Consider the following 118,737-nt stretch of genomic DNA (forward strand, 5'->3'; position numbering starts at 1 on the left):
TAGATAGATAGATAGATAGATAGATAGATAGATAGATAGATAGATAGTTCTCATTTAAGGACCTACTGAAATTTCTGTCTTTAAAGTTATCAGTGATCTCTTAATTACTAAATCTAATGGCCTTGTCTCAATCTTTACCTTTCTTGACCTTTTATAGCATCTAATTCTATGGATCACTTTCTTCTCCTGGAGAGATATTTATTCCTCTCTAGGTTTTCACAATGCAGCTCTCTCCTAATTCTACTCCTACTACTCTGACCACTCTTCTGTCTCTTTTTCTAAATCTTATTTCAAGTGACTCCCACTAATCTCCAAGAGTCTATCCTAGGCCATCTTCTTTTTTTTTCTCACTATACTATTTTGTTCACCATCAACTATAGGTTCAACTATCAATTCCATGCAAATGATTACCATATCTGCATATCTATTCTTAATCTATCTCTTAAACTCCAGGCTGTCATAACGTCATAGACATCTCAAAATCCATATCCCATAGGCAAATCAAACAAAATGTATCTAGAACAGATTTCATTATCTTTCACTCTAAATACTTCCCTTTTTCCAGCTTACCATAACTGTTGAAGGCACCATCATTCTCCCAGTCAACCAGGCTCGTGGTTGTGATGTCATCTTTGACTCCTCATCAGCACTCACCCAATATATCCAAATTGTTTTACAATCTGTCATTTTTATCTTCACAACATTTGTAACCATATCCCATTCTTTCCACTAATAAAATCACTAGCCTAAGTCCTCATCACTTCTTGACTGGACTACTAAAATATCCTCAAGTTCTTGTCCTTGCCTCAAGTCTCTCTCTATTTCAATCCATGCTACTCCCCACTACCAAAAGGATCTTTCTAAAGTGCAGTGACAATGACATATCTGCCCCTCTGTAAAACCTCTAGTGGTGGCTTCATGTTACACTCAGGATCACATATAAGCTCCTCCATTCAACCTTTAATGACCTTCACAACCTGGACCCTTTGTACTATTCAGGCTCCTTATACTTTACTCCCCTCCATGCATTCTATGATACAGCTACACTGGCCTTCTTTCTATCCCTCACACAAGACGTGACATCTCCAAATTCCTTGTCATTAGGCTATCCTTTATGCCTGAATTTCTTTCCCTTCTAATCTCTATCTCTTGGCTTCCTTTAAGACTCCTATTTTCTACAGGTGATTTTCCCCACACTCCCCTATCCTCTCTCTATATGAATCTATATTCATATTAATTAAATAGGTGGGGAAGATAGAGACAAAATTCACTTGTAAAGCAAGGGACAAAATACCTGGGAAGCTAGTGACAGAGGTTGTAGAGCTCTCTACAAAGATCTTTTTTATAAATTTATTTATTTTTAGTTTTCAACATTCACTTCCACAAGATTTTAAGTTCTAAATTTTCTCCCCATCTCTCCCCTCCTTCCACCCTAAAATGGCATGTAAACAACAAATACATTCATATTAAACCTATTTTCACAATAGCCATGTTGTAAAGAAGAATTAGAGCCAAAGGGAGAAACTATGAGAAAGAAGAAACAAAAGAGAGAGAGAGAGAAGAGAGAGAGAGAGACAGAGAGAGAGAGACCGAGAGAGAGCACAAATGACATGCTTCAATCTGTATTCAGATTTCATAGTTCTTTTTGTGGATGTGGACAGCATTTTCCACTATGAGTCTTTTGGAATTTAAAATGTCTACAGCAATTTTAAATGGAATTTCTCTTTTTATCTCTTGCAATTGGGCTTTGTTAGTAATATACAGAAATGCTGATGATTTCTGTGGGTTTATTTTATATCTTAAATCTTTGCTAAAGTTGTTTATTATTTCAAGTAGTTTTTTACTTAATTCTCTAGGGTTCTTTAGATATATCATCATATCATCTGCAAAGAGTGACAGCTTTGTTTCTTCTTTGCCTATTCTAATTCATTCAATTTCTTTTTCTTTTATTGTTAACGTTAACATTTCTAGTACAATATGGAATAACAGTGGTGATAACGTACATCCTTCTTATACCCCCAATCTTATTTGAAATGCTCCTAGCTTATTGCAATTACATATAATGCTTGCTGGTGGTTAGGTGGTTAGGAATCATCACTTTAAGGAAGACTCCATTTATTCCTGTGCCCTCTATTGCTTTTAATAGGAATGGGTGTTGTATTGTGTCAAAAGCTTTTTCTGCATCTATTTAGATGATCATGTGGTTTCTGTTAGTTTTGTTGTTGATATGGTCAATTATGCTGATAGTTTTCCTAATATTGAACTAGCCCTGCATTCCTGGTATAAATCTTACCTAGCCACAGTGTATTATTCTCATGACAAGTTGCTGTAATCTTTTTGCTAATATTTTCTTTAAAATTTTTGCATGTATATTCATTAGGGAAATTGTTCTATTATTTTCTAGCTCTGTTTTGGCTCTTTCTGGTTTAGGTATCTGTACAATATTTGTATCATAAAAAGAACTTGGTAGAACTCCTTCCTCACATATTTTCCCAATTAGTCTCAATAGTATTGGAATTAATTGTTCTTTAAGTGCTTGATAAAATTCACTTGTAAATCCACCTGGCCCTGGAGATTTTTTTTCCTAGGGAGTTCATTGATAGCTTGTTCAATTTCTTTTACTGAGATGGGGTTATTGAAGTATTTTACTTCCTCTTCTGTTAATCTGGCAAATTATATTTTTGTAAATATTCATCCATTTCACTAACATTGTCAAATTTATTGGCATACAGTTGGGCAAAATAGTTCCTAATTATTGCTCAAAACTATTTGATACTGACTAAGAAATAGAGTGGTGGATCAGTGGAATAGGTTAGAGAAGACACAGTAGTCAATGACTATAGTAATCTACCATATGATAAACCCAAATACTCCAGCTTCTGGGATAAGAACTCAGTATTTGATAACAAAAAACTGCTGGAAAAACTGAAAAATAGTATGGTAGAAACTGGGCATAGCCCAACATTTTACACTGTATAGCAAAATAAAATCAAAATGGGTACACAATTTAGATATAAAGGCTGATGATATAGGCAAACTGGGAAAGCAAGGAATGGTTTACCTGTTGGATTTATGGAGAACAGAAGAATTTATGACCAAACAAGATATAGAACATTATGAAATGCAAAATGTATCATTTTGATTATATTAAATTGAAAAGTTTTTGCACCAACAAAGCCAATGCAACCAAGATTAGGAGGTAAGCAGAAAACTGGGAAATGATTTTTACCAGTGTCTCTGATAAAGGCTTCATTTCTAAAATATATAGAGAAATGAGTCAAATTTATAAGAATACAAGTCATTCTCCAAATGATAAATGGTCAATGGATATGAACAGGAAGTTGTCAGATGAAGAAATTAAAACTATTTATAGAAATATGAAAAAAACACTCTAAATCACTATTGATTAGAGAAAAGCAAATCAATACAACTCTGAGGTACCACTTCACACCTATCAGATTGGCTAACATGACAAAACAGGAAAATGATAAATGCTAGAGAAGATGTGGGAAAATTAGAACACTAATGAACTGTTGGTGGAGTTGGGAACTAGTCCAACCATTCCAGAGAGCAATTTGGAACTATGCCCAAAGGACTACAAATATGTGCATACCCTTTGACCCAGCAGTATTACTACTAGGTCTGTATCCCAAAGAGATCATACGAATAGGAAAAGGACCCATATGTACAAAATTATTTATAGCGGTTCTTCTTGTGGTGGCAAAGAATTGGAAATTGAGGAGATGCCCATCAGTTGGTGAATGGCTGAACAAGTTGTGGTATATGAATGTAATGGAATACTATTGTGCTATAAGAAATGATGAGCAGGCAGACTTCAGAAAAATCTGGAAAGACTTATATGAACTGATACTGAGTAAAGTGAGCTGAACCAGGAGAACATCGTACATAGTAACAGCCACATTGTGCGATGACTTAACTTTGTTACACTGCATTTTCCTCAGGTTATTACTGAAGCTCATGGGTTGGGAGTGAGGTGAGTTTGGTATGGCTGCTGGAGGTCACCTTCTCTCCCAGGGCTGCACTAGAGCATGGGTAGGTTCAGCTGCTGGTGGATACCTGTCAGCCAGTGCATTTGGTAATTCTCTGCACTGGCATCTGCCGGTTCCCCTGGCTGTGGCAAGCCACACAGGGGGTCCTGGTATCGGCACTTGCCTGCTCCACCATCCTAGAGCTAAGGATCTCTTTCTGGTTTGCTGAGGTGAGGCTTGCCACTGGCTTGCCAGGATGCCTCCCGTCCTGTACTGGTCTCCAGGAATAGCAAGAGGGACATTCTCATTAATCCCCCTAGCCTCCTGAGCTAAAAGATTGCTGCACCCCATCTTTCTGCTGGCTCCACTGTTCCAGGATTCATCCTGGGATGGTATTTTCTTGGTTTTTTTAGGTCAATAAGGGAGGGTAAGAGTGACTTACTGCTTACTCTGCCATCTTTGATCCCCTACAAAGGCTTCTTCACAGGAGGTTTAGACTATTTGAGGACAGTTCACTGGACCAAATAGTATCATGTTGCTTGCAGGTCTTAGAATTCTCAGTACCTTAGTAAGATTTAGAGTATTGCTTTAGAGGCTATTTAAGGTAGCGCTCTCCTGTTAAAAATGAAAAATGAAAACTCTGAGAAGTGACATGAAATAAACAAGGTCACATAGGTAGTAAATGACAGAGCCAGTATTTCAACCCTCATCTTCTGATTCCAAGTTTTTGCACTTTCTGTTATATTGCTGAATGTTTAGAGTATAAACATACACAGAGGTGATCACAGTTGTCCTTATTTTTTCTCCAAATGTACTGGTGCAAGGTCTTTCATTAGGCAGATTTAAGGTGACATAGCATCCATCTTCTCTGACTTGAGAGTTCCTGGCTGGGCAGTGACTTGGGGTGGCTAGAAGTAGAGAAGGAACACCTGCCAGTTGGTGCTTTAAAAAAATTCAGTCACTACTACACATTACAACAATCTCTAGATAACAGTATCCATTACTGTGGACAGGAAGTAAAAGCAAGCAGGCCTGCCTTCCCCCTTCAATATAGTCTCCTTAGACCTCACAATGCCGTGTGGAGGGGGGGGGGGTTGTGTTTTCTCCTCAAGGCTCCCTTTATGTTCATCCAAATTGAATTTCACTAGTATTGAAAATATTAAGGGTTGGTGCTTTAAAAGCACAAGATAGGCTTTGCTCAGGTCCCATACTTTTAGGGATGGTCAGTGGTATCAAACACAAATAGAAACAGATCCCTGGATACTGACTTAGAAAACTGCAAATTAATATTATCTATGTTGCACTGTATTTTAATTTATTTTGTTAAACATTTCCCAATTACATTTTAATCTGCTTTGGGCTACACTGTGGAGTTTTAAAACAAGGGCACTGAATTTGACATCTCTGATCTACATTACTCTATAACTACTGTATTAAAACCAAAAGAATATTCAGTGAAGTGAAAAGTTTACTTTTCCTCATTCCCTTTTCTCCATGTGTTTAAATATAAAGCCTTTCTTTGTGTTGGTCTTTGGCTCTGTACTGTTTTTCTATTAAATTGCAAACTCCAGTTGAGTAAAGACCACACACAGAGGGTTAAATTTTGTAAAGCAACTAGCATAACCCTATGCAAACATGGGCACAGCACAAATATCACTCAATGCTGCTGGTAACAATGAATAATGATGATTGCAATAACAAATCATTTTGAAATTTGGGGTTTGTGTATTTGTTTGAAATATTATCTCCCCTCCTCTTCCCCTAATAAGTATTGCTTTTTACAGGACCACAAATCAAGATCTGGTTTTAAAATAGTTAAGGAAGTAAAGTTGATGGGAAATGAAAATCTTATAATTACTGAAGAAATAATAAAAAATACTATTCCAAAGCATTTGTAATTGTTTTTCCCTACACATGAATTATGCAATAATGCATTAGTGATGGCAAAAAGCAAAACCTTCATTGCTGGCTATGTCTGCTCCTTTTTCAAAATGAATATGGTAATATTTACTTGATGAATAAGAGATTGACAATTATGCATAAATCCAAATTGGGATGAATACAACATTGTGCTTATATGGAAGTATTTGTAGATTTCAGTGCAGCACAATTGTTTAAGCAGACCCACTCTGCTATCCTATTTCATTTTATTCCAATTATCCTTGGATAAGAATAATGGTTTACCAATCCCACATTACTCTTTTAATAAGGTAGAGATACTATTGTACGTTTCAAAGATTCTGGCAGTCTACAGCCCTATATATTGCTGACTGTATATTGGATTGTAAGCTTCATCAGGGTGGCAATCATATCTTAACCGTATTTATAACATCCCAGAACATCTAGTACACTGCTTTGTAAAAAATAATTCAATATAACTAACCTTAAGCAACTGTTCTGCATAAGACATTGTGCTAAGTCAGCAAAACAAAGACAAAAAAATGAAATAGGCCCTGCCCTCAAAAACTTTATTTTTTCAAGGGAAACAATATCTACACATACACATATACAGAGTATATAATGTAGTATAAAGGGTTTTTTTTGTTTTTGTTTGTTTGGGTTTTTTTGGAGGGTTGGGTTTTTTAAGGGACTGTGAATTTAAGAGAGCAAGACAGGCTTCTTGCAAGAGGTGGTACCTGGACTTGACTTTGAAGGAAGCCAGGCATTTCAAGAGGCAGAGATAAGGAGGGGGATTCAATCGACAAGACGACATATTTGGGATCATAGGATCATAGACTTAGAGATGGAACGGAAAAAGTCAGAAGAACAGTTTGTTTGATCTGGAGAATGTGGAAAACTGAATGCTTTAAAGTAAGTTTGTAAAGGTATATGGGAACTTAATTGTTGAGGGCCTTGAGTACCAGACTGGGAATTTTTATTTGATCCTAGAGGAAACAGGGAGCCACTGAAGACTTCTGAGTGAGAGGTGAGGGGTGACATTGCAAAATCTGTGTTTTTAGAATATTAGTTTGGCAGCTCTTTGAAACACAGTACATACAGAACTTTTTATAAATACTTGTCTCATGAATGAGTCATATGCATGATAGCAACTATGTGCAATTTTTACCTCTGCAATTATTTGTGTTCAATGTGACTCCTTTTCCTTTAAATAACTAAATGTGAAACTGATGATGATAGTCGTGATTTGATAAATACGTATCTCTTCACAACTTTCCCTAGAATCACATAGGAATTAAATTGGTGTGTGTACTGAGATCAGAGAGCATTAATTCAATACAAAAGCATAACATTGCTGCCAAATGAATTCAACAAACCAAGAGAATTGCTCAACTGAGGACTGGAGAAAAGGTCAAAACATTAAAATAAATTCGAAGAGGATATGGAGGTCTTCATCAGCTAGCATTGTGGATGTCTTCTTGACCTTTATGTGTAATGCCACATTGTTTCTGATATTTCAAAGCAATTATTTTGCTTTTTCATTTTTAAAAATAAAAGATTGTATGACCTACTGAGAAGAGCTCTGGGTTGGGAGGTCAAGAGATTTGGAATTCAGCTCTTGGCATTGTCAATTACTACATTTCTATGCAGAAGCATCTATGCAACCAAATATTTTCACTCAGATAGTGGTTCCTTTCTACCAGGCAGAAATGCTACATATAAGAAAAGTTTAATTGAATGTCAACTGATTATCAAATTTCATGCCATTAAGTTTAAAGGTATTACTACAAAGATATATAGATATACATATACATATATGTATACATATATATCATTCAATTTGATGTAATTATATAAAAATGATTATATACCTACTTGTTCTATGTGATTTACTATTCCTTGGGGGAAAGGAAAAGATAAAAATTAGAGAATGGTTACACTCAAAGAATTTACATTTTTAGAGAGGGTGGATACAACAAGAACTCAAGAGATTTGTGAGCCCATTGATGTAGATATTTATCTCAATGAAATAAATTGCAATCCATTCATGCTTGCCCAACCTATGCAGCTCTTATCAATGAACTTCTATAAATTCATAGCAAATCCATCCAATGTGCCTTGAGCTTTACTCACTGTGTTGACACTGTGAGGATGATAAAGTGGAACAAATGGGCTGCCTATTGGTTATCTTTTATGTTGGCACATATCCAGGCCATTATCTTATTTTTTTCTATCATTTTTCTTTTATGATATCCATAGTCTAGGTCTACTTCTTAATTTTTATTTGTTATAAGTTACAGCCTGGTCATATCTACCTTGTGTCTCTCCATTGCCCTCTGAGCAATGCTTATTTTTAATTATGGAGAGACTTCAGTGTTTTGTGACTCATAGTCTTACAACACCACAGGAGAATAGCAGAATACTGCTATTAAAAAAAAAAAAGATATGCCTTTGTTTGAGGTCAAAGCATTGGGTCATTGAAGGAGTTTTGCAGTTTACCTAAGGTAAATCCAGATGACTTCTTTTGCCTAATGTAATTTTTTGCCAAACTTATTACTCATTTAAAATATCTGTCATATTTCTTTGAATACACACATTCACAGATACATGAGTTAAACATGTTTTTTCATCCAACTGCATACCCATAATCTTGAAAATAGTATAGCAGGCATTTTATATTGACTTGCTTTGCCTGTGAATCATTAGGTCGAATTCTTTTGAATATGTAGACAAAAAAGGACATATACATATGTGTGCATGTGTGTGTATATACATATGTGTATATAAGTATGTACAGAAACATACATATATTTGTGTATACATATATGCATACACATATATTTATAGCAGCTCTTTTTGTCCTGGCAAAGAACTGAAAATTGAGAGTATGTCCATAAATTGGGCAATGGCTAAACAAGTTGTGGTATATGATTGTGATAGAATATTATTTTTCTATAAGAAACAACAATAGGGATAGTTTCTGAAAAACCTGGTAAGACTTATATTAGCTGATGCAAAGTAAAATGAGTAGAACTAGAATAGTGTCCAGCATTAGCTTGTTCTGATCAATAAAATGATCCATGAGAATGACTCATGATGAACAATGTTATGTCTCCAAAGGGAGAACTGAGGAACTCTGAGTTTCTTTGCACTTTTTTTCTTGCTTTTTTTTCCCATATGGCTAATGTGAAACGTTTTGCATGACTTCATATGTATAACGGGTATCACACTGCTTGACTTCTCAGTTGGCGGGGGAAGGGATAGAGAGAAGCAGAGAATTTGGAACTGAAAATTTTTTTTAAATGAACATATACCCAAGAAAACAAATGCAAAATAATTTCAAGAATTAGAGGCTATTAGTTGATTCTAGTTTATTTTTAGCTCCATAGAGCACCAAAATAGGGGGAAAATGTTTTTCATCTGTCTTTAACCCTCTAATACAATCCAGTGAAATACCATCAGAGGTGATTAATCATAGAGATGTTCAAGACTCTTTGACATCTCAGTCTATCTAAAGGTAAGGGTTAATTAGTACAGGGAACTCTCATGTGAAGCAATGCTTTATTTTTTGGAACCCTAGAAATTTCACTTAATTTATTTCTTTTATATGTTATGCATATAATATATTGGGATAGCAATAGGGCCTGGATCTATGAATGTGTTAGTATAGAGAGCCAACAGGTAAATGAATCCCCTTTACCAAGGCATGTCAGCACCTTCTCTGCAAATTAATCTTAAGAAAGTTGCCCGGAGCACTGGCAGTCAATGGGTCAGCCAACATTTATTAAGCACCTACTTTGTTCCAGAAACTGTGCTAAATCCTAAGGATTTAAAACACACATTTTAAAAAGAGTCCCTGCTGTCAAAGAGCTTATAATCTAATGAGGAAGACTATACACAAAAGGAAGCTCTAAAGGGTGGGAGGAAAGGGAAGTTTCTGAGGTAGGCTTCGAATTCAGTTCTTCCTGAGTCAGGACTTCAGCACTCTATCCCCTGGACCACTTAGCTAGATAGACCAAGGTACTGATCCCATTCCCAACCCTTATTATTCATATACCTTTGGAAGTTCTCAGTGTCTCTGGACATTATCAGTTTCTTCATTTGACATACTAGCAATAGTTATCCCCATAAAACCTGAAACTACCTTGTTACTGAGGATTTATTATTTATATCCATTCCACTTCCAACTGCTTGTTTATTCAATATTGCTTAGCTAGGTTACCTTTACAATAAGCCTTTGTCCTCTACAGCTCCATATAATTTGACATGTCTTAGAATATGCTCCGACTATTGGCAGTCTCCTGAAGATCCTTCGCCCACTAGTGTGCCAACATCTGACCCTCATTCCTCTAACTTACTGTTCATTAAGCAAGTGCAACAGATATTCTCTGGTTGCAGGTTCTAGGAATTGGAAAATGTCCTCCATTAGCAAAAATAATACACAGCGCACGTTTCCAGATTGCAAAAATAGGGTCTATTTCAAAGCACTGAATGGTTTTCTGAAAGTTGAGTGGCAGTAAGGTCGGAGGAAACCTACCTCACCAGGGCCCACATTCAGTGACACATTGTGCGGACAAGAGGAATATCAATCCAGATCATATGAAAGATTCTGAATCTGAGCCTAAAATCAGACTATGTAAATTGTTACTATTTCAAGAGTCCAAGAAATGCCATGAAAATGACCAAATAGGATCAATATCAATCACATGCTCTATAGGGTTCAAATAATTCTTAAGAAATTAGATAAATATGATAGCAGGAGGATTTCACTACTTCAGGACATTCTTTTGCACTTTATGTGCTAATTTTCCCACAATTGTTTGCACATAATGATTTGCGAATGCTTACACATATTTATATACAATAAAGAACACTGTGTTTGGCATCTAGAGGATGCCAAATCCTGATTTTATTACTTAATTTTTTATTGTGAGAGCCACAGCCCTTCTGTGCCTCAGTTTTCTTTTCTATAACAGGTATGCATTCAACTAGAGAACCTTATAGCTCAAAAGTTATGATTCTGTGATCTAAGTGTACGCTCACAACAACTCTGTGAGGTAGACATTGCAAGTAAATTTATCTTCTTATTTCTGATGATGAAACTGAGGGTGAGAAAGGTTCAGCAATTTGTTCAATAAGAGCAATAATATAATAATAATAGGTACCATTTATACAGTGTTTTTAAGATTTACAAAGTGTTTTACCTATGTTATCTCATTTGATTTTAACCATGAAGCTGATAATTAAGTGCTATTATTTGCAAATGAAGAAACAGGTAGAGGCATTAAATAACTTACTTAATGTCACTTAGTAGTAATCATCTAGGACAGAATTTGATCTTAGATCTTCTTGATTCCAGGTTTGACCTTTATTCATTATGCTACCCAGCTGCCCCTCAGAAGTAGAAAAGGTGGGACTTGACCTTATATATGTACTGGGAGTTTGTGTTGAAAGTTAGCACTACACCTTTAGGCTATGTCTACATACATAAAATCATTCCATTGAATTGACTGAATTCAGTCAAACTAATTACTAAAAATGCTTATTTTGAAGGCAACCGGTTGTTTGTTTGAAATCAATCATCCAACACATAAGCAAATTCACAAATAATCACAAATCTATTCTTAATATTCTTGACACCTTAAAGCCTTTCCTAAACTTTCATTAAGCAATCCATTCTGTTCACTTGAAGAAATTTAATAATATGTAGTATATATGCCACTATGTGGAAATTGAGCGAATCTTGGAACTACTTATCACTTGGTGTGACTCGAGTGTATGAAAGTTAGGATATGAAGACCAGCAAACTTGAATCTGCAGAATTGGTTTCAAGTCTCAACTCTTTCTCTTATTTCCAATATAAACTTCAACAAGTTATTCTAGCTCCCTGAGTCTCCTCATTTATAAAATTGAAGGATTAACCCAGATTATCTCTGAATTTATTTTAGCTTTGACATTTTATAATTCCGTGAATCAATTTAGCCCATGTCCCAATTGACCTGGTCAAATTGACACAGATTCACACACACACACACACACACACACACTCGGCTCTTCTGATACAACTAGAGCTTGACAAGTTGACAAAAAAGTTCAAAACTTGCACATTGCTTTATTCCTTGTGCAAACTGTAAGGTGACAGCTGTGCCAAATTCAGGCTGGTGAAAGTTTCAGTGTTACTGAAATCTTTACATGTTATTTAATACTATCATTTCAACACATAGAATCTAAGTGACAGATTCAGATCTTCCCTCCAGTGACTTGGCCTTTGTCATCTAGATTCGTCTTGAATATATCCAAAGTAAATTTTAAGGGGAGAATTTGGTGTAATCTGGTTAAATGATCACATGCTACCATGGAATGGTAGCTATTGAAATGGACTATTAATAATAACTGAGGTTTATAAAGGGTTTTATGATTCACAAGGCAATTTGTGTATATTATCTCATTAAATCTCATAATAATGCTTTGAAGTTGACACTACAGATTGAATGATCCCCATGCTACAGGTGAGGAAACTAAGGCTCAGAAACTATAGTGACATAGTTTCTAATATTTCAGATATTTCATATCTCATAGTCCTCATGTTTCAGATGATGAAACTGAGCTATAGCTAGCTAGCTGTATCTATATATGTTTATCTGTATATGTGTGTATGTATATATATATTTTTATATACACATAGTTTACATGATACCTCTCTCTCTCTCTCTGTATATACCAACACACACACACCCACACACACAGATAGTTTACATGACTTTCCTATGGTCACACAGCTGGTGTGTGTGTGTGTGTGCGTGCATGTGTGTGTGTGTGTGTATTTGTACCAGAGGCAGTGGTGTCTCATGACTCCAAGACAAGCCCTTTTTGCTCTGAATCACTCCTTGACACTTGGTCACCCATTCTGATTGGCAAAAATAGAGCAACTGGGTATATCTATGCAAAAAGAATAGAATTTATATAGTGCTATTCAAGAGGCATTTATTAAGCATCTACTATAGTGCACGTATCATGCAAGGCTCCAAGGATACAAAGACTAAAACAAAACATTCCCTGCCCTCAAGGAACTTACATTATGTCAGAGAAGTTTATATACCATTTGGGAATTTCTTCTCCATGATATGAATGATGAAATGAGGAATGGGCAAAAGCAAAATGTACTTTTCCCTGAGAATATGAGGTCTAGAAAAAAGAATAAATATTTTGTAAGCTGATGTGGAATTAAATGATTAAGACTTATCCCCTATTGTGGTTTCAAGGAGAAACTGACATTTTAATGGAGACATTATCATCTTTTGAAATGCTTTATCCTTCTCATCTGAAAGCACAAGGCAGACCATGTAATTACCACCACTAAACAACACTTCTGGGCTAAGTAGTTGGTATTAGATTGCACATCGTTGAAATTAATTTTGAAATTAAACAGAATGATCTTTCTCCTTCATTTTATGCCCCTCATAGGAACTGAAATCATATTACTATCTGTTTTGTGAAGAAGCCTGTCCTAATAATCTAACCTGGACTTGAGAGGGAAAGGATCACTTGTAGTAACAATCATTTTGCTGGCTCATGAGTGAGAGATTGGTCATCAGGGCTTTTTGTGTATTAGACTTTTTCTGTTTATCCCCAGAAGGCCAAGAAAAATGGTTGCATACTTGAGAGAAGTTTTTTTTTTTTTCAGTTTGATGTAAGAGGGAAAAATCCTCACCATTTAAGCTATCCAAAAGTGAAATGTGTTGCCTCATAAAGTGCTGAGCTACTCATCACTGGAGATCACCAAGTGGAAACTGAAGAGTTATTCTTTAGGTATGTTGTAGTGGTAATTTCCATTCAGAAGCAGTTGGAATAGATAAACTCAGAAGTCTTTTCTCACTATAGTATTCTAAAATTCTAGCTATGTATCAGTTTCTACTTTTTAAAAAGGGGAATAATGTAATAGAATTGTTTATTTGCTGAAAAAACATCTATTAAGTGCTTCCTACTACAATATTTGATAGATATTATGGGGGATTGAATAATCAATGAGACATATTCCCCCCTCTTAAAAAATTTACAGCCTGGAAGAATGGATAAGGCAATATAGCCATAATAAAAGGCAACTGATGATGCTTCCCATAAAGGAATTATAAATGACATTCTCTAAGGAATGTGATCAAGAGAAGACTGTGTGAAGTGTCAGCAATCTTGTTCAGATACAATACAGTGATGACCACTAGCCCTTAGGAACTAAATGACAGTCTTAAGGTAGACGTAAGTCTTGATTGGCATCTTCTTAGGGATTTCCCTCTCAAACTGTCCTGAGGAAGCAACACTATTTTCAGATACAAACTGAGATGGAAAGCCCAAAGACAAGAAATTAAGCAGCCAAGAATGAGGAACAGAATACACCTTGCTAGTGCTTTAACATAAAAATAGTTTTAAGTTACTATGAGAAACAAGGTATAGAAAAGAAGTTGGCAAACTTTTTCTGTAAAGGACCAGATCATAAATATTTCGGGCTTTACAAGCCTAAGAGGCCAATTTAAAGATATCTGCAGGTAATTAAATGACAAGAGATAAAATGAATTTCCACATTTTTTCAAAGTTTAGTAAAAATAATTGAATACTTTTAAAAAATACGAGTCTACTAACGAGAAGAATGAAATTCTTCTTTTTAAGATAGCATTTTAAGTGGGATACAAAGTTACTGCTCCTTATCATCAAAATTGATTTCAAATGTTCATCTGTTAATGCTGATCTATAATTAGATTTTACATATTTCATTTTTGAAAATCTCTTTTCACCCAGATTTAATACTGCCAAAAACTGATATCAATCCATGAATATTTAATTGAGAATATTCATCATGTAGAAGGCATTTGTATAATTCTATTAGATTCTTTTCTTGACATTTGCCTTTTAGCATGTAATTGCATAGCAGAAATCACTTTCAATTGAAGGTTAAATGTAAGTTCCTCCATTGCACTGTTAAGTGTATTTTGATATATAGAACTCCCTTTTGCACTTGTATTAAGTTCTGAAAATGGTGCTGGAACTGTAGTTTGAGATCAGAAAACACATTTGCTACAAATATGTATGGAGATTGAGATCTCACTTCTCATTTTAATTTTTGACAAATGTACAAAGCAGCTTGACATGTGATTCAAACAATGTTAGTTGTTATTGATTTTACTACAGTCTAAATTTTTTACATAAGTGCCATTTTGCTTTGTAATTTTAGGTTGAATAAATTATGAAATCTTATCAAGGCTGCAGCCAAAACTAATCTCCAGAACATTCAGTGTTTGAAAATAATGGTTCAGGGTAGATTTTCTCACTCAGAAAATTTTTATTCTTGGCTCCAAGGCTAGAAAATTATAATAAATATTTTCTCCTATTCTCATTTTGATATGATGAGTGTGCAATGATAATAAAAATTAAATAAATAAAATGTAGTATGTAGCACTCAAAACACTTTAACTGTGTCAGTACGATTTGTAGTGCACCAGGTAGCATGTAAAATGAAGAAAGCACCACGTACAATGTCACAACTACTCAACACTGCTACTGATAACCAGAAAGCAGCCATAGATAATACGTAAACAAATAAGCGACTATATTCCAATAAAACTTTAAGCACACAGAAATTTGAATTTCACATATTTTCATGTGTAACAAAATATTATTTTTCTTTTCATTTTTTCTTCAACTATACAAAAATATAAAAACCATTCTTAGCTTTCAGGACATACTAAATCAGATGACAAGCTGGATTTGACCTCTCAGCCACAGTTTGCCAACCCCTGGTACAGAAGGATCCTTAACTTAAGGTGGGGAAAGACCAGGGTTCAAATATTGCCTCTACATGAGATCTAAAATGGACTTATTAAAGATGGAGTTTGTATCCAGCTTTCTTGATATTTACAACAAAAATCCAGCTAAGGGACTTGTGGCCTAATGCTTGAACTGACAGTTGAATAAAAACTTAAATCATACAAACTCTACAGCCATCTAGTCTGACACATACACAACGAAATCTCCATTGTAACATACTTTAGAATTGGTCATCCAGACCCTGCTTGAAACCCTTAAAGGAGAGGGAACCCACCACCTCTTGAATAATCCCATCCTATTTAGGACAACTCAAATTACTACAAACTTTTTTTTTCCTGACCAAAAGCCTAAACTGGCCTCTTTACCATTTCCACCTATTACTTCTCAAATCCCTCCTCCACAGGAAAGCCCTTGTAATTGTTATACACATCTATCATGTCCTTTCTGACTCTCATCCAAGCTAAACATTCCTAATTATGACACATATACATATAAACAATATACGTATATATATTTGTACAAATAGATTATTTCCCCCTTTGCTTAAAGTCTTTGAGCTAGAGAGTTAGTAGTAGTATTGCTGAATCAAAGGGTATGCACAGATTTCTAGCCCATTGGACATAATTCCAAATTATTCTCCAAAATGTTTAGATGAGTTCACAACGACACCAACAGTGCCTTAGTGTCCCAATTTTTGTATTGAGGACTTTAAAAGTCAATTCTGCATGGGTTGAATCTATCATTGAATACTATTGATTTTCAATGAACTCTCTCCATAGTTTATCCTTTCATCCCCAAAAGCTCTTGTGGACTATAGCATTTATATTGCACTTTAAGTTTTGTAAATTGCTTTACAAACATCTTATTTGATGCTCACAACAATTGTGGGAAGTTGGTGTTATTGGTATTCCCATTTTACAGTTGAGGAAACTGAGGCAAATAGATTAAGTGAATTGCCCAAGTTTATATAACTAGTAAGTGTCTGAGACTGATTTGAGCTCACATATCCTGAACTCGAGACTCAGTGCTCTAAATACTATGCCACCTAGCTGCTGCTACTTTACCATTTGTTTACCACTTTATTATTGCTTGTGCTAAGATTTTAAGCTGTCATGGAATTTAGAGATTGCCTAGGCTAGTCTGTTAATTTTGCAGATAATAAAATTTAGAGCAAGGAAGTAAAGTGACTTGCCCATAGTCATGCAGGTATTAAGTAGCCATCAGAATGTAAATTCAGATCTTCTGATTCCAAATTCATTCTTTTTAACACTTTAAAACTGTTTTGGCCTGATTTCTTGCGTGCTAAGTTTGGATCCAGACTGTGGAGGTCCTTAAATGAAAGGCTAAGGAGATTATATTTTATCCTATCAGCAAGAGAGAGTGACTCCATTCCTGTTCTTACCTCACTAAGCCTCATTTGCTCTGTTTCATTTCCATTCATCTTGGAAAATGACTGGATATGCTGCTTATACTCTGAAAGAGTTGCCTACAGTACAGAGACATGGCTAATTACTTAAAATGTTAATTAAATGGGCAATATGTGTCAGAGAAAGGACTTGAACTCAGGTCTTCCTGATTTGGAGTCAGACTCTCTTATCCACTAAATCAAACTGCTTCTCTACTGACCTTTAAAATTTGCAAATTTGTTTTTATACATTATCCCATTATGAGGCCTGAAATATAAATTATTACTGTCCCATTTTATAAATGATGGAGGATAGAGGTGCACTATTAAAAAAAAAAAAAGTACTTCTGGAGACAATGTTTTAGCCAAAGGACAGAACTCTAAGTAAATTTCATTCATTTATTGTGGACCAGTGGAAGGTGTTTTTGTTTTGTTTTGTTTTCTGGTAGGGTGTCAGGATGTTTGGAGGCTCCTGGTGCCCCTTAAATCTTATGACATAAATCAACACCAAGTACTGAGTACTTTCAAGCTGGTCTTGAACAAGACCCGGGGAGATGGACAAAGTTCTGCTCCAGCTCATATAAAGAGGAATTGACAGCTAGGAGGGACTTCTGGAAATTTGAAATTTAAATCACAAAGTATTCTAATCTCTACTACAAAGCTTGGAGTCTAGCCTGAAGCTCCTCCTGCTGTGTATAGGACATGGAATTATTCAGACAAGATCAGAAGCAAAGAGTAATGGTTTTTCTTATGAGAAAAAAACTAAAGGTATCAGGCTTAGAAGAGAAAGGATTAAGAGAAAAAGGTAGGGCTTCAGAGTAGGACTGTGTTTGGGGAAGTGTACAATCAGATTGGTATCACATGAGAGAAATCAAAAGAACTTTTTTTATTCTCATATATTTACTCAGTAGGCTGAGATTTCATTCATGCAGTGACTGTGGTTTCAGGGATGCATTCTCTGAAAATCCTCCAAAAATAGGACCCAGCACAGATTGAATCTCAGGATATAATTTGTTTCCTGTCAATGCTGTCACACTCCTCTTCGTCTGGCTTCTTCATTTTAATTTGATGTGGAAAGCATACCTACATAAAACAATCGTTTGCTCATTATCCTAGGAATTATTTTGTATGTATAATAATATGTATATTATGCAGTAGACATAAAGCACAATTCTGAATACAAGAAAGGTAATGCCTCACTGGCTACAATTCCTAAACAAGTCTTTCCTCTCTCTGGGGGTTAGAGTCTTTTGTTCATTAAAAGTATAAAAAAATCATTTTCTTATTTTCTAGCAAAACAGAACATAGCTACATAATTATAGCCAAAATACTTCCGGGCCTAACATGCACAAGGGTCCCAGCATGTCCATTTAAAGAACACATTTTAGAAATGTGTATGTAGATAACATAGCTATACATAGGCATAGGACTGGGCCTGCTAAGGAACTGTGATATCAGTGAGGTAGGGACCCTCTAAAGAAGGAGATTCTCTTTACTAATGCAGGTCAGCATCTTAGAGAACTGACTAGATCACTAAGAGGTTAAGAGACTTGCCAGGGGTCACACACACACAATATGTGTCAAAAACAGGTCTAGGTTCCAGACCTTCTAGGATATGTGGCTGATTCATTATCTACTGTCATTATCCACCCTGACTCTTAAAGATCTCTCTCTGTCTCTGTCTCTGTCTCTGTCTCTGTCTCTCTTTCTGTCTGTCTGTCTCTCTCTGTATGTGTATGTGTCTCTGTCTCTTGTCTCTCTGACTCTCTGAACCTCTCTGTCTCTCTCTCTATCTCTTAATATCTGTCTCTGTTTCTCTGATTCTACCTTGAATTTTGTTTGGCAGTAGCCACATTAATAGCATTTTATAGAACCTTAGCATTGGAAGGGGTTTCAAAGTCAGTGTTAGCAAACTACAGAACAGGGAATATATTGGTAATTAGTAGTGATATGTATCTATTCCCACATGTCCTAGTAGATTTAACTGGGCCTCTCTTATTTTCTGGGCAGCTGAATGATACAATGGCTAGAATGCAGGGCCTGGAGTCAGGAAGACTCATCTTTCTGAGTTCACATTTGGCCTCAAATATTTACTAGCTGTGTGACTACAGGCAAGTCAATGAACCCGGTTTGCCTCAGTTTCCTCATCTATAAAATGAGTAGAAAAAGAAAATGGCAAACCACACAAGTATCTTTGCCAAGAAAACCTAAAATGGGGTCCCAAAGTGTTGGACAAGACTGAAAAACTACTCAACAATATTTTATTTTCAATGTATTGGCAGGAATGATGCTCTACTAAAGCTTTTTTGATTCCTAATTGTAGCAAACTAGTAATCCTGGAATCTTGAAAGTTTTACCAGTACTGTGCAAGCCCCAACACTTCCAACTATGGAGGAGTTCCAACTACTGTTGCTTGAACTTGAACAGGTCAAAAAACATCTGCTATTGAGCTACCAGTCGAGTTGAATTGCAAACTCTCATCACCTGAAGACTCACCACCAGGGCATGAATTTCCTTTACCCCAACATCTCATGAAGACATTCTACTAAGGTGTTTAGGAGGTGCATTGACAGAGACAGTGCTGTGAAGGATGATAAAATGGTACAGATTCTGAAATTCTTAAGAATTAATGCAAACAACACACAAGTAAGTTTTAAAACTGCCATTGTGACCATATTATGAGGAATGGAGCCAAAGGAAGGAAGGCACAGAAGAAGAAAGAAGACACAGAAACTTCCTGAGAGAGGCCCCAGGTGCTGTGACTGATACCTCAAAGCACTCTCCAGCCTTAGCTGGTTTTTAGAATGCTAGGTTAGACTGCTTGATAATTCATAACCCATCTTTGCTACTGAATCATACCAGTACTGGCCACAAAATTCTCTCCCTTAGGGTCAAACAAATTAAAAACAACAAAAGTTCTTCTGAAGCAAGAAAAAAAAAGAGGAAAAAAAATTGTGAGGTCAGGAGCAGTAGTTGCCCTAGATTAAAAGAGCAGCAGAACCTTATAGTGAAGTGAAGAAGCAGAGAAACAGAAGGAAAAAAGATAGACTAGCTCTGTCACATGGTGTGCTGAAGGGATGTGGACGAGTCACCTCTGCCAAAATGCAAAATCATCATAAGGCATCAATGTGAACTTAAGACACTTCAGTGTGTTACGCTGCTATGTTGAAAGTTCACCAGTCATCAGATAGAGCTAAGATGGTGGAGTAAGGCAGGAACTCACCTCCAAATTCCAAATTCACCTCCAAAGAACTATAAAATAATGCCTCAAAATTAATTCTGGAGCAGCAGAATCAGTAAAAGGATGTGGAGAAACAATTTTCCAGTCCAAGACAACTTAGAATGTTGGTAGAAAAAATGGGAGTGCAGTCCAGTGCAGCCACCATCTGGAAAAGCTGATAGTAATGACCCACACACCTGGCACAGAAGGTCAACAGCAAGGCCCACACCCCCAGCACAAGAAACTTAGGACAGTGTCCTCTCTATCCCAGAAGCAGAGCCCAACGTTAACATAAAATTAAAAGTCACAAAATAGGCTGGGAAAAGTAAGGGGGGGAGGAGAACCTGACCATAAAAAGTTACTATGGTGACAGTGAAAATCAAAACATAAACTCAAAAGGAGACAATAATATCAAAAAGGTCACATGCGAAGCATCAAAGAAAAATAAAAATTGGTCTCAGGACCAAAAAAGAACTCCTGTAAAAGGTCAAAAAGGATTTTAAAAATTAAATAAGAAATGTAGAAGAAAAATTGGGAAAAGAAATGGGAATAATGCAAGTGAACCATTAAAAAAAGAATTAACAGCTTGGTAAAGGAAGCACAAAAATGAAAAAAGGAGGTACAAATGTTCAGTGAAGAAAAGAACTCCTTAAAAATAGAATTGGTTAAAAGGGAAAGAAGTTACAAAGCCTCACTAAAGAAAATAATTTGTTAAAAATTAGAATTTGGCAAGTGGAAATTAAGGATGCTATGAAACATAAAGAAACAATAAAATAAAATAAAAAGAATGAAAAAATAGAAGAAAATTGAAATATATCATTGGAAAAACAACTGACCTGGAAAATAGATCCAGGAGAGATAACTGAAAAATTATTGGTCAACCTGAATATCATGATCACTAAAAGAGCCTAGACATCATATTTAAAGTTATTATAAAGGAAAACTGCCCTGATAACAGAACCAGACAGCAAAATAGAAATTAAAAGAATCAACTGATTACTTCCCTAAAGAGATCCCAAAATGAAAATTTGCAGTATTATTACAGCCAAATTTCAGAGTTCTCAGGGAAAGGAGAAAATATTGCAAGCAGCCAGAAAGAAACAATCCAAATATCATAGCCCCACAGTCAGATTACACCCATGTAGCAGCTTCTACATTAAAGGATCCAAGAGCTTGGAATATGATAATGCAGAAGGCAAAAGATCTAGGAATACAACCAAGAACCACATACCCAGCAAAACTGAAGATAATCCTTCAGGGGAAAAAATGTATATTCAATGAAACAATGGACCTTCAAGCATCCCTCATGAAAAGACCACAGCTAAGTAGAAAAATTGACTATATTCCATTTAATTTCTCTTTCCTGTTTACCTTTTTAACAGAAGCATAAAAAGGTAAACAGGAAAGAGAAATTAAATGGAATTTTAAAAGGTTAAACTGTCTACATGGGAAGATGATACTTGTAACTCTTAAGAACTTTATCACAATTGGGGTCAGCTAGGTGGTGCAGTGGATAGAGCACCAGCCCTGAAGTCAGGAGGACCTGAGTTCAAATCCGGCCTCAGACCAAACACTTGACATTTACTAACTGTGTGATTCTGGGCAAGTCACTTAACCCCAATTGCCTAAAAAAAAAACTTCATCACAATTGGTACATTAGAAGTATACATACAGAGAGGGCATAGGTATAAGTTGACTTTGAGGGGTTATATTAAAAAAAAATTAAAGGTACAAAAGAGGATTATACTGAAGGAAGAGAGAAGGAGGATGTAGAATGGTGTAAATTATCTCACATGAAAAGGCACAAAAGATCTATTACATTGCAGGGGGAAAGGAACCTTACTCTCATCAGAATTGTCTCAAAGAAGAAATGACATAGATACTCAGTTAAGCATAAAAATCTATCTTACCCTATAGGGAAGTAGGAGGTGAGGAAGATAATAGAATGGGGAGACTGATAGAAGGAAGGACAGATTGAGGAAGGCAGTGGTGAGAAGAAAATCACTGGTGAGAAAGGACAGGGTGAAAGAAGAGAGGGATAGAGGGATAAACTGGGGGAAATAGGATGGAAGGAAATATAGAGTAGTCATAACTGTGAACGTAAATGGTGTAAACTCAGCCATACCAGCGGAAAGCAGAGTAAATTAAAAGCCAGAATCCTACAATATGTCATTTACAAGAAACACAGTTGAAGCAGAGAGACATACACAAAGTAAAGGTAAAGGACTGGAGCAGAATCTGTGATGCTTCAGTTTATGTGAAAAAAAAAAAAGGAGGGATAGCAATCATGATCTTAGACAAAGAAAAACAAAATAGATCTAGGTAAAGAGATAGGGAAGGAAACTACATCTTGCAAAAGGTACCACAGACGATGAAGTAGTATCAGTAGTAAACATACATGGACCAAATGATATAGCCTCCAAATTTGTAAAGGATAATTTAAATGAGTCACAAGGGGAAATAATAAAACTATAACAATGGGGGACCTCAACCTTCTCCTCTCAGAAGTATATAAATCTAACAAAAATAAATAAATAAACAAGAAAGAAGTTAAGGAGGTGAATAGAATTTTAGAAAAGGAAGATATAATTGACTTCTGGAGAAAATTAAGTAGGAATAGAAAGAAATACACCTTTTTCTCAGTGATATATGGTACCTACAAAAACATTGACTGTGTATTAAGGCATGAAATCATCACAATCAAATGCAGAAAAGCAGAAATATCAAGTGTGTTCTTTTCAAACTATAATGCAATAAAAATTAAATTCAATAAAGAGCTGTGGAAAGAGATTAAAAATTAGTTAGAAATTGGAAACTAAATAATCTAATCTTAGAGAATGAGTGGGTCAAAGAACAAATCACAGAAACAATAAAAAATTTCATTAAAGAAAAGGACAGCCCATCAATTGGGGAATGGCTGAACAAGTTGTGGTATATGAATGTAATGGAATACTATTGTGCTATAAGAAATGATGAACAGGCTGACTTCAGAAAAACCTAGAAAGACTTATGTGGTCTGATGCTGAGTGAAGTGAGCGGAACCAGGAGAATGTTGCACACAGTAACAGCCCCGTTGTGCAATGACTAATATTGATAGACTTACCCTTCTCAGCAATACAAGGATCTAAGACATCTCCAAAGGTTTCATGATGGAAAATGCTATACACATCCAAAGAAAGAACTATGGAGCTTGAATGCAGATCGAAACATACTATTTGCTATTTTTTTTTGTTCTGTTATGTTTTATTTCCTCTTTCTTGTGGTTCCTCCTATTGGTACTAAGTCTTCCTTACATCACTAATATGAAAATATGTTTAATAGGAATGTATATGTATGTGTGATATATATGTGCAGACTGTGTGCTATCTTGAGAAGGGAGGTGGGGAGAGAGGAGGAGAAAAATTTAAAACTTATGGAAGTGATTATTGATAAAGCAAAATAAACTAATAAGAAAAGTTGGAAAAAAAGAAAGTGACGGTAATGAGACAATATAATAAAATTTATGGAATGAAGCAAATCAGTACTTAGGGGGAAATGCACACTTTTAAATGTTTACATCAATAAAATAGGAAAAGAGTAGACCAATGAATTGGGCATGCAAATAACAAGACTAAAAAAAAAAAGAAGAAAATTAAAATCTCCAATTAAATTCCAAGTTAGAAATCCTGAAAAATAAAGGACAGATTAAAGTAAGAAAATCATTAAACTAATACATAAAATTAAGAACTGGTTTTATAAAAAATGAAATAATAAAGATTGGTTATTTTGGTTAAAAAAGAAAGAAAAATGAATTACCAGATTAAAAATTAAAGGGGTGAATTCACCACCAGTGAAGAGGAAATTAAAGTAATTATTAAAAACCTATTTTGCTTAATTATATGCCAATAAATCTGACATTCTAAGTGCAAATATTTACAAAAATATAAGTTGCCCAGATTAACAGAAGAGAAAATCAAATGCTTAAATACATAATAATAATAAATACTTAATGATTTTTAATACTTGAATAGCCCATCTCAGAAAAAGAAGTTGAACAAGTCATCAGTGGACTCTAAGAAAAAATCCTCAGGGCCAGATAGATTCACAAATGAATTCTACCAAACATTTAAAGAACAATTAGTTAAAATACTATGTAAAGTATTTGGAAAAATAACAAAGAAGGAGTTTTACCAAATTTCTTTTAAGAGACAAATATGGTGCTGATACTTAAATCAGAAAGAATGAAATTAAAGAAAAAAACTATATAGATCAATTTCCTTTGTGAATATTGATGTAAAAAAATAAATAATAGCAAGGAAATTACAGCAATATATCTCAAGGATCATACACTATGACCTGGTGGGATTTATACCAAGAATGCAGGGCTGGTTCAGTATTAGGAACATTGTCAGCCTAATTAACTATCAATAATAAAACCAACAGAAATCTTATGATTATTTCAATAGATGCAGAAAAAGCTTTTGACAAAATACAATACCCATTATTAAAAACACTAGAGAGCGTAGGAATAAATAAAAATTTCCTTAAAATGATAAGTATTATCTATTTAAAACCATTAGCAAACATTATATGTAACGGAGATAAGCTAGAAGATCAGGGATGAAGCAAGGATGCCCATTATCATCATGATTATTCAATATTGTGTTCAAAATGTTATTGTTAACAACAAGAGAAGAAAAAAAATTGAAGGAATTAGAATGGGCAATGAGAAAATAAAACTACCTCTCTTTGCAGATCATATAATATACTCTGAGAATCCTTAAAAATCAACTAAAATTTTTAATTAATTTTAATAGGTAACCACTTTAGTAAAGTTTCAGGATATGAAATGAGCCCACATAAATCAACATATTTCTATCTATCTGTCTATCTCTCTGTATATATGTATATGTATGTAACAAATTCCAGTAGCAAGAAATAGAAAGTGAAATTCCATTAAAATAGCTATAGATAATATAAAATATTTAGGATTTTATCTGCCAAGACAAACCTAGAAACTATATGAACCCAATGACAAAACACTTTTCACACAAATAATGTCAGAAATAACCAATTGGGAAAATATTAATTGCTCATGGGTAGGCCAAGCCCATATGATAAAATGACAATTTTACCTAAATTAATTTACTTATTCAGTGCCATACCAAGCTAACAAAAATTATTTATATGGCTAAAAACAAATAAAAAAATTCATCAAGAAGAACCAAAGGTCAAGAGTGTAAAGGGAATCAGTGGGAAAAAATGAGAAGGAAGGTGGTCTAGCCATTCCAGACCTCAAACTGTATTATAAAGTGATAATCATCAAAATAATTTAGTACTGTCTAAGAAAAAGAGCTGTGGATCAATGGAATATATTGGGTACACAATGCACAGTAGTAAATGACCATAGTAATCTAGTGCTTGATAAGTCCAAAGACCCAGGCTTTTGGGATAAGAACTCACTATTTGACAAAAATTGTTGGGAAAACTGGAAAACAATATGGTAGCAATTAGGTATAAATCATCATCTTATATCATATATCAAGTTAAGGTCAAAATGGATACCTTATTTAGACACAAAGGGTGATACCATAAACAAATTAGAAGACCAAGGAATAGTTTACCTGTCAAATATGTGGAGGATAGAATTTATGACCAAACAAAATAGGGAGGATTACAAGATATAAAATGGATAATTTTATTATATTAGATTTAAAATGTTTTGCCCAAACAAAACCAATGCAACAAAGATTAAAAGAAAGTCAGAAAGCTGGGAAAAACTTTTACATTGTCTCCAATAAAAAGTCTCATTTCTCAAATATATAAAGACCTGAATCAAATTTATAAGAATACAAGTCACAGCCCAATTAATAAATTGTTAAAAGATATGAAGGGGCAGTTTTCATATGAAGAATTCAAAACTGTCTATAATCACATGGAAAAAAAGCTCTAAATAATTATTGATTTGAAAATTTAAAATTTAAAAAAAAAACTCTGAGGTACCATCTCACCTATCAGATTGACTAACATAACAGAAAAGGAAAATGATAAATGTTGGATGGGATGTGGGAAAACTGGGACACTAAAGTACTGTTGGTGGAGTTGTGAACTGGTCCAGCCATTCTGGAGAGCAATTTGGAGCTATGCCCAAAGGGCTATAAATCTGGGCATAGCCTTTGATACAGCAATACCACTACTAGCTCTGTATCATCAAGAGATTTTTTTTCTTCAAAAGGGAAAACGACCTATATGTACAAAAATATTTATGGTAGCTTTTTCAGAGGTGGCAAAGAATTGGAAATTGAGGGAATACTTATCAATTGTGAAATAGCTGAACAAGTTGTGATGTATGATTGTAATGAAATGTATTTTTCTATAAGAAATGACAAGCAGGATGGTTTCAGAAAAACCTGGAAAGACTTACATGAACTGATACAAAGGAAGTTAGCCAAACCAGGAGAATGTTGTACACAATAATAGCAAAATTGTATAATGATCAACTGCAAATGACTTAGCTATTCTCAGCAATACAGTGATATTAGACAATTCCAAAGGACTCATGATAAAAAATTATATCTTCTTCCATAGAAAAAAGTGATGGAATCTGATGCTAATCAATGCATAGCATCTTCACTTTCTTTAGCTTTTTGTTTGTTTGTTTGTTTTTGGTCTGTGCTTTTTTTTTTCACTACATGACTAATATGGAAATATGTCTTGCATGATTGCAAATGTACAACTTATATCAAATTGCTTGCTGTCTCAGGGTGGAAAGAAGGGAGGAATGAAGAGAGAGAATTTAAAACTCATTTTTAAATGAACATCAAAATTGTTTTTATGTGTAATTGGGAAAATTAAAACATCATTTTCAAAAGAAGTATACTAGTCATTACTATTCTGCAGGCAGAATAGTAGAATAACAGTGATACATCTCTACCATACATGAGATATATCATCAAATGACAAACCTAAATATCCAATTCCATTTATGCCTCAAACTACCAATATCTGCATCCAAAACTACAAAATCAGCACAAGACAATTAATTCAGAAGACAGGAAACATATATCAATTTTTAAATGGCCTTTTATTTAAAAAATAAAGAGAATAGAAAAACATTTGAAATATAAAGGTCAGTTAGTAAGTCCTCATTCTCTTATTTACAACAATTCACCAAACATAGACCCCTGAAAGTTGAGATATTACTATACAAAGACATGGGTAAGGTGTGTGGGAATAACATCAGAAAAGCTAAAGCCAGAAATGAGATGCAGTTTGCAAAGATCTACTGGGAAATACTTTTTTCTCCTTTCAACTACATCATAAACAAAAGAATGATAGAGAAAAATGCTGTCTCTTCATTAGATGGTAAAAAAGATACAATAAGTGACACCAACAGGAAATAGCTTATAGTACATTTTTTTGTCTTTGTATTTACAAAGATAAAAAAAGGCCTAGGTAATCCTAAAATTAATTCCATATGTATTTCTATTCCCCTCCCTCCATCCTGACTAGTAAAAAACTATCACTCTACCCCAGATCAAGTAGTCATCCCAGGGTTGATAACCATGGCCCAATTGTTTAGTAGGAACTGTAGGTTGAGGGTGGGTGTGAAGTGTATATCTTTAACATACAGTATCAATATTTGATGGTTTTTAATTGTAGCTTATTCATGGCAAAAATTTCCCTTAAATAGATTGACAGTGTTGGATAGTGGGAAAAACAATGGACTTGAGGTTGGAAGACCCAAGTTCACATCCTATCGTTGGGACTAATTAGCTTTGTGATCCTGGGCAATTTATTCAGTCTCTACCTACCACAGTTTTCTTGTCTGTAAAGTGGCAGTGAGAGTAATTGTACTTGGATGTAGAATCAGAACTATAGACTACAACTGGCATATAGAGGAGTTATGAGGGAAGTGCTTTAAACAGGTCTGATATTTACTGATTAAATGAAAAGTACATGTTTACAGCAAAGCTCAATCTTAAAAGTACTCTCAAGAACTATGTAAGATCTTGAGGGATTTCTGAAAGATATAAGTGAGGAGAGAGTGAAATTCGTGTATGGGGAGCAGCTATGACAAAGGTATGGAGATGAGAAATGGAGTGGCATATGAGGAGCATAAGGTGAGTTTGACTGTGCCACAGAATATGTGTGATAAGACTGGAAGGATAGGTTGGACAATTTGTGAAGAGGTTTAGGTGCCAAATAAAAGTTTATCATGCTCTTAGAAGTAATAGAGTGCCATTGGAGTTTGAGCAGGAAACTGACATGGTCAGACCCATGCTTGAGGAAAAATGGATTGGAGCAGAGTGAGCCTTGACACAGGGAAATCAGTTTTTAAATGGTTGGTGATGAGAAACCAGACTAGAAAATGAGTTGATGAAAAGAATAGGATGGATATGAGGTGTGGAGGTAGAAATGACAAGATTTCTCAATTGATATATATGAGAGTGAGGAGTTCTGGAAGACAGTCACAAAACTAGCTAACTTTGGAGAGTAGTACTGCTCTCACCAGTATTATCGAAGTTTGGGTTTGGGGGAAAGATAATGAGTTCTGTTTGGAACACGTTGAGTTTGAGTCTTTTTTGGTGATGTTGGGGTCAGGAGAGTAAGTAGAGGACATAGATATAGATAGATAGAGAGATAGATAGATAGATAGATAGATAGATAGATAGATAGATAGATAGATAGATAGATAGATAGATAGATCGATCGATCTGGGGAGTCTTCTGCATAGAGAGAATAATTAAACCTAAGGGAGCTACTGAGGTCACAGCTAGTATGGAGGGTGGGAAGAGGACCCGGGACAGAACCTTGGAAAGCACCTGCAATTAGAATGAGAAATGTAGAGGAGTCAGTCAATAAGGTTAGAGAATGAAAGGGGAACAGCTTCCTGGCATACACAGGGGAAGTGAATCAAACAGGTGGTCAACTATGTCAGATGTTCCAGAGGCCAAGGGTGAGAAATGAAAAAGGACCATTTGATTTGGCAATTGAGAGGTCCTTGATAATTCTGGAAATTGATTTTGATTGAGTAATGGAGTTGAAATCCAATTTAGAAAGGGTTGAGTAGTGAGAGGAAAGAGTAAAGGAAGGGAGTGTAGATAGCATCACAGATGAATTTGAAGGCAGGTCTTCCTGATTTAAAATACAATATTCACTGTTATATGCTGTTTCTTTGTAGAATGCAGTAAACAATTATCTCCTACAATATGGGACTAAAATAAAATCACTCTGATTTCTCAATGAAAATTAAAGTGCTAGTAATTACATTGCCTCTGTTCACACAGCCCTGATGCTTGCAGCCTTACTCATTTGATTGCACAGAGTAGATATGGAAGAACAGCAGAGAGTGAAGAACTGGAAATGGGTGAAACAACAATCAGAAAGCAAGGGTGATTTCCTAAGCAGAAAGAAGTATGTTTTCTGATTAGGAAAAAATAATAGTAACTTGAGAAATTGATGTTGTTCCATGGGACCAGACATAGTGACTTTTGTCTCTTTTCCTTTCTTTAAGTAAGTTAATAGCTCTAGAAAATTTTTTGAAGTTTAATAATGACTTCAAGTATTTTAATATTGGAACTTAAGGGTTAATTTTGCTACAGTATTACAGGGGGAAGCATATCAGCTGACAAGTATTTTGTTGAAAGCATCCCATACATGTCTAAGAACCTGTCATTTCACACCACCAGTTTGTGCTGTAGGCTCTGGGTACAGATAGCTAGTAGTCCTTTTCATCACAACCTCTTAAACTTTTTTAAAGATTTGTTTAAAGATGAACAAATATTGCTTTCTCACAAGTAGACCCCTTATCCTAATATTGTAACCAAACTCAGGTTGTGAATAATTATTTCAGTAGCTTTAAAATTACTTTGAAAATGCAGTGGGCTCATTCAGTGAGTATAGAGGGCATTTGGGATTTTTTCATTGCTGCTGCTATCATTCTGCTTTGAAACTTTTTAACTGAAAAATCTCATAGAATATTAGAATATTTTCACCATTAAACAAAAGTTGTCAAAATCTAAAGTTTTTTTAAGAAAAGGTAGAACTTTCAAGAAAGTAAGTATCTTAAGAGATGCCTTTAATAATCTTATAATATAAAATCACTTGAGAAGACTATTTTGAATTAATCACTACAGGAAAGTATCTAATAAAAAATAGAGGCACTGACAGAAGGCAGACTTCTGTAAAAATAAAAGAATATTATCTAATTAGCTAAAGCCTCAAACTTTAGAGGAAAACCAAAGTTATAAAAGAAATGGGTTTGAGTTGTTTGCTTAACTGTTTTTTAAAATACTTTTATTGATATATTTTGATTTTACATTGCCTAAATTGCTTCTGTGGCCTCCTCTACTTAGAGCCATCTGATATAACAAAGACTTTTTAAAAGAAGAAAGTGAAAGAGGAAGGAGAGAAAAAAAATCAGAAAAAAAACTATCAATATTTTGAAAAAAAATCTGACAACAGATGAAAACATTTGTGCAAAGGTGTAGGTGGAGGTGTTTTGAGGTCATTCTGGTTCTTTGTAATTTTGCATATTTGTGGTGGTTCTGATGAGGATGGGATCTAGACCCCAAAAAGGAAAAACCCTGGACTTTTGGCCACATGGACAAATCTCTTGGTGAGGCCATAATTCCATCAACTGGCCTTTCATTGTGGCTACACCCAATCTCCCAGTTCTCTGTTACCCTTAACCTAGCCTAGCCTTCCCTGGTCTTACCTCCCCATGGCCCCAGGCCACTTCCTACCCTTAATCCTAGCTAGACTCCATTCTCCCTTGGCCACTTGGTTCAAGTCCCTGGCATTCCATTACCTCACTGTCCCCAAACTACTTGGCCACTCCTAGACCTCTCCCACAGTCTTTCTGTATATAAGGTTCATCTTGTCTCCATTAAGATTCTCAGATTATTAAAATCTAGCCACTGATCAGATTCTTATTATCTAGCCAATAGCTTACTAATATTCAAACTCCTTAAGAGGTGGCCCTGAAGAGGGTGGGGGTTTTGGGGTGCTCTTAGATGAACAGAGGCACCCCAAGATCGCAGGAAAAAGCCCAGATCACGGAGCAGATCTGCCTGAATGAATTCAACTCAGATCTTCTTCCAGCCAGAGAAAAAGTTTATTAAAGATGTGCATATAGGCCAGACTCTAAAGGAACCCAAACATCAGTGATCTAAATGGGGGTTAAGGTGGTCAGGTGCAGGGGTGAGGCAGTCTCAACCTCTTGGACGTGAGGAAAGCTCAGCATCTGAGTGGGGGCTGGGGTGGATAGACCACATGATGCCCGTGAGGACGAGCTGGCAAGAGCCTCAGCCTCTAGGATTGAGGACAGCTCAGCGTCAGAATGGGGCAAAGATGAGTCTTAAGTACAGAAAGACTGGGGGAGGGGTCTAGGAGTGGCCAAGTAGTTTGGAGTGATGGGAAGAGGGGTCTAAGGAAATCTGGATGGGAGTGGCTAGTAAGCTGGGATGAACAGAACTCCTGGGTCCTGGACCTCAGGGCACCTAGCTAGGATTAAGGGTGGCCAGAGGAAGGGGGGTTGGTTGGGTCCATTTGGAAGGTAATAAACAATGAGAATAGATAATGAAGGGAGCTGATGGGGGGGAAATTCACTTTCAAATGGAGATAAAGCGAGACAAACAGAAACCAGGTTCTTTTTGGGGCCAGAAAGGAAAAATGCATTTGAATAAGCTTTCAAATTGAGACAGATAAAGTGAGTCTACAAGGAATCTAAAAGTTTTAAGGTTTTTCTGGGAACTGTAAACAAGGAGTGGAATTCCTTTTGGCAAAAAGGGGCAAAGGTAAATCTCTTCAGCCCAATAAGATGGATGTTCTAATAAACCTTGTCTTTCCCTAAAAGAAGGCTTGGGTTGAATTCTTTTGGTTGGGCAGGATCTGTGTGTTGTGATTTTGAGGTCTCAGCACCCCTGAACTGCTAATCCTCAACAGTTCTTTACATTTTAATTTTTATAATTATTCTGTATATTGTTTTCTTGGCTCTATTTGCTGCACTTTGTATCAGTTCATGTAAATATATACTTCTCTAAAAAGAAGTATATAATATGGAAATGTAGTTCAGGAAGGAAAGAGCTAGACAAAGAACATATCACACACACACACACACACACACACACACAAACACGGAATAACTATATCTTAGTAGAGAGAAAACAAATGTTACATACACGGGAGCTATTTCAGCTTCCTGTATCCTGAGTTGTTTTTTGTTTTTTTTTTTCCCCAAGAAGCTGGGACAATTTACTTTTGTCTTATAGCTTTCATTTTGATTTCTTGAAATATGGCTCTGAAAAGACAGGGTTTTTAAAAACCCATTGTGTTTAAATGGATCTACTTGACTTCACCTTTTGATTGAAATCACTCTGGCTTTCATTGAATGACCAATAATAGCTCCAATCCAAGCTTCCCTGACTTCTTATTTAGGTTTTTTATGACTTAGAATGAATGTAAATAGCAACTGTTTTCTTTTATGCCCAGAAACTCTGTGGGTCTCCTCTCCATGGATGTTCTGTGATGGTAAATTGAGCCATCTTTTGTCTCAACTCAACCCAGCCCTCAGTCATTGAATGGACATGGCCTCAGACAAACTGAGACTTCGAAAAGACCTTAATTTAGAAAGGCCAAGGTCACCCACTGCATCCTGGGCCATCACCAGTTTTCTTGACCTTTGTTTTACCACTATATTTTAATGACTCTTGAGGAGATAGGGGGGCTGACTACTTTGCTTATTTCTGCCCCACTCATATTCAATCCTTGTGCCAGTCAAGACATTGCCCTCATGATGTCATTTGTCCTCCTCAAGAACAAAGATCAACAACAACTAATAGTGCTTTACAATGATCTCATTTGAACTTGATAATTTTGGGAGTTAGACACCATTATTATCCCCATTTTACAGATGAGGAAATTGAATTTGTTAGGGCCAATTAGAAGGGAGGATAAATTGAGAGGAAAACATGACATACATTTAAAATAGCTCCAACCTGATTTATTAAAACAGGCTATTGGTGTTGGAAAATGGGAAAAATGTGTGTGTGTGTGTGTGTGTGTGTGTGTGTGTAGACATATGAAACCCCCTTCTGTACAGAAGTTTAAAGCAATCACCATAACAATGCAAAAAAAGACTAGAGGCACCATATCCAGCAAAATTTCCTTTCCAAAATAGAGAGATGCAGCCATTAAGTGCAATCATTGTTTAAAATATAAACTCATTTGAAAAGTATTATAGAGGTTTGTCCACAAGCACTTATAGGAGGTAGTAGAAGGACAACAAGCAAGAAACAAAAATGGACTGGATCTGTGAAAACTTCTGTAGCCAACTACTTAATCATCAATGCAGTTGAATCATCATATTTGTACTCTAATACTGTTGCACTTTTGGGTGCTGGGAACCCTAAAATTCAAGGGTATAGGAAGGTCTGCCTTAAAAGAATTCAACCACTCAAGCCTTCTTTCAGTCAGACTAGTGAGGTTTTATTAATAACACCAGTAAGTTGGGCAAGATTCCTAGTAAATCTGCAGTATTGTATCACCAGTAGGAAAGGGTGAGATTTTAAGGGAATCTGTGCAATTTAATGGGGATTTGTCCTTATATACAAGAAAAGACAGTGAGAAGATTTGGGTGGGATTAAAGAGTGGTAAATAGCCTGGGGTAGGCCAGGTGCAGACAATGAAAGGTGTTAAGTGGTCAGAAAGCCACAGTTAAAGGGCAGTTAAAAGGATTACTGAATATGTAGATAAATTGGGATGAACCAAGATACCTCAGGTGAAAAGCTAGTGTAGGAAAGTTCAGAGGCTTTTAGGGGTCGAGGTCACACTGCCCCACCAATACCTTTTTTGTGATTTTACTTTATGATGAAGGTGAAAGAGGAAGATGGGAAGCATAGTTGGATCAGATCCCGTTCACACTCAATAAATTCATATGAATGACAAAATCATAAAAGCATTTACAACTGGCAAGATATTTGTTTATCAGGGACATTGATATTTATCTATTCAGCAGTCACCACTTTCTTTCCAAGTCAAAAATGTTGACTTCCATCATCTTCTCTTTGTTTTAGAAATCTTTAGGAAAGTCTCAGAGAAAATACCTGGAATAATTTACATGGCCTGGCCCAGCAACCATAAAGGAGACATTGAATCATAAAGGTAAATGGAAAAGAATGTGACTGTCCTTTTGTATCCCTAAGAGAAAAGTGCAGGCTGATGGAGGTACATTATCCAAATGGGAACTTGACCAGAATAGGGAAAGACAGCTACACTTACCAGCTGTGTGAATCTTGTCAAGTCACTTAACCTCTGCTTTCCTCCTTTTCTTCACCTGTAAAATGGGGATAATAATTACATCTTCCTCCCAGGAGTGGTGTGAGATAAAAATATCAAATGCAACAATAATTGTAAAGCACTTAGCACTGTGCCTGGAACACAGTAAATGATATATAAATATTAATCATTTTATAGCCATCTGTATGGCCAAAATGGGCCTTTATAAGTTGGGGCTTTTGGATTCAGTGTGAAAGAACAAAAGTTGCAAACAGTTTGCATACACTCTGTTATTTGTTCCTGATTTTCCTAGAATAATTAAATCTAAGTTGTTAGAAGCTTCCTCTACTACTAATTACTACTTCCTTGTTTTTAGCATAGAATCTTAAATTCTGGGCATGCAAATTCCCCAAGTCAATGATAATATGGCTCAATAATCTACATGACTCTTTAAAGTCTATGAAGAAGCCATTATTTCATTTTAAGCAGTGGTCCTCGTTTTCAATTCTCTTCTCAAGCACTATCTTCTATACAGGTGCTTATTTTGCAAATCCAGTTTCTTCTCTTGAAGTCACTACCCTTAATAAGAAATAGTATGAAAATACCACCTGTGCCCCTGTGGTCTTCATCATTTTCCCCCAAGAATTTCACTCTTAGCAAAATTTTCTATCACAGATTCCTATTAACATTTTTTTTTGTTTCCACATAAATCACTGGGTGTTAGAAATAAGGCCTTAGAGAAATCAAGCCTTCTAGTTAAAAACAAAACTAAGCTTGGAGTGAGTGAAGAATCATTTATTTACAGTTCTTGGGAGAGAAACGGGAAAAGCTCTCGGAAGAGATTGTGCCGATTACAGAAGGGAGAAAAAGTTTTATACTGTTAGAACACCTCAACTCCTCCCTTCCAAGCCCAGATTGGTCTGTTCCTTTCCAGGTTACAATCTTACACATCCACCCATCCCATGTCCCCTTGACATGCACCCCCCCATCCCTCATCATCCAAAAGCCCGTGCCCTTTGTCCTACTTAGGGCTGGTTAAAACCAGTTCTGCCCTCTAAAATTTTGGGGCTATTAAAAGATTAGGGCCCTTCTCATTGGCTTCCCTTTTCAAGGTTTTACAAGCTTATTAAAACAATGTAACTTCTTTGCTGATGTTGTAAGATGTCAAATGTTATCTTAAATTGTGGGAGCATGATACCCTGTCCCTTACAATCCCACCTCTTTTTCTTTACAGAGATCATGCTCCCACACTCTTTTGGTTTCTTTCAAACTTCTTTAGCATGAGTTCAAATTCTTCATCGCTATTAATTATCTCAGTCTTTTCCATCAAAATCCTTACATTCCTTGGCCCAATGACCTGTAAATTTGTATACTCTCCTAGTAGGGATCTCTTGGTTAATGCGGTTTTCATCAATCTTTGAACTAATCCTCTTATACAAGGGACTACGCAACATCCCACAGTAGTCACAATTGCTATGCCCGCATTTAGGGAAGTTATCAGAGACATTGCTACCTCTTTCTATTTTCCAAACCACCTTTCCAGCCAATTAGTGACAGAGTTCCCCACCCCTGAGTTCTGGGCCAGCTCTTGGGATCAGACTCCACCATCCTTGGCCAGCAGTGGTTAAACCTTGCAATGTCTTAGCAATGGTTCTATCTGGGGCTGTGCTGCTAGGCAACATTTCATCAAAGGATTTTGGGGACTTAAAACAATATGGGAGAACGAAAGGAGAAACTGACCAACACATCAACAAATTAAAAAGGGGGCAGTCCCCTAATTAAGTACAGATACAGAGACCCAAAAGTAATGATAAATTGTCCATTTAAAGCTTCAGAAGTCTCTTCTCATATAGCTGTCTGACATTCTGGACATCATCTGGTGAAATCCTAAGTGCTGTTCAAACAGTGTCCAGCAGACTCTCCTCCTGCAGAGATCTTCCTTCTTGTATCCACTCTACTACAAGATTGATCTCAGAACAATTTTTAAATTACCTTGCCAATAACCAGGGCAAATAATGAAAGTTAACTCAACCCCCATGTCTCCACTATTACAAGGTCAAAATTGGAATCTTGGCCAATTGTCATATTTTAAGAAACTCAAATTAGAAAAATTAGAACCTAGCCTTATACTCTGAATTACTTCTAGTTTTATACCTTGCATTAATTCATTATTCATTCGTATTCATATTCCCCATCAGGAGGATGAGATTCCACTAAGGAATTAATAACAGACTCCAATACACAGTAGTTAATTTAAAGCCAGCACATATCAAATACTAAAACAATCCCAACTTCTACTCATGTATAAATAAAAAATACTTAATTAAAATGGATGCTTCTTTCAAGGCATTTACAAGATAAGTCACAAGCTATTCTTCTTTTGACATTAATTTGTAATGAACTAAGGCAACTCTAACATTAAGGAAATATTAACTAAGTAACAGAATAATATCCTAGTTGCACAATCTCCTGAGCTAATTATCCCCTAATGATGGGGTATGAGCCCAAGTCAAGACCTTTGTCCCTTGCCCCCAAAAGAATCTGGCTCCCATTTGTCTCTGGGCCCCAGAAAACCCTTATACTTCACTCAACTGGCCTATATGGTTTATCTCCAACAAACTTCCCCCCTGGCTGAAAGACCTGGGCTGAACTCCTTCAGGCGGGACCCTAGTGTTGTGACCTTGGAGTCCTAGCACCCCCAAACCTCTAGACCTCATCATAACCATTATGAGAAATTAACGGATCCTGACTTATATAGGAATATACTAGTAACAAATGTCAAGACTGAATACTTAATTCCAAAATTCTAGGCCAAATAACTCAATCTTATACTCGCATTTTACCATAATAACCTCAGATGTTCCCACATCAATCTATTATTTCATAGTTTTTATATTTATGCTTACAAAACCTATGATTATAGGAATTTGCCATGAAAGAATAGGGAAATAACTAAAGTAAGGGAACAGTGCTTCCCTAGATTCATGTCAATTCCAGGTGGAAGTTATATAATGACCAACTGCATTGAGCCAGGTTTAAAGTCTGCCAGGTGTCATAGTGGGGAAATTGAGTCAGGAGAATCCTACCTCAGCCACGCAGAAAAGTTGTTCTCCCGACTTTCCCATGAGAACACCCCCTTGCAGCTCATAGATGCAGCTCACAAACCTCTTTGCAGGTTGATGAGGTCATGGGTCAGTAGCTCAATCAGTTCCTTGTTAACTACACCTGGAGTTAGACTCAGAATAATAGTTCATTAACAGTTCCCAAGGTCTTAGATAACAAATTCCCCTTATCAAGGTTTCAGATGGGACTATAGTTTCAATTAATTAGGGAACATCTCCAAAGTGAACTCTAAGTAGTTTGCATAACTTCCCATACATGTTCTGGTTCCTAATAACACCCTGAGTAAAATCAAACTTCCATTAAGATCATAAGTTGCTACTCTAAATAGATTTTCCTCTCTGTTTCTCAAGCTTATTTATCCCTCTCTAACCATTCTTAATCTAAAAGAATGAGACACTTTCAGGACTTGAATCCTATACGTATGATAAGTTCAAACAGTAATTTTAACTCTTGTTAGGCCATGGAATGAATTCAGATCAAAATAGTAAGATCTTTCCTACTTACAGCTTATACGCTTTAGTATTAATCACTAGCCTTAGATCTCTGATGCTGCTTCCATTGAGACTATTTCTCTAAAATCACCAAACAACTTTTTTGTCCCATAACAACCATTATTTTTTCTTTATATAACAGTAAACTTAAATCCAATCAGATCCGAATTTATAATCGCTAATGATAAACAATTTAAAACATTTTTGTTTTAAATCTAATACTCTTGGCCCTTTAAAAGGAAATATTCTCCACAAATGTATATATTCCCTTAAAAAGACACGTGGTGACAATTCCTGCTCTAAATAATTCTCTCTCCTTTTCTTTCCTACTTCCTTAAGGGAACAAAGAAAAAGTCCCCTCTGCTTCTTAGAGGCTTATCAGATAGAGCCACCCTCCTGAAAATCTCAGGCTTCAGCAACTTGAACAGAGTGTAGTCAGGTTTTCCCACCCAGTTTAAATAAAGCCCTCCTACAGGTTTATCCTGAGAGGTGGATTGCCTTTTTAACCCTCTATAACTTTACTGGTTTTCAAATCAAGCTACAAAATTTTCATTTTTCAATCCTTCTACTTAAAACAGACCACTTCCTCACACCTTCTCAACTTACTTGAACCATCTAAAGCTTTCTAGAACAAAAATCAAAACACCCTACCCCAACCCTAATTACACTCACCAAGGCTAGGCAGCTTTCCTTTGCAGTTCTGAAATCTGAAGGGAGATAAGAATTGCAAATCCAGAGAATAGCATTCTCCCTCTCCCACTTTTACAACTTTACTATGCATTCTAAACAAATCACTGAAATCTTATCACATCCAAATACAGAAAAACCCTTACTTTTTTTTCAACTCTAAACACATTGCCCCAATACCAAATATATTGGTGGGAGGGACACAAAGACAGCAACTCAAACTCTTAGTCTTGGGATTCCATTAAACCTGAATTCAAACTCTTCTCAGCCCATTCCCTCTCTCTTTCATGCTCCAAACCCTTATCACTAAAGGCTGCTTGCTGCACCTTCCACTAACTTCTGAGAGATTCTCTCCCTGCCTTTTTGATTCTAATCTCAATCTCCAACTGAAAGCCTGAGACTGGAGCTCTTTCACACTGTTCCTTCTCCAATCTCAGACCTCAAAAGTTACCCAAACATTTCTCTGGCAGACACAAACCATTCACAGACAGACAGACAGACAGACAGAGTGCTCACAATTCTAATTCTAACCTTGACCGGTCAAAAGAAACTCATTTTGTCCCAGGGTCCCCTTTGAATGGGTTCCGAGGCTTTTCTGCCCCTTTTCCTTCAATAGGAAAAAGTTTTCCTGGGTAGTCTTGCTACCTCAGTTTGCTAGCTAGCATTCCCTGGCCTCCCATCACTAGGTTTTCTCCTCCAAGGGCCCCTTTCCTTCCTGGGACTGGTTTTAACCTAGGATTTGTGACTAACAAGGTTTCTTCCGAGGGTACCTTTTCTTTCTGGGACTGGTCCTTACCTTGGTCAAGATATCTTGACTTTCGTAGTCCCCTGGCCACCACAGATGTATCCCTTGATTGTTCACTCACCCCTTTCAGCCTTAAAAACCAAAACCTCAATCCAAGATGGCAGGTAAGAGGTGAGTCTCTCTTACCCCCCCCATTAAAGCCCAGAAAATATCACCCCAGGAGAAAACCCTAGAACAGCTGAACCAGAAGAAAGATGGGGTGCAGCAGTCCAGTAGCCCAGGTAGCTTGAGGAATTAACTGGAAAGACCCCTCTTACCTTGGAGGAAGGGGAGCAGTACAGAATGGTAGGCATCCCAGCAAGCTAGTGGAAAGCCCCACCTCAGCATACCAGGAAGAGATCCCAAAGCCCAGGTGGTGGAGCAGGCAAACACCAAGACCTGGACCCCCAAGTGCCTCATAAAGGGGTATACATAAATGGTGGGGAAACTGGTGGAAACCAGCTCAGAAAACCACCAGGTGCTTCCACATTCTACAGCAACTGGCTTTCCCAGTGTCTCAGCAAAACTAAGGCAAGCAGCGCTCCAAGGGACCCCAGGTGGATAAACACCCTACAACATCCATCTGAAAGGAGGAGAAGAAAACAAAAGGAAGAAAAGTCCTGGGTGAGCAGGAAATCTCCAGGAGCCACACTACCCAATCCTACCCCTAGAGTTCCAGTGTTGCTGATTCCAGCCCAACACCAGGTAAGCTGCCAGAATCCTACAGCCTCCAACTGCCAACACTGGAGACCCCAGCACACAAAGCCATTGACCAGGCCCTAGGCTCCCTAAACAAGAAGCTTGGGTCAGTGCCCTCTGCTCCCCAACAGGAGAACCCAATCTCTATAAAGACCAGGAAATAAGCAAATACCATGAGGAAAAAGAAATGTACAATAGATTCTCATTATGGGAAGAGTGAAGATCAAGGCAGAAATTCTGAAGAGGACAACATGGTCAACAAACCCATATCTGGAACCTCAAAAGGGAATATGAACTGGTCTGAAGCCCAAAAAGTCTTCTTAGAAAAGCTCAAGAAGGATTTTAAAAGTCAATGAGAGAGGAAGAAGAAAAAAATAGGAAAAGAAATGAGAGGTATGCAAGAGAGATTCAGTATCTCGGGAAAAGGAAGGACAAAAATTAACTGTAGAAAACAAGTCCTTAAAAAATACAATTGGCCAGCTGGAAAAAAAAAAGTACACATAAGAAAACAAGTCCCTAAAAAATACAATTGGCCAAATGGGGAAGGAGGTACAAAATCTAATAGAAGAAAACAATTTGTTAAAAATTAGAATTGAGCAAATGGAAGCTAATGACTCTATGAGAGAGCAAGAATCAGTCAAATAAAAACAAAGGAATGAAAAAATAGATGAAAATGTAAAATACCTCATTGGTAAAACAACCGACCTGGAAAATTGATCCAGGACAGACAATTTAAAAATCATTGGTCTACCTGAAAATCATGATGAAAAAAAGAGCCTGGACAGTATCTTTCAGGAAATCATAAAGGAAAACTGCCCTGAGGTCCTAGAAGTACAGGGTAAAATAGCCATAGAAAGAATCCACTGATCACCTCCTGAAAGAGATCCCAAATTGAAAACACCAAGGAACATAGTAGCCAAATTTCAAAATTACCAGTTCAAAGAGAAAATACTGCAAGCAGCCAGAAAGAAACAATTTAAATATAATGGAACCACAGTCAGGATTACACAGGACCTTGCAGCTTCTACAGTAAAAGACCATAGGGTGTGGAATATGATATTCCATAAGGCAAAGGAGCTTGGATTACAACCAAGGATCAACTACCCAGCAAAAATGAGCATGATTTTTCAGGGGAAGAGATGGATATTCAACTAAATAAGGGACTGCCATACCTTCCTGATAAAAAGACCAGAGCTCAACAGAAAATTTGATATTTAAATACAAGACTCAAGAGAGACATTAAAAGGTAAATGGGACAGAAAGATACAATATGTTGTTAATAAGTGCAAACTGTTTACATCCCTACAAGGGAAAATGACCCTTGTAATTCTTGAGAACTGTATTGTTATTACACCATGTCAAAGGGGTATACAGGGGGGGGGTTATAAGTTGACTTTGATGTAATGATAACAAAATCTCATCAAGTGGGTTAAATGGATCCAAGTAAGTGAATTAATCTGATCTAACTAAGAAAATATACTAAGAGAAAAGGAAAGGAGGAGGCAGACAAGGGTAAATCACATCACAGGAAAAGGCACAAAAGTCTATTACAGCAGAAGGGAAGAAGGGAGGGAGATGAGCATTGTTTGAACCTTATTCTCATCAGATTTGACTCAAGAAGGGAATAACATAATCAGTTAAGCATAGAAATCTAACATGCCCTATAGGTAGTAGGAGGGAAAAGGGGAAAGAAAAGGGAGGGAGCTAATAGAAGGGAGGTAGGACTGAGGGAAGCAGTGGTCAACAGCAAAATATTAGTGAGAAGGGAAAAGGAGAAAGGAGAAAGAAAAGCATAAACGGGAGGAGGGGATGGAGAGAAAGACACAGAGAGTAATCATAATTGTGAATGTGATACATGAATGTAATGGAATACTATTATGCTATAAGAAGTGATGAACAGACAGACTTCAGATAAACCTGGAAAGACTTGTATGGTTTGGTGCTGAATGAAGTGAGTAGAACCAAGAGAATGTTGTACACAGTAATAGCCACGTTGAGTGATGATTGACTTTGATAGACCTAAGCCCTCTCGGCAATATAAGGATCAAAGACATCTCCAAAAGCCTCATGATGGAAAATGCTATCCACATCCAAAGAAAGAACTATGGAGTTTGAATGCAGATCAAAGCATACTATTTGCTATTTTTTTTTCTTCTGTTGAGTTTTGTTTCCTCTTTCTGGTGGTTCCTCCTATTAGTTCTAATTCTTACTTACAACATCACTAATGTGAAAATATGTTTAATAGGAATGTATATGTATAGTCTATATTAGATTGCACCCCGCCTTGGGGAGGGAGATAGGGAGGGGGAGAAAAATTTAATACTCAAAAGCTTATGGAAGTGATTGTTGATAAATTAAAATAAATTAATAAAAAAAGAAATGTTTATAGGGGAAAAAAATGTATGTCTTATTCTGGATCCTGAGTCCATCAGCTCTGTCAGAAGATAGCACATTTTATCATTGGTCTTCTGGAATCACAGATGGATAAGGATTGATCAAAGTTCTTATAGTTTTTAAAGTAATTTTATCTTTACAGTATTATTGTTATTGTATAATGTGTTCTAGTTCTCATTGCATTCTTTATCAGTTTATAAAAGTCATCAAAATTACTTGTATACAATTGTATCAATAATATAAATTTTTCTTTTGGTTCTGCTCATTTCATGCAATGAGAATAAATCTAGAATCCTTTCCAATAAAATAAAGGATGAAACAAGAAAAAAAATAAATAAATAAAACAAAACCTCAGGGTCCAGGTGATGCGTAACCAACTCAGCCCAAGGAATAAATCAGGGACCACCAAATTAAGGGAGGGAGCGCTCTTCTCTGGGTTCACTCACTTGGGTCGGGGGTCATTGGATTCCCAGACGATCCCCCAAATTATTAGAAATAAGGCCTTAGAGAAATCAAGCCTTCTAACTAAGTTTGGAGTGAGTGAAGAATCATTTATTTACAGTTCTTGCGAGAGAACCAGGCAAACTTCTCGAAAGAGATTGCACCAATTACAGAAGCGAGAAAAAGTTTTATACTATTAGAACACCGTGACTCCTCCCATCCAGGCTCAGATTGGTCCATTCCTTTCCAGGTTACAATCTTACACATCCACCCATCCCATGTCCCTTTGACATGCACCCCCCATCCCTCATCATCCAAAAGCCTGTGCCCTTTGTCCTACTTAGGGCTGGTTAAAACCAGTTCTGCCCTCTAGAACTTTGGGGTCTATTAAAAGATTAGGGCCCTTCTCATTGACTTGCCCTTTCAAGGTTCTGCAAGCTTATTAAAACAATGTAACTTCTTTGCTGATGTTATAAGATGTCAAAGGTTATCTTAAATTGTGGGAGCATGATACCTTGTCCCTTACACTGGGGATGGATAGATACATTTTAAGTTCTTTCCTTTGCATCACAAATACTGTCCTGGAAAGAAAATAGAGTTAAAGATTCATGGATTTAGAACTAACGGGAACCTGAAAGATCATCTAGTATGAACCCTTCATCTTATAGCTAAGGAAACTAACCTAGAAAGGCCAACTGACTTGACCATGGTCACATAGCTCACGGGTGACATAACTCACATGTGACATAGTTCATAACAGGCAGAGCTTGGATTGGAACTGATGTCTTCTGACTCCTAATCTAGCAATCTTTCCACTAAACAGTGCCACACAGTAGGCCTCTACTTTAAATCAGGTAGGTAAATAGCTGTGTCAATATCCCACATCAAGGAGGAAACCAGACATCATACAGCCATTACAAGAATCCTGCTCTTTACTGAGATCACAGCAGCTATCTCAGGTGTTCAACTAGTCATATCTTACTGAAATCATGAAGTTTCCCTTTGAAAGAATGAGTCTTATGCCTATTATTTAGCTTTAATTATTCAATTTTTTCCCCTTTCTCCTCTATATCCACCCTTGACATTATTGACCCAGGTAAAGATTTAGATGCTTCTAAATCTTAACTTCTTCAGACGCTGTTCATCTTTGTTTTCTCCTTGAAGTTCTTCTTCCATTCTTGGTAGCTCTACTTTTGATGTGACTTCATAATTTTAATTCAAGGGAATTTCTAGAAAATCAGACAAAATCAGACTCCAAAGCTAATTGTGAATGTTTTGTTACTATAAACACTTTTTATTATACCTTCTGTTATTATAAAAATAAATGCCATGGAGTCTAACAAAATGTTATATTTTCTAGTGGAGAAAAAGGGGTAGGAGACGTCAGTATGAGGTACAGATTCCTTAATTCAATGAATAAATAATTTCATGAAAAAGCATTTACTCAATAATTACTCTAGTATATACAAAGCATTGTGCTAAATGTTTAGGCCACAAATAGAAAAGCAAGACATTCCTTGCTTTCAAGAAGCTCATATTGTAATAGGAAGAGAGAATATAAAGGAGGCTTTACCTTCAGTGTTGATAGCAAGGCCTAATGATGCTAATAATACAACAGCAAATCAAATGTTAACACATCTTTATTGTCATTTCCATTGATAAACTATATACTAACATTGAAAGTGATATTGAATCAACAACTTTAGTGATTGAGAATCTCCTTTATAGGTCTTTAGCTATTGGCTAATGAAGAGAGGAAAGGGAATGAAATACTTGCAGAATAATCATTAGCTTGTATCTCCATAATATCTATTTCCCTGGACCATGACTTGTGGGAGGAAACTGAACACATGGCTGGTGGTCTAGGGGCAGGGGTAGGGCATTGCTATTCTTGCACTTAATAGCCCATCTGTTCATCAATACCTCTTTTTATTATCTACAGCACTAACAGTAGAACAAAAATAGATAAACAGCATTATTTTCCCCTACTGGTGAGTTGAGGGACCTTTGACCTACTCTGTTTACTATGGACTCTTAATTCTCTTAAGGCCATAAAACTCGGAACTCCTAAGCTCAAGTGATCCATTAAACTCAACAATCCCAGGAGCAGAGATTATAAATGTATACCTTCATGGATGCCTAACACAAATAATGTCAATTCATTTTATGAGACAGAAGCATACAGTGAAGACAGTTCAAGATTTGGAGTCAGACAGAGCACCTAAGTTAACATCTTCAGCTTTCTTATTTACAACCTCTGTGATAGGTACTATATCTTTGGTACTCAGTTTCCTTTGCTCTATAAAAAGAGATTTGGACTAAATGAGCTCTTTTATTTCAGTTCTTTGAGCTCCTTTCCAGTTATTTCTCTAATACCAAAGTGACTGAAGAATTCTGAGGACTGATCTTTTTCATTGGAACTTATTTCATTAATAACAACCAAGCATATCTTTCATATTCCTGAAGCAGAAAGATGTTATTTATCCAGGGGCTGGAGGTGAAGTGAAGGATGTAAGTACTTTACCCAAAGTATTTTTGGATTATAGATTTAGATCTGGAAGAGAAAGTCAGTCAAGAATCAGTGAATCCAAGGCACACAAAAATCTTAGGAGAGATTCTCAAACATCCTGTTGGGAAAACTGATTGCATTTGAGTGAAATACTGATTTAAAATAAATGTTTCAGTTGGGTCAGACAAACATGGATTTTGCATGAAAAAATTCTGGGCCACTGCTCATATGCGCAAGAGCATTCTTTACTAAAATACGTTTGTATTGCTGCATCAACACCATTTATAATTAAGGACTTATATGAATCCTTGAACCAACAGCCCTAGAAAATTTGGCAGCTAAACTTATCTCCAAAGGTTGTTACAAAGAAAGTGTAATGAAACATAAAGAGCCACAAAATGTTAAATGTCCTCTTTCTTCCCTTCAACTTACTCCTCATTACTAGTGACACAAAGGCAAATATGAAACAATCCCTGCCATCAAAGAACTCACATACTCTTAGGTGGGTGATATGACATTTGCACAGATAATTAAATATGATATGATTTGAGGAGAAAGAGAGCATTAACAACTACAGAAATAAGAAAAGCCTTCCAGAAGAAGATGATAACTGAGTTGAATCTTGAATGAAGCTAAGTATTCTAAGAGCAGGAAATAAGGAGGGAGTATACTCAAGATATAAGGAACTGCCTGAACAATAGCATGGAAGTGGGGTATGGAATATCAAACATGTGGAACAACAAGTCATCCAGTGTGGCTATAATATATGGGACATGATTAGTTAATGAGTCAGAAAGCATTTATTAAGCACCTACTATGTCCCAGGCACTGTGCTAAGCACTGAGAATACAAAAAGAGGCAAAAGATAATCCCTGCCCTCAAAGAGCCCACAATCCAAAGCAAAAAAAAAAAGGTATAAAAAAGCTAAATAATAGATTAACATAGAGAAGGCATTATAATTCGGAGGTATTAGGAAAGGATTCCTACAGAAGATGGGATTTTAGCTGGGACTTTAAAAAAAATCCAGGGAAGCCAGTAGGTAGAGATGAAGAGGGGAAATATTCCAATGATGGGTGACAGCTGCAGTTGAGGTGGGGAGAGGGAAGTAACCAAGAGATAAGCATCTTGTTCATGGAACAGCAAGAATGTCAGTGTCACTAGATCAAAGAGTACATGGTCAGGAGTAAGGTGTAAGAAAACACTAAAGTTAGTAGCAGGGTATTTTGTGAGTGACTGAATATCAAACAGTAGCTTTAGTATTTGATTCTGGAGACGATAGGGAGCTATTGATGTTTATTGAGTTAGGATGGAGGAATATAAGATGGTCAGACCTACACTTTAGGAAAATCACTTTCGTGGCTGAATGAAGAATGTGGGACTTGTGGCAGTCAGATTCATATCAGGAGACAATAGTCCAAGTATGAGGTGATGAGGGCCTGAAAAAGGGTGGTGGCAGTATAAGAGGGGAGTAGGGGGCATTTTTGAAAGATGTTGCAAAGATGAAATCAATAAGCCTTGGCAACAGATTAGATATAGAGAGTGAGAAATAATGAGAAGTTAAGGATGATACCAAAGTTGCTAGTCTAGAGGACTGAAAAAATGATGGTGCCCTCAATAGTAATAAGGAAGTTTGAGAGGGGGGAATGTTTAAGGGAAAAGACATATTCAGTTTCAGAAATGTTAAGTTTAAAAGACATCCATTCTAGATGCCCAAAAGGCAAATGGAAATGTGAGACTAGAGGTGAGTAGAGAGCTTAGGGCAGGATATATAGGTTAAGAATCATCAGCATAGAGATAGTAATTCAATTTATGGGAACTGATGAAATCACTGAAGTAATATAGGAAGAAAAGGAAAAAGAACACAAGACAGAGCTTTGTGGGACACCTATGATTGTAGGGTGTGACCTAGATGAGGATCCAGCAAAGGAGACTAAGAAGAAAGGATCTGATAGGTAGAAAGAGAACCAGAAAGAGTATAAAAGAAAAGAGGATAATCAGCCATGTAAAAGACTGAAAAGAGGTTGAGAAAAATGAAGACTGAGAAAAGACCATTGAATTTTGCAATTATGAGATCACTGGTATCTTTGCAGAGAGTGGTTTCGCTGAAATGATGAGGTCAGAAGCTGAATTGTTTTGGGATTAAGAGAGTAAGAGGAAAGAAAGTGGAGGTTAGCCCTGAAGGGCAGAAGAGAGCTAGAAAAATTTCAGAGATGGAAGGATCAAGTGAAGAATTTTGAGGATGGGGGAGGCATGAGTATGTCTGTAGGCATTAGGGAAGGAGCCAATAAATAGAGATTGAAGATAAGTGATAGAGTGGAGATGACAGAGGGGAAATCTGTTGTAGGAGATGGGATGGAATGGTATTACTTGCACAGGAAAAGGTATTCATCCTGGTAAGGAGTGGGCTTACCTCTTCAAATGGGGTAAAGGAGAAGATAGTAGTGGAAGGCATCTGAGTGATGTTGATTAAGAAGAGGTAAGAAGAGGCAACTGATGGTAATGACCTCATTTTTTTCTGTTAAAACTGAGATAAAGTTCTCAACTGATAAAGTAGGGAGATTGGGAGACTGGAAGGTTTTAGGAGGGACAAAAAGGTTTGGAAGAGTCACTCTGGAGAGTGGCATAGTGAGTTGATAAAAGAAATGTTGAAGGATTGCCTGGGGTAGTGAGTGCCCAGTAAAGTTGTCTCACAGATCTGTAGTGCCCCAGTCAGAATAACTGTATGATTTTCTCTACTTTCATTCAGCAGTCCATGGGTAGGAGTAAAGGGGGTAGATGGTGGGAATGATCCAAGGATGAAGCTTACTGGGGACAATCAGTGATGTGATAAGGGGGCCAGGTACTCAAGAGAAAAGGACAATGTATAGTTGAAATGGTTCACCAAAGAGTCAAGATGGGGAAAAGAGGAAAGAGTGGCTAGTGCAGAAGAGATGGCCTGAGAGATAACTAAGTGGTTTGTGGGACTGGAACATGTAGTGTGGGTGAAGAGAATGGTTTGGTAAGGAAAGGCAGAGGGAGAAGTGGAATGCCAATAAATTATGATCACATATTCTTAACATGGAGGTGGTACATTTGCAGATGATGGCAAGATCAAGGATATGGCCATCTTGTATATACAAGAAGCCAAGGCAGGTTGGAAGAGTAAGTCATGGGAAGTGAGTAAGTTGAGGAATTATGTAGTTAAGATGTGTGTGTGTGTGTGTGTGTGTGTGTGTGTGTGTGTGTGTGTGTGTATGAGAGAGACAGAGAGAGAGAGAAAGAGACAGAGAAAGAGAGAGACAAAGAGAGTCACTATGCATATTGAATTTTCCTGGTATGAGGACTGGAGTTGGGGACGAGATAAAAATTTGGTTGAGTGGAGTATGTGGGCTGTATGCACCACAAAGGAGGAGAGGTTACTGAGTAATGGAGGTAGGGGGAGAAGCTGGAAGTGGCAAGACAGAGAAGAGTATTCCATTTCCTCTACATTGACCAGTGAGACAAGGGAAATGAGTATTTTTTACTCAGGCTGTATTACAAATGGTATCTGAGGAAATTGTGTCATCAGAAGGGAATCCAGTTTCTATGATTGCTAAAGATAGAAAAAGTAGGAAAGGAAAAAAGAGTTAAGATGAAAGCAAGAGGGACCAGTGGAAGGGTTGGGTAGTATTTGGTTGGGACTTTGGGAAGGGTGGAAGGTGATGAAAATAAGGAATTAGGTCATGGGGGATGGGATTTAGATGATGACTTGTAAGGTTCAGAATGACTAGGATATGTAAGGTATAGGCATATGTGAGGATGTTAATTGTTGAATGGAAGGCACCACTCCACTCCCCAGAGGAAGCTAGAGATTATGCAGAAGACATGCACATCACAAGATGGAAGATGTGTGGTCAGAGAAGAGGTCACACTTCATTACCGCTTTTCATTTTAAAAACTGAAGATTAAGCAGCAGATGTTGTGGTGCTCACTCCTCTTCTCACCTGGAGGATCTCCTTATCATAGGAAGCTTATGGGAGATCAAGAGTGGTGGAAGTAGCAAGAGGGAGAAATTGATTTACCTTCCTCCCTTTCCTTAGAGAGCAAAGAGGATAAAAGGGAATAAAATGCTATTAAACTGAATAATGGGAAATAAGTCTAAAAGGATTGGAAGTAGTGAGACTGTTATGCTTTAAATACCTAGTTGTTTCTTCTTCTTTCTCATCTTTGTCAATTCATAGTTTAGGAACTGTCATTTGATGGGAATGTATACACCTCCATTCACAGCAATCACAACCAATCTCTAATTTAGAAGTCTTTTGAGGTACTGTAAATTAAATATTCAATATTATATTACTGACTTGGCAATGCTAGCTTAGCTAGGCTGATTCTCATATAACAAACAATAATTCTTTTACTAGGCTGTACTCAAAGACTGACAGCTTGGTAGGACCTTCCAGAGCTTTTAAGCCTCTGGTAGAACTTTGAAAACCCAAAGTAAGTTGTAGAATCGAAGGTAACTTCCACAACACCAATGAGTGAGACTTTAGAGAAACTTATCATTGCCAACTTGGTTATTATCGTTGTCATTGTTACTCAACCATAGATGGCAGGTTTGGCCCTGTTCCACACTGTAAACCAATCCCAGGCCAAGGGAGTAAAAGTACATGGCATCTTAGGTTTTGATCTCACTCCTCCGACACTACATAGTTCTGTCATTGGTCTTGCTTTAGTTTCCTGGATTGGATTTCCCAATAACTGAATTTTTGCCTTTCAATCCAAGGACTAAATCACTTGCCATAGATGTTGAGTTTTCCAGTGTCTTGATTCCTGAAACCTGCTGCCACATATCATAAAACTTTCTAGTTTGAACCTCTGCCAAATTACTGGTATTTTGACCTATACTGATTAGCTGAGCTGTATCTGTTTGCTATGACGTTTTGGATGTTGCATTCTGTTTAAATTTTGGAAATGAATGTGTATCTTAACTAACCTTCCCCCTTCAGATTTCCTGGCCTGGAATTCCCTATGGATTCGTGTGCTCCCTAGAATAATAAACCTATGAGCACACTTTCTCCCATGTTCAGACCCATACCCTAATGTGGAACCTGTGGATCTGGATGGATTCCCTGAAATGGATCACTCTTTCCTACCCCTTATCCCTACGGGTACATGCTCATCTGTCTGGACTCCCTATATTAGTTTTGTCAAGGTTTCATCATCTTGTCCCAGAACTTAAGTCCTATTAGTCACTGAGACTCAGTTTTTAGAAGAAAAATACATTTTTCTATTAGCTTCTTAAATGTAATCACAAATTTGAAAGAATTTAGAGATTATTAGAATTAACAAAAATAAATTAGATAACATTTTGTATATGCACTTCTCTTTCTTTTAAAATTTTTATAAAACTTGAGACCCTAGATAAAAAAGATGTTAATCAATCAAGTTGTGACCACATTTTAGAACCACAAAGGATGATGTTAACCAGACTGACAAAATAAATGCAGATAAATTATAAAGAAAAGATGTTAGGCACCATAGAATTTGGAAAGAATTAATCAATGAAATTGCAAACCAAAATGCAGATATCACCACTATAGAAATTATGGATATGTAATAAAATTCAATCTATTAAGCATTTGTTAAACACCGATAGTGTGCAAGGTATCTTGAGTGATACTGGGAATTCAAAGTCAGATGAAAAATCATGCATCTGCCTTTAAGAAGCTTAGTAAATGATGCATTGGCCTGTCTGCCTTTCCCCAAAAAAAGATTTTCCATCTCCCAACTTCCCTCATTTTTACTGACAACCCCCATGCCTGGAGTGTTCACCCTCCTTATTTACGTCTTCTGGCTTCCCTGGCTTCATTTAAGTCCCAGCTAAAATCACGAACTTTCTACAGGAAGCTTTCCCCAGTTCCCTTCATTATGGTGCCTTCTTTCTTTTGATTATTTCCAATTTATACAACTTGTTTGTATATTGTTGTTTGCATGTGTTCTCCACCATTATACTGCAAGCTCACTGAGAGCAGGGACTATCTTTTGCCTTTCTTTGTATCTTCAGGGATTAGTGTCAGGCACTAATTTCAGACATATAGTAAGAACTTAACAAATATTTATTGACTGACTGAAACTACAATACATAAGGAAATAAGTAGCTATGTAACTTACCATATACATGATAATTTTATAATTATAGAAAGAGCTGTATTAAACAGGGGGAACAGTACGGAAAGGAAAATCTCCCATAAGAGGGGGCAAAAATAGCAATGCCTTGAAAGAAGTCAGAGATTCTAAGAGGAAGAGGTGAAGAGCGAGTCTATTTATAGACCTAGGGAACAATCTATGAAAATGAACAGAGGTAGGAAATGGAATGTTGAGTTTAAGAAACAGTGCCTCACTGTTTTTCAGGGAAGTAGAGTGAGTGAAGAGAGGAATGTACAATAAGTCTGGAAAGATAGGTTGAGGCCAGATGTGAGGAGTTTTCATCATAGGATGATCAAATTTGAGAATCAGAAGGAATGTCAGTGGCCAATCAGGTCAACACACACATGAAAGGAATATATATGGTTGCATTCCAAGCAAGTGGTTGTCCAGCCTAATTACAATAAATCAAGCAGAGGAGATTGTAATTTATCCTGAAAGTAGTGGTCACCAAAACTTTTTGAGCAAGAGAGTGAGATGGCTGTGATATAAGATTTATGCTTTAAGATTAATTTACCAGCTGTGTGGAGAATGAATTAGTGAGAAGACACAGGAAGTCAGTGGTATCTTGCTATATCCAGGCAAGAAGTGACAAGTTCCTGAACTAAGGTAGTGGTTATATTACAGGAGAGAATCAGAGTTACGTGAGAGATGTGAAAGCAGAATTAAAAAGCCTTGGAAACTTATTGGATATGTTGTGGGTGAAGAAAAGAGAATATTCAAGGATGACAGGTTGAAAACTTGGTGACAGGAAGGATGGTGACACCCTCAACACAAATAGGTAAGTTTGGAGGACAGACTGGATATACAGATATGAGAGTCATTTGCATTGAAATACTAACAGAATCCATGGAAGTGAATGAGATCACTGAGAGAGGGTAAATTGAGAGTAAAAAGAAGGGACCCAGGAGAGTCATGGGGCACGCTAACAATGGAGTGGAAGAAGTAATGACTTTTTTTTTTTTGGCTAGGCAGTAGGGTTAAGTGACTTGCCCAGGGTCACACAGCTAGTAAGTGTTATGTGTCTGAGACCATATCTGAACTCGGGTCCTCCCAAATCCAGGGCTGGTGCTTTATCCACTGCACCACCTAGCTGCCTCACAGAAGTAATGATTTAACAAAGGATGCAAAGGAGAAGTAAGTCAGTATGAGGGGAAATGGGGGAGACAATCCAGAGAGCTAGTTAACAGTGTGAAGTACTGTGGGGGTTAGAAAGGATAATGATTGAGAAAAGGTCACTGAAATTAGCAGCAAAGAGGTCATTGCTAACCTAGGAGAGAGTAGCTTCACTCAAATGGTGAGGTTGGAAACCAGATTGGAATGGGTTGAGAATTGAATAGAAAATGAGAACATGGAGAAAAGACAACTTTTTTTTCTGTTTTGATATGTGAGAAATTTCCAGGAGTGTGAAACTGAGGAGAGAGCTTGCAGTTCTGGTAAAGTCAAGATATTTTGTTTTGTTTTGTTTTCAATTGAATGTGGAAAAACCTGAGTATATTTGTAGGCATCAGGGATAGCTAGTATATAGAGACTGAAGATGAGGCAGGAAGCAGATAAGAATGGGGAGAACCAAAAGTACATGAGGAGGAAATTGTCTTGGTGAAGAAAAGACTACCTCCTCACACCATCATAGATCTAGAGAGAGAAAGGACTCATAAGCCTTCTAGTTCAACCCTTACATTTACAGACGAGGAAATTAAGATCCAAGAAGTTTAAAATATTTACCCAAGACACAAAATAGCCATTATCCAACCTTCCATTTAGCCAAAATGTCCTTTAGACTTCTGGTTTAATTTGCAGGGGGAAAAATGTCAAAATGGATAGGATTCATTTCCTCTGTTATTATTTCTACTTGTTAGTCATTTGATAGAAGACCTTAGATTTAGAGTACCAATAACTAAGTTAATGATTTAAATGATTCTTAGAACACTTTACCTCTTTTCAGCCTAATATGAGCTTATCCCTACAGAAACAGAAGAAGCTTGGCCAGAACTAATGACCATTTTGTATCATTCTTTGTCTTATGGGTTGTCATAATAAAAGAATTCATCAATATACGTCTGGCTTGTTGGTCATGAACCTCTATGTGTTGAATGTATACAGTCATTTGTCAGGACTAAAATGATTTCATCACAACTAGAAATGTGTGATCAAGTGATTCTATCAAAGTCACAGAGTAAATGTTGTCTTTTGGCGGGACCATACTCACAACCTTTCTAATATGGGAGAATATGCCAAAGTTCTTACTCTCCTAACACAATATTTAAGAAGCCAAAGTACCTTCCATGCCCAGATGAAGCACCAGAGTAGAACTTTGTGGAGGAATATTTTACAATGCTATAAAAATAGAAAAACTGAAGTTAAGGTAGTTAAATATGAATTAATAAACTGTGGGTTTAAAGATGATAAATATGTGTATGCAGTAAAAGACATTCATTTATCATTACCTAGGAAAGGAACCTAAGGGAACAATATTATAGATTGTTCCTTCATACTACGGATTCAATGTACTATAGCCAATGGGTCAACTAGGTGGTGCAGTGGATAGAGCCCTGGCCCTGAAGTCAGGAGGACCTGAATTCAAATCCAGCCTCAGACCAAACATTTGACACTTAGTAGCTGTGTGACCCTGGGCAAGTCACTTAACCCCAATTGCCTAAAAATAAATAAATAAATATACTATAGCCAAAAATGGTTTCCCAAAATGTTTGCCAAATCACAAACGGTATAGAAACTATTATCCTACCTTGATATAAAGCAATGATGGTCTGCAACTCTCATGCATATGTGTCAACCATGCATATGCTACAATCACATAGGGTTGCCTCTTCAAAGAGGCAATAAGGGATAGCTTTGTTTTATGATCCTCTGATTATCAATAACAAGGAAGATAAAACAACGTCACAAAAACTCTGCAAAGTTTTTCACCACTGACATAGAGGATGTCCAATACAGAAATTCTAAGAGGGATTTCCTATAGAGAGCAATGTGCTCTGGAGGCTACTGTTTGTGGGTGATATTGTGATGGTTGCATTAAGTCCAGGAACATCACAAAGTATTTTAATGAAGTCTATACTGATATAAGATATGTCGCCTTATAATTTGCAGAAGGATCAATAACGAGTGGATGAAGACTTTTTATTTTCCAGACAATGATATGAGATTAGATGGATGAGCCATTGGCAATTAGGCTTATAGGATTAAAACAACCACGTAAGTGAATGATAGACTAGGCCCATAATTAAACATAAATGAAAAACTGGGATCACGCATATTGGGGAAAATGTGGAATATTTTCAGCGATTCCAAGGAGCTCACTAATAGAAGAACCCATCTTGTTAACATCAACATACTTATGCTGGTGTAGTATGTATGCAAATAATGGAGCGCTATTATACCCTTTGATGAATCAACATTGTGGTTGATCAAATTACAATGGAGAGACATAAGATGGCTATAAATATCTCAGCATTTTAATAGCATAGCATATTATTCAAAAGCAAGAAATGGTATATATAAAATAAAGATAATGGGATAAGTGATCAAAAAAAGGGGGTTGGTAAGAGTCAAGGAATGAAAACAGTTTCTAGAACATCAACTGTACTTTCTACGGCAGATGTAGGTGAGGATATAGACAAGAATTACCCCAAATGAGGAGTTATGGATGGGCTAAAACATATACTATTTTAGGTAGTTCCCATAATTTTTTTGGTTTTCACCTAATTAGTTGTTAATAATATGTCCACCCCAACCTTACCAATAAATTTATATTTACTTTATAAATAGTTCTCACATATTTATTTTTGTAAATGCATCTCCCACACCCAGTACCACCCCCATCCCAACACACATTATATGATCTAAGATCTTTGAAATCAAGGACTATTTTGTTTTGTTTTGTTTTATTATTTTCCTTTTCACATCTTGAACAAGCAGTGCAGTGCCTGGCATGTAACTAGTACCTAAAAATGCTTATTGAATTAAATTGAATTGAACAGAATTCACCAAAGTATTTAATAATGCTAGAGGAACCATGGCTTATTCAATCAAATATGGGAACTATTACCCCTAAGACAAGACATGTCCTAGTCTGAAAAAGAAATGCCTCTATTAATACATCCTAAGTTAGCCTTTTTTTATTCATGTCATTTTGGTGATTCATTTTGAACTAGCAGGCCACCAAATCCATCAGATCTTTTTTTTCTCATTTTTTTTATATGAAGCAAGAATTCAGGCATTGGAAAAGATAGAACATTTTTGGTCACAGCCTTTGTTGGACCCCTATTCTAAAGCTATCAGGAGATGGAATGGGGTAAGGAGGGAACAAGAATCATCATGTTTATCAAATACAATTTGACTTCCTCTCATTATCACAAAGTCTAGATGTCTGTCAATGCTTAGTGTTCTCCTTTTTTTGTTGTTTTTTTTTTGACTAGGCAATGGGGTTAAGTGACTTGACCAGGGTCACACAGCTAATAAGTGTTATGTGTCTGAGGACAGATTTGAACTCAGGTCCTCTTGACTCCAGGGCCAGTGCTCTATCCATTGCACCACCTAGCTGCCCCAATGCTTAATATTCTCAAAAAAAATTTATACATGATCTAGGTACTGAAATCCAAACATCAATTCCGGTTTTCAAACAGAAAACATTGAATAAGACAATTGAATATACTTTGCAATCATAAAAAAAAATCAGGTCTGTTTTTATTATAGGTGTCCTATAAATCACTAAGGCCCAGTAATCACAAAAGGAAAGATTACTAATTCATACAAAATTTCTGGGCCAAAAGTTGGAAAATATGTTTAGAACACACAAATACATGCTGACTTCACTGCAGATATGTGTTATATTTAAACCCATGAATCAAATGCTAGAATATAGATTGTTTTCAATGAAAATGAATATTGTTCAATGAATTCTAAGGAAACTGAAGGTACATTATTCAAGCATGGAAGTTTCAAATACCTTAATAATTAGCCAGTGTAGTTTTGCATCTTGTCTTGCCAAATTACCCAGTTCTGCTCCTTTTGCACACAAATCACTGCATTCTTCACTGCTCATTCTAAACATTTGCCTAGAATTCAGAACAGCATTTTCTACCTTAATGTAACTGCTTTTTAGAGTAATGGGAAGTAATTATAGCTGGACATCAATACTTAAAGTTAAGGATGCTTTGTAAATCTTTGACTCAATCTCCTAACAGTCAGCTGTAGTGAGAAGTACTGGAAAGAGGACTGAACCTAGACTGAAGTACAAGGTAAAATTATCAGGACGCTTGGAATCAGAGTCCACAACCATGAATTTCCTACATGTGTTTTTAACCCTTTGACTAATATTTTGACAACTATATTTCAATATTCTTGGTTTCCTTTGTAATTCCATTAATTCAATTTTATGCATTTAAAGACACTACTCTCAGTAGACATCCATAGACTTCACCAGACAACCAAAGGAGTCCATTACACACACACACACACACACACACACACATACACACACACACACACACACACACAGAAACTTCTGACTTAGAAGCTGTAAGAAATCATGTGCAATTTAATTCTTTAGCTCCATTTGGCTCATCTGACTAATGGGACACTAAGACTTGATGTGAAGTAACTAACAGAGTTACTTTACTTTACAGAGTTGTTTTGAGACTCAAATGAGTTGATAATTTGTAAACCTTGAAAGTTCTGTAAAAAGGTGAGCTATTTATTATTTGTTGTTTGTTTTACCACCTTAAATATTTTATTTTTTCCAATTACACGTAAAAATATTTAACGTTCTTTTTTAAATTTTGAGTTCTAAATTATTTCTCTCTTAGCCCCCTCCACACTCATTGAAAAGGCAAACATTTTATATCAGTTATAGATGTGCCATCATACAAAATATATTTTCATATAATTTATATTGTAAATGAAAATTTACTAAAGACTAAAAAAATGTAAAAAAGTATGTTTTGATGGGCATTCAAACATCTGTTTCCCTGAAGGTAGATGGCATTCTTAATCATGAGTCCTTCAAAATTATCTTAGAGCATTGTACTGCTAAGAATAACTAAGACATTCACAGTTGATCATTGTACAATACTACTGTTACTGTGTACACTGTTCTACAGGTTCTGCTCACTTCACTTTGCATGAGTTCATGTAAGTATTTTCAGATTTTCCTGAAAGCATCCTACTCATTTTTTTCTTATAGCACAGAAGTATTTCATTACAATCATACACTATAACTTGCTCAGCCATTCCCCAATTGATAGGCATCCCCTCAGTTTCCAATTTTTTGTTATCACAAAAAGAGCTGCTATAAATATTTTTGTATACATAGGTCCTTTCTCTGTTTTTATATCTTTGGGATGCAGATTTATTAGTGCTATTGCTGGGTCAAAGAGTATAGACAGTTTTATAGCCCTCTGAGTATAGTTTCAAATTGCTCTCCAGAATGGTTGGATCAGTTTACAACTTCACCAATAGTGCATTAGTGTCCCAATTTTCTCACAACCCCCTAGACATTTATCATTTTTTCCTTTCTGTATATTAGCCACTCTGATAGGCATAAGGGGGCACCTCACAGTTGTTATAATTTGCAGTTCTCTAATCAATAGTGATTTAGAGCATGTTTTTCATATGATTATAGATAGCTTTGATTTCTTCATCTGAAAATTGCTTGTTCATATCCCTTGACCACTTATCAATTGGAGAATGACTTAAAGCCAATTCACTTGCAAGGCATGACATCTCTTTCTTGGTGTTATGGTCTTCTTTAAGAATGAAGGACAATAGGGGCAGCTAGGTGGCACAGTGGATAGAGCACCGGCCCTGACGTCAGGAGGACCTGAGTTCAAATCCAGCCTCAGACCAAACACTTGACATGTACAAGCTGTGTGACCTTGGGCAAGTCACTTAACCCCGATTGCCTCACTTAAAAAAAAAAAAGAATGAAGGATAATGGTCAGCTAGGTAGCACAGTGCATATAGCACCAGCCCTGGATTCAGGAGGACCTGAGTTCAAATCTGGCCTCAGACACATAACACATACTAGCTGTCTGACTCTGGGCAAGTCACTTAACTCCACTGTCTATCCAAAAGAAAAAAAAAAAAAGAATGAAGGACAAACAACAACCTGTGAGTAGTAGTAGCTGCCTCACTAGGGACTCAACTGGCCAGTTCCAGTTAGACAACACAGTTCCTTCTTTCCTTCCTTCCTTCCTTCCTTTTTTTCCTTCTTTCCTTCTTTCCTCCCTCTTTCTCTCCTTCCCTCTCTTCCTCTCTCCTCTCTCTCCTTCCTCTCCCTCCCCCATCTCCCTCTATCCACACAGGGAATCATACACTTACTTACTGGTGCTCTGCCCAAAGGAATATAAATTTTGACCACTGAAACCGCACAAGATATCTTGGGATTTATAGACTAGATTTCTTTCTTAAGGACCATGCCTTAAACTCAAATCACTCTGGCTGTCATTGATAAGCCAATGATAGGTCCCATCTCAAGCCTTACTTGCTCATTGTTTGGGCTATGATGTTTCAGAATGAGTGTAAATAGCAATTGTTTCTATTTTAGCTAGAAATCCTGAGGGTCTTCCCCTCCCAGATTGATCTTCTTATTGTTATTAAGTAAAAGGGGTCATCCCTTAGCCCATTTCTTACCTAGCCTTAATCACTGAATGGACATTTCTTCAGTCAAACTGAGATCGGAGATAGACCTTAACTTAAAAAGGCCAAGGTTTCCCACTGCATCAAGGGCCACCTCCAGTCATCTTGATCTATATTTTGCCACTGGATCCAGATGGCTCAGGAAGAGAGAGTGAGGCTGGAAACTTTGCACAGCCCTCCCTCACTTAAATCCAATTCACTTGCAAGTCATGACATCGTTTTCCTGATATCATGGTATCCTGACATCTCTTTGAGAATGAAGGACAAACAACAATAACAAATAATAATAATAATGAAACTTATGCATCTACACATATGTTTCAAAGTCTCGAAAGTGTTTACCCATCTTATTTTATTTGATCATCACAACTACCCTTTTAGATAAGTTCTATCATTATTATTATTATTATTATATTTTATGAAGAAAATAATAAAGCTCATAGAGGTTCAATTACTTGCCCAAAATCATATAGCTAAAAAGTAATAATAATAATAATAACTAACATTTATCCCATTAATTACTATATACCAAATACTGTGCCTAGTGTTTTACAATTATCTCATTTAATCCTCACAACAACCCTTAGAGATAGGTACTATTATTATCCCCCTTTTACAGATCAGGAAACTGAAGCGAACAGAGGTTAAGTGATTTGTCCAGGATCACACAACTAGTAAATGTCTGAGGTCAGATTTCAGCTCATGTCTTCCTGATTACAGCATTTGGCATAGTACCTGGCATATAGCAGGCTTTTAATAAACGTTTAAAGATTGATTGGCTGATTGATTGATCGACCCCAGGCCCAGTGCTCTATCCACTGCAACCTAACTGTACTCTACTGATACAACCTGTAAACAAAGCTAGGCCTGATAATTCTGATTCCAAGTTCAGTGTTCTTTCTTTCCATTACTTCTCACTTCTACCACAAAAAGCTTTATTCCAAATCAGCAGATTGTCCACAGTAAAATGGCTTCATTGATCTGATTATATTGCTTTTCTTAGCTCTTATTATCATAAGTATCCCCTAAAGAAATAGGATGGGAACAGAACCTGTGATTTCAACCATTTGGGGAACATACTGATGAGGAAACTTCCTCTACCAATTTAGGTCAGGATCTTCTCTTTATCTAATAGTGAGGGTTCCTAAAACATTGAGAGGCTAATTGAGTTAACAAGTTAACAGATCTGAGTATGTGAGAGGTGAAACTTGAATCCAGGACTTCCTGGTTTGAAGATTAGTATGGTTGAGTTGCCTGGGATACCAGATGCAAGGTTCTGCCTTGACAAAATACTGGGGAAATTACTTTGTATTGTATAACACTATATGCATCTGTTTTGTAAATCTAGATTTTTGTATTTCATATTATGTAATAGGGAATTAGCAAACATGCTGAAAAATTATGAGGTAAGATTACCCCCAAGGGAATCACATTCTCCAACTAGAGGAGTTACTCATTTCTGACCAGTTACTGGCATTTCGTGGGTCTTATAAACATTGTTGGGCCCCACTGGTACTACATTCTTGCCTAAAATCTTGACTGAAGATACATCTGTTCAGTACATTTCTGCCTCCAGGAAGACTTGCTTCCATAAAATTTACATTTGTGTTGTCATATCTATAAATTAGTCCAAGTCACAACTCAGGTCACTGACATAAAGGGGAAACTAAGTCAAAGGTACTTTTTTTTCTTTTAGAGTCATAAAAAGATGCTATGTAATTATATAAAATGAAATATTATATATTTTGCTAGATAATATATTTATGTATATATGCAACACACATATATACACAGCAGTAAGAGTTGTCTGAATTCTCTACTAGAAGAAAAACTGCATTAAGTACAAATAGCCATAACTCTAATCCTCCAGACTTAACCCTACCTATGATAATAATCACCTACATTTATCTGGGAGACACCATGGTATAGACAGAGAGTTGACTCAGGATGAATCAGGATGACCTGGGTTTACATGATGCTTCTGAGACTTACTGGCTATGTGAAGCATAGTAGTCTTCTGTAATGCCTTTCTGACCAGGCATTTAATCTTTTCGCTATCCTTAGGTCTCATCACTTTTGGGGCCACCACTGGTGCTTCCACCCTCAGTGCTGCTGCCATCTCCAGGCCTTACAGCCTGCCCTTCTTTTTCCACATACTCCTGGCCAGCCTCTACCCCACTGTCTGCTGGAAGACCTTTCTTTTGATCCTCCTAACCTGTCCTAGGCCAGAAAAATGAGATACTGTTGCTTTTTTCTTCATCTTTCTTAGAATATTATTTGAGGCATTTTTAGAACAGTTGTTTAGAAGGTTAGGTTGGCATGCTTTCATTCCTCTCTGGGCTGTACTCTGGACTTTCTCTACCATTAATTTCCCTATCTCCTACATTTTTCAGCTTCTTTTTATGTGTAATCTTCCCCTATTAGAATGTAAGGTCCTCAAGGGCAGGGGCTTTCTTTCTGCTTGTATTTGTATTCCCAGCATTTATCGTAGAGCCTGGCACATAGTAAGCATTTAATAAATGCTTGTTGACTGACAAAAAAAAAAGGTTAGATTGGAAGAACTCAGCAGAAGTTATTAATTCTCTCTGCCTTTTTGGTTCTGCCACCCTACAAAATATTTTCACAATATCTGCTCTTCCTCACAACAAGCTTTTGGGAAAAATAAATTATGAAAACATGGAGATCTTGAAAAATCCAATCTCAGAAATGTTTTATGGATGAAAATGCTGAAATTCATAAAGTTTAAGCAATTTGGCCAATATCCTACATGTAATACTGTATTTGAATATAAACTTTCAAATGGAATAATTAATATTAATGATAATAATTTATTAAAAAACCTTAATATTTACAGCATTTTATATTTGCTATCTCATTTAATCCTCACAACAACCCTATGAGTAGGTGCTATCATGAATCTCATTTTACTAATGAGGAAACTGAGGTTGAAATAGGTTAAGTGACTTGTCCAGGGCCACACAGCTAATGAAGGCACAAAGACAGATTTAAATGGGGTTGTTTCCAAAACCAGTTCCAGCACTTTATCTACTACATTGCCTTGATGTCTCACACCCACAATAGAACTTAAGTTCATGAATTTCCAAAAAAAAAGTTGCCCATGCTACCACTTCTTAGTGTGTAGTAGTCTGGGGTACAAGGAAGAGAAAACTGAATTAAAAAGTCCTAAAAATATGAACAGATTCTTTAAAATAAAAATGAAGGTAAGATTTGGGGGGCCAAGCTGCTTAGAGGAGGGACAAGGCCTCTTTACTCTTGGGTACAGAAGATCAGTTCCCTAAACCCAGAGGCAACTGGCTCTTATGACTAAATAGTCAAGCTTAAAGCAGATAATTTTTAGTTTAAGGGGTTATCATTGCAAGAATGAATCACAAGTGACTAAGTGGAGGCCAAGTCTTACAATACTTCTCAAAATGAACAGAGTACATCTATTTGTTGCAAATATTCAACAGAAAGCTATGAAATATCTGGGCTATTTAATGTTCTGATTTCAGGTGCTATGTAGCTTTTAATTTATTTTATAATAAGAGCTCAGCTATCTATAGTACTTGATAAGTTATAGAACACTTGCTTTACAACCAGCTTATGACCCAGATGGTACAAATATCACAATACCCATTTTACAGATGAGGATGGCTAGTATGTAGTGGAGCTGATTTTCATATCTATGATTTCTTGTTGTTCATCTCTCTGCTACACCACCCTCTGTAAATGTACCTGTGACCTCTGGTGAACCATGACTAGAATACATTCAAGGTATATCTGAATTGTTCTTGCAAAAATAAAGTGTTGATGGGTATTTAATTTACATTGTATCTAGCAAAGGTCTTAGAAACAAGGAGGTGCTTAATAAATACGTGTTGATTAATTAACTTCCTTCGCCTACCTCCCACTTGGAATAGAGTGCTCCAATAATATTATTGAATGTTCACTAATTTCTCTTCATTTTTGGATATTATTTGTTTCCTCTTCCAATGTTTCCTACCCTGAGCATGAATCTTAAGCCCATCTAATTGAACAGTATGTTTGCTAGGCTGCATATATCTCATCTTTACTGAGGTGCTCTGCCATAAAATGTCTAGATGATTGATCTCAGGTGCAAACCTCTCAAAGGTGATGGATCACATTATCCCCTCCTCCTAGATAGAACTCCTTTTGATGCTAATTAGCATTTTATATAAAAGTGAAGGAAAATTATGACCTAGTATGTCTGCTAGGTGGAAAAAACACAGTCTTTTCAGGGCTAGAAAAAACCATCTAAACAGAGCCATATGATTTAATGAAAATGCTGGAGTTCTGCCCATTCCTAGAATAGATTAAACTGTATATGAACTGTGCATTGGACGATATTACTGGTGCTCCCTGCTCCAAGTGGAAGGTGGGCCAATGAAGTTAATCAACAAGTATTTATTAAGCACCTACTATGTATCAGGATATAATAAAAATCATCTTTAACATATGTACATTTAAAAACCTGTTTAGAGTCTAAACAATTTAGTGATAAGGGTTTTTAATATACTTTTATTATTACTGTTTTTTTTTATTTTTAGGCAATTGGGGTTAAGTGACTTGCCCAGGGTCACAGAGATAGTAATTGTCAAGTGTTTGGTCTGAGGTCAGAATTGAACTCAGGTCCTCTTGACTTCAGGGCCAGTTATTATTACTATTTTTACATAGCTTCAATTTTCCTGGTTTTCTTCTTTCCTCCCAAAGGATCACTCTATATAACAAATACTTTATTTCTAATAAGAGAAAAAAATGAAGAGGAAAAAAATCAGCAAACAAAATCAATACATTGAAAAATGTAACATTATATGTAATGTTCCACCCCTGTGGACTAGCATCTCTGCAAAAGAGTCAGGAAATGTCCCTTCTCATCTCTTTTCTTTGGGACCAAGTTTTTTGTTTTGTTTTGTTTTGTTTTGGTAATGTTGTAATATTCATTTAAAATGTTTTGTAGTTGTATTTGTTTTCTTGGCTCTGCTTACTTCATGCTTCTCTGTGTCTATCCTATTTGTAATTTCTTATAGCATGCTAACATTCAATCATATTATTGTACTATAATCTGTTAAGTCATTCCTCAGTTGATGGATATCAAATCTGTTTCTAATTCTTTGCTACCACAAGAAGAATTTTATAAATATTTTGGTGAAAATTGACTTTTGTTTATATCAATGGTATTTTGGGGAACGTAAGTCTAGTTGTGCAATTTTTGAGTCAATGAGTATAGGCATTTTGATGACTTTATTTGCATAATTAAAAAATGTTTACCAAAATAGTTTCTACCAATTCACAGATCCACCAACAATGCATTGGTATGTCTGTCTTTCCATAAACACTTGAACACTGACCAATTCTGTTATTTTGCCATCTTAGGAAATTTGCTGGCTTTGAGATGAAACCTCACAGTTGTTTTATTTCATCTTTCTCTTATTCATAGTAATTTGGAACTTTCTTTCATATGGATATTAATAAACTGAAATTATTTTGAGAACTATTTATTAATATCTTTTGACAATTTATTTTAGAATTAATTATAGTCTTCTATATTTGTTAGTTGTCTGTATATAATTGATCAAACCCTTCTATGAGAAATTTGATATGAATATTCTCCCCATTTTATTGTTTACCTTCTTATTATACACATACATACATATATGTGTATAGTTTGTGCAGAAGCTTTTAATTTTTATGTGTTCAAAATTATATATTTTATTTTTGTAATTATCTCTATTCTTTATACAGATAATAATCTCCTACCCATAGCACTGAAAGGCATATCATCTGTTTTTCTTCTATTTTATTGTATTCTCTTTAATATTATAGTACCATATCCATTTTTAATTTATTGTAGAATATAAGAAGGTGTTGGTACAAGCCCAATATTTTTCAATTTGCTTTTAAGTTTTCCTGGTAGTTCTCAAATAGAGAGTTCATTCTCCATAGTTATTTTGTTGTTGTTTTTTTAATTTTAGATTTCTTGTCTCTCACCTTCCTTTATGATTTCAGAAACTCCTATGCTCATTTATCTACTTGTACTCCAGGTTTTTTATAATTTCATTTCTCCTGATATTTTGGGGGGATTTAAGACTGCATTTCCTTTTCTTTATATCCTTCCATCCCTCACTTTCAGATTTAGTGGTGAGCTTAAGTACTATACCTCAAAGCAGTTTGTTTCTTCCTATGTTGGGCACATCACACTTCACCTTTCCCCAAGTTGTTTGTTTGGGGACAAGGTTGGCCTTATTTGGATGCCAATCTCCTTTCCTTCAGGTCCCACTTATTCCATTACATACATTCTCCTGACACAGTTCCTTTCAATCTTTAGTTTCCTGAGTAGGCTAAGTCAGTGTTTGCCATTTTTTGCATACTTAGGGGAAGATGAAGTATGTATTCTGGGCTGAATTTTTGCTGCCTTTGGTTCCTGTCCTAGGGGCAGCTCCAAGCACAGCGTGGTCTCACATTCCTATTTTGCTGGCCTTCTCTGCATAGGGCTAAACAGAGATGAGGTATGCTGCTTTGTGGCATTAAAATACTAAAGCAAAAGTAGAAGCAGCATGTATTTTGTTAGAGTGCAACTGCAATAAATTTCCTGCGTGGATTGGAGATCACAGGTTACATATCCTGCCTGTGCCTCCCTACTGGGGAAGGGAAATTGTACTTAATGTCCATGTTAGGAATTGTCATTCTCTACTGTTAATTCATAAGGATAGTACCTTATGGGGCTTTTGGGTTTCTTATCTTCTGGAGACATAAGTAATTATAGTTATATAAGTAATTGCTAGTTATACAAGCCAGAAATATAGTTATGAAGATTTTGAAAAATTCATGGGTGTTAAAAAAAATCTAACACTTACAGAAGCTGAGTTATTTGGTCATCATTGTTCAGGGATTTTTCTACACTTTAGAAAAATTCAAAATATTTTTTGTGAGAAAGACATTTGAATAAAAAACTCATCCCATGCCCTTGGTCTTTTAAAAATTCATTTACTTAGATATATCTTGGATGATCCAATCACTACTAAAGAATTGCTTTCCTACTGAATTGTCTTTATGAATGGTCACCTTCCCAGGAGTCATCATGACAGCAAGTCCTAGAAAGCTGACAATGTAGAAGGACATCTAAGGAAATATATGATCTCCAATGAACTGGTGCAACATGAACATTACATTGACATTGTCTCTGTCTACTCCTATATCTTCCCTACAGGTAGAATCCTAGAGTATAAAAATGACTCATACAGTAATTTTTCAACAAGCATTTGCCAATTAGTTGATTGAATCTGTTCATACAATGTTGTCTGGACATAAGAATACTATGTTCTTTCTGTAACTACATTTTTCCCTTTTTCGGACTGGACATGTAATTTTACTGATATAGAAAGCTCCCTTTCAGAATTTCTTCTGCCAATCCAAACCAAAACCTTCTCTGAAACTAAATTCCATATCTAATGGCCTTTTCTCAAGTTCCATCTTCCTTGATATCTCTATATCATTTGGCGCTATTGATCATCATCTTATCCCGGATACTCATTTTTGTTCCTGCTATCTCCAGGTTCTCTTCTTGTATTTCTGACAACTCCTCAGTATCCTTTCTTAATTTCCCATTCATGCCATTCCCACAAATAGTAAGAACAAGCTAAAGCTCTGCCCTTGGCCCTCTTGGTATATGTTCTCTCATTTCATGATCTCATCAGTTCACATAGGTTCAATTATCATCTCTATACTGATAATTCCTAAATTTACATGCACAGCCTTACTCTCCTGAGCTATAGTCCTTACCACTAACTGCCTTTGAGAAACCTCAAACAGAATGTTTTATAGACCTCTTAACTCACAATATATAAAACATAATTTATCATCTTTTCCCAAAAAAATACTCCACCATCCTACCAGTCACACACATTCATAAGCTTATGCTCACCCACATGTCATTCTCAGCTTCCCATTTACACATACTCTACATATTTAATCTATCATGAAATGTTGTAATTTCTTCCTTCACAATATCTTTCACATATGTGTATATATATATATATATATATATGTACCATTTTCTACATTCACACAGCTGCCACCATAGTAGGCCCTCATCTTGTTGCCCCTGGACTATTGCCATAGCTATCTAATTGGTCTCCCTGCATTGTATCTCCTTACTCTAATCTATCCTTTACTCATTTACCAAAGTGGTTTTCCTAAGTATAGATCAGATTATGTGAACCCTACTCAATAAACCTCAGTATATTCATATTACCTCCATGATCAAATATAAACTCATCTGTTTGATATTTGAATGTTTCCAATGCCCACCTTCCTCAGCTAAATCTCTTTTCTTCCATGGCATCCTTCAAAATAAGTCAAATCCCACACACTATGGGAGGATGACTTTCCCATCCTCTCTCTCTGTCTCTCTCTGTCTCTGTCTCTCTGTCTTCTCTTTCTGTCTCTCTGTCTCTGTCTCTGTTTCTCTCAGTATTTTTCTCCCCTTTCCTGTCTTTGTTCAAGCAATCATAACTTTAAGTTTAATTCTCTATAACAGCTCCTATATTTCACAACTTCTAATGTACCAGTCTAGCAACATTTAAATATTCCTACGAAGATTTTGTTAGATGTTTGCTAAGGAGAAATGAAAGATACATTGGATTTGAAAGCAGTATTTTTGTTATGTCAATGTAGTTTTCCAACTTATGGGTTAGCAGATGTCTCTAAATTCTTTGAAAAAAGTTCATTTTATTTTATTAACTAATATGGTATACAGAAAAGTTGGGCTAAGCAGCATTCTAATGAACATTCAGTAGGCACCTCAAGCGATGAAACTTGAAAAAAAAAACCAGAAACTAACTAGGGAATACAAAACAAATTTTTTCTCATTTAATCTAATAAGCTCCTGCTTTAAGGAGCATTTAATTAATTAAAGAAATGAACAAATATTGTACATTTATGACTAGTTGAAATTATAGAAAACAAGCTGTGATTTTTTCCTCTAGATGTAGATTTGTCCAGAAGTAAGTCTACTATACTCTTAAAAGAAAAGTTTCTGGAAGAAAAAAAAAAGGTGAAGGATATGGAAGAGCATTTTTTTTTTGCAAAAAACTTATTTGTATTCAAAGTAGCCATAGATTATCAACAAGGCCTACATTTTGATGACAAGAAGGAAACAGGATATATAATCATAGAGTGTCCAAACTATAAGCAGCTTTAGACAACAACTAGCTAAACTCCTTCATTTTCTATTTGAGGAAACTGAGGTCCAGAGAGATGAACTGAGTTGCCGAGGTTCCTATAGGAAGTGAATGAGCAGCAGAACAGGGGTTAGTTCACAGGTCTTCTGCAGCCAGGTTGTTGTTCACCCTTTATTCTCAAAAAGGACCAATGGCACTAGTAGAGTGATGTCTTGCTTTTCAAGTCAATTGAATTTAAGTGAGGCAAGATTGTACTTAGTTATCAGCCTCACTCTTTCCTCCAAGGTCATCAGAGTCTAGTGGCATGATATAAGTCAGGAAGACTGGTGATGGCCCCAGTGGAGGTCAGGTATTCTTCCTGCTGTGACACAGTGTACAGAAGCTTCATTTTTTCATTCAAAACCACACATGATTGTGATTACTTAAGTATTCCCTTAATGATTTGCTTTTTAATTAAAATTTTTTCTCACTTATTACATTTGCCTATTGTTATCATTGTCAGAATAATGGGTAGTCATCCTCTATTCTACCTTACCCAAACTACATCGTGTGTTATTTGCATGCCACATTTTAGTAAGGACATTGACAAGACGAACAAAATCCAGAGAATAGGATGGAGAGATGACTAAAGACCATGTCATAATATGAGGTCATTCAAAAGTACTAGAGAGGTTTAACATGGACCAAAAAAGATAGGTGATGGTGGTGGGAATGATAGCCTTTCAAATACTTAAAGATAGTTGGGGTGTTGGAAGTGCAATTAGATTTATGCTAATAAATCTAGCAGAACTAGGATCAATGAGGAACAGTTGTAGAGTCAGATGTCAGAGGAAATTGTAGAGTCAGATGTCAGAGGAAGTTTGGTAAAAACCCTTTTGACAAAAAGTTGTCCAAAAGTAGAATGAACCACCAAAATACTAATTCAAATCAAAACAAACTTGAGTTTTCACTTCACACATATGCAAGTAGCAAAAAAGACAAATGATAGGAATAATTCATGGTGAAAGGGCTGCAGAAGGACTAATACACTAATACACTATAGATGGAGATCTGGATTAGTACAAACATTCCAGAAAGCATTGTGGATTTATGTATGGAACATGTCCAAAACGCCTATGCCCTTTTATCTAGATATCCTACCTCCCCTTGGAGGTCAGACAGAAGAAAAGGGTCCCACAAATAAAAAAAAAATTCCTAGAAGCACATTTTTACTAGCAAATGACTAAAAATACAGTATACATTAATCAAAGGGGAATAAGCAAATAAGATACAGTATAAGAATGCAATGAAATTTTACTGTGCTATAAGAAATAACAAATACGAAAAATTCAAAGAAGCATGGGAAGACATAGAGTATAAAAAGCAATATAGAGTGAAGTAGAATAAAGAAAACAATGTATACACTGACTAAAACCAGTTAAATAAAAAGAAAAACAAAAATGAAACCAATCAATGTCTAAGTATAATTAGCAAGTACAGCTAGAAAAAAGATTATATATATATATACCTCCCTGCTTCTTTCTTTGCAGAGGTGGGATATTAGAGATGTGGAAAACTGTATATGCTGTCATATTTGTGTGATATGAATTTTGTTTTTTAACTCCTGTTTTTCCTTTCTTTCCTTGACTATTACCAGAAAGGGCTTGCTGAATAGAAAAGAGGGTAGGAATAAATTCAAAAATGAAGACTATGGAAAAAACAAAAGATAGCAATAAAGACTATTTTTTTACCTGCAATAAGTTGCTTCAAGAAGTGATGAATGACAAACTTAGAAAATGGAGGCTATATTCTTGTTGGAGATATAAAGAGGACTCTTTTTTAGGTTTTAATTGAACTATAAAACTTCTTAGCATCTTTTCAACTCTCAGCTTCTACGGTCTTTATAAAACTAATGTAATGGTTATATAGATAGTATTAACTGAGTTTTATCCAACAGGGACCCTCTAATTCATACATACTTTCCTTGAACAGTAAAGCAAAACTTTAAAAAATGCTATGTAGTACTTATTTCCAATCATGTCCCAAAGGACCTTCCCCCCTTCTCCTTTTATTTGGTAAGGTATATTCAAGGCTTGTACAACCTACTATCGTTTCAACATCAGTTTCATAAACACATTGTTTCAATGATAAAGGTGTCACTTAAAAGAGTTAAATATTTCATGTTGAGTAGTTCCTTATGAAAGTGAACCAGACATATCTTCCAATCACAAAGAATAATATTTTTCCTAGAGTTTGTGATAATATAGTGGAGTCTCACTATAATCCTATCCTCAGGGGGCAATGCTACAGATCCATGAAACTGATGAAATAGAAAATCTACATTTTCAATAATTACCTCCCTGAATGGGGTCCTGGATGAACCTGCTTCATACCAAATTTTGTGCTATAGCAGACACGGTCATAGTAAGGCTTTTTTCACTACATATACTTATCCAGACATAGTCTAGGAATGATTAAATATAAACATTTGTATAGGTTGTATATTTTTTATAAGGAACATCCTGGCCTCTGTTAGGGACCATTTAAACAGAATTCCATCCTGAAGACCTTTTATCAATCTTGTCATATGTTCTGTAGGTTAGAGACAGGAGGCCTTATCTACTCTGGCCTTGGGCCCAAGTCATTTTGTTCAGTATGTGCCTCCCAATCATCCAGCTGCATGCTTCAAAAACCCTGAAGGAGGACTCCCAAATTGCATCAACCTATCTCAAAGGCTTCCAGAGCTGTCATCCTTAAGCAGTCTTAGGAAAATAATATTTTCCTCTCCATAGGTTAAGGTTCTAGTTTGTTTGCTGGATTAAAGAATGCAGAATAATGCCCCCATCTCCCACCTCTGATCCAGAGCTATCAAGAAATTTCTTTCTGAGTACAGGTTCCTAGACAGTACTTACTGACTGCTGTCAAAAGAGATGAAGTAGGCTTTGTCTTTGACCCTACCAATACTTTTTTTCCCCTAGCACTCCTGCCCTTCCTGCAGGAAGGATGCACACTTACATTCATGGAACTTAAAAAGCTACCATAATAATGCAGGAGTTCATCACATATGACAGAAAGCTCCTAATTGTTTTTGGCATGAGAAGGACTGATAAGTCAGGAGTCAGAGAGTCCAAAACTAACTGTACTGCCTTCTTGGCTGAGGGTATGACACTGGTTGAAGAGGGAATTCATCTAACCCCAGCAACCTTGCCTCCTTGAGGGCACTGTGACTTTTTCTCTTTCGCATTTCAGCTTTCCTAATCTTAGGTAAATAAATATCCTGAGAAGCAAGCACCCAGATGATTGGTGAGTTCAAGAGATCCATCAAAGGTATCTCACCAGCAAATGGAGACAGCAGAAGCAGTTGAGTAAGGAGCCAGTGAAGCAGGTGTGCTGCCTGCTTGACCCAGTCCTGTAGTGGATTGATCCAGCAGTTTAGACACCATGACCAGAAAGGACCCAGTGCAGCTGATCAAGGGAGTAACTATCTGTTGACACAATTTCTTAAGGTAAAGTCAGTGAGCACTCTCCATAGGGAGAATAGGACTCTCAGATCCAGTAGTCACAAAGTACACCTCAGCTCTATGTTTCCTACAGCTGTGTCACATTATATTTGTTTTGAAGTTTGGGCCAACTCTAAACAGAGATTATTTGTGTGAAGAGGAGAGTATGCATCCCAAGTTGGGGGATATTTTTGAAATTTCTGTCCTCGTTATAAATAAAGAGTAAATATAATTTTTAAGTGTATACTCTTAAAGATGTCAACTGGTTGATTGATATTAGGAAGAACATCCCATTAGCTCAAAAGCAATAGTACTAGAAACCCCAATTCCTCTGAGTTGCCACTGGAAGCCTGAGGGAAGCACAAGTATTCTCCTATTTGGGAACATAACCAGTCAATCCTTTGCAAGTGGGGAGAGCAAGCCCAATCATATAATCTATCTCCATAATGTCTAATTAAGGTGATGAGGAAAAAACTCTCATGATTAACCTTAACTGCGGTCCAGTCCTAATTAAGGTAGATTTCTAATTCTATGGAAGTCTAGGGATAAAGATACAAATTCTATGGTTTCAAAAAGTAGAAATCTTCAATCTACCTAATGTCTCTGTTCATTATTGGGAGGTTAGTCCCTTATGTTAGCTGAGAGTAACTTAAGTGTACTCTTGAAGACTAGGACAGACCAGTGAGGGAGACAGGTTTTGATCAGAGTGTTCTCAATTACTTCTTAAATGATGGTATAATGAATACTACTCATAAAACAGCCCTGTTTTTGAGATGTCTTGTTATCATTTTCTTCCACAGTGTCTGACCTATAGCCCAGACTGCTAAGCACTTTGCCTGAAAACCTCTAGTCAAGAACAGCCCATTACTTCCTGAGGCAGCTCATTCTACTTTGGGAGAACTCTATTGCTTAAGTTTTTTTTTTCTTTTCATCAAGCCTAAATTTGATCTTTGCAATTTCTAACCCCTGTTCCCAGTCCTGCCCTCTGGGGCCATCACAGCAAGTGTAATGTTTTATTTTGTTTTTCCCTATGGGACAGCTTTTCTAGTACTTGACAGTTTTTACATCCCCCACAACTCTTTTCTTTTTCTAACCACAGATTCCCCAGTTTCTTTGAACACTTCCATATAAGATGATTTTAAGGATATTTACAATCCTAATGGCTGTCCTCTGGCTTCTCTAAATTTTTTTCATTGCCCTTCCTCAAATGTGGCTAAAAATGAACAAAGTACTGCAAATGTGGTCAGACGAGGGAAGAGTAAAGGCAAAATTATCACCCCCAGAGTCCTGAAGAGTATGCTTCTCAATGCTGTTTAAGATCATTTTGACTTTCTTTATTATGTTGTTGCTTCCTATTGAGCCTCCAATTTACTTCAAACCTCAGATCTGTTTGAGGAAAATCCTGTCCAGTCATGAATCCAACATATTATACATACTTAGTTTTTGTTTTGCTTTGTATTTAACCAAGCAAAATATTTTATATTTTCCCTATTAAAGTTCACTATATTTTATTTGGCCCAGTATCATACCCACTTTAAGTCTTGACTTTCACTCAGTGGGTTAGTAAATCCTTCCTGGCTTAGTGTCATTTCCACAGGGATGGGCACAGATGCTTTTTAATAGTATTTTATTTTTCCCCAATTATATATAAAGAAATTCATTTTTACAAGATCTTGAGTTCCAAATTTTTCTCCCTTGCTCCCGCACCTTCCCTCTTCTGAAAATGGTATTTAGTTTGATGTAGTTTATAAATGTACTATCATATAAAATATATTTCCATATTAGTCACAAGTGTGGAAGAAGAAGCAAATCGAAAGGAAAAAAACACAAGATAAAAGTAAGTGAGAAAGATATGCTATGATCTGCATTCAGAGTCCATCAGTTCTTTATCAGAACATGTATAACATTTTCATTTGTGAGTCCTTTGTATCTGTCTTGAATCGCTATATTGCTGAGAAGAGCTGAGTCATTCATAGTTGATCATCAGACTATGTTGCTGAAACAATGTAAAATATGTTCCTGGTTCTGCTCATTTCACATTGTATCAGTTCATACAAGTCTTTTCAGGTTTTTCTGAAATCTGCCTGTTCATCATTTCTTATTGCACAATAGTATTCCATTACATTCAAATACCACAGTTGTTCAGCCATTTCCCAGTTGATGGGAATCCCCTCAATGTTCAATTCTTTGCTACCACAAAAAGAGCTGCTATAAATATTTTTGTACATATGGATCCTTTTCTCTTTTTTAAGATCTCTTTGGGATACAGACCTAGTAGTGGTTTTGCTGGATCAAAGGGTATGCACAGTTTGGTTGCCCTTTGGGCATAGCTCCAAATTGCTTTCCAGAATGGTTGGATCAGTTCACAATACCACCAACAGTGCATTAATGTCCCAATTTCTGCACATCCTCTCCAATATTTATCATTTTCCTTTTTTGTCATATTAGCCAATCTGATGGGTATGAGGTAGTACCTCAGAGTTGTTATAATTTACACTTCTCTAATCAAAAGTGATATAGGGCACTTCTTCATTTTAAGCACAGATTCTTGAAGAGCACCACTGGAGATGTCCCTATAAGTTGGCACTGGGTCATCAACAACTACATATTATGTCTCATTTTCCCCCCCACTTAATGATATTTTATTTTTTCCAATTACATGTAAAGATAGATTTCAACATTCACTTTTTTAAGATTTTGAGTTCCAAATATTTTCTCCACCCTCCTTTCCCCCCTCCCCAAGATGGCATGTAATCTGATATAGGCTATAGGTGCACAATTGTATTAAACATATTTTCTACATTAGACATGTTATGAAAGAAGAATCAGAACAAAAGGGGAAAACCATAAGAAAGAAAGAAAAAAAACAGCAAAAAGAGAAAAATGATATGCTTTAATCTTCATTCCAAGTCCATAGTTCCTTCTCTGCATGTGGATAGCATTTTTCATCATGAGTCTTTTGGAATTCTTTTGCATCATTGCATTGCTGAGAAGGGCTAAGTCTATCAAAGCTGGTCATTGCAGGGCATTGCTGTTACTGTGTACAATGTTCTCCTGGTTCTGCTCACTTCACTTAGTATCAGTTCATGTAAGTCTTTCCAGGTTTTTCTGAAATCTGCCTGCTCATCATTTCTTACAGCACAATAGTGTTCCATTACACTCATAAACCAAAACTTGTACAACCCTTCTCCAATACATACAACCAATTTCCAATTCTTTGCTAACACAAAAAGAGCTGCTATAAATATTTTTTGTACATATGGGTCATTTTCCCTTTTTTAAGATCTCTTTGGGATGCAGACCTAGTAATGGGTATTGCTGGACAAAAGGGTACACAGTTTTATATCCCTTTGGGCATAGTTCCAAATCGCTCTCCAGAAGGGTTGGATCAGTTCACAACCCCACCAACAGCACATTAGCATCCCAATTTTCCCACATCCTCTCTACCATTTATCATTTTCCTTTTTTGTCATATTAGCCAATCTGATAGGTATGAGGTGGTACCTCAAAGTTGTTTTGATTTGCATTTCTCCAATCAGTAGTAATTTAGAGCATTTTTTCATATGACTATAGATACCTTTAATTTCTTCATCTGAAAACTCCCTGTTCATATCCTGTGACCATTTCTCAATTAGGGAATGACATGTATTCTTATAAAATTGATTCAGTTCTCTATATATTTTAGAAATGTGGCCTTTATCAGAGAGACTGACTGTAAAAAATTGTTTGCCAGCTTTCTACTTTCCTTCTAATCTTGGTTGCACTGACTTTGTGCAAAACTTTTCAATTTAATGTAATCAAAATGATCCATTTTGTATTTCATAATATTCACTATCTTTTGTTTGGTCAAAAATTCTTTTTCTCCATGGATGTAACAGATAAATTATTCCTTGCTCTCCTCATTTTCTTATAGGCTCACCCTTTATATCTAAATCACATACCCATTTTGACTTTATCTTGGTATATGGTGCATGATGTTGGTAATGTCTAGTTTCTGTTATACTATTTTCCACTTTTCCTAGCAGTTTTTGTCAAATAGTGAGTTCTTATCCCAGAAGCTGAAGTCTCTGGGATTATCAAATAGTAAATTATTATAGCCATTTACTACTGTGTTTTGTATACCTAACCTAATCCACTAATCCACCATTCCATTTATTAGCCAGTACCAAGTAGTTTTGATGATTGCTGCTTTACAATACAGTTTTGGATCTCGTACAGTTAGGCCACCTACTCTTGTATTTCTTTTCATTAATTCCCTTGATACTATGTACTTTTTGTTCTTCAAGATGAATTTTGTTATTATTTTTTCTAGCTCCATGAAATATTTTTTTGTAAATTGATTGGTATGGCATTGGATAAGCAAAATAATTTAGGTAAAATTGTCATTTTTATTATATTAGCTTGGCCTATCCATGAGCAACTGATATTTTTCCAGTGATTTAGATGTGACTTTATTTGTGTGAAAAGTGTTTTGTAATTGTGTTCATATAGTTCCTGGGATAGTCTTGGCAGGTGGACTCTCAAATATTTTATATTGCCTATAGTTATTTTAAAAGGAATTTATCTTTCTATCTCTTGTTGCTGGGCTTTGTTAGTAATATATAGAAATGCTGATGATTTATGTGAGTTTGTTTTATATTCTGCAACTTTGCTAAAGCTGTTAATAATTTCAAGTTGTTTCTTTTTTAGTTGTTTTTCTAGGATTCTCTAAATATACCATCATATCATCTGCAAAGAGTGATAGCTTTATTTCTTCTTTGCCTATTCTAATTTCATCAATTTATTTTTCTTCTCTTATTGTTAATATTAACATTTCTAGTACAATATTGAATAACAGTGGTGATAATAGACATCCTTGTATTGGAGATGCTTTGAGCATATCTCCATTATATATAATGCTTGCTAATGGTTTTAGATAGATGCTACTTATCATTTTAAGGAAAATTCCATTTATTCCTATGCTCTCCAGTATTTTTCATAGGAATGGGTGCTGTATTTTGTCAAAAACTTTTCCTGAATCTATTAAGATAATCATATGATTTCTGTTAATTTTGTTATTCAAATTATGCTGATAGTTTTCCTAATATTGAACCAGCCCTGCATTCCCGGTATAAATCCTATCTGGTCATAGTGTATTATATTTTTTTCAAGTTGCTGTAATATCTTTGCTAATATTTTATTTTAAATTTTTGCATCTATATTCATTAGGGAAATTGGTCTATAATTTTCTTTCTCTGTTTAGGTATCAATACCATATTTGTGTCATAAAAAGAATTTGGTAGGACTCTTTCTTCATGTATTTTTCTAAATAGTTTATATAGCACTGGAAATAATAGTTCTTTAAATGTTTGGTAGAATTCACTTGTAGGTAGAAAATTGGAAAAGAATTTTTACAACCAGTCTCTCTGATAAGGGCTTAATTTCTAAACTATAAAGAGAATTAAGTCAAATTTATAAGGATACAAGTCATTCCCCAATGGATAAATGGTCAAAGAATATGAACAGGCAATTCTCAGATGAAGAAATTAAAGCCATCTATAATTATATGAAAAAATGCTCTAAATCACTATTGATTAGAGAAATGCAAATCAAAACAACTCTGAGGTACCACATCACACCTATCAGATTGACCAAGATGACAAAATAAGACAATGATAAATGTTGGAGAAGATGTGGGAAAATTGGAACACTAATGCACTGTTGGTGGAGTTGTGAAATGATCCAACCATTTGGGAGAGCAATTTGGAACTATGCCCAAAGGGCTATAAAAATGTGCATACCCTTTGACCCAGCAATAGCACTTCTAGGGCTATATCCCTAAGAGATCACACAAACGGGAAAAGGACCTACATGTACAAAAATATTCATAGCAGCTCTTTTCGTGGTGGCAAAGAATTGGAAATTGAGAGGATGCCCATCAATTGGGTAATGACTGAGAAAGTTGTGGTATATGAAGGTAATGGAATATTATTGTGCTGTAAGAAATGATCAACAGACTGACTTCAGAAAAACCTGGAAAGACTTGTATAGTCTGATCCTGAGTAAAATGAGCAGAACCAAAACTACGCTGTACACAATAATAGCCATGTTGTGCAATGACTAATATTGATAAACTTAACCCTTCCCAGCAATACAAGGATCTAAGACATCTCCAAAGGCCTCATGATGGAAAATGCTATCCACATCCAAAGAAAGAACTATGGAATTTGAATGTAGATCAAAGCATACTATTTGCTATTTTTTTTTCTCTTCTGTTGAATTTTGTTTCCTCTTTCTGGTGGTTCCTCCTATTGGTTCTAATTCTTACTTACAACATCACTAATTTGAAAATATGTTTAATAGGAATGAATATGTATAGCTTATATCAGATTGTGCACCATCTTGGGGAGGGTGGTGAAGAGGAAGGGGGAGAAAAATTTTAAACTCAAAAGCATATGGAAGTGATTGTTGATAAATCAAAATTAATTAATTAAAAAAAGAATTCACTTGTAAATCCATCTGGCCCTGAAGATTTTTTCTCAAAAATTCATTGATGGCTTGTTCAATTCCTTTTTCTGAAATGGGGTTATTTAAGTATTTTACTTTTTCTTCTGTTAATGTGGACCATTTGTATTTTTGTAAATATCTATTTCACTAAGATTGTCAAATATATTGGCATACAGTTGGGCAAAATAGCTCCTAAGTATTGTTACAATTTCTTCTTCATTTGGTAGTGAATTTACCCTTTTCATTTTTGATACTGGTAATTTGGTTTTCTTCTTTCTTCTTTTTAAATAAATTAATCAAAAGCTTAGCTATTTTACTGTTTTTTTAATAAAACCAGTTGTTAATTTTAGTTATTAGTTCAATAGCTTTCTTAATTTCATTTTTGTTAATCTCTTTGATTTTCAGAATTTCTAATTTGGTATTTAATTGGAGCTTATTCATTTGTTCTTTTTCTGGCTTTTTAGTTTCATGTTCAACACATTGATCTCTTCTTTCTCTATTTTATTCATGTAAGCATTTAGAGATATAAAATTTCCCCTAACAACTGCTTTGGCAGCATCCCATAAGTTCTGGTATGTTGTCTCATTATTGTCATTCTCTTGGATGAAGTTATTGATTGTTTCTGTGATTTATTGTTTGACCTGTTCATTCTTTAGGATTAGATTATTTAGTTTCCAATTAATTTTTAGTCTATCTTTCCATGGCCCTTTATTACATGTAATTTTTATTGCATCATGATCTGAAAAGGATGCATTTAATATTTCTGCCTTTCTACATTGGCTATTTGTAGGTTTTATGCCCTAGTACATGGTCAGTTTTTGTGGAGGTGCCACATACCACTGAGGAAAAGGTATATTCCTATCTATCTCCATTCACTTTTCTCCACAGGTCTACCATATCTAACTTTTCTAAAATTCTATTCATTTCCTTAATTTTTTTTCTTGTTTATTTTGTGGTTAGGTTTATGTAGTTCTGAGAGGGAGAGGTTGAGGTCCTGTGTTAGCATAATTTTGCTGTCTTTCTTCCTGTAACTCACTTAACTTCTACTCTAAGAATATGGATACCATACCACTTGGTACATATATGTTTAGTATTGATATTACTTCATTATCTATGGTACCTTTTAGCAAGATGCAGTTTCCTTCCTTATCTCTTTAAATTAGATTTGGTTTTGTTTTTGCTTTGTCTAAGATCAGGATTGCTACCCCTATTTGTTTGTTTTTGTTTTTGTTTTTGTTTTTAACTTCAGCTTCAGAAGGATAATATATTCTTCTCCAGCCTTTTACCTTTACTCCATGTATGTCTCTCTGTTTCCAATGTGTTTCTTTTAAACAAAATATTGTAGAATTGTGTTTTTTAATCCACTCTGCTATCTGTTCTCTGCTATCTATTCCATTTTATGGGAGACTATATCCCATTCAGATTCACAATTATGATTACTAACTGTGTCTTTCTCTCCATCCTATTTTCTCCTCTCCCCTTTTACTCTTTCCCTCCTCGCTAGTGTTTTGCTTGGGACCACCACTTCCCTTTATCTCCCATCCCTTCTATCAACTCCTCTCCTTTTCTTTTCTCTTTCCCCTACTTCTTCACTCCCTTTTTCCCTGCCTTCTATCCACCCCCTCCTTTTTCTTTTCCCTTTCTCCTCCTACTTCCCTATAGAGTAAAACAGATTTCTATAACCAACTGAATGTGTATGTTATTCCCTCTTTGAGCCAAATCTGATGTGAGGTTGAAACAATGCTCTCCCCCTCCTTCTTTCTCTCTACTGTAATAGGTCTTTGTGCCTCTTCATGTGATGTAACTTACCCTATCCTACCTCCCCCTTTCCTCTTCTCCAGTATAATCCTTTTTTCCAACCCTTAATTAATTATTTTTATCATAACATCAAAGTCAACTTATGCCCACACCCTCTGTTTATATATATCCCTATTAAATGCCATAATAAAGATACAGTTCTCAAGAGTTACAAGTATCATCTTCCTGTGTAGGGATGTAAATAGTTTAACCTTATTGCATAATATGTTTTTTTTTTCTTTCCTGTTTACCCAGGGTCACACAGCTAGTAAATATCATGTGTCTGAGGTCAGATTTGAATTCAGGTCCTCCTGACTTCAGGGTCAGTGCTCTATCTATTGCACTACCTAACTGCCCTTCCTGTTTACTTTTTTATGGTTCTCTTGAGTCTTGTGTTTGAAAATTGAATTTTCTGTTCAGCTCTGTTTTTCCCCCCTCAGAAATGGTTGAAAGTCCTGTATTTCATTGAATATCCATTTTTTTCTTTGAAAGATTATGTTCAGTTTTGCTGGATAGTTAATTCTTGGTTGTAATCCAAGCTCCTTTGCCTTATCAAATACCATATTCTAAGCCCTCTGATTCTTTAATGTAAAAGCAACTAAGTCCTATATAATCTTGACTATGGCTCCATGATATTTAAATTGTTTCTTTCTGGCTGCTTGCAGTATTTTCTCCTTGATTTGATAATTCTGGAATTTGGCTAAAATATTCCTTGGAGTTTTCATTTTGGGATCTCTTTCAGGAGTTGATTCATGGATTCTTTCAATGACTATTTTACTCTCGAGTTCTAGGACCTCAGGGCAATTTTCTTTGATAATTTCTTGAAAGATGCTTTCCAGGTTATTTTTTTTTTCATCATGGCTTTCAGGTAGTCCAATAATTCTTAAATTATCTCTCCTGGATCTATTTTTCGGGTCAGTTGTTTTTCCAGTGAGGTATTTTACATTTTCTTCTATTTTTTCATTCTTTCAATTTTGTTTGACTGATTCTTGATGTCTCATAGAGTCATTAGGTTCCACTTGCCCAATTCTAATTTTTAAGAAATTATTTTCTTCAGTTAGCATTTGTGTCTCTTTTTTTCCATTTGGCCAATTCTACTTTTTAGTGAGTTGTTTTCTTCAGTCAATTTTTGTCCTTCCTTTTCCAAGGTGTTGCTTCTCTCTTTCATATCTCGTTTCTTTTCCCAATTTTTTTCTACCTCTCTTATTTGACTTTTAAAATCCATCTTGAGCTTTTCTAAGTAGGCTTTTTGGGCTTAAGACCAATTCATATTCCCTGTTGAGGTTTTGGACATAGGTATACTGAAAATGTTGCCCTGTTCTGAGTTTGTGTTTTGATCTTCCTGTCACCATAGTAACTTTCTATGGTCAATGCTTGTTTTTGCTTCTTGCTCATGCTTTTTGCCTATTTCCTGGCCTTAAAGTTGAGCTCTCCCACTAGAGCACAGGGGGCACTGCCCCAAATGTTTTATGCTGGGAGCCCAAGGCCTGGTCACTGGCTTTGTGTGCTAGGGCCTCAAGTGCTGGCAGCTTATCTGGTGCTGAGCTGGGGTCCTGGTAGTGGTGTCTGGCATGTGCTGAGGCCAGTTTGAGTTTTACTGTGTTTCCCCATGGTTATACTGAAGCACATGGAGTTCTGGACCCTGGAAGATGCCTGTTTACCTTAGGCTGAGCTGAAGGAAGTAGAGAATTGGTCACTCAAAGAAGCCTGCCTGCCTCCTTGGCACTTTACCAAATCATTGGGAGGTTCTGACACTAGAGGACACCTACCCCCTGTGCTGAGGCACACTGGTTCTCTGAGCTGGAGTATGCCTTTTCTCCTGTCTGTACTAAAGCACATTGGGGCTCCTGGTATTAGTGGATGTCTGCTCCACCACCCTGGGGCTCAGTATTTCTCACTGGTTTGCTCAGGTGGGGCTTGCTACTGGCTTGCTGGGATGCTTCCTGTCCTGGATGGTGCTCCCCTTTCACGGAAGTGAAATGAACCTTTTTTTTTTGCCAATTCTCCAAGTCTCCCAGACCAAAAGACTGCTCAATCCTATCTTTCCACTGACTCCACTATCCCAGAATTTTTTTTTCTGGGGTGCTATTTTATGGTTATTTAGAAACGAATACGAGATAGTGACAGTGATTACTGCTTATTCCACCATCTTGGCTCCTGAAAGTTCCCTATAGCCCATCTGTAACTAGTGCCTATATCCCATCTGTAACCAGTGCTTTGTCTACCTAATGGGACCATAATCTAATTTTGCACTGTTTCCACAAGGCTAAAATAAATGTTTTTTCATGATGCTTTGTTAAAATCTAGCTAATCTATAGCTATACCATTTCTCTAATTTATGAGTCTGGCAAAGGGAAGAAAGCTAGTGCAGTGTGACATATTCTTGATGAAGCTATACTAGCTTTTTATGTTTAGCATTTGTTTTTCCTAGAAGTTCACTAACCAGCCAATCTAGAATTCTGTAATGGATTGATGTCAAATTCAATGGCATATAATGCCCAGGCTCTATTTACTTCCCCTTTTAAAACTTGGGACATTTGCCCTTTTTCAAATTTTAATTAGCTCTTCCATTCTCCATGAACTTTTAAAGCTTCTTGAAAGTGGCTCAGTAAACTCTTTTATGAATTCTTTTGATATTAAAGTTTGCAGTTCATCTAAATCTGGCGATTTGAACACATCAAGAGCAACTAGTTAATATCTTATCATCCCCTTACTTATCTTGGGTATCAATTTTGTACTAGTGAGTTTTTTGTTTGGTCTTATCCCAGCCAGAGGTCATTCTCCTCGGAAGAGAGAACAGAAGACAAATGAGTTGAGTTTCTTTGCCTTCTCTTCATCATTATTTATCATTGTACAGTACAGATAAAGCAACTGATCTATTTCATCACTTTAATTCTTTTCCCTAATATAGTTTTTTTAAACTTATTTGGCTTTGTCAATCTCAGTCCATTTTGAGTTTAGCACCCTGAAGTTAATCTTGTAGGATCATGCCCTGTTTTATTAATCTTCTTTATAATTGATATATATAATTAATATAATATATATTTAATCTTCTTTATAATAATATCATAAGATCATAGATTTTAAGAACAAGAGAACCAGAGAGGTCATTCAGCATAATCTTTCATTTTACAAACAAGGAAAGTGATGCCCTGGAGAAGGTCTGGGACTTGTCCAAGGTCACACAGGAAATAAATGCCAGAGTCAGGATTCAAACCCAGATCATTTGACTCTGTTTGCCTGCTCGTTTACACAGTACCCTGCTGCTTCATGGGTTCTAACTTGTTTACATGTCTATTTCAAGTCTAAAATGATCAGTGAATTTCCTATCTACTCATGATCATCTCTTTAGACAGTGGTCTTTTTTTTTTCCTTATTAGAATCATTTCTGTTTTTCTTTCACTCAAAGAGGAAAGTGCTTTCTATAATGGATAGAGCTACAGTACGTTATACATTTAAGTTGTTATTACTATTACTCTAAGTTTTGAGTTAGTTATTCCTTTCTTTCTGAGTCTTCCCCAACACTTATTATTTCTGGGCTTTTTTTTTTCTGTGAACTCACTACAATTCCTTTTATGTATCAATTTCTCTTATGCATGATATTCATTGTACAAAGCTTAAAATTTTCTCTCCACTGCCTGGAACATTTTGGAAGAAAGGAAGGAATCTCAAAAGGCCTGATTCCCAATAGAATACAAGCTTCTTGAGGGAAGAGATTAATTTTTCTAATCTTTAATCTTTTTTAATCTTTAATTAATTTAATTAATTTTTTAAATTATTGCTAAACATGGCATCTTGGACATAGAAGGCCTTTAATATACTGTTATTATTATTGTTGTTGTTATTATTATTGAAATGAGTCAATCACTACTAAATAAAAGTCTAGTTGATTCTTTTTGAAGTATTACTAACTCCTCTTCCCAAACAAATTGAGATTTATTTGGAAGGTGAAAAAACAATGTTTTAAAAAACTGAAAATGTAAAGATAAAATCTGAATACTAGAATGAAAAGAAATGAATGACCTGAAAGTCAGATTTGTACCTGTGCAAGTGCGCGCGCGCGCACACACACACACACACACACACACACACACAAATGTGTTTTTTCCTGGTCACCAAGAAAAAGTCCAAGGAAGAAAGAAATTAGCATACCAGTTGTAGAGATAGACAAAGTGGACACTACTGAGCAGCCAGGGTGAAAAAAATGAAGTCTCCTTTGAGATATTTATATCAATGAAACAACTCTACCTGACACTGTTTATATATGCAGCCTATTCACTGATTTCCTGATCACTGAGCCAGAAGAGTTTAGCAATTTAACAAAATGAAACCCATCAAGTCCCAAGACAAGATGGGATTTTCTTTAAGAGTTCATTGGGAAAAAAAAGAGCCAGGTAGTTATGGCAAATGTCAGAGGCAGCTTGTCAAGGTGCAATGAAGTTGAAGAAAATTGAAACTTGAAAATTCAATGGAGATATTAAGAGGGATTGGGGATACTCTGACACTTAAATGGTTTGGGCTTTCTAAGAAAAAAGAAAAGTTTCAGGAGAAAATATTAAAGGCAAAAGGTTTGCTATTAGGAACATTCTTTCCCTTAAAAAGAAAATGTAGAGATTGCTATGACACCAAGTGACACTTCTGTCAATGTTCTTATGAGAAATAGAGATGTGGAATTTCTGTCCTTGATCAAAATCTCTGCTCCCAGTGATGGCTTCCTTGGGAATGTAGATTGTGCTCCAGCCTTGTCTGGCCTTGACTTTGAATAGATGGTCTTCTTGCAAGATGTGATTGACATGTTATAAAGGAATTTATTTCTACATACTCCTTAAAGTGTTTGACCTATTTTTAAATGTACCTGAGGGATTGAGATGTTCATGAAATTTATTTAAGTTTTTCTTTTCTTTTCTTTTATTTAACAGCTTTTGAAGACAAGTCCCTTGGAACCAAGGAATGTTTGGAATGCCTCTTCTGTCTGTATCTCTGAAAGGCATTAGCATGTAGCCTCCCTTATCAATGTGATGGTATTAGTGAAATTCAGGGTTAAGTAAAAGTTTAAATTCATTTCAATTTCATACTGTTTGATTCAAGCAGTTATTTGTGGTGAATAGGTTCCTATTTTCAAAGCAATATACTTTTTTTCTTCAATTCATTTCAACACTTCAATGTACAATTACTAAGCCCCTACTGAGGGTTGTTGTGAGGATGAAATGAGATTTCTGTAAAGTGCTTTGCAAACCTTAAAGCGTTAAATAAATGCTAGTCATAACAAAAGTGAAAATAATGATGATGATGATGATAATGATGATTGATTCTTTGGGTAGATTTGGGTCTACTCTTGTGTATTCACATCCCTCATTTGCCTTATCTGTGTTAACTCCTCAAAATCTTTGGATTCTCATTCTCCAACATATTCCTTCTCCAAGCATCTGGACCTACTTGGGAACAAGGCTGGAATTCTGGAAGGGAGTCATATTCAACAACTGAGACAACTCCTCTTTAATGGTTCTCCTATTCCCTTGTATTGAATATTTCCTTCTCTATTGGATTTAGGGAAAGGATTTTGGAGGGGAAATTGCTCATCTATAACTTGACAAAAATGGAAGTACTGAAAACAGCAGAGTTCTAATCTTAGGTCATTAACTAACTCAATACATAAACTTGAGAAAGATCAATTAAACTTCCTGAACCTGTTTCCATATTTATCAAATGAAGGTATTGAATTAAATGAGTTTTAAGGGTCATATTAGTTTTGTGATTTAAATAACCCCTTCAAAAACAAATTATTTAATAATGATGCATTTTTTGTTTTCGTTATATGATTGGAGGATATACACTATTTTTTATGAAGCTTGAAGAGAAATATGAAAAATATCAAAGTAATTAATAAATGATGTTGCCCAATGAAACATCTGTGAAACCTAATTAAATGACTGTACTGTAAATTATTTTTCTTGGCTATATCTGTGAGTGATTTCTCAAAGGAAGATATAATCTCACTCAATTTTGCCAACAAAGAAGAGCTTGTTTTTAGATCTCTAGTGAAGTCATCAGTTTTTCTGAGAATATGTCCTACTATGTTCATCATTTGATTTGGTTTACTTTCTTTCACAGGAGGCTTTCTAAAGCTCCAAGAAGGCTTGCTATGTATTTAATATGTAAAGTTAAGGGCTAGAGTGTGAGGAGTTTAAATCATGATTGAATGTACGTTGAAAGTAATGCATTGGCCATGGGAAACAGAGTAATGTTGGCCAAATTATTGCCAGCCTTTGAGTTGAAATTAGGACACTAATAACTCTTATTTAGATAATAATCTTACAGTTTTCCTTCTTCACAACAACTTTTTGAGTGAAATAAAGTATGTGTTTTTAATTCACACTCTATATTAAAGGAAATTGACGTTCTGAGTACCTCGTAACTAGTAAGAGGGGGAGCTGAAACTTAAAACCAAAACTTCTGACTGACCATATTGTACTATATTATACCAAAACCCTTTAAAAAGTTGTTGAATATTCTGTTGGCTTATACGAACTAAAATTCCTAGAGCCTAAACGAAACCTTTTACTATTCCTCTCCAGGCTAGGTGCTTCTTAACAATTAGAGCTATCTAAAAAAGAAATGGGATAACTCTGAGAGTAACAAGTTCTCTCTCATTGGATTCCTTCAAGCAAAGTCTGGAAAACACTTATTGGATATGTTGTAAAAGAAATTCTTCTTCAGGTATATGTTGAACTAGATGGATGCTAGGATCACTTTCAACTGCACAAAACGAAATTTCTGGCATGCCATTAAGCGAACTCATTCCATTTTCAGACAGTTCTAATTATTAGGAATTATTTTTTTTAGTCATGAGCTGAAATATGTCTATCTTCCACCCACTGGTCTTGTCCAATTGAATAATGGGGAATAATTCTAATCATTTTTCCAAATGATAATACTGTAAATATTTAAGGATACTTATTATGCTCTTCCCTACTCTCACCAAAAATAAAGTAATCCACTCTCAATTGCTTCTGCCACAAAGGAATAACCCAGCCCTATGCACTTGTTATCTTTTGAGTCAGAGGTTTCTTCCTGACACAGAGGTGAAGGGAACCCTTTGACTTTGGGAACTTCTTACTTCCTTGACTCATTGTCCTCATCCAGGTGGAATCTAGAAACTTCTGTATACTGCACTATCTTAGGGTAGCCACCCACCTTCCCACTTTTCCCTAAGAAGTCAGTATTTCAAACCTTTAAAATACAAAACAGTTTTATTTGTATATAATGATCTAATATCTGAACCTACAGTCAAGTGATCTCTACCGCAATTTTGGTGGTCCATGGGCTCTCAGGGAATCATACATTTATATAAATATATATATATATATATACATATATTAAGGTGTAATTTATACATAATTTATGTATATCAAGAAATTATACATTTAATTCTGAATTATACAGAATTGAATAAGTATTTAAGTACTACTATGTGCCAGGCTCTGTGCTGAGCTCTAGGGATTAAAAAAATGCAAAAATTACAGTGTCTTGTAACTTAACTCACTTCTCTGAAGGGCACTCATCAAAAGCAAAGGATTTGCTCTTGTATATTGACACTTTGCAACTGAAGGCTCTTTCTTCATCATTCTCTTTCCTGTTGGTACTCCAGGACTCTCCTGCCATAGTCATCCATTCCCAGAAGGTAAATTGGATCTTCCTCAATGCCCTTTCAATCTATCCCTTTCCATCCACCTACCCTTTCCAAACACCAGCCAGGAGGGACAAGATAAAGACTCGTGGAATCTAAGACATGGAATGGAAAGGTCATCTGCCCAAGGGATTTTTAACCTGGAGCTTGAGAACTTTAAAAAAAAAATGATAACTGTATTTAAACATCTTGGTTTCCTTTGTAATCTTATGTATTTCACTTTATGCTTATAAAAACATTATTCTAAGAAGGCTTACATAGGCTTAAGCTAGACTGCCAAAACAGACCATCACACGCAAGGGTTAAGAGTTCTTGATCTAGGTGAACACTTCTGTAAAGCCTGAAGTCTGTTAACAATTTTTTCAACAAGTAACAAATTAGCCTCCACTTGATGACCTCCTCTGGTATAAATGCACTACCCCCACAAGACAACACATTCCATTTTAAATAACTCTGAAGATGTGGGACATTTTTTTCTCCTTCTATCAAGGCAAATTCTATCTCTCTTGAACTGCTGCTACTCAAAATTCTGTTACCTGGGATCATATGGAAAAATCAACCCCTTTTTATACCTCTAAAATATATTTTTATAAGGATTGCATCAAAATTTCCCTATATATCTCCACTCCCTCATCACAAGTCCCTCCCCCACCCCAGACCAAGAATCCATAGTTCCTACAATGGATCCTAGTATGATGTATTTTCAGCTATTCTTATTGCCCTCCTCTGGACTCACTCCAGTTTACCAAATCCCCCTCACCTTAAAATGGGATGCCCAGATATAAACATATCTCCCCAGATGTCACCTAGCTAGAGAAGCATACAAACCTTTTTTTTGATACACTATAATTCCACTAATATGGCATATGATTCTATTACCTTTTTATAATGTAATGTCACCCTTTTGACTCATGTGAGTACCTTAGTTCTTTAAATCTTTGCATATGAAATTCTGTTTAACTTTCCCCAATTTGTACTTCTACCATTGTGGTTCTTCAGAATTTAAATTCATCCTTACTAAATGTCCTAAATTGTAGCAAAGTTGAAGAGCTGCCACACAAAGACAGGTATTATTCCTGCTTTGGCCCATTTAAAAGCATCAAATGGATGGAAGTTACAAAAAGGTCAGTTTAGGTTTGAGTTAAGGTATCTAACTCCCTTCTCATCATCTGACAACATAGATGTTTTAAACCTAAGCCAGATTGCTGTGGATGGAAGGGTTTAGGTGATTCCCAATACTCTTATTGGAAAGACCTATGCCAGTGGGAATCCTAGGCACACAGGGGCAAATTGTACACTAAGACACTAGCACCCTCTCCCATGGGGATTCCCCTGTCTTCTTTGGAAGCTACATGAAATATCCTAGGAGAACAAGCAGAATTCTGCCAAGAAGGCAAATCCTATTTCATTTCTGGCAACTGTGAACCAGGGCATAGTTGTGCCAATGTAGGAATCTCCCTAATGAGATGATAAATGTGAAATTAAACTGACACATTGCAGCCTTAAGACTTTTTGAGCATCTATTTAAGAGGCTACACTTTCGAACTTTAAAATATATCGATACATACATCATGTCTGGGTGGAAACAGAATTGAAGCCAATCTAAAAACTGCAATGTGGGAGAGCTGCCAGGCCAGCAATTAGCCACTGAGCTCTAAAAAATAAAAAAGGGTAGACAGGTCTACCTGGAACTGTTCTTCCAATATACATTTTTAGGATTTAGGTTTCTTGTTCAAGATTTCATTTTCTATCAAACATTGAGTATTGCCTTATTTAACTAACTTCTGTTCTCCACTTCACCCCACTGCAAGCAAAGTCTTTCCCTGAGAGCGGAGCTTCTTCCTTTAAGGAAAGAGTTGTTGTTGTTGTTGTTGTTGTTGTTGTTGTTGTTGCTGATGTTGTCGAGTTGTTTCAGTAGTGCTCGACTCTTTGTGACCGTGAACCTTTGCCCGTGGGGCTTTTTTTTTTGGCAAAGATACTGAAGTGGTTTGCCATTTCCTTCATGAGATAGCCTATTACAGTACCTCTTAAGCTTAATATTTATAATATGTATTGTTGCCACCATGTAAACAGTGATGCCTCGGCTATTGTTTCAAAATTCAAAGATTCAAATACTTAAGACTCAAAGAAGAGCAATGCTGATGATAATAATGACAATAAGAGCTGACATTTGTACAGTGCTTTAAAGTTTTCAAGGTGGTTCACATACATTATCTCATTTGGGACTCACCATAGTCCTGCGAGGTAAGTACTATAAGTGCTGTTCTTACATTCAAGTAAACTGAAGCTGAAGAATGAGAAAATTAGCTGGTCATACTTCCCTCAATTACAGCATAATTGCATCTAAGTCTAAGTAAGAACTTTGCTCCAACAGATCTCCAGTTCTGTCATCTTGTGCCATTTGATTCATTAGCCATGGCATGGTTGAATCTCTTCTGTGCCCCAAATAATGAATGAGACACAACTCTTTCCCATTTGAACCAAAGAGTAGCTTGCTTCAGGTTTTATGTCTTAGTACTTTTCTCATCAAATCTTAGAATTACAAGTGCTCTGATCCTACTATAAGTTTGTCCATTTTACTGATCAGTCTATTCCCCTCAAATAACACTTTGAATCAAATCATGATGAAAGTTCAGTACCAATCCATGGATATTATATTTAACATAACTTTATCACATCCTCGCCTCTAAACTTGGGCTTCCTCATTACATGATCTCATTCCACAAACTAACTTTTTTGGACCTTTCTGAACAAGGAAGACTTATCCATTGCTACCCATCATTTGCAAGATTAAGTCAACAATCAAGCACCAATGAAGCTTGGATAGCCCTATAAAAAGAGGAGAATGATTACTTGAATTGAATACCCCACAAGAGGATGACCCCAGAATGTCTACTAGGAAGCAATATCAAGGATAATTTTATAAGCACATTGCTTTTGAGTTGAAATGGACCTTGGAGGCCAGCTGGGTCAATGCTCCCATTTGCAGATGAAGAATCTGAGACTCAGAGATGGTAAGTCACTTGCCCAGTCATCAGTGCTAAGTTTGAATCCAGATCCTCTAACCTTAGAGTCAGCGCTCTTTCCATTGTAGCATTGTCTCCATGAATACAGGGCCAGAACAATATAATAAATGTCCACCATACAACCTGTGCTGATTAGAAAAGTGAAAACAGAAAACAGAAGTGGTAAATTGATATGAAAACATTTGGCAAAGAAAGTAATGATCTCCAAGACTATGACTCCATGCATGACTCCAAGAATAATAATAATTGACTACCTCTTACTATTTGTGTGACTATGGTGTGAGTATGGTCATGATACTTGTGAAAGTTTGTTTTCTTACATACAGTACATGTATGTATGTATGTATGTGTATGTGTATATATATATATATACACACACTATATATCACTTTAATGTTTGCAAAATACTATAAACAAACTCATTTAATCCTCATAAATCTGTGAGGTAAATGTTATTATCTTTTCATTTTATAAGTTCTTCTACAAAAATAAACAAATAAAGGACCTAGTTTCATCATGTGCTCAAAGGCAATATTTCATAGTTATGCTTGTTCATCTTTCTTTGTAGTAAATGAAATGTCTGGATGAATTTTGCAGCTTATGTGACCATATATGTTACAGAGATACAGGGAAACCTATGGGCTAGACAAGATCATCCATAGGATATGAACATATATATTTGATGAATAAACTATGAAGACGGGCATAGGTATCAGTGTGACCATGATAGTTCAATGGAAAATTTAGCTCAGGAATAAAAGAAATGCAAGGAATTAGAGGCCTGTGACCTACTTGGAAATCCAACACAGTAAATTCTAAGTGTTTCCTTCAAGAAATAGGTAACGGCACTGAACACTTTCAACTCCTCTCCCTCAAAAATGACTGTGCTACCTTCTAACATATAGGAAATAACTAGGTAGAGTATCTATATTTATGTTATATATGTGTGTGTGTATATATATGAGTGTATATATATACATATATATGCATATATATGTATATATATCAATCCAGATATCCTCTACAAAAGATAAGAAAAGCATCCTTGAGAATTAATTGATGCAAGGGGCTGAAACCCAAACTCCTGTAGTTACTTTCTGGTCTCCTAAGTATGTAGCCAGTTGACAAGAAATCAAGGAGAGGCAGGGAAGCGTTGCCTCACTGAGTAAATGCTGTATTCTTGCTGAAATATCCTTCCCATATTGTTGTTAAGTCAATGTCCTTATATTAACTTTTAGGTGGTATCCCAGTACTATTTTATTTAGTCGACAACATTTATTAAGAACTTGCTGTGTTCCAGTTACTGAGCTAATTACTAGAGATACCAAAAACAAAGAAACAAACAAACAAAAACAAAAAACAAAAAAATCAAAAACTAGTCGTTTCTCTCAAGGAGTTCGCATTCTATGGCTGCGGGGCGGGGGGGAGATGGGAGGGGATGACATGTAAATAACTAAGTTGATATAAGATTTGTAGAAAATAAGTGGAAAGTAATTTCAGAGGGGAAGACACTAACCACTGAGGTGATTAGACAAGACCTCATGAAAAAGGCAGTTGTTTCCTTTCGTGCTTCCGCGCCGCGAGGGTAAGGAGCTCTGGTCTCGGTCTTCCACGGCCACCGCAGCCACCGCCTCCTCCACCTCCAGCCGGCTCTGAGCCTGAGCCGCCCGCCAGCAGCAGGCAGTCCAAGGTCCCCCTCCAGTCCGTCCAGGTCTTCTGGCGAAAGAAAACTGCCATTGCTGGGGCCCATTGCAAAAGACGCAATGGGCTGATCAAGGTGAATGGGCGACCACTGGAGTGGATTAAGCCTCGCACCCTGCAGTACAAGCTGCTGGAGCCTGTCCTGCTAGGCAAGGAACTTTTTGCTGGAGTAGATAAATATTCGAGTCCGTGTAAAAGGAGGAGGCCACGTCGCTCAGATTTATACTATCTCCAAACCCCTGGTGGCCTATTACCAGAAATATGTGGATGAGGCCTCCAAGAAGGAAATAAAAGACATCCTTATCCAAGATGATCGAACTCTGCTGATGGTTGACCCTCGTCGCTGTGAGTCCAAGAAGTTTGGCGGTCCTAGGGCCCGGACTTCCTACCAGAAATCCTATCGATAAGGCAACTGCTGAGATTGTGGGTCTTTTTGCAATAAATATGGTATCTGATCTTCAAAAAAAAACATAAAAGGCTGTATTTGAGTCTTGAAGGAAGCACGGAACTTAATAGCAGAGGTGAGGAAGAAGTACATTGCACGTATGGAAGATTGACACTGAAAAAAGTGTGGAGATAAAGTGTTGAGTGTAGGGAACGGCAATTGGCCAATGAGACTGGAAAGATAGGCAAAGGTCATATTTGATTAGCTTTAAATGTTAAGCCAAGGAGTCTATAGAATATTGTGTTCAGTTATGAATTTTTGAAGTGATACTAGAAAACTCATGTGATTCCAAAGGAAGTTAATTTAGATGATTAGTGTGGAAATCATGTCATTTGAAAAAGTGGCAAAGAAACTGAGGATAGCTAAGACACACATAATAAGAATTATTCAATATTTGAAAGACTAATGTGACAGATTCAGGAGACACCACATATTGGTCAAGAGACCACTAAGTCCAACGGAGGGACATTGCAGGAAGGCTTGTTTAGTTCAGTGTAAGCTTGGCCTTTGGCACAAACCTTACATAAAATAGGCTGAATCGAAGACTGCAGGACCAAACACTGGAAGTCAAGTGAGGGGAGATAAATGCAATTCTGGAGGCAAACCTTAGCATGTATAGAATAAACAGATGACAATGATATTAATCTTAGTACTAAATCAAATACAGAGAAAGGACTGTACTTGTTCTTCATGGCATCAACAAGAACAATTATAAGCTAACGGGTAAAAGTGACATATTTAGCTTTGATATAAAGATGTAAAGAAAAACTTTCTAATAAGGAAACCAATGGGAAAGTAAAATGGGCTACCTATGGTGGTAGTAGGCTCTCCCTTACTGGAAGCCTTCAAACAAAGGCTGGATGACAACTCATCAGGTATGTCGCAGAGGAGATACTTGTTCAGATATGGGTTGAACCAGATGGCCCCTGAACTCCGTTCCAAATCTGAGGTTCTCTAATTGTGCGAAATCAACATATCGTTTTTGAGTTCTTACTTTACATAACTGCATTACATCATAATAGGGTTGACTGCTTTTTTGACCATTTTTCTGTGTATAAGAATAAAATACTCTATACATTGTACCTAGTACCGTCTGTATTATTGGCACAAGGTGAAGAATTGTTGGCCTTGATTAGAAATAATATATAGAATGCTTTTTTTCTTTTCATGTACTGTATAAAACAAGGCATGATGTTGAGCTTTATTATAATCACTATTTAACCAATGAAGCCCATGTATATGACCTCTGAAAAAACAGGTTTAAGAAAATTAGATTTGTTGTTGCTACAGAAATATATTCTAACAGCGAAGGGTATCTCAGTGGCAGCTCAGACTCCAAAGTTCAACAAGTATCCTTTGAGAAATACATTTGTTACTTCTTCTACTGCATAATTCTTATCTTGCCTAAGGGAGTTTCTATTGTATCAGGAACTCTGCCTCTTTCAAAGGTGAGGTTTATAATGGCTATTTCAGCTTTCATGCTGTAACAGGGGAGTTTATATCATGTCAAACTCAGTAACAATATTTTTGTCCTGCAGCAGAACTAAACTGCATTGTTAAAAGATTGTAGTAAACACACATAAATATACATAAATGTATATATGCATATATACCAGAAATTCACATAGATGGTATGCATGTGTATAAATGAGCACATGCATGTGCATATACATATATATATATATGATTATGGGCATACTTACTACAATATTTCTATAATACAGTTCAGTTTTGTTACAGGATAAAAGGTTATATATGTTTGCATACATACAGGGATATGCATAAATGGTATAGATATATACATAATACATACATGCATACACATTTATGTTTGTATTCATAGATGCAAATATGATAGTGCATATACACATATTTGCATGTGAGCATCTATAGATACATAAGCAAATATATATGTACACAAACATATACACATGTGTACACACGTATTTTATGGATATATATACACATTCACACACGAATATATCCATACATACATAAATACTAGAATGCCATTTTATATGCATGTATGGATGTGTATATGCACACATGGATGCATATGCAGGTATACACATGCAACTATACAATATTAATATAGTTTCATATAGTGCTATATGCTCTTCTAGTCAGTAGAAACAATACATTTACAATGTAGGCACAGTACCTATCTTCACAAAGTGCATAAGCTAGCAAGAGGAGAAAATGGCATATCCTAGTAAGCCTGTATTTTACATAAAGATATTGATATTAAAATATACCAGTGTTTAATATTAAGAAATACTTATAAGAAACACCTGTGTATATATGTGCATATGCTTGATTTTCAATTCAACTTACACACACACATATTACCTATGAACATTTGGTTTATAATAATATTTGCATAGACATAGTTGCTTTAAAAGTTGTAGATATATACATACATAAAATTAGCTTATACTATGTATATATGTGTGTATACATATACATATATGCATATATATGCTTAGTTTAAAACTATTAATATTAAATGATGGCATGGTTTCTAGGGTATGTGTCATTTCTCTCCTGATAGATATCAAGAACGATCAAGATGGACCCCATGTTTTAATTAACCATGCATTTCTTCTGATGGCTAATATAGAGTGTTTCATATAGTAAACATATAACAAATGATTGATGAATGAAGAAATACATGAATTGAATTTGAATTGATCTTATATTAAGTAACTTTATGACATTTAACCATATCCTTTTTCATGTAATCCTTTTAATTATAATAATTCTTTTCCAGGTCTCGTTTTTGGTAAAGAAAGGTTCTCACAAATGCTTTTTGGTTTAAGTGCATTAAAATGTACACACAATATCTAAAAATTCAAATCCTTTCAAACAACTATTTGATACACTTGAACTATATTCCAAATTATTATAATAGATTCTCTCATATAGAATGAAATTATACTTCCAAGATGGAAAGGAAGTGATTTTCACAAGGCTTTCTAGTAAACTGGTATGTGTAGGTGATGAAAACAAGGGTGTTGGCTATTAGAAAGGCAGAAACATTTTAAAAATGAATTTCTACAGCTTCATCTGTAGCTGCTACCATGATATGTGTGTGGTTCTTTCAAAAGAATTTTTTTCCTATCACATTAATAAAAGCATGTTTTTCCTTTTAATGTATCTGTGTAGGAAACGAATGCTGTTTCATCATTTTGATTAACGGTTTCCTCAGTACATTTTGTATAGTGCCACTTCCTGTAATGCTACAAAGATGCTGTCTCTTCTGATAGCTTTTTATAGTATTGCTAAAAATTTAATTTTATGAAAATATAGTTCAGGTATTCATGACCTTTCCCTTGGACTTTTGTAATAGCCTCTTAACTGGTCTTCTCCCCATTAGTCTCTTTCTGTTCTGTTCCTCACAAGCTTCCAAGACAATCGTCCTAACAGTACCTGCCCTCTCTCCATCCTTCCTCCCACACACGTTCAAGACCTTCCCTTTGCTAACAAATAAAACATAAAGTGTATAGCCAAATATTTGTGGCCCTTCACAATGTCTTCAGTTTCCCTTCTCAGTCATGTGTTACTCTACACCCTCTTTCCTGCACTCTACAATGTGTTCCAGCCAAATTGATCTATAATCTGCTCCCCCAAAATCCTTCTGCTCCTTCCTTTCTCAATGCATTTGAACAGTCCATCTTGTGGGTCTGGAATAAAATCCTTCTACATTTTTCTGCTTGGAGTAATCCTTCTTTCTCCTCAGTTTCAACTTCCTCTCTCAAATTTCCTTCATTTTCCCTCCAATTGCTATGGATTTTTTCCTGTCACCTTTGTATTCTAAAGTTGGAATTTCTGGGTAAATTTCAGCAAAATAGGAACAGTTAAGATTTCACATTTATTGTACAGATGGATAGGACAAGAAAGTAGTAAAAATGCAGCAGTTATATTTAACTTCTCAGAGGAAGTCACGAAAACTAGAAACCAGAGAAAATGTCAAGTTTTTAAAAATGCATTTTCCTTTATCTATTGTCTCAGCAAAAGTTCAAAGAAAAACAAAATACAGGCACCATGCCAGATTGGGTCATCCCAAACCAAACAATGGTTTGGGAAAGATGGCAATAGTTAGTGGAAAATGATCCTCATTCCAAGTGAACATGTTTTAGGCCCCAGTAGCTTCATGATGATTTTGAACCAATCTCCTTAAGGAGTTCTCATTATTGGGAAAGAAATATCACATGTAAATCAGCCAAGGAGATTCTCTTTCAACTAAAAACTAAATATAGAAATTTCCAGCAAATCCATTATTGGAATCATAATATTTAATAAATTTAATATTTATCCTCGACTTAATCTTTTATTCACTGCTATTATGAGCACATAGTATGCACAAAACATAATTTTTGACTGGCATATTAGTAAAGTGTTATTACAAGGCAATTTAAAAAATATGAAAGGCCAAAGATTAGATTGTCATCTATGGTTTCTTAAATTTCATACATTTACAATAATATTGTAATAACATCTGTATATTTTCTGATCTAAGTTCCCTCCTTTTATTCTACAAAAAATACTCAGCAATTACCTTGAATACCACTACTACCACCTAACATTTATATAATCTTACTTTATGGCAGACACTGTGTTCAGTGTTTTATAATTATTACCTCATTTGATCCTCATAACTATTATCCCATTTTACAGATGAGGAAAGTGAGGTAAAGACAGATTAAATGATATTCCCAGAGTCACAAGATTAATACATGTTTGAGGCAGGATTTTTACTCAGTTCTTCTTGACTTTAGGTGGGTGTACTATCCGATGAACTGCTTTGTAGGGAATTTTTCATCTACTTATGACAAACGTCCCCAATGTTCTCCAATTTGGATAATTTCTATTTAATCTGTTTCTTACAGATGATTGTGAATATCCATCTTAATTGGGTAGAATTTAAATATGAAGTTAATTTCCTTACCTCTTCAGTTTGCTATGTGCTCCCTCAGAAATTAGTGATATAGTACAAAGAAGATGGGACTTAGAAACATGAAACCTAGGTCTTCCATTTACTAACTGTGTAAACTTGGAGAAGGAATTTAAGGTTTCTAAGCATGTTTCCTAATTTTTAAATGGTTATGATTACACCTGTACTACCAAGCTCACAGGGTTTTTATTTGGATTTTGTAAGATATTACATTTAAATACTTGGTAAGCTGTAAAGCACTCTAGATATATAACAATTGATACTGTATTCTTAAGAAAAATGTTTTTTTTTTCATGCAAGGACAAAGTTTTCTAAATACATTTATAATGTTCATAACCATTGGTTATTGAAAACCTATCATGTGTCTTAAACTATAGTAAGCATTGATGAATAAGTTTTCAGTACATGGGAGCTACAGCCCCAAATAGGATGCAGCCTAAAATATGGTCATTAAGTGGTGCCTTCTAAAATTGAAACATCATAAAATGGGAAAGATCAGGTAACTAGGCTGTTTCTTAAAACTTATCAAAGTTACCTAGGCTTTTACACTTAAAGGAAAGTTACCTTTACAATATAATGACCATAAAATAAGTTACAATCTAAAACCAAAAAAAAACCACCTACATGTATGTTAAACAGAAGTATTGTATATTACAAATATTTATTTGTTCAGTACTGATAGATATACACAGTTGAGAGATATACCATCCTACTGCCTATAATCTAACATTGGCAGAAAATGACTAATAAGGAATATTGACTAATAATGACTAATAAGGAATATTGGAAAAAATGAGAGTTTGATAGTTCATATTGGATTATAGTTTAAGAGCTCGAAGTGATTTTATAGCAATAATGTGAAACTCAAATAGAAATGGGAGCTACCAAACCATATGTAAGGACCCATATGGGCTGTGTAGATGGTGCAGTGGATAGATCACTGGATCTGGAGTCAGGAAGATCTCAATTCGAATCCACCCTCAGACACCTTTTGACCCTGACCCTGAGAAAGTCACTTAACCTCTATTTGTCTCAGTTCATCATCTGTAAAATGGACATACGCTGGAGAAGGGAATGGCAAACCATTCTGGTATCTTTGCCAGGAAAAATTCATGCACAAGTCCATTGGATCAAGAAGAGTCAGACATAACAGAATGACTGAACAACAACATAGGCTGCATATCGAGTTAGAAAATCACATATTAACATTATCTGTATTTTATTGCATTTTTATTTATTTGGTTAAGTATTTTCCAGTTATATTTTAATCTGGTTTGGGCTTCACTCAGGAGTGTAAGTCTCATGTTTGATACCTCTGCTATAGAGGTCATTGAGCCCAATTCCTTATGTCAAATAATGCAAGGCAACTAAGGGCCAGAGAATCTCAGTGACCTATTTATTCAAAGTCATATAGGGAGTATGTGAAAGAGTTGGTATTTAAAGAATAGTATGCTACAAACAAATACAGCACTCTCTTAGAACTTTTTTCAGGAAGAAGAAAGCTCTGAATCTAGACACATATATTGGTTGTGGTTAAAATACATCAACATCAGAGAAAGACAATTTACCAAGCTACCATAGCCTGATGGGAGTGATGTCCTTAAGAATTCTAACACCCTGTGAATTAGTCCATTCTGGAGATCAATTTGGAACCACATCCAAAGGGCTATGAAAATGGGCATACCCTTTGACCCAGCTATTGAGCCCACTATTAAGTCTGTATCCCAAAGAGATCAAAGAAAAGAGAAAAGAACCTATTTATACAAAAATATTTATAGCAGCTCTTTTTGGTGTGGTAAAGTATTGGAAATCAATAGGATGTCCATCAATTGGAGAAGGGTTGAACAAGTTGTGGTAGATCATTATGATGGAATACTATTGTGCTGTAATTGATGATGAGCAGGGGCAGGGGGTAAGTCAAGATAGTGAACTAAAGGCAAGGATTCACCTGAGCTCTCCCAAATTCCCCTCCAAACTATTTCAAAATAATGCCTCAAAACAAATTCCAGACTGGCAAACCAACAAAAGCCTAGGGGAAAACAATTTTCTAGCCCACAAAACCTTCGAAGGTAAATAGGAAAGGTGTATCTCACTGGGGTGAGAGTGGAGCTTGGTCCAGTGTAGGCCACATACTGGCAAGCCAGAAACAAGACAAACCCCAAAGCCAGCACCAGTCCTTGGAGGTAACAGAATCAGTAGCAGCAAATCCCAGAGCTCTCAGACCATAGACAGTAAGGAGGTTTGATAAGTGGTTGAAAGGAAGTGACAGGGGCCCTCTTACTGACACCGTTGCATTATCCATATAAGCATCCAAAATGCAAGCCCAAGCCACAGTCCCAGGGTGAGGAGGAGCACTAGCACACTAGAGCTTGCAGGCAAGGGAGAGCCGGGACCCCGATCAAAGTTCCAGGGCAGAAAAGAGTGCTTGAGGTGGCTCACAGATCATAGCACAGGCCAGGAGAGCAGTGACCACACTTCTCCTTAAATCATATCACCTTGGAAGAACTGAAAACTTATAGATTCCCAGAAGTAGCTCTGAAAACAGCAACACAAAAAGTGCGAAGCCTGGGACAGTGCCCCTTTCAACTCAGGAGCAGAGCGCAACTTAAACAAAAAGTTGGAGATCAAGAAACAGACTGAAAAAATAAACAAACAACAAAAAAAGAACCTGACTATAGAAAGTGACTATGGTGACAGGGAATATCAAAACAAAAAGTGGAAAAACTGTCCCATGAATATTTCAAACAACATTGCATAGCTCCTCATAACCCATGTTTATTACCACTGAATTCCTATTTCTTATGGATCTTTTCTTGGTTATTCTATTGTATCACTGATTGCTGATATCTATCATCTACATTCCCACCCCACATTGTAAATAGACTGCCCCATTTTTAAAAGACTATGTCTGACCTTGGGTGAGAAAGCTGGGTATGCTCTTTCCTCTCTGTTTTTCAACCATGTCTACTGTCCTTAAATATCACGGCCTCGTTCTCTAACCAAGGAAGTCTTCAAATCAGAGCTTGATATCTGCCCCAACCCCCACCCTACTATAGAGGCAAGGCTGAGCTTGCTACAGCATTTTATATTTGATGTGACATGAAATATATAAATATATATATACATATGTGTATATATAAATCTGAAGTTTTTTGGTTTGTTTTCAGAAGAAAATTGTATGGCAGTATTTAAGTAATATTTAAGAAAAATTAGATCATTAATGGCTGTGAGGATAAATTGGTTATAGGTGAGGCTGCAGTTAAGGGGACAAGTTATTACACTTTAAAATAAACCAAGTATGAGTTTATAAAACTATAAATAAGTGTGTTTAATATTGGGGAAAGATAATATGCAGGTATGAATGGCTTGATATTTCAATGGATCTATGAGTTCACTGATATGGGTATTCCTTCCGATGAACAATGCCATAATAATAGCTAATAAGAATAGCCAGTATTTATCTGGAGCTTAAGGTTTACAAAGCATTTTACAAATAGTATATCATTTTATCCTCACAACAACTTTGAGAATTAGGTGCTATTATTATCCCTATTTTACAGATGAGGAAACTGAGCCAGACAGTAGTTAAATGACTTGCTCAGGGTTACACAGCTAGTAAAGGTCTGAAACTGGATTTGTACTCAGGTCTTTTAATGCCACATCCAGTATTCAATCTACTACTACCTAATGGCTAGTCTAATCCACTTGCCTGGCTATACTGTATAACTCTTGTCTGTATCTTCCCATAAATCCACTATGTAGGATCCATCTAATATTCTGAAGATCTAATTTTATTTCTTTTGATATTTCATAGGTACCAGGAGAGAACATGGGCCCTCCTTACATGACCTCTCAGTAATTGTTGCTTTGTTTCTTTGTGTAGCTTCTGGTCATGTATTTGTCCCATAACATCCTACTCCTGTCCATTTCCTTATTTTTAATGTTTTGCAGTCTTCTTATGCCAATGTTACAGTTTTCCATTGCCCTTTTGATAATCTTCAACTTCATTTCTCCAGGGAACATGCAGCCTTCCAATATCAGCAGAAGAATATTAGTTTTCAAACATTAGGGATAAGCTTAGGGTCATTAAAACTAAATGTGGCAGCTAGATGGTACTATGGATAGAGCACCAGCCCTGGAGTCAGGAGGACCTGAATTTAAAACTGGCCTAAGACACTAGCTCTGTGACCCTGGGCAAGTCACTTTACCCTGACTGCCCCCCCCAAAAAAAGCTAAATTAATTTCCAGAGGTTATCCAAACATCTCTCATCCTATTAAATTTTGGGTCTATTTCATCCTCCATTTTCAATGTTCCCATCCAAGATTTATGCTGATGGATTAGCTATGTATTTTTCATCCAACTTCATGCCACAGATTAGACAATAGGCATTCTTCATCCATTTAGGTTTTCTTGTGTGGGTAGTTAGAGCAGACTTATCCAGGAGGCTCTGCAATGTTCTGGGGAGTGATATAACCTCATCAATCTCATCTACAAATAGAATCATGTGCAATAGTTCACCATCTAAAGAGAATTACTCTTTGATTTGGAATTTCTGCTGGAACTCCTCCATGGCAGTGACAAACACCTTTGCAAAGCATAAATCTCCTTGTTTTATGCTTTACAAAAGACATTAGTAGGTGAAAATCAATAAGATTTTGAAACAATCCAGAAATTATTTAAAGTATTCTTCAAATATTGTCTTAGCCCTCTTTCTGACATTTTTCTTTTTGGTTTGTAAACCATAAGCTCTACACACCATAGCCAAATTAATCTTGCTAAAACATGACTTTCATAATGTACTTACATACCCAGCTCCAAGACATCCAATAGCTTCCCAATGCTTATAGGATATGATCCAAATCCCCTTAACCTAACATTCAACCCTACCCCTCCCTCACTGTTTCCCAACCTACATTTCCAATCATATTTCTAATAGCTCCTTTACAAAATTAAGTTTAGCTACATTAGTTATTCATTATCAGCTGAACATAATATTCACACTATGTCTTTATTTATGCTACAATTCCAAGTTTTCATTCAAAAATAGCAATTCTGCCAGACTAGCCATCATCTCAGCTCCTACTGGTTGAGGAACCTGGATGTCCTTCTTAAGATCACTGCTTGCTCCCTAAAGCGCAAGGGGAATGCTGTGCTGGCTGAGAAACTGGGCCTGGATCCATACTCTTGGACCTAGTGACTCACTCTCAATTTTTCAAAATTCCCCAAGTTGTAAACTACCCTCTCTTCATTGGATGTCATAAGGAAAGGAGTCACCACTTTCCTCCCAAAAGGGATGTGGCAAAAGCAAACAATAGCTAAAGTCCCCAGGCCTTTTTGAATGTCTCTGCAACCAATCAAAAAGTCTTCTCTTCAACATAGAGTAAGCCAACTGGAACAAGCTACCGAATATCTACACTTGTTCCAGTCTATCCCTCCAGTGCACTCTCCCAACACATCATTACAATTGTCCCAGGAGCAGCTACAAAATGTACTCCACATGGGGTTGCTGTTTGAGGAGCTCTGAGTATGCACCAGACCCCTGTTATGCTAGGATTCAATTTTGACTGGAACATAGATTGTGTAGATGAGATTAGTATGAAAATGGATTGGAAAGATGTATTGGAATCAGAATATACAGGGTAGGGTTCTGAACACCATGGCAAGAACTTGATTTTTTATTCAGTAGATGATGGGGAGTCAGAAAATGTATTTGAGCAGAGAAATGACATGGCCACAGAATTACAGAAACTCAGAGTTAGAAAGAACCTCAGAAGCCATCTCATGTAACCTAAAGAATGATCTTTTCTCCAACTTGGTAGGCTATTATAAATACCCAAATTAACTAAAAGGATCTATGAAGGAAGATGCTATCTGCATCCAGAGAAAGAACTGATAAATAGAACTATGTATAGAATGATTTTACACATATACATACATATTTTACATACATACATATGCATGTACATATTTGTGTCTAATGGTACTCATTTCTAGGGTAGGGTCTGGGGAGGGAAGAAAAAAATTGCCCGTAATAGATTTGCAGTTTTCATGTACAATAAAGTGTGTGTGTGTGTGTGTGTGTGTGTGTGTGTGTGTGTGTGTATACGCGTGCACATGCAGCTTGTGCATGAGCTCTGGCTCTCTCTCAGATCCCGGCTAATTATATTTACCCTCAGGCCACTCTGAGGGTTTGAAGTGTCTTTTCTCTACTGCTATTGACTAGAGTCCCCACAAGATGTTAGGGAACAATAATAGGTACCCTAGTTCCAGGTAACCATTTAACATCAATTATTTTTACAAAGGCATATTCACCTCAAAAATATAGCAGACACAAAGTATAAGCATCTTCCACAATGTGTCAGGGACATACTCTCGCCTACGCCATCTTGATCTCTGGGAGAATAGGCTCAAGTTCTACATAAAACTGGATGAACCAAGCTTATGTCTTAAGTTTATATAACTTCTGGGAGAGTCTTGCCACTGGGCTGGCATCCCAAAGGTCCCTCTCAAAGATTGGTTAATATTGCTCGGAGCATTGTTGCTACAATTGTAAGACCTGATTTCAGTTCCAACTCCTGAGTTTCTTTGAAACTACATTTCTTAAGAAGGGAGAAGTTCCTAAGGCTTTTTCCTTATACCATAATCTCTTACAAGAGTCCATGAAAAAGAGTCACTGACTGAAGTAAAGCAAAGAGGAAGTAGCTAAAGCCAATTGTACTTTTCTGAGTGCCTCTGAAGTCAGTCAAAGAACCTCCTCTTTCAAATGTGATTTAGTTAACCTAAACCACTTAAAAAATGGCCATATGTTTGAAAGCCTCCACAGTTTCTCAAAGTCACTTCCCTTATATGTCATCACAATTCTTCTAGAAGCCAGGTCCCCAGCATGTTCCATGGGGGCAGTTTGTATCAGCTGAGCAAGCTGATGGGGATTGTGTACATAGCAGACCTCCATTCCATAATACATGAAGGATCTACTATTTTTTTAGCATAGCGAATTCATGGTGTGAGAAGTCTCTCAAAAATGCCGATCAACAATGTATCTATGGATTTTTTTCTTTTGTGGAGCTTCGGTCATGTTATTCTTTTTACCAGCACTATTTACCCTTCTTATCTCATCTGATATACTTGACAAGATAACATCAGATGAAAATCTCTTCATTGATGCACTGAGTTTCAATACCAATGAATGGACATTAAAAAGGGTAGACAGATTGCTGAACTTGTGAAAGATAGAAAGACTCAGAGATTCAATGGTTTGGGTTTTGTCCCATTTGGAAAGATGGACAAATAAAGATACAATGTTAGTCATGAATAAAAAGTTAGTTGATGGGAGGCAGATTAAAACTGACCAAGCAGGTAAATAATCAGAAAATGGATTCCTTAGGCAATGAGGTGGTGTATTCAGTAGTTGTAGCATTGTTTTTTTCATGTCAAGTTGTAGGTCAAGGTCATAGCTTCTGTAGAGGAGATAAAGATCAAGGTTATTGGAGCTCCAGATTTGATTTGGTGAGAAGCAAAATATAAAGAGATTGAGGGGCCATTAGAATTCAAAGAGACTATGGTTTACTAACCCTTAAGAGAGTCTTAAAGAGACAGCTATGTTAGGTATACTAAACCCTAAAAAGCAAAAATCCTTCCTTAATCAAAATTATTCTTTCAAGGCTATTTCTAAAAAGTTTTTGAAGCATTGCTGAATCATTGTTGCATAATATACATCTACTTGTATTTACTTTTGTTGTATTATCAGTTCTGATCTGGTCAAATATAGCCTGACAGCTCATGACATGAGATGACCTAATTAGACTTTTAAGAAAGCTCTTGTCTGTTCCCAAGGCTTTAAAAAGAATTTTTGAAAGTATTTTGTGCTTTTTTTTTCCTTTCTCTCATAAGCCAAGTTTATTTTTTTTAAATAAAACTTGAGAAGTAGAGGAGAATATATGGGACAGGGGACTTGATTCAATGTTATTTGAGATAGAAAAGGAACTTTATTTCTGGGTTCACTTAAAGCCAAACAAGATATGGAAGTTTGGTTTCTTTTTTTTTAAGTATATTACCTTTAACTTTCTGTAACTTTTTTTGGTGTAGCAAGGTAGGAATTCAGCCTAAGGGTACAGAGGCAGACCTTGCTATACCTAAAGAGAAATTGCTTTTATGTTAATCTGCATAAAGATATTTTTACTATATACAGTAATTTACCTAGAAATAAACTTGTGAACTTTCCATAGAAAAAGTTCTTTAAAATATTTATTCATGTTTTCCTATTTTTTTTTTGCTGGAAGAAGTATGCATATTCCATTGACATTATATTAAATTGGTTAAGGAATTATTGTATACAGTTTTCACTGACTTCAGGAGCTTATTAAAAGATGTTCTGAAAAGAAAAAAAAACTTCATCTATAACTTGGTAGATAAGTCCTAGGGAGTTCTTCAATTCTATAGAATTTGAGTGGTTTACTCGTGTTTTCACAGCTATTAAGTGTCACTGATTAGGATTTGAACTCATGTCTAACCCATTCCAAGTCTAGTTCTCTATCCATTATGGTATGTTTCTTAAATTCTCTCTCTTACCCATCTCCTTTTCTATGTGCAACATACACACACACATAGTGTGTGTGTGTTTGTATAGGTATAGGCATCTTCATATATATATCTATCTATATATATGTATTTATGTACACATGCTTATAACATATATATGTCATTGTTTAGTCCTTTTTCAGTCACATCCTGCTCTTTATGGCCCCATTTGTGGTTTTCATGGTAAAGATACTACAGTGGTAAGCTATTTCCTTCTCCAGCTCATTTTGCAGATAAAGGAAACTGAGGCAAATTGGGTTAAGCGACTTGCCCAGGGTCACCCAACTAGTAAATGTCAGAGGACAGATTTGAACTCAGGATGATTAATTTTTATGACTCTAGTACCCCTTCTCCATCCACTCTGCCCCTAGCATATACATATGCATATATGTCTACATACATACACAGCAGTCATACATAAATCTACATATATAAACATATATGCATGCATAAATTTGCATACAAGAATAGATAGCTCAAGATCTTTAACCTTCTTGCAGAAAGACTGCAACAACATGTGAACTCTGAAGACAAGATCCATGCTGCTTTCATAAGACCTGAGTTAAATGTATACACGGGATGTGATCACAGTGTTAAGAGATGGAAAATCATGAGGGTGTTATATATAAAGATAGATAGGCTGAAAAGAAATCTGGTTTCATTACTCTCTTCACAGTCAGGACCACAGTTGTGTTACTAATATATTCTCAATGTCTCATTCAATCATCTGAAAATCCAGAGCAAGATGTCATATTTCTGACTTATGGACTTTAATGCTTCTGGTAAACATGAGACATGTTAACACTATGAAAGAGGTCTTTGGCTTTTGTCTGGGGTACCCATTTAGAGTCATTTATGGACGGTGTGTTTTGGGGATGGGTGAGTGCAGATTTGCAATATTCTAGGCCTTTCTTAGAAGGATAAGAAGTCAGTGATATATATCTCTTGAATGTGATATTTCCAATGCAAATGTAATATTTGTGCCACCCAGTGCTTAAGTCACTGAAAGTATAATCAGGGCCTGAATTTATCAATAGTCTCAAGAGGGAGATTGCCAAGAGTAGCCATTTTCTTCTAGATAGAGAAGAATTCCCTTGGCAACCAAATATGTTTTGCCCTCAGATGAAAATGTATGATTTGATGAAGTCCTAGTCAGCATCTAAGGAAATAAGGATTGCCCTATGAGGTAAATTACAGGTAGAGGTTGAGAAATCTGATCCATCTGTAGTAGAGTACAAATATGCAGAAGAATTCTCTGGAGGACCATGAATTTTCTGCTTTGGTAGTTATGAAGCAACCAGTTGCTTACTCTCATATTCAAACTTGGACATCTCATTGTGACTTCCTAATCTAGAAAATTTAATAAAATACTTCATAAGATACATCTGGATATCCATTTCCAAGGCACCATGTGTCTCAAATATTTAAGATTTTCTTCTTATTTAGTTGACTAGCTTACAACAGGTTAGTAAGCCCTAAAGCCCCAGGAACAAGAGTCCCAAACAATATCTCTGGTATTGCTTCTAGGACAGCTCCCTGAGCCACCATCCAGGGATGCATTTCTTGTGGAGATGCAACTTGGCAACTACTTCTGTGGGAGTTTACTTAACAGCCACAGCTAGTAAGCACCTGGAAATAAAAGTTTTTTGCCAGAAAAGTCCTTGGCACTGTCAAATGATTAAACATCAGATACAGATATAATTTTCAGTGGAAACTACATTAAAAAAATATGCATTCACTATATGCTTTTTCATTGTACCCTAAGGATTTTTGTATCTGACCTACAACCAAAACCCATATTTATTGAGCCCTAATTAGAATGCTACTTGAAAATGGATTGTCTTGGATTTCCTAATTATATGGTAAGTACCCTATTTGGTGTGTTGTACATATATTAAGTGATTAATAAAAGTTTCTTCATTCCATCATAAAAACTCAGAAAAATCATTATTTGTTTTGGACTTCAATCTTTTCCTGTTTTCATTGTTTTCTTTCATTCCCTTAAAAATCGTGTAATTTCACCTTACTTGTTTTAAACTCTTACAATTATTGAAGGGTCACTAAGAGAAAAAGACACAGTTTCTTACCACCTATGGGCAAACCCCAAAGGGATTAAAAATAATAAGCAGAGTTGGAGGGGATAAGACAGAATTAATATTTCTTGCACTCAACTCCTTGTTTTCCCATTAATGTACTGACTTTTTTGGAAGGAGGAAGAAAACATAAACCTCTTTTAATCAGGGAGGGAGGAAGGGGCAGGAGGAATTTAGAAACACAACATTGTGGTTTGGGTTCAAGAGGGGAACAGTGGCTATGCTTTTTAATTCCTTTTCCTGCCTGGGACATTTCAGGACAGTAGAGAAGAGAGGAGAACGGAAGAATCAAAACAGAGAGCAAGAGTCAGGTGTTATTTGTGTAGGCAGAGCGGCCTGAAGGCCCTGTCATGGTGGGTTAAAGAAGGGCCTCACAATGGGTTCCATATAAGGATGTGATCATTGCAGACTTTCACCAAGACGATTTCATCTTTCTTGCAAACACCTGTTACCTTAGGAAAAGGAAAGCCTAGATTCTCAGCTTTGAGAGTGGAACATAGTGTAGAGGAATAAAAAACTGATCTTAAATACCAGACTGTGAAGAATGAAAGTTCCTGGAATCAGGCTAAGAACACTGACCCGGAGTGAAAACGTTTTCCACTACAACACACTACCTTCATTATGAATTAATATTTTGGGGTAATGAGTTTCTGTCAGTGAAAAGACTAAAAAATAAATTGAGAGAGAAAGAGAATCATCATTAAAAAGTTGGTTGGCTTGTCCAGAGAAAGGAACAAAGCATTTGTCTTCCAGAAGCTTCCTCTTTCTGTGAGTGGCATAGAGAAGAAATGACATGGAAATACAAAGCCTATGTATAAGATATTAGTTTCTATGTATCCTAGCAGGTGATTAAGTTAGCATTTATTAAAAAGTAGTGAAGGAAAAAATACATAAACTAAAAAAGTAGATGTGGTAGGTCAGAGAAGATTCTACAGCACATCTTTATCTGGACAAGGCAAAGCAAATACAAAAAAGAACAGCCAGGAGAGAAAGAGAGAGAGAGAGAGAGAGAGAGAGAGAGAGAGAGAGAGAGAGAGAGAATTGGACATAATAATGGGAAGACAGAGAAGTATTTGGGAGAAAATAAGAATTAAATTTGTGTAAGTACAGCAAACTCCAGATACTAAGAACTGATTTAAACTGGGGTGAGGCAGGGGGGAGGGAATATGCCAGAACTAGCAACATTTAAATAAAAATTTAGTAAAGGGAATAGAAGAGTGTATTAAAAAAGTCATTATGACAAAGTGAGATTTATACCAAGGATGTAAGGACAAATCAATAATAGGAAAACACAATAAAATTAATCATATAAACCACAGAAACCATAATTATCTCATTAGACACTGAAGAAAGTAATTAACAAAATCTGGCACTCATTTACGTTCAAAGTGAAAAAAAAGAAAATTTGCAGAATAGTATTTCTTTAATTAGATCAAGAACATATAACTAAAACTAAAAGCTAGACTTATTTGCAATGGAAAAATAGAGGAAATTTCCCAAAAAATATAAATGGAAAGCAAGAATGTCACCTTTCCCCACTATTATTTGGTGTAGTATTAGAAATATTAACTATAGCAATAAGACAAGAAAGAGAAGGCAAAGAGAAGGGAAGATTATTCCTGTTACTCATAACCATAAGAATTAGAGAAAAAACTAGTCAAGACACTTAAGAACTTCAGTAAAACAAATAAACCAAAATCATCAGCATTTTGTACTATGTTAATTTTAAAAAGGGAAATGATATAAAGGAAAATACTATAAAATATCTATGAAAAGTATTAAATATTTGGAAGTTAACTTAACATACTCATGACATAAATATAATTTAAAAACACTCAATGAGGGGGCAGCCAGGTGATGCAGTGGATAGAGCACTGGCCCTGGAGTCAGGAGAACCTGAGTTCAAATCCAGCCTCAGACACATAATACTTCCTAGCTGTGTGACTCTGGGCAAGTCACTTAACCCCAATTGCCTCACTTAAAAAAAAAAAACAAATACACTCAATGAAATAAAGGAAGACAAATAATTGGAAAGACATTTGTTGCTCACTTTGGCAATAATACCAACATAATAAAAATATTGATAATATCCAAAAAAAATAGATTTAATAACAACCTAAAATCTAACAAAGTACAAGAGCTACACTTTAACTAGGAAATTGATATCAAATTCCTTTGGGAAGCTCAAATGGTCTTGAATCTCAAGGGAAATAATTTTCAAATTGGATTAAAGGGGTCTAATACTATTAGGTCTCAAATTATATTACAAAGTAATAACCATCAAACCAATTTAATACTGGTTAAAACATAGTAAAGTTGATCAGAATAGATAAGATTAGCAAGATCAAGATGCAATTCAGTAAAATAGTCCAGTATTTGATAAACCCAAGAACATAAACTATTGGGGGAAAGGATTCCTTCTTTGATGAGACTTGCTAGGAAAATAAGAAATCAGGCAGGTAGAATGTAAGTTAAGAACAGCATTTTACACCACATCTGACAATAAATTGTATATGCAACCTAAAAGTAAATGTTTTTGTTTGTTGTTGAAGCTCAGTTGTGTCTGACTGCTCACGAACCCATTTGGGGTTTTCTTGACAAAGATACTGGAGTGCTTTGTCATTTTCTTCTCCAGCTCATTTTACAGATGAGGAAACTAAGACAAATAGGGTTAAGTGACCTGCTCAGGGTGACATAGCTAACAAGTTTCTGAGACCAAATTTGAACTCAGGTCGTCCTGACTCCAGGCCTGGTACTCTAACTATATGCCACCTATCTATATGCCCTAAAAGTAAAAGGTGATATTAAAAAATAAACAACTTAGAGGGAAATGGAAGGAAAAAACTTTCAGAGCTATTGCTAGCAGCAGAATTTATGACCAAGAAAGGGAAAGAGGAAATACTAAAAGTGAAAAACAATTGATTATATAAAATTGAAAAGCTTTGGTCTGGAAATTATTGTACTCAGTACAAGGCAACTGAACTGAAACATGATCTTTATATCAAATATATCTGAAAATAATAGCTATAAAATACAGGGAATTGACAGAAATGAAGAAGAGACTGGTCCTAAAGAGATACCGGTCAAGATACATGGGTATTTTAAAAGGAAAAAGAATGACCACTAGGGGAAAGAGAAATTAGAATTAAAATCATTCAAAGGTTCATTTCATACCTATTAAATTCAAAGGGGAAAAAAATTAAGGAAAAATTTAAAAATAATATTGGAGGGGCTTGAGAATACAATATTACTATGCAGTTGTGGAATTCTGAATTATTCTAACTATTCTAGAAAACAATTTAGAATTATTTGAGAAAAGTCACTAAACTATTCATAACCTTTGATCTAGCTACGCATGCATGGGAAGACAAAGATAAAAAGAAAAATGCTATTTATTCAATAATTTTCATAGCAGAACTTTTTGTGATAGCAAAAAAAAGGTGGAAACAAAGTAGGGGGCCATCAACTCAGGAAAGTGACTGTAGTGTGCTTTTACTTATGCATAAGAGATAAGGAATATGAGAAATTCAGAGAATCATGATAAGTGTATACACTGATTCAGATGAAACATATCAAAAGCAGAACAATAATCTACATTAGTCTTGGAAAACAGATGATGAAACACAATTCTTTCCTCTTGAAAGAGAAGTGGGGGGTTAAAGATGTATTATGTTGAATTTTGCTTAAAGTTTTTCTTTGTTACCAGGGACAGTGGTGGGTAATGATTTTAGTATAAAAATAAGCATAAATATTTTTAAAATTAAACCATGCATGAAAGATAAGAAGAAAGATCTCCAAGGATGAATATAAACCTGGGTCACAATACATGATGCTAAATTAATAGTGTTAGAAATGATAAATCTTAAAATGAGTTGACATTTGAAAGGAAAGTTTCCTGCTATTTTCTGTAGCACTATTGCCCAAAAAAGAATGTGGATGGGAGTGAACATAAACACTTAGATAATATAGAAAAAGCAGAACTTCCCTAATTTGTTTTGCTTCTGTTTTCTCAGAGAAGGAAAATGATTTGGGGACTGAAAATGATAGAACAAAAATGGCTAAAAGGGAGTTGAATCCCAAGATTAGAAGTCATACAGTAATAAAGCACAATACTTGGCTTTGATGAGTTCAAGTCATGAGGCCCAAGAGAGAGTTTCATCTGAGAAATGTTGTATATGATCTTTAAAAGTTCACAGAAAGTGAAAAAAGATACTGCAAATACATTTTTGGTCAGGTCAAACTGTAAAATGAGACTTTTTTTTCCTTCTACTTTTTAAAAATGTTTGTCATTTATTTTAAACATTATTTTCTTTTTTAAATTTTGAGTTGCAAATTCTCTCCCTCCCTTTTACCAACCAAAAAGGCAAGCAATAAGATATTAATTATACATGTAAAACTATGAAAAATATGTTTGCATATTAGCCATATTTCCAAAAAAGCAAGAAAAATAAAATGAGAAAATTCTACTCCAATTTGCACTCAGAGTTCTCTCTTTGGAGGTGGATAGCATTTTTTTCATCATGAGTCCTTTGGAATTGTCTTGGATCACTGTATTGATCAGAGTAGCCAAGTCTTTCTCAGTTGGTTATCATTAGAACATTGCTGTTACTGTGTACAAAGATCTTCTGGTTCTTCTCACTTCACTTTGCATCAGTTCATGTAGGTCTTGGCATGTTTGTTTGTTTTTTTTTTTTCCCTGAAACTACCTCCCTTGTCATTTCCTCAGAATATTAATACTCCATCAAAATCATATTCCACAACTTGTTCAGCAATTCCCTGACTGATGAACTGCCCTCACTCTTCAGTTCTTTGCCACCACAAAAAAGTACTACTATAAATACTTTTGAACAGGCAGCTAGGAGATACAGTGGATAGAGTGCTGGGACTGAAGTCAGGAAGGTTCATCTTCATGAGTTCAAATCTGGCATCAGACACTTAGAAGCTGTGTAACCTTGGACCAAAGAGATCAATGAAAAAGGAAAAGTACCTATATGTACAAAAACATTTATGTAATTGTTCAGTCGTTTTAGTTGTGTCCGACTTCCCATGATGCAATTTGGAGTTTTCTTGGAAAAGGTATGAGAGTGGTTTGTCATTTCTTAATCCAGCTCATTTTATAGATGAGGAACTGAGACAAACAGGTACTCCTGTTTGCAGATGATATAGTGACTACCTCAAGGCCCAGGATAATGCAGAGCCTCCTAGCCAATAATATGCAATGGATAAAAGTTTGGCCTGTCCATCCACACTGGAGAGAACAAATGAATGAAGAATATTTATTACCTAGGATATAACATGCATCTGAATGGACTCTCTGAGGATTTTATCCAACAGAATATGTATCTGGGACAGACAATCTCGTAGGTGGCAATGGCATATGAAGGTATTCAATAAGGTGACTTGAATATCCCCTCTTCATAAGGCATCAAGGGAAGTAATTCCTGTTATATTTATAAAATTTAAGTTTACTCAAACCATGGTCAATTCTACATATACATTACTACTTAATTCTGACATCTACTATCGAACAAGTTGTAATTTTCCTCCTTTAGGTTACTTTTTGACAATATGGATCAACCATCTACTTAGAAAAAGATGGATGAATTTATTAATGGATTTTTAAACTGCTTGTTTCCAGAGTATAGTACTATATATGACATTCAGTAAAACCACTTGTTAAAAAAATCATTTCATGATTTCTTCAAAGCATAAAACAATCCAGGGATTAAACAATCCATAAACAAATAATTTTGTTCCCACAATACATTTGAGCAATGAAATGAATACATTTCAGTATGATCTGTAAGTTGACAAGTACACGATTCAATCTTTCACCTGAAAATATTAATCACTAAAATTCAGCAATTTTCCAAAGTAGCCATGAATAAATATGAAAACATGAATGAGATAGCAATTCAGAGAAGAAAATGGTACATTTTAAAATGAGATTCATTCAGATGCACTATAAATTGTCAATATTGTAGATTTAGAATGGCCTTTTAGAAAAAAGATTGCATATGTATTTGAAAATGTATGGGAAAGATCAAAGAAAGAGTGCGATTTGAAAATCTGCCCAGCAACAAACTTTGACTAACCACCAAGTGAAGACTTATACACATGTGAGGAATGGCCAAGATAAGTTCTTTGGGACCAATAATCACTATGGTAAATTAAAATATATGATCTTAAGAGGAAATAATATGTTAATGTTTGATAGCTTAATGTTGTGAATTGCGTAGATTTGTGGTTTGTGGGTTTAGTATTCAGGAAAAAAAGATAATGAATAAAATTATTTTAGATCAAACAGGCTAGCTGGAGTTATCTCTTATTTATATAACCCACTGCAAAAGAGGACGCCCCATCCTACAGCCAGTGAAGTCTACCAAAATTGCAAATCTGTTGGATGGAATGTAATTCAGTGGAGTTACCAGGTTGAGAAGTAGAGAATCTAGCTTCAAATTCTGACTCTTCTGCTTATTTCTCATGGCACCTTGGCCTTTAGTTTCTTCATCTACAAGAGGATAAACTTGGATTAAATGTCCACTAAGGCCTATTCCAACAACAAATATATTATGTAATGATGCTTGGGGAAATTTTAGGCCTTAATCCTAAAATTCTTGCAGAGTTTAAAGCAATAAAATAATTGCATGTTATTGCTTTAAGAGAGGAGCTTAATGGGGACTATCAGTATGTTATTAATAGAGGAATTCTTAGCTCAGTAACAAATATGCCAATGCAGTAAAAATTCAACCACTAAGTGCAAGAATTAAATGAACCATTAACTCAAAAATGTAAATTCATATTTATCAAAAATCTCTTCTATGAAATAAATAGAATTCTTATTAACACTAGGAATAGAAAATGCATAATTACTTTAAAAAATCAATGCCTTTCCTTCACCCAACAGTGCATGACTAAACATGAGTTCACATGAATTTCCCAATTTCTAGCAAAGAGGGGGGGGGAAAGGAAAATAATACGAAAAAAATTATCCCAAATCCCCAATCCTCTTCTGGGACCTAGAGAAAGAAAGGAAAATGGGATGAATACACAAGACTCTGCTTCACATATGAACTTAGGGAAATGAAACAGTCAAAGCAGAGCCAAGAGACTGCTCACATATGCAAAGGATGAAAGAAGGGGGACAGAAGGCTATTGCAATAATCCATATGAGAGGTGTGAGGGACTAAACTAACATAATATCTGTGCGAGTGGACAGAAGGCGACATATGTGAAAAACATCATGGAGAAAGCAATGACAGGATTTGGTAAGAGCTTTAAGGTATTCAGATTGAGACTGTTGTTGTAAAACTGGGTGATTGAAAGGATGGTAACATCCTTAACAGACACAGCAATGTTCATAGCAAGAGGAGGATTGAATGAGAAAGATAATGAGTTCTGTTTTGGACATCTTGAGTGAAAAGACTCGAGAACTTCATATTTAAGAAGTATATTAGGTGTCGGCCTAACCTAGGATGTTATGATTATAAGTTCAAGTTCAATGTTGAGATAAAATGTGACATTCATGGGTCATTGCAAGTTACCAAAAAGAGGTTTTCTTGATCATTATCATAAAAAGGATATTGAAAAAGGATACTCCACCATTTAACTTTCATAGACGTAGCCTCTTTGTTTCTACATGGAAATACATCTTGTCCGCATGTAAGAGTGTGATGAATCCTGTATTCTTGGGAAATATGGGCCACCTTTGAAGGATTATGACTTCTCATGAGTGGGCCTTTTTATCCCCTTACATGACCAGGAAGCCACATCAATTTGGCCAGAGGCTACTAGGAAGCTTTAACAAGAGGTAAGCTTGAACCTTCTCACCACTCTCAAGTCTTCCAAGTTTCTAGCCTTTTAAGAGGAAGGGAAAAAAAATATCTCAACCTATGTTGCAGGTTGGCAAGGAAATGGAAAACCCTGATAGACATTCATCTTATCACAGTATCCAATAGGCAGTTTGGTGATATGAAACAAGCTCAGAAGAGAGACTAGGCCTGGATATATAGATCTAGGAATCTTCTATATAAATAAAGATAATAAATTAATACATAAATACTCATCTCACTTGTCAGCAGGATAAGAGTCACAAGAAGGGAGGTCAAAAACAAACCCTCAGACTCTCTGTTGGCTACTTCTGGTCAAACCAAGTCACATGCTTCCAGACATCAATGTTACTCCTAAAATACAGGGTAATACCTTGGCTGAACCCTCTTCACCAAAGTAATCTCTTATTAAAAGTTTTATCCATGATCATTTATGAATCAAAGAAGGATGACTCCATTAATAGCCAGGAAGCCATTTCTTCAATCCAGGTCACATTATTCACTGGGCACCACATCTCTGCATCTACAGCATCCCACCCTGTGTTTAGAGAGAAAGCAGCCCCTTTAGGAAAATTCCTTTACCAACCCAGAGGAGGGAGGATGCTGGGTTCTTCTACTATCCTCTTCCTTCATGGAGCAAACTAGGTAGCAAAGTAGATATAGCACTAGGCCTGGAGTCAGAATGACCTGAGTTCAAGACCAGCATGAGATACTTACTAGCTGGATGACCCTGGACACTATATCTGCCTCAGTTTCCTCAAATGTAAAATGGGGAATATGATAGCACCTACCTCACATTGTGAGTATCAAATAAGATAATATCTATAAAGTGCTTACTACAGTGTCTGGCACATAGTAGGTGCTTAATAAATTCCATTCTCTTCCCCTTTTCCTTCCCATAGCTAGAGACTGTCAGTTACTAACCACAACATTACCAGGTAATGATATGGAATTTGAAAACACAGATAATCATTTCTAAGAAAGCACGGAATGGAGTTCACCTCCAAACATGTTGCCTCTTCTCACCCCACCTTCAACCCCCACCATCAAGAAGGTAACAGATGATGATGATAAGTGACACATTAATCTCAGTGCAGTTTTAGAACATGTACACATGTAGATGTAGCTAGAGGTGCATAGTAGGGGTTCTTAACCTTTTGTGTGTCATGGACCTTTTTGTCACATCTATGGATCCCTTCTCAGAACAATGGTTTCAAATTATTGAAGTTTCAGTTAAAGATTAATGAAATAAAGATCTATTTTTTCCTTATCTAACTTCATGTATCACCGTACCCCTAGAGTGAAAAATCTCTGAGCTGGACGTGCTTGTTTGCATGTCTACAGTAGCAGTCAAAAAAGGTCCTTTCAACATGACTGGTAAAAACAACTTTAGAAAGGCACTTTTTAGTGCCCTTATGAAAGGCACTAATTCATTTGTCCCTCTGTCTCTCATGACGTTTTCCAGGCTTCAGGTAGAAAGGATGACATGAAAATTCTTTCTACTGTATCTTCCTATTCTACTAAAATATGTAGAGCTAACCATAAAGCTATTCCAGATCTGTAGTGTATATTTCATTGTAGGTTCATTTCAGTACTTGAGAAGATTAATGATTTCTATTTAATCTAAGAATTCTTAACCCAGAATCTATAAACTACGTTATCATTATATTTGTCTATATACTTGATTTAGATATATACACATACATATATGTAATGCATATGTATACAAAAACATATATTACATGTATTTATATAGACCTAACTATGTTTCTATATAATCAGTTTCCTTTGTAATTGTATGTATTTATATTATACATTTAGACACATTATTTTAGAAAGGGATTTGTAGGCTTTACCCAATTGCCCTAGGTAGGGGTCCATCACACACACACACACACACACACACACACACACACACACACACACAC

At 36.0% G+C, this 118,737-nt stretch overlaps 1 pseudogene; it reads left to right on the plus strand.

The window, feature by feature from the left end:
- The first annotated feature begins 28,368 nt into the window (after positions 1 to 28,368).
- Positions 28,369 to 93,317, plus strand: LOC114024263 (annotated as a pseudogene).
- The last annotated feature ends 25,420 nt before the right edge of the window (positions 93,318 to 118,737 follow it).

Source organism: Vombatus ursinus, unplaced genomic scaffold (genome assembly GCF_900497805.2).
Source record: "Vombatus ursinus unplaced genomic scaffold, bare-nosed wombat genome assembly UNPS02014820.1, whole genome shotgun sequence".
NCBI classification, from domain to species: Eukaryota; Metazoa; Chordata; class Mammalia; order Diprotodontia; family Vombatidae; genus Vombatus; species Vombatus ursinus.